At 38.4% G+C, this 144,179-nt stretch overlaps 1 protein-coding gene across 1 annotated transcript; it reads right to left on the bottom strand.

Moving 5' to 3' along the window:
- Nucleotides 1-61,442: 61,442 nt before the first annotated feature.
- CEP192 (centrosomal protein 192) lies at nucleotides 61,443-143,799 on the bottom strand. Its single transcript, XM_074146800.1, has 51 exons — nucleotides 143,647-143,799; nucleotides 141,695-141,745; nucleotides 140,476-140,622; nucleotides 138,479-138,690; nucleotides 137,323-137,421; nucleotides 136,163-136,303; nucleotides 135,710-135,867; nucleotides 134,611-134,761; nucleotides 127,675-127,908; nucleotides 126,735-126,857; nucleotides 125,008-125,162; nucleotides 123,413-123,459; nucleotides 121,783-121,915; nucleotides 120,517-120,671; nucleotides 117,937-118,077; nucleotides 117,339-117,678; nucleotides 116,872-117,012; nucleotides 114,373-114,437; nucleotides 114,100-114,291; nucleotides 112,983-113,106; nucleotides 110,877-111,007; nucleotides 108,988-110,026; nucleotides 108,751-108,877; nucleotides 107,153-107,324; nucleotides 102,177-103,077; nucleotides 100,280-100,428; nucleotides 98,180-98,410; nucleotides 96,627-96,752; nucleotides 95,295-95,438; nucleotides 95,034-95,097; nucleotides 94,254-94,393; nucleotides 94,035-94,127; nucleotides 92,786-92,901; nucleotides 90,482-90,658; nucleotides 87,957-88,047; nucleotides 87,007-87,183; nucleotides 86,251-86,511; nucleotides 85,921-86,039; nucleotides 83,783-83,892; nucleotides 83,160-83,289; nucleotides 81,238-81,410; nucleotides 80,761-80,884; nucleotides 77,499-77,604; nucleotides 75,885-76,089; nucleotides 75,151-75,230; nucleotides 74,178-74,273; nucleotides 72,544-72,663; nucleotides 68,575-68,696; nucleotides 67,541-67,664; nucleotides 67,016-67,074; nucleotides 61,443-61,936 (listed from the first exon to the last, which is right to left on the bottom strand). The coding sequence occupies exons 1-51, from the start codon at nucleotides 143,755-143,757 to the stop codon at nucleotides 61,783-61,785; spliced, it is 8,781 nt and encodes a 2,926-aa protein (XP_074002901.1). The 5' UTR covers nucleotides 143,758-143,799; the 3' UTR covers nucleotides 61,443-61,782.
- Nucleotides 143,800-144,179: the final 380 nt, after the last annotated feature.

Genomic DNA, 144,179 nt, shown 5'->3' with positions numbered 1-144,179 from the left:
ATTTAAGGTACCACCAACCTCTCCCCTTCATATATGGCTCCACATATGACTAAGAAGTTGCACTGGCACAATAGCAACAACAATTTCTCCTCTTGTAACTCTTCAGTGAAAACACAACTTTATTCATTTTTCTAACAATTTTTCATCTGAGGAACAAAAAGTAAGCAAATATTAAAAAAAAACCAAAATATTTTCCTGCTGTTTGCCAGATCTGTGGGACTACAAGCAACTACACAGCACCAGAAAATTTTCTGACTCAGCAAGTTACAGCTTCTCCCAAGTTTTCTCCTTGATCTTAGGCAAATTCCTACTACTCCTTATCAGATTAATAGACTCATTTCCATCCCCTGTTGGCTCGTTTTTCCTGATGATTAAGTTAATGGCGCAGGGAATTGTGTCCTTCCAGCCTCCCATCCTAGCTCTTTCCTGCTAGTGCACCATGGAGGGCACGGGTATACCCACCTGAATTCTGAAAAGATCCGACAATGATTTGTAGGAGTTGGAGACGGGAAACTGATTCCACTTACTCCCATGTGTTCCTGCATTAACAGTAACCACAGCCCAACCCTTAAATTTATGTCTGAAACCTGCAATGACTCCTCTCACAAAAGCTCTCTCCTAACATCTATCCTAGCAGCATCTGTAACACCCTCAGCTTCGTTGATATCACCGCTTCCAGACTCTTAGTATCTGGCTCATTCATGTGAACAGCAGCCAGAAGCCCTGAAGAGCACAGGACAAAAGATGAGTGCTGGTACCCTCAATTTACATTACATCTCACTCCAAATAACTCATTTATCAACAAGCTAAAAAGACCGAGAAAGCAGCGCGAAGAAAAATTTCAACAAAGTGTGGCTTCATTATTAAAATCTCTCTTTATTCAAGCTTTCTTGTTGGTTTCATTATACAGAGAGGCAGAGAGCTCTGCAAACAGATTTCCTTAGTTTCCATGTCTGATGCCAAATTTCCATCCTGCGGAACCAATTTTAAATAGAAAAAAGTGTCTCTTCCCGTTTTCTATTCCTCTGTGTCATTCTTACTAAGGATACAGAGTAAAAATTGAATGGAAATGAACAAGTGACAGTGGGGTTCAAATCCAAACAGTAACTTTTTTTTTAATTGCCAAAAAATACCCAGATCACTTTGATCCATAATTCTTCCTTTCTTGCAGCTTCAGAAAGTTTTTTAACTGCAGGCTGCCAACAATGACCTTGTTATAAACTGGAGTTCACAGTTATTTTTATGGAATTTTGTCTCAGTAACTTTTAGTTCAAGCAGTTCTCATGAAAATATTTCCAAACCACCAACTTGGCTAAATATTTCCAGTAAAGCAAAATAATCCCCAGTTCCTAAATACAACTCTACTTCTTTTTTTAACTCCACTTTATACTTCAGAAACTTAGTAGGGCTTTAAAAATGGGAGAAACGAGACAAAAAAAAAAAAAATCTGAGAACTTCAAGCAGCCTATAGTATCTCTGGGTTATAGCACACACAGAAATGGAAATGGAGATGAGATATGGGAAATAATCTCCCACATATACACAAGTATTAATAGCAATGGCAAATAAAACCGAAACACTGTAATTCAAAATAGCACAGTACTTACCTAGCAGAAAGCTCTCAAGTAGGTCCAGCCATTGTTAGCCCATGCTTACAGCCAGAGCCTCCACACTACCATAAAGGACCCCAGAAATGGGAAAGAAAGTCTGATGGGCTGAGTATTATCATTTTGTTTAGCTTTTTCAGAGAGGGAGTGCAAAGAAATCATTTATTATAACCCCTTTCGTATCTGTCAGATGTTGCATGTTTTACGTAACTATCACACGTTGGGCAAACTCTTCCTACCTACCCATATGTTAGGGAAAAGCTCAAACTGTGGAAGTAAATTCCATCTTCGAGAGGAACTGTGAGTTGCACCTATGGCTCCAAGATCTCCGCTCTCTTCTCTCATCACCAGGACTCAGACTTTCACATATCCCAGAACTCGCACATCTGCCTCCTTGGGAAGCAGAACTATCCGTCCTGTGCTTTACACACACCAGAAGAGCAGCTGCATTGGATCATTTCACACACCAGCACACAGCACAAACGCAGTACCACCAAAGCAAGCCCTCATCCACACACCCAAGATGGCTTTTTCAGAACGCAAGTGCCAGATGTGTTTGCACGACTGGCCAATGTATGACCATCACTAGTGACCAGGTCCATTACATGAAGCAGAATAATAGGACGCCCACATCCAGGACCCCACCACCAACTCAGGGGAAGTCAACTGGGGATTTGAGCTGCTCCCAGGGGCCAGCCCACACAGGACACATTGTTGTGCTTGTGACAACTCTTGCTCTTCCACCACAAGCAGATGAGGCCCCCACCTCTGACCTCGAATTCAAACCTCATTCATCGTATGTAAGAAACCAAAATACGCAAGTTCTGTAGGTAGCCCTGAAACTGGTATTTTCCAGCTTCTTAGTGCAGTACCTCGGGAAAATGGCAGCAGCTGCGACGAGTGGGAGCTGCCACCATAACACCACAGCAGAGGAATGACAGGAGCGTATGGAGAGCACGTAGAAAGCAGTGGAGAAACAGAAGAGGGCATACCACAAAGCACTAAAAAAGAAACTCTCCTAAACAACGGGGCTAAAAAAGAAATGGCAGTGAGGAAGCAGATACTGAGAAGAGTTCAAGAAGAGTCCAGGTTCAGAAAAATGGGAGAACCTGTTCCAGGCAAGTGAAAAGGACCTTCCTCCTTGGCTCACCATTAAGACAAATTGACTGAGGATTTCAGAAACAGATTTACAGAGCAAACTGGTGCTGCATTTCATTCACCAGAGCTTTCACCTGCAATGTATCCACACAATTTAAAAATGTTTTCAAATAAAATCATTTGCTAGTTAAATATGTCACATAAACATCATAAACTGTTACATTTCTTGGCAAATATGAGCAACAAGCAATCCTCACAACACAGCCCCACCATCAGACCTCACATTCTTCAGCAGACTCAACTGTGAGCTACCTTTTACTTTCAATATGATGAGTAAGGGCATCCTGGTAGAGCTTGTGTGGGACTTGCAAACTGCAGATGGACCAATTACTTTATCTACTAGGACTGTCAAGTCAACGTTTATTGATGACTTTATTTGGAAAGCTGCTTCACGAGCCTTTGCAGCCCCGTGAATTGCAGAACAGAAATTCTGTAAATCAAATATATACACACACTTTAAAACCAAGATACACTTGAACTAACAAGAACTCAGAGACTCTGTGATTACAGCAGCCACAGCAGGGTTTCTGAAAGGGAAGATCAAGAGTCACTGTTTTGAAAGGAAAAACTGAGTTGTCAAGTGCTGACAGGGAGGTTGGAACAGGATGTTTCAGTGCATCTGTAGAAAACAGTGCTAAGCCCATCCATGAAACAAGAACAGAAAAGGGATTTAAGGGATTAAAAGATACAGCACTTGTTGTTTCTTAATCTAGAAAATGAATCCTACAAGGAAATATGATGGAATAAGGGTAGGATGGACAGATGGACTAGAGTAGGCTTCACTAGAGACCTGTAAGATACAAGTAACTTGTCCTGATTTTACAGGTTCCAACCAAAGACTTATCAATGCTCTACTCGGGCACTGCAAAGAAAACGGAGAGCAAAACCTCATACTATCCTCCACTGGCCCACCTGAACATCGCTGCAGCACTACATCTGAAAGTGACAGGCTAAAGAAATCTGCAGTGAACAGAGCAGGGGAAGAAAAATGTATTCGTCAAGTAAAAGGGACTGTAACTGCCTGTTTCCATGAAGTCCTGCCTGTTATTTCTAATAAGGTACCAAAGAACTGGGTATTAATTTCTAGGAACCAAAGGAGTTAGATAAACTCAGAGGAAGAAAGATTTTTAAATTTTTTTTTGCAGTGCCAACTGATGCCATACCAGGTATGAAGCATGAGTTGTAGTAAAAAAAAAAAAAAAAAAAAGGAAATTTCTGTAGCAAATTGTTTCAAACAGCTGGAAAATGACTGCAGAAGTGCCGTTTGGTTCATAACCCCGAAAATCATGGCAATGAATAGTCAGTTCTGGACGGTCTCTTAAAGATATGGAAGTTTTGAGATTCCTTTGGCCCAGTGGTATACAAACAAGAATGCACACTGGTGGAAATGCTTAGATTGCAGAAAATACTCCTGCTTTGCAAATAGACCAATACACCAGACAGATTACATAAAATTCTCAACCTTCCTAAGTCTCTCAAATATAATGTTTATATTATGCTCAATTAGAATAGTGATAAAGCAACAAATAACTCTCCAATTGTTGTCTTATGATTGACACAGGCACAGAAAATAAAGATATCTACTCACCACTAACTTTCAAACAGCCAATTATTTCATTCTTGTTAAAGTAAGCATGAACAATGTAAATTAAGGTATCCTGAATCAGATGTATATTGAATCTTGTCTCAATCCAGTTTATGAACCTGTTCCCAATTTAGGTTTTAAGTTAGCCAATGATAACACAACCTGAACTTTTTTAAAAGTCCTACATGATTTCAGAAACAAATGCCTCAACCCCACAGACTGAGCACAGCCATAATGGAAATTGCATTCTCCTATGATTTAGGAAGTTTCTCTTGTAAGATTTCTCTCCCTAAGTGTGTAGGAATCTGTGCTTTGAACACCTTCTAAAAACAACTAACTTGAACTACAAGAAATCAGACCATCTCAAGAACTATGCAATGCACTCTGTGATAGAAATCCTGACTTCACATAGGTATTGTAGAGTTCTAACTAAATATTGCTAAATAAAAAGCCAAAATAAAGACATTAAAAAATCTCAACCAAGTATTTTTGAAGAAATTGTTGAAAATACATACATACTCGTCAAACTATCTGCAGTAACTCTAGATTTTTCCCATACGCGCCTGTTATGCAAATTTTTGGCACAACTGTATCTCAATACATCAAAAAATACTCCCATTACACTGTACTACACTTGATATACTGTATTAATTATTCATTTGATGCCCATACATTACATATATTCTGCATACTACATTACATATATTCTACACTTCCTGCTACTCTGCTCCCAAAGACCTTTCCCAATAAGGCAGGCACACCACCACCTATCTCATGACTTGTACATTTTATTAACCTGTAGCGAAATCGGCTGAATGCAAATGTAGTCAGTTTAACTGTCCACATTTCTACAATTCTGACAGTATGAATCCGAATTTGACTCTATGAATCCCTTTAAAACATTAAAAGTATTCATGCTTCCTTAAAACCTATGTGCCAAATGATAGTTTTGGTTATGCCAATCAATATACAGGTAAGGCCACACATTACAGTATCATAGAATCATATGGGGTTGGAAGGGACCTCTGGAGATCACATAGAACATAACATATGACTTAGTGGAGACTGCATGATGTGTCACACATTGTTACTTCCACCTTCCAAGAAAAAAAAAGAATATGTGTTTACAGTTGACTCCAGAGCTTGCCCCTTCTTTTTTGAGATAGAGAAGAAAAAATAGTCTACTAAAAAGGTAAAATAAATTTATCACCTATGTGCCTAATCTTCCCATTTGTAGCTGCATTAAGGCAGCTTCATGTGCACAAAGCACAGCATGATGTAACTTAGTCAACCATGTCACAAAATTTCACATTTGTAAATTCTGCTGCTTATGTAACCTCCCAGATCTGCTGCACAATACTTACTCATCCAGCTAGAGAAAACATAAATAATCTAAAGAACCAGTAATACACATGATTTACATAACACATCTTGCAAAGTAAGACTGTGGAAGCAGTCTAATGAATTAAATCAGCACTAAAACTGCAAGGGGTCCAAGTCCTCAGTCAGGTGACCAGGGCACTTTGCATCGTGTACACTCACAGACAGGACTGCTCCTCTGAGACAATGAGTGCTATCTGTTCAACTCATTAGGATTCAAAACTAGTTAATGTCACATGATTTACACTATTTTCAAGTATTCACCTACACTTCTGACTTGTCTGACGGCATTAAAAGACCTCTCAGGAGACCCTATTCACACAAAAATCCTACCACCTGTTGCCACTGATTGCCTGGAAAAAAGTAACTCCATTTGGCTGAGACAGTCAGTCAACCAGCACAGAGTCACCTGTGACAATGAGGGTGCGACACCAGGAGTACAGTGAAGCAAGTCATATGGGTGAAAAAAAGCCCCAAAAACGTAGTTTTATGTATGTGAAGTATCTTCTTCTAAGAGGCTTCATCTCAAACAGCGTCATCATAAAGTGCTTCATCTGTGAAACCACCCAGACATGGAAGGAAAGAGTGATTCACTGGTAACAGCGTCTGAATTTTTCAGCATGTTATAAAAATCGAAACCATCAACCTTAAAATGATATCGTCTTCTAGAAGATCACAGTTCCATCTGAATTGTTTTAACCTACTAGTGACACTTTAAAACTATTTTCTCTTGTTGCAGCATTTTCATGTTTGCCTTTTATGATGTTCATTTAACAACTTGCATTTTTTTGATGTTCATCGAACAAACGGGTCCAGACAGCTACTTCCTCTTTTCCTGTCACTACGCTTTTGCTAAGCAGCAAGGGTAAAATCATTACAATAAAATAGGGAAACGTTTTAAAACATAAATTACTAGACAGATTTCAGCAGCTTTAGTATATGGAACTACTTGCAATTTAGACAGCTCCATGTAGAAGTTAGGATTGATTGTGATACTCTAACTTTTCTGACGAAAACAATGGAGAGCCAAGTGAGGGAGAAGGGGCAAGAACAGAAGAAAATTGAAAATCCCAAGGAAAAGGAAACATAGCAGATTCAAGAAGCCTTGGAAACTGCAAAGGCAGACAGTGAACTGAAAATGTATTTTACAAAAAGATAATTTTTTTTCCCAAGACAGTTAAACATTTTTGTTAATGGATAACACTTCCTTAAATATTTAATTTCTATATGGAAACATTAAAAGAAGGAAATGGGGAAAAAACAGCAAGTGACATACACAAAAATTTCCCACTCCTTTCTGTCCATCTTTTTCTTCTCCAGTTTGTTTTGGAGCATTTACAGCATTAACACAGAGAGAAGGCTGTAACTAGAAGCTTAAATATGACAGAATGCAGACACTTGCCTTGCATGCACACTGTCACTGTGAATTAGGCGTGAGTTGACAAGCTAAAGACCTGGCTTGCGGTCTCATCATTCAATCATCCATCCAATCTCATCAATTGAGCAAGACAGTAACACATGTCCCCTCTGGCTTAAATGACAGCAAAACTGTGGGTTGTAATCACAGGTCATCTTCAAAGGACACTTATCATTAAGGATGGTTTTGTTCCAAGTCAATTGTTTACTGAGAATTACTCTAATATGAAACTTCTCTCTGCTCCTTTTAACTCTTGCACTTAACACCATTTAGAAGAATGTATCAAAATGAGAATTTTATAATTTCTTAGGAATAAACAAACAATAAATGACATTGGGTAGCATGCAAAATTAGCCATTTACAGTCCAAAAACTTTGACGAAAGTAAGGTCATCTAGATCAACTTCCACAACTGAACCTTTAGTTAGCGCTAATTCATGGTGCCTTATTCACTGTCTAAACTATTTTAACACTTTAAGAAGCTGTCTCAAATTACCGTGGACATAAAAACTTGGAAAATAAACGAGAATATAAGTACCCTTAGTAAACAGTGCCTCATTTACACATAGCATCTAATATTTTTGTAACATGTAAAATGCATCCTTTGTTCTAAATTTGCCAAATCGGGATTTTGTTCTTAATTGCCCTTCTCTAAAAAAAGATTGAGTAGTTGTCCTCTTTTTATGCAACTCGAGGTACAATCCTGGACTAAGTCATTCAAAGTGCAACCTCAAAGGCTGCCGATGGAGCCAACGGAAAAATAACAGGACAGAGCTACATTTCTGTAGAAAGGGTAAAAGTAAAGTGAGAATCACTACTTCAGAGAGAGGACAGGCTCATCTGGAGCTCATTCACCAGTTTTTAAACACCAAGAATTCCTAAATAAAAAAGGCTCAAATCCAACAGACACCACAGCAGCATCTCTGGGAAAAGACAGATAGAAGGTTAGAGAAACATAATCAAATCTCTATTAACGTAATTTGTTTTGTGATACTTTACATCAGCTGAGGATCTGCCTTGAGGATAACTGGAAATTTGTTTGTTCTCTCACATCGCTAGACATGACGCACACGCTTCACAATTCTACCAAGCTTAAACAAAATTCTAACCACCCAGCGCAGACATTTCACCACAAGTTTATTTTTCTTTATTGCACCCTCACCACCTTCCCAAGCATATCAATCTCAAACATTCGCTAACAGCTACAGAAAATACAGGAACAGAGTTCTGTGACAGCATATAAACACTACTAAAAACATATTTTATTATCAGAAAATGTATTTTAAAATTTGCACTTTGTGAACTGTTAAACATACCATTTTTCCATCACTCTGACAGGAATGTTTTTATCCAAGGCAAAAGTAAGAAATGGCTTTCAGATAAGGATATACACTGTTTTGCAAATAACTGCACTCTCAATAAGATTCCTAAGATATTTCAAGCAGACCGTTAACCAGATTGATGTTATAAATGATCACACATTGACCAGAAATTGGAGTACCTGGACTATGTATGCTTCCAACTGATCCTCCCCATGCAATCTGTCCCTTCTGCCAGCTCTCCCATCCACTCTGGATGCGTCCTTTGCAGCTGACCTTTTTGCCTCAATTTCAAGGAATTTTCAACAAAATATTTTTGTTGTTCCAGAAACTGAGTGATGGAAGATGTAACATACAGGTCATTATTTACATTCTCTAGGCCTATATCAGGTATAATTATTATCAGCTTGTGCAAAAAGATCACATAAGTGTGGCAAAAGTTTCAACAGCATTCAGTTCAGGGCAAATCCTTAAATCAAAAAACACATAAAAAGTTATTTTAAATAATTTACAAGACAAGGATCAGTTTAAAGCTCAACTTCATTTTTATTAAAAAGTTTAGGTTTTTTAAAGCCAAATAAGAAAACAAATATCAGTATTTTTTCTTTTATACAGTAATTGTGATTACTTTTAAGAAAAAAAAAATAAGTTCCTGAACTGCAAAATAGAAGTATTTCTATTTTCAAATGAAGTATTTAGCATCATCTTACTCTGGAAATATTTTGTAACCATGCAATTACAGACTCATGATCTCACTTTCACTAAATCATGTATTTTAACTTAGAAAACATACCAAACAGTTATATTAAGTCAAGAAATGTAAAGAGGAAGCCATGTGTATCAATATTGGAGACTGTATTTCATAATGAAAGTGCTGCTATTTTAAAGTGAGAACAGATGAATTTGAAAAACCATGGCATAATAAAGTAACCTGTGAATTTCAAGAGAAACTAACTTAAAAATTAAAACCACCAGATATTTAATAACTGGTTAATATCTTAAGGAGAAACATTAGTAAGGCTGCAACTTGATTACTGCAAAAATTAAGAACAAAAAAGAGGCTAAACGTGCATAGAACAAAGCAAGTACTTTGGGATACACACAACAGACTCAGTCAATCATATTTTTTTTTATTCAAGCTCTAACTCATACTATATCCTCATAGTTACCTTTTTATTTAATCTTTGGAAAAATACACTTTTTTCCCTCACAGATGACAAATTATTTTCATTACAGTTCTCAAGTAGGGGAGAAGGAGAACTAAAACTTACCTTGATAGAGTAAAAAAATAATTGGCTATCAAAAAAGAAGACTCCTAAACCAAGATTTAAATAACTTGTAAAAATAATTCAGATGTCCAAGAAGAAGAGGGAGCCTCCAAGAAAAATGAGCAATCAGAGAAATACTACCTTTGGCATACTCTTGATGACAACAAGCTCCACGCAAGCCCTGAGGAATGGTACATATTCTGCAATTTCTTTCCAGCCACTTCTTTATATTTAACTTCAAATGTGACTGACAAGCTTCTACTTTCAGAGCTGCACTGCTCCTGTAAAGGCTGCATACCCAACCAGGGCACCAAAAACGGTGGCTATTTCGCACAGTTAATATAACCACCACCTCACCACACTGGTACAGAAGTCCTCACACTGGTAGTTCCTGGGATGGGATTCTTTTCGTATGTAGCAAAATATCTGCTGAAAATCTGCTGAAAAAAAGGGTCTTACCCAGAACAGCTTCAGTCAAATGTGAAACGTGGTCTCCCCATATATTAAAGAAAATTCAAAAGTCAGAAAAGGCAGACATGGTATGTCAGTAGGCAGGGCTTTGGTATGACCTCCCAGCCAGTGAGGATCCCGCAGTGATTAACTGCAGGATATTAGCACAGCATGTCTTAAGAAGAAAAAAAAAGAAAAAAAGGAAAAAAGAATACCAAAACCTTGCAACTCAGTTTTTGGTATCCTCCTAAGATTATAACAGTTCTCATGCAACTAGCTAGAGAAAAAGTAAACTTGAACCTACACAGCACACCTAATAACTTATGACCTGACACAGTGCTTAATTAGGAGGATTTCATTTTCAAGGTAACAGACTGCCAGTAAAGAAATGTGAACTCTTCCATTTCTCTTCAAAATGATAAGCAACAACAGTGGGAGCTTCTCACATTGTCCAGTTCAATTTCCTTCTCACTTAATTATAGATCAGGAGTAATTCTACTACAATTAATTAAGTTACATCAGAGGCTGACAAGAGAAGCAGCAGTCTGTCTACAGTGTGACACAGGGGAAAGACGACTGTTCTCCCACCATGGCCATTCATTTTTAGCCTCAAAGAACATTAACCCAGTACATTTGCACTAATGACCAGAGCCATTCAATCAAAGGGCAATTAAAGTTCTGCAAAATTCAAGTCCTAAAGTCCAATCCTACTTTTTAGGAAAATACCTTAATGAACAATGTAAAGACAAGCCTCAGAGAAGGGCATTCCAGCCTTCCTCTTTAAATTGACACAAGAGCCACAAGCAGAGGAAAGGCGGGGCAGCCTGCGAGGACACACACCACTGTAGAAGACTCCCCCTCAGTGTGGTCCTTCTCAACAAGACTCCTGCTTTTGCCGTTTGGCAAACATCCAACGTTTGTTGGCCAAAATGAAGACACCACCCTTCAGGGTTGTGGGTTTTTTTATTTGCTGCTTCACAGCCATAGCAGTGACTGCTGTGAATCACATGTTCATGTTTAATTCTCCCTTTTCATTGCAGAGGGAACAAAATGCTCTGGCGAACAAAGCCGGGTGTATGATGTCCACCCCAGAACCAAGCAGTTGTAAGTTTGGAGCAGCAAACCTCAACACGTTTGGGAGTCTGCCCCAAAGCACACAGGATATGAAGGGAGCCTACAGGAGAGCCGGAGAGGGACTCTTTGTCAGGAAGTGTAGTGACAGGACAAGGGGTAATGGTTTTAAATTGGAAGAGGGGAGATTTAGATTGGATACCAGAAAGAAATTCTTTACTGTGAGGGTGGTGAAGCACTGGAACAGGTTGCCCAGGGAAGTTGTGGCTGCCCCATCCCTGGAAGTGTTCAAGGCCAGGCTGGATGGGGCTTTGAGCAACCTGCTCTAGTGGAGGTGTCCCTGCCCATGGCAGGGGGGTTGGAACTCGATGATCTTTAAGGTCCCTTCCAACTCTAACCATTCTATGGTTCTAGAATATGAAACATAACGTAAATTTGTAGGCCTGGTCTGGATGTGAAGGAGTAAACTACAGGTGAAATTCAGCTGTAACAACATTTCTTGACTTGGAAAATGAGAAGAATTAAAAACAACTCCAACACAAGCAAGGTGAGATAAGCAGGGAGGCAGACACACCCTATATTCTTTTGCGGCTCTCTCTGTACAGCACAGATGTCACCTTACCCAGCTCATCGTAGGAAGCAGCGTGCAAACAGGTGCTTCAGATGCTTCCAAAGAAAAGACTATTCTACTGCTGGAATGCAGTAGAATGAAAAATAGAAAGCACAGGATACTAAGTTTCTAATGGAAATACACATTAGGTATTAGAGGGCTAAGAAATTACCACAGGCTGCATTACAGAAGACAGTTTTAATACTTAAAAAAAATCAGTGAACTCTATTAACATTGGGAAAAATAAATTTGAAGTGACCAGCAATGACTGAGTGTGATTAAAGACAAAAAGTTGAGCTGCACAAATCTGAAAGTCACCTTTATACAGTGGTGGCTCCTACAAACATGAGCTGCAGGGTGAGGAGGCACTTTCCAATCCGAGTAAGGCAGTGCAACTCAGAGATGGTCAGCTCCTCCCTGGGTCGCATCTACACCAAAAAGCCATGACCTTAATATGAAACTGTACTTTAAGACAGTAACCAAAAGGCATTTTAGAACTCTGTGCTTCAGTATTCCCTTTCTCTCCATTACAGTTACAGAAGATGCAGACACGGCACTGGCTCTGATCCATCCAAAACCCCATGGGTCCTCTATGCTCCTAACATTTATTGACATTTTGATGGGGCCACCCTTACTGAACATGAGAACAAAGACAAGTTACTTATTAGTGTGTGTGACAGATGGACAGAAGTCTGCTTTAAGCAGCCAGTCCAGATCCATTTCCACTTTTGTATGACAGCATATGTTGTTTTTATTTACTGGGAGTGATCACACAGGTTACTGGCTAACTTCACAGCAACCTGTTTGTTTGGGTTTTTTTTCCTTCCTTGGCCTAACTCAGACAATGAGTATTTCTATATTTAGCCTGATGGCTTAAAGTGAAATAACCGTACTAGCCTAGCCATTTCCTCTGTTAAACAACAGAAATCCAGGGATTTCTGGATTCTGCAGGTCTTCAAGCCCCACTGGCAATCTACAGTCTCCCTGCAAGAACCTGCGGCATAACATTGACAAATTCAATAAGAGGAAGAGAGTTAGAAGCTATGTATCTTATCAGATGCAGCCTAAGTAACTACATGGAAGCCTGGTCACACTCAAGTCAATAACTAGCACCACAGAGATAACTCCAACCAAAGGGGATGGGTTTTCATCTGTTTTTAAGTCAGTTACCAAAAAAAAAAGCCGTCTATTGCTGTCACGCAATATGGTAGGGAAAGTCATTTTTCCATAGTTATTCTTCACATCACCCATTCACCCACGTCACCCTTCCCTTGACTAACTCCCCAATCCAGCTACTTCCAGTTGCTGACACTATTAAACAACCATTTTGATAATACTGGTCCCATACTGGGTCATTTACAGAGGCTCCTTGTTTCTAAATAGTTTTTTTCTTGTTATTTTTCTTATAAATTCCTCCTGCTACCTCCTGCAGATTTTTTACATGCAGACAGGACTTAGGACCCCTGGAGAGGCTTTTTCCCCAAACAAATGAGTGCTCTGTATTCACATACATCTGGGGCAGACTGAAATCACAGAACATGTAACATATGTGCTCCCAAAGTGCTGAGGGCAAGATTCAACCTACCAAGAAATCATCATTTAAGCACAGTCTATTCTTTTAAGCAAGATGCTTCTGAGTAGAACATAACACGGTACCTCTGCTAGATGGAAGACTGGCTTCAGCAACAGAGCTTGAGAGATTTCCACCCCACCTGGCCACCCCATTCACAGCCCTCCCTCTTCTTCCCCCTCTCCAGTTGTGCCTCCACAACGGCTTTCCAGGGCTGCAATCAAACTGGATGGCTGAAACTATCTGCATTAACAGAAACTCCCTTCCCATTCCCACTTGGAGGGTTAGTCTAAATCCAGGCCCTTTCAGCAACCTGCTTTAAAGCACAGCACCACAAACAGCTGTACCAGCACAGCTCCAGCAATGGGCAACCACCAAGTGCCAAGCCTGCCCGCTAAGATGGACTGTCACAAATGGGTGAGACCTTCCCACTCGGACAGCAGCGATTTTTCTTTCCTAAATTCATGTCCAGAAATACTTCGATTGATTTGTTGCACCTGAAATGCTTTCCAGCCCAAAATAATCAGTCCAAAGCAGATAATCAGTAGGGAAAATTTCCACTCCAACAGCTCCCATTTGAGAAAGTTACCAACAACTAAAGATAGTCTTACCTAACTGAAAGTAACAGGCAACCTCAGCTACAGATGCTGTCTATTATAGTTTGAGCACATTTTTATTAAATATAAATTAGTATAAAAGGAGAGTGTTTAATTTTTGCATTTTCTGCTCCTGAAGATCATTATAAAGTGTTTTATGCAGGTTATTTATTATAGTCACTTCTTATCTGAAAAGTATTCTCTCAAACTGATTGATACTAGTCATAAAGAAACTGAAGTATTGAGCATAACTTAAGTTCTTTGTCAATATAACCTAGTTATCTTTATTAAGACACTAAGGAGTAACGGCAGTCCAAAAAAATCACCTATAAAACTGAAAGAAGAAAAGTTTTATTCAAGACAGAGATGGTTCCTCTAATTTCTGTTGAATGCCTACTTTTACAGCTGTTCAAAGAAAAGGGAAAGCAAGCATACAACTCTTCTTTCCTGGTTAAACCCAAACTCAAGAGGATTCTCTCCCACAAGAATTTCTCAAGACCAATTCTAAGCACAGCAGTCAATGTTTGAAGAAGGCAGCTGAAGGACAGAACTACACCTCCATCTGAGAAATCACAAAAATACCAATACTTCAGTGAAAAACAGCAGCAACTGATACCTAATACCTTGAGGTGTAAAAAGAGATCGGGGAGAGGGGAAAGCACACAATATTAAAATTATCCTCCAGAAATAAAAGAATGGACACTCAAAACCTCCACCTCTTATCATCAGTTTAACAGTCTTGACTATCGGCTTTCTCTTCATATCATCATCAGACTCAAGATATACATTTCAAGAAAATATGAGGAAAATGTTATCTTTCTATCATGAATTTAAATGAGAGGCCATCACAGTTTGAGTAGTACATCCCCAAAGCACCTCCTGTCTCTCTGATTTTATGTAAAATAATCTGCAGTGACTATTCATATTGCTCCAGATCAGAAAATTGACAGCAATATAGTTTTGGGCTACTCTGGACAACGGCAATTTTACGTAAGAGTCTTCCCTTCCAGGTTCAGCAGAGCACACCACAAAGGAAGGGTTTAATCAGACTGCATCCAAGGCATAAATCAGTTATTCAAGACGTCTCCTGCAGAAGGCAGCAGAATGAAGAGGGATGGACAGCAAGGGGGAGCTTCTAATCTGTGGCAAACACAGGTACGGTGTCAGATCACACCCCAATCATCTCCAGGGTTATGTGGTAGATGAATGATGTATTTCTGAACAAAGGCATCCTGTAATAAAAGAGTGTCTCTCAGAGCTGATCTTCTACAGTTCCTGCAGAGTAGTAATGTTACCACCATAGGTGATTTTAAATACAATGTTCATTCTTTCACAAAAAGTTAAAAAAATAGATCCCACTGTTAAATATCTTTTAAAACCACAGATGGAACCACAACAAATGAGCCTGTCCAAACTCATTTACAGTAACTCCCACGCCAAAATGCAGTCCCATGTAGGTCCTCACTACAGAGGACGTCTTTACTGTTAACGGTTCTTCCCACCCCAGAAACGTTCTGGAGGTAACTCATAGACTCTTCCTGGTATTTTGTCCCGTAACCAAACATAACATTTACATGTGATTTCTGATAGAAATTCTTCATGCTACCTCCTCTAAAGCATCCTATACCCAGAGGAACAACTTAATGCTGAGCCAGAACTGCTGTTCCTCCTCAGAATGAGGATCAGAACTTAAGTAAGTTCCATGTTTTGAAGTCTATTCACAGCCTGGTCTGGGAAGAACTATTAGCACAGCAGAAATCCCACTGGAAATTCAGCTTTAAAATGGTTAAGATAGAAAGTGAGAAAAAGGAAGAAAAGAAACTGATGAAAAGAAAAGGAACTGAAGAATCTTCTACTGGAGGACAAAAATTATTATTTGGCTCTCCAAGTGAAAGTCAGGATTCTTCTGAAGCATACACAGGTACACTGGATTGACATGATGATTCGCAATCGAACTGCAACATACCTTTGAAATTTTAACTCACTGAAAGGTAGAGAAGAGCCACGACAGTGCAAACGAACAAAAAACTGGCACAGAAAACACATTTTATCACAGAAAAAACAGCATCTAAAATAGATACAGATGAACTCTACTGTAAAACTATTGTGTCCCAGTGAAGTCTGATTTCCTGCTGCTACAGATTTAAGACACAAACACATTTGTCTTGAGATCAGCTCTCAAAAACAAGAGTAAGTCTGAATTTTGTAAGAATACATTTGGACTTGTGGTTTCTTTAGTTATCTATTATTAGCTAGAGTTTAGTTGTCAAGACAACAGTTTTCACTTCTACAAAACACTTCAACTGTAAGCAAAATTTCACAGTCAGTATCAAAAGTTCACCAGATGATTGGTTTTGTCTATAGCCAGGAAATAAGAATATCTCCGTAGGACAGGGTCCAGCTGCCACCGGCACAATAGCAATCAAGCACAAGGAGACTAGATATTTGTAAAAGGTCACATCCACCCAGTAGAAACTGAAGGACTCAAGGAGCAGCCCGCCTTACACATGATCCGCTGCCCGACTTGGCTTCTTTGCAGTACATTACTACAATGGCCACTCCAAAGAAGAGTGTATGCATGATGTAAGCAACGAATGTATATGTTTCAATAGAGAAAAAACAAATTTTGCATATCAGAGGTATTTTAGGATATGGCAAAAACACCCCCAAAACATCACAGTGCAATGATTTCACATTACCAGAAAAATGGAAGTCAAAGGAACACAACATTTACGTACTGAACATATCCCATGCAGCAAGGCGCAAAAAAAAGGAACATGCAAGCCTTATATCATAAGGGAAAGTGAATGGATACCTAGACATTTTTTTTGCCTATTTGATGTATGCATGATAACAATAAACATAATGCAACATGAGTCACATCCAAAAATCTGTAACTCACAATGTTCCTATATGTCCATAAGTCACCATAGGGGAAGCCTGCCAGTATGCAGTTTAGTTTTTGTAAAACTAAATTTTGTGATTTTGTAGAATTGTATCTATTTTTCTTATACTCTATTTTTTCTCTCAAAATAAGTATTTTGTACTTAAAAAAAACACAGTAGACAAACATAATAAAATAATGTGGATATCCTCTTTACAGTCCCAGATTCAGACTCTTCACTGTGTAACTGTTCTCATGTAAACAGACAAAACAACACACAGGTCCTTGGAAGGTGGCAATGAAATCTGCTCCCTCTTTCCAATTATCTTCAGGTTTACATGAGCCATAGGTTGAAACAGCATAACAGCCTACCCAAAGCATTCTTCCCACTCCACCGATATTCATTCAACATAAGAGAACAGAAAAGGACAGAGAGAAGGATAGTCAGGGGTAACTGTGCACGGAATACTCTAAAGGACTGAGAGTCAGTTATCATTAGTCACTTCATTCTAAAGATCAACATGACTAATTTTTTCCTTTATATATAATGTATATATCCATGCATAAACAGCCCCCCCTACACAGTCATCTGCCTTTTATCTCTTTGCCTCTCTAAATACATGCTTACTTTAACTCAGACAAAGCAACTGTACCCTAAACCCCAACTCAGACGCATTCTTTTCCCTCTGATGGAATGCTTCATAAATACTTACAGTATTTAGTCAGAACATTTATTTTGTTGCAAGAACAGATGGGAATAAGCTACCTGAAAGCATCAGTATTAGCTCTTGTAACTCATTTTGCAGGAAACCAGAATAACTCTCCACAAAGACGTGGAGAACAAAAGGCAAGTAGAGAAGAGAAGAACAGAACATTGATGTACTAATAACCTCCTCGGTATGCCACACCGAGGGCTACATGGGGAAGATGTCCAGCAAATTGGGAGGAGTTGTCTTGAGCAACTGGCGTTTTTTTTTTCAAATTCGCATTTTCAGGGATCTGAGAGTATTGTTGCCTGCACCCCTATGCTGGAACAGCTCCTCAGCTCAGTCAAGCCATCAGGCACTCATTTGTCAGATCTAAATCTTCTGATTTACATCTTCTGGCCTCTCCTTTTTAAGTACTATGTTTTATTTTTATCGCACAGGTTATTTTCAACAGGTGATAAAGTAACCCCTGTAATGTCTAAACAAATCATTTCATTTGCATTAAACAGTGCCACTGATAATCTATTCAGATGTTTCTTTTACTTTAAGTGCCCATATTTACTTCCAACCACAGCTTGAACCTTACACATCATGAAGGAAGGTTACAGCTGCCTGGGTTGTTATTTTTAATTATCATTTCCTATTAAGACTTCAAGAATATCTTTTTTTATTATTACTATTATTTTAGTTAAAAGTCATTGCTTCTTTCAATATCTTTGATAATACTTCGTAGGCATCATATAAAAATTCAAAATTTCAGCATTTGACATTGCACAGTTTTTGATCCTTATCAATATAACAAAGTTCTTAGATGCTCAAACTATGCTGCTTCCTAAGCATGAGCAATAAGCAATGCTGTCACATTGTATTAATGTCCTTGCAGTCCTGGTTTTAGAAAAAACACACCTTTCCTACTGAAAGTCTGTAAGTTAACCATCTTTTTCTCTATCTGGCATAAAATACATGAAAATCGCTCCAGATCTGAGAACACTTTCTAAAATTACACTGCTAACATTTCTCTTTCAAGTAGCCACAATCAAAAGACTATCTATCCTTCTACACAGCCTAACCTTAAGTTAAAGCAGATTTTTTTTCCCTACGCGCACCCCAACACATAAAATACCAAGGTGAGCATTCCTGAAGTTTTACAGAGAGCAAATCTTGATGTGTTCAATAGCTCTCCTCACATCAAGGGGACCTACATTTGCACAGACACAATACGCAGTAACTTAAAATGTAAAGACATTTTTCCCCCTCACAGGCATGAACAGAAGTTTATACTTGAATGTATCCCACATTTTCAGTTATGAACACAGACCTAGGTATAAAAGCAGAATCTGTCTGGAGAGTAGTCAACACATTTTCCTGGTTATAATCTCGCTTGCGAACAGCACTCTTGCCAGTAAGCACAGTCAGAGATCAACATCAGCACAGGACTCCTGCAGAGTTGGGACCAGTAAAATTCTTTCCCAAAAATCATATATAGGAAATACTGGATGATTGAGCTTAAATTAAGTAAATTGAGCAGAACTGGGAAGGGAAGAAAATCGTGTTTCATAAAAAATTAAAATAAAAACCATAAAAAAGCACTGATCAGGGAAAACACACCACTGTGTATAGGTTTATAAACACATTTCCATCTCCTCTACTTCTCCCATTTTTATGACAACTGTTAACTTGGGAGTATGGGACAGGAAAAGGTGGTTGGGGAGTTATGGGTGTATTTTTTAATACATAAGTCAAACCACAGGACCAAACTGAAATAAGCAGTAGTATCCATTTACAGTTCTTGCCTGTCCCCCTTCGCAGCTTTTAATTAAAGTGAGAGCAAAGCTGGTGGCAAAGTTTGCTGCTTTTCTGCCACCTTGGCAAGGTTTCTTGCATTATGGGGATGACATAAGCTCTACATCCCATACAGAGTCCAAAAGTCACCTACTCAAGAAGGCTACTGGAATACTTACGAAGTCAAATTCAGACCTAGCACCCAGGAAACTCTTTCTAAGCCAAGATCCCCATAGTTCATGGAAATAGATGGAGAAATAGCCTGAAGAGCAGTGAGAGGAAAATTAAATTAACAGTGACAGGGTCTAGAAGTCATCTTGGTGGTTCTGGATGGCAGATGGTCCTCTACACCAGCCAGTTTAATTAAATAATGCATGGAACAAGAGTGTGTAAAGTAAGACAGGAAATGGGAGTCTTGTTCCTTCCTTAAACATTTGAGATAGCACGAATCTAACAGCTGCTCATGCAAAGAGAAGGAAAAAAAAAACCACCTTTTTTTTTTTTTTAAATTATTATAAGCCTCTGCAATATATACTTCATGTTGGGGGGAAGCTGTTTGTTTGTTTTGTGGGTTTTTTTTGGGGGGGGGAGGAAGGGGGAAGGGAGGGAGAGGAGGTGAGGCGGGGGTGTGTTAAGTCCTTGCTCTACTTCATACTGCATTTCAAACATTTATGAACTTTCATTTCAAGTTTTCTCTATGCTAACTTCATTTCAAAGGTTTTAAAGCTCATTTCAAATGTAAAGCTCATTAACATATTTATATGCATTATAAGCATGTTTGGATTTTGCATTATCCACATTACCCCATTTTATCAGTAACTTTCAATTAGATGTAATATTTAACCTTTTTACAGGCTAAGATGAAAAACATGAATAACATCTGCAACTTTTTTTTATTTAACATTAACAGATAAAACATTTTCAGACAAGTATTATCATGAATAATTGCTCAACAATTATTCTTAATTAAAAAAAATGCAAAAAAATATTTCATGGTCAGCTCTTTGCAGAACCATTTGACACTACAAAGGGAACAGCGTTCACAGCATAGTCACAAAAACAGTGCAGAGGAGATTGCACAATGATACTCATGCCACTTCAATCAAATTCTAATTAAACTGATTGTTTTATATTCTGACAGAGTTTTGCTGAAAACAGACATACCTAATTACAACATGACTTGTTTTCCAGTGATGTATGAGGTTTTGACTGCAAAAGTGACGCTCACAAAACAAATGCACCCTATAGTATGTAATTTACTTTGACATGAAAAAACTTGAACAAAAAAAAAAATTACGCTGTGTCAGCAATCAGACAGCTAAACAGAAATTTAAAAGGTAGCTAATTGCAAAAGTGGTTTAAAATAAAGTGAGTGTTTTCATATCATCCACCATTTCTGGTGGGTCAAACTTTGATGTGATAACTCACTGTAAGGTTGTTCCACTACTAAACTTAGACACTGTGTCCATCCTTAATTGTGTATTCAAGGTCTAGCCCAGGTTAAGGGCTAGAAATAAGCCTGTTGGCTTGTACAGCGTTGAAGCCTATCACACATTCAAGCTAACAGAAGAAACTTTCAAGGTAAAGTCAAAGACACTCTTTCACATTTTCTAAGCCTTTCTCTTTTAACTTAAGTAGCATAAAGATTATAACATAAAACAGTGCCAAACAGAAACCACTCAGCTTCAATCATATGGACTTTCCAAAGTCAAATGTTTCCCTCTCCCCCCCCTTCTGAATATCCGAACACAAACCCAAGGACATAAAACTCTGTCACTGTAAGACTCAAGGAACAGTATTGCAGAAATTACTCCAGAAGATGTACCACCATCCTGCATCCCCTTTATTCGGGTCAGTATGTGCCACAAAGTACCCATAAACTAAATTGGAGAAGACAGTCCAATTTTATGATAATTACTTCAGCAGAAGTCAGGCACATAATCTTCTTCTGTAACACGGTACTCCCATGGAAGTGGACAGGAACATTTAATGACAAGCAAATCATATACACATCAACACACATGAAGTGCTGAAAGAAGGAAAACACTTGGCTAATGGGAAGACACATTGATAGCCAGTATTACTCTCTTCAGAAGCAAAACCTCGTTTGGTTTATTATTAGCCTTAATTTGAACTGAACAGAAACACAGAGTGGGTTCAAAACCATTAGGTTTCTGTGTAGGTCTTCTTCCATTTGTAGGTACCATTAAACTACATAGGATTAGCAGCAGGTAAACAAAACTGGGAAATCAGCAGTAGGAGATACAAAAAATTACAAAAATAATGAGGATCTTGCATAGTATCTGTACATGTAAGAAATGAAGAAAAGATCAATATTGCTAGCAATCGAGTCAGACAAACCATACTCAATAGCTGAGACCAATCAGGAAGATACACCACCTTCCACACAGTAATATATATTCTTACGCGGTAAAACAAGAGGAATGAAGCACCAGAACAGAATAAAGAATCAGAACAACAGAGTTTTAGTAATCCCCCCAATCAAGTTACAAATTTGCAGTGGAAATGCAAATAAAGTAATGGAACTTAAAAAAAAAAAAACAAAAAAACCCAAAAAAACCCACAACAACCTCAAAACAAATGCTACTAAATAATACAAAGCAAGGCAAAACTCTCAAACAAGAAATTTCTAGTTCTTGTCAGAAATACTCCTGTGGATCTGTTTTCTATCAGAAAATCAAATGCACCAAAACAGAAATATTTCTTGTAATGGATCCTTTTGATGACAATAATCATGAAATAAAAACTGAAATAGGCATTTTATATGGTAGAAATTCTGTTATATTTCATAACATTATGACTTTTCATTCTAAATTATTTTTTCTTTTAATTTTCCATCGTATCATAACAAGACTACAAAAGAACCAATATAAATGTAACTTTTGTGGAAAAAATGCTTTTTCCATTCTGTTTTAAAACAACCAAGTTTTGATACAGTAAGCTTTCCAGCAAGCCAGAAGACCTCTTTCTCACCAAAAGCTTACTCGATGTTACTCTGACCCATCAGAGAGTTACCTCTGAGAGGACTCCTACATTTTTAGAAGATGAGGTCGAAAAGATTCTTTGATTGTGTTTTATTTCATAATGGATAGTAGCCCCGTGGCAAAAGGAATACAAACAGAAATACATACAATCCTATCAATGAAGAATTGTCAGCTGTTTCCCTTCTGAGAAAGTAAACTGCAAGATTCCTTACTAATTACGCAGACAACACTTAGAAGAGAACATCTCAAGGAAATAAAAGTGTTGATTACTTTAAACGCATGCAACAGCTTCCAGCTACTCATGAGATAGGAACTTCCTCCCACTTGCAACAGGAGTTTTTGTCTACTTTGCTCTTTTTTGTCACTTACTCAGAATCTTTAGAATTAAGGCTTTTTTCATACTTTATTTTCTTCCACTTCATCCCTACTACACTTCTACCCAAATACAAGCAATTCAAAACATATGAAAAAAAAAAAATCAAGTTTCGAAAAAACAAGATCTAAATAACAAATTTCTAGATTTCAAGAGTATTTCTTCAGAAAAGCCTTAGTCCTGTTACTGTAGGTTGGACTCCAGAAGGTCCCTTCTAACCTAAATTATTTTACAATTATCTTTGTATCAGTAGAAGGCAAAGCAAGAGCGAGTACAGTTCACCTCTTCAATCTCTGTTCTGCCTGGGCAACTCTACACTGCTCCATGGACTTGTCCTGATTTTAATTTCACCACCTTTTTCAGCTTAGAGCTGCTGCCACCTGTAAGAAGAGAGGCCTCTAGTGTACAGCCAAGAAACAAATTTTTTCTGTGCCCTATTTAGGATCTATTTCTCGGCCTTATTTAGGACCTGCATAGACTACTATTCTTTTTTCCTTGAAGTCCACTAAGCATTTTTATTCACGTCCACTAATTTTTAAACAATGACTGTCAGGTAGAATTTGCTAAACTCAGTAGGTAGCACCATGTTGGCTCCAATCATACAAACAGCTGTGTTCAGAAAAAGCCATGATGGTCTCTCAATTCCCACTGAAATCAATGTGATGCTGCATGTAAAATCCCTTGCAAGATATGCATGAAGATCTACTGTTGGACCTGATTGTATAGTGATTTGTCTGAATACACATACGCATTTTTTCCACATTAAATTCACCAGATTGCCTCAACACAGCTTAATATAATTGCCATTAATGTAAAACATTCTTTTCATCTAGATTTGCATTTCTCCTGTCGTTTTGCCCCCTTATCAACTCAACTCTGACTCACAGACAGATTAGAAATCAGATCAGCCTAGAATTTGCAACACTGACTTAGCCTCTTTGGACTAAAAATAAACAGGAGATAGAGCGGCTGGGAAAAAAAAAAAAAATATTGATGACAGTCAGTCCCAGTGTGCTCTATTTTACCACAGCAAGAACGAGCAATATCTGAAGTTTACAGGGCTTCTCTTCCCACAGTATATTTTCACCACAATTTCTGGGGCTCTGATTTTGCAGGGCCATCTGAGAACACCAATAGCTAGAATGCATAAGTTGAAGACTGTGAACCCCTTAATCTTGAATAAACATTTCAGTTAAAGCAACCAGGAGAAATAATCACCTGGTTTATTCCATGTAGCTGCATAAAATGTTTACTGTGACAATTCCAGCTCAGACTCCCGCAGGAGAAAATCCTCGCACAGCTCTGTATGCTAAAATAATACCCTAAAGTAGTAGCAGCATGATTGGATTTCTACATACATCTAAGGTCATCCAGGTCTTGTGTCTAGTCTGTTGATCCCTCTGCCACCCAGACACCTGGACTGCATGGGCTCCCCGCACAGGAAGGCTGGAGCGATCTCCTAACAATGTGCTCACTCAGAATTTGGGAGTGCAACATCCTGAAGCAGATAAATAGATCAAACCCATCAAGCCGCAAACTTCCTGACATTCTCCAGAATGGGCTGGGGTTTTTTTTCTCCACAGCACGGAGATTTTTGGTATTAATTTGAACAGGGAGGAAAGCTAGAGTCTGCTACGCAGAAACATCTAGTCAAATAAATACGTCATTAAGCTAACTAGCTACAGGATTGTCTAGCAGATGGATGACATCTTGGTTGCTAGTGGAACACTTTTCTATAGCCTTGTTTGAGGCAGACACATATGGCTCTCCCAAGCATTGATGCAAGCTCCCAGATGGACTAGATCATTGCTGACACCTTATTATAAACCCTAGAGATGAAAGAAGGGAGCACAATTTTTGAATCACAACATAGGAATCTGAAATATTCAGACTTCCTAAAAATCAAGTGTACAACAGAATATCTCAACTTCTTTCTGGTGAAAGAAGCTACTTCTAACCAGGAACAGAAAATAGGGGTAAATGTTATATTGAGGATGATTAGAAAAGCCTTGAGGAAACCTAAATACCAGATCCTTAACATAAATGTATATCACAACTACATATATGGAGTTATAACCATTAGAGCTCTGAGGATGCAAAAAAAATATCTGCTGTGCAGCTGTTACTGACACCAAAGAGTTTCCATCTGGAATGTCTTGATTGGGGTGGAAGGGAAAAAAGGAAAGAGGAGGAAGCCAATTAGACATTACAGATGCATGACATCTCTGAAATGTCTGTATCCTAAAGAAACTGAGGGGGAAAAAGCGAAAGAGAGAGAGAGAGAAGTATAGCTGCAGGACCAGCAGGAAAACTAGCAGAAATATGTGGGAGACAAAAGAACCAGTTGCATACAGCATTTGTCTTTTGGTAGGTGTCAAAGACACCTGAGAACATCTCAAGTACACAAGGGGACTGTGGCGTATTTTACACAGCAGGGTCAGAAACAGGGAAAAAAAATATTCTTTTGACGTTTTTAGACTGCGAAGAGACTATCCTTAGCATCCACTAAGAACTTTACTCTTCTTCACCCAAACATTAAAACTCCAAGATATCAGGAAGATGACATTACACATTTTCTCTTGCCTCTAGTATCTGCTCCACCATGTAAACCAAGAAAGTTAGATCTTTGAGACTATTATAACTCTGTGGCAAAACTTTTCAATTTCAAAAACAAATCAACTCACTGACCCTAGGAATATGTTTGGAATTTTGTACATTCATGAGTCAGGGAGATGCTTAAGCTGCTAAAATCTACCTGCCTCTATTGCAGTGGCCATAAACTTACAAGTATGCAAACATCTTGGAAGCGTCACTTAAACGTACAAGAGCTAATATATCACAACTCATCTGTCTTTTCATTTTCTAAAGGGACACTTGTGCTATCAGTATCTTCAACCATACAATCATTTCAATGTATTGAAATAAAAGTCGCTCCCAACTTTGCATTCACAGCTTTTAGTGTGGCATTTACCTTTTTGGCCAATTGAAAGTTCAACAAGGTTTTTCTTAGAAGGAGAACACAAAAATCCTTGAATCATCTTATAAAATAGAAAAGTTTATAAATAAAGAGATGAGGATATCCTTTTCTTCTTTAGAGAAATAATACAACCTCTGTCTCCATCACATCACAGACCTTACAGGCACGTCCAGGAAAAGCTTCAATTTTGTAAGCATCACTTAGAAGAGGGCACAGGTAGATCCAGCTACAGAGACTGCGTCTGCAATGACTGCAACCGGACAGTTCCTCTTCTCTGCAATACAACTGTCCCTCTGGGGAGACAAGTTCAGCTGGACAAAACCAGAAAAAAGATGACAACTATTTCCCTTCTTTTTCAGTACCCCGAAGATTATATGTTTCATCGTTCATTTTAACCTCTCAGAATATAAAAACTTTAGGACAGTCTTTCCTTTATGTAAGTCTTCCTATGCAAGACATAGGGAAGTGCAACTTGCAAACCTCTGTGGTCAGGGCTGACATGACAAAGGGTAAATTAAAGCCTTCAGGCAACGGAGGCTTTAGTTCTCCCAAAGTGCTCCTTCAGATGAACTCTGGATTGAAAAGAAAGAGAATGAGAGATAATCGGCATCCATGAAAGCATAATGAAACACAGCTCAGACTAAACTAGCCACTTTCTGGTCTGCAAGTTATTTTCCAATATTATTAATCTGTTTCAAAGCCCAAAAATCTCCTAATTTCCTAACAATTGAAGGCTTCAGTTCTGCAACTGTCAAATAGAAGGTTTTGTTGGGTTTTTTTCTTAGTCTTTAGACAACTGATGGCTCCAGGATGTAGATACAGAGGGTCACTGCAGGTCCCCAAATCTGAGGTGGGTCCATCGGGATTTCTTCAGTCCTCAACTTTGCAGCAGACTTTTCATGCAGGAAACCACATGTTCCTAGAAACACAGTGTCCAAGGTCACAAAGTAAAATACTTGGCAGTTTAGCTCCATGCTGATGACCCTGAAAACACCAGGCCTCTGGCCAAAACACAGTTCACCAGGAATCGAAGACAGGTTGTGTCTTATTTTGATTCTGACAGTGAAAGTATGTCAAATAGAAAATAATTGCAATGAAACGTATTAAGTTCAACAAACTCCCATTTTCTGACTAAATTCACTTGAAAGCTTGCAATTAGCTTCATCTAAGATGCCTCAATAGCAGCATCATGAAAACCGATCAAGAACAAGCAACACAAAGGTCAGTTGTGATAAATCAAGTACAGTATAACACGCTGAAGTTAAAGCATGGTAAACATCTATGTCAAGAGGCTCTCATTCATACACAGATGGTTTTAGATCACTGTAATTTAACTTATGTTCTGAATGATGTTCTCCTTCAGATGTAAAATGACCTTTGATTGATTCAAGCTAAATATATAAGGCTGTTCTATATTTGACACAGCATTCACACACAAGTGTAACATACTTTAATATATACATCTTGACTCGACACTTCAAGTGATTTGCTTTGCTGTCTCCATGTAGACATGATTAAAGGCTTTTATCTCCAACCTCTAACAATATCCAGGGGAGAACAGGGAATGGGAAAAGGCAGAGCCTGTTGCTGGTTGCATATTCAACCGAAGAAAGAACTTATAATTTCAAAAGACACTTTCAGAATATCTTACACATCTAACTCCCACTCTACAACCCACAGGGGCCCTCTTTTTTCTCCCTGCATTTCTTTTAATTCCTCTTGGTTTGCTATGTTCTTAGGCTATTTCAAACAAAATTAAAAAGAAACATGAACTAAATGCTTCTTAACTCATTACTGAGTTTGAATGCTCATTCCTGTGCATTATCAGCACAAACACACATCAGCATTGTGATTTTTCTTTCTTGAAATTTACCTACTTGCCCAGCCACCATCTATGAAAAAAAGGAGACCAACCTACATAGATTATTGGAGCTTTCGCTGTAGAAACTTTACATTATTCCAGTCATTTCCATCAAAAGATCATTAGCACAGAACAGTGATTTTCACCCACAGCCCTGAGTTAGAACCTTCATCTCCTTACCCACTGCAAGTGACTTCCTCTTGCAACTAAAGAGCCATTTATCACCCTAATCACTGGTACATTAATCCCAATGTTAACAAGTGATACCACCGTTGTTATCAATCTAATGAGGCACTGTAAGAATAAAGATATTTGTAAAAAGCTTTGATGAGAAAGCTTTGCCATAAGGTGCTAAGTAGAACAGGTCAGATAAAGCACACATTTGACAAACATTGGCAGTATTTCTGTTCATCAACAGATGGTAGCTTTTTTAATTTTTTTTATTATTATAAGCTATGTGAAAGTAGGCACCAACCTGTATTCAACATAATGCTTTAATTGGATAAATATATCACGTTAGGCTTCCCAATTAAATAAGGATAACTCATAATTTAAAACATTTACATGAAAATTGAGTACTTGCAAAAAGTTAATCTCAAATGTTTCGTTTCTAAAAACATACCAGGAAGGATATGAAAACAGTAAGAGGAATGTGAAAGGGTCAAACACAGAAAACATCTGTATTGGAAATACTCACAGAACCTCCTTCCTCTCTACTTCCACTACCCATACAAGTCTGGTGAGGAATCTGCAGTGGCCAACAGAGGCTATTAGTCAGCCCAAGTCTAGATTTTCATATGATCAGGTGCGATCTTTATTTAGGAGTATTATATCTTATCTGCACACATTTTTTTACAAACGTTCCGTTTCATTTTGCTTAAAACTAGTTAAGCGAAACCTACAAAACCAGTCATCCATTAAGGTAAAATTATAGGAGAAGAACACACACCAATTTGGTGTTTCACAGAAGGCGCCAGTTCAACAGCCATGGAGATTAAGTTGGGTTGTTTATAAGCGTTCCTCACATCTTCTCTCCCACACCTTCTGCCTATGCTCCTCAACTCTGACACCTAGGGCAGAAGCCAAGCAACTCACTTTTGTCTTAGGAAAATCCCAGGCAAACCATGGGAACCGTCCAGTTAAAATTCTGTATAATACCCTCTACAAATTAGCATCACTAGACTCAATAACTAATGGTTAAGCAAAAGCCGAAAATGAAGCAATACTTTTTACACCCAATAGTTTAAGAAACACTGCTACATTTAGGCAATTACATATCATACATCCCTACTAGATAGAGGATTAACAAATTCATATTCATTCTTGCTTCATGTGTCATTAACACCTAATGGAATGTTTAAAGGTGTTTACAAGTCCAAAGTAATAATGGATCACTCTTAATTAACACACAGTAAAAATTTCACAGAAGTCTCAGTGGAAGAAGGTGGTTGTTAAAGAGATTGCTTCATATCTCAGTCACAGACTGCCCCCTCCTTTCCCTCTATGAAATGGAGAACAAGTAAGTTACAGGTGTGAGAAACCAAAATAATAGGCTCAGCTACACAACATAAAAAGGTAATTAAAAAATAATCACACACTTTCTGTCTAATAATCTTTGAAACCAAGAGAAGTGGAAGTTGTGTTTAAAAATAGAGTACTGTTTCAAGACACTTGCAAGTACTGGATGCTGAAAATTAAAGAGAAAGCACAATATACAATGCACTCATACTGGCATATGCTAGATAATACTAGGCAGATGAGTCAACTCTTACTTTAAAATTCTGAGTAAATATCAGGGTTTATCCAGAAGAAAACACTGTTTTCCAGTCTTTTCTCAATGTGGGAGAGAGTCTAGATTTTGCTTTATTAAACATTAACATTCGTTCTAACAGAAACTGTAACAGAACGTTGCATTGCCCTCTAAGATCACGACTTAAATACATTCAGTGGTCAAAGATACAGTAGAATCATGCAAACTTCACGATATTTATCACACAAACATTCAAAAAAACCACATTCCCTAAAAGCCAGTACATCTTTTACAGACAATTTCTAAACATAGGAACAAGATGAAATACTGAATACAAAAAGAATAGACATCTCCAAACTCATCTTTTACAGGCAATAGCAAGTTCAATATCATGACTATGTTTTTTCGGAAGCAGATTTATTACCAGTTTTCAACAAAAAGAGTACCAGGTTGTTTAGCATGGAAGAAATCAAGAGGACTAGGAGATAGAAACACGATGAAATTCCTATAGACACTTCATCAACCCAGTCCATTCTCATGTGCAGCACTTAAGCAGTATATCTTTTCTAGGAGATATTGTTCTGCCTTTTAGAACTACTCCTAAACACATGGAAGTTTTAAAATGTAGGTACAATGTGCACCAGTCTCACTGCTTGTTTTCCCTGTCCTACAGACAGCTAGGAGTCAGTGTCAACACAGACAAAACTTTGCAAAGATCCTTATACAACTGTCAAAATACACGTCCTTTTTTCCACTGCAACCAGCACTGAAGTCCAATGACTTTATTATTTTCATTTATCATTTCATCTTAGTGAAACCAAACAGGAGCATCTGGATTACAATTTAGTCCCACCCAAAAGTACACATCAAGTAGGTGCCACTATTCTAAAGAGTAAAATTCCTCTTAAGACAAACAGTTCTCCAAATTTGTAAAATACACAACTGAAAGCTATACTCAAAAGCAAGTAACACACATTTCTGAATTCAGCCATGTGCAAAAAACTCCTATTAGAATTATGTTGGAAAAAAAAAAAAAAATTTCAGTCATGCCTGTCAGCCAAGAGTCTATTTATAAATTTGTCTATATAGGAGTAATGCTTTTTTAGCTGGGTGGGGGAGAGACTAAAGCCTGGGAAAAATGCTGAAAATGTTACTGCTTTAAGCATCTGAAATAATATTCAGTTTAGAATACAACTAGGCTTGCTTAATCAGTTTCAACCTTTAAGACTAAACATTTGATTCAACACAAAACACTATATTCTGTTTCTAATAGCACTCTAATGGAAAAATGCCTCAGCTTGGCGTGTATGACTAGTGGGGGTTTTTTTTAAACAGTTATCCAGCTATCAGAGAGTCTGTTACACCTGCATTTCTACTTAACGTGTAGCAAAACCTAAGCACAGTGGCATCAGACAGAGCCACACACCACAGGTTTACACTGACTGTAAGTGTTCTAGCAGCAGTAGCTTATTTATCCCTCCATGTAACTTTAACAGCCCTCCTGTGTGGATGCTGGCAATCACTGACTTCCATTGTCCCTTAAATTATCTAACAACATTTTCAAATGCTTTTCAGTTTTAGCAGATAATAAAAGATAAAATCACTATCATTTCCCATCCTCTTTTGGTGCTCTCCTCAAAAATTAACCCCCCTATCTCATAAATTACTTTGATAATAAAACTATATTCCTATGAGAACACAGCTACCTCAATTAGGAGCATCCAGACTCCTGCGCCCAACGAGTTTTCAAAATGCAGCGGTAAGGATTTCTGATTAGTTTCTCTACAAAAATGTAGACATTAAAAATAAATTATGGGTGTGGATGTGTCACCTTCCCGGCCCCTCTCCCCACCGCACGCACTTTCACCCCCAGCTTCTTTGCTGGTTTTCATGCAGATTTGTGCCAGACATTCGGCATCCTCATTAAGTGGTGTCTGGCAACCTGCCTAAGTTTTAGTGGGTTCTGGGAATGCCAATATATTAACCAGAGGACTTTCTGCATACCCTGGAGAGATTTTATTCTAAAAAAGTCAACCGTTTGGCACAAAGAAAACTTACTTCAAATCTAAGAAAGCTCTCCATCAGCAATAGAAGAGAAACTGCATTTAGATTGTTCTGAATTTCTGTCTCCTATCTGAAAGGAGTTTGATGTAGAGCAAGATTGTCCAAACACAGTTTGGAAAGTCAGAGTGCTGTATGTAGTAGGATTTTAGAGAAAAGAAAGGCAGATAGGAACAACACAGACACAGCACAACATCAAGACAATGATTCATTTTCATTCCCTTATCTCTTGTGACCAAAATAATCTTAATCAGGAAGATTAAATTTACCCATTATTATGCTGAGTGATAATGAATGGAGATATGGGTACTTGCAAATTTCCATTGCTTAACTAAACAATAACAAAAAGCGTTTAGTAAAATGCATCTACATTTATCATATTCCAAATACACTAAATCAAGGCATACGCTGCTGAAATGCACATATTAAATAAAAAGATGAATACAGACATGTTGCCCACAATGAAGTATAGAACACGCTACAATGTTGTGATCACTCTTATTCACCTGTAAGAACTCTTTCTACTGCAGTCCCCTTTACAGTTACTATTATTCAACTGACAAGTCTCAGAAGAAAGCAAATAAAACTCATCTCCAAAACAAAGAACTTAAATTTCTCTTTCAAATGCAAGGTTCAGAAGAACACAATGGAAAAAAAAGGTCAATAGCTTCCCTTCACTGGAATATTGTGCCTGTGCAGCCCATAGGAAAAGTTAAAGTACACTGGACAAATGTGTCATCATTTCATTCTGAGACCGTTTCTGCAGACTTACATAGCTAGTAAATCCCATTCATTTCAATAAGTTATTCGGGTATTCTCCTATCATTTAGATATCACTATCCATTATTATTAGGAATTGAAGTAAAAGTCAGTTTGAAGCAAACTCATCATCTTGGTTTGTCCGAAAAATTGCTGCCTTCCCAACAGCAGCTCCAAAACATCACAATCCCTTTATAATGACCAATCAGCACCAGAGATTTAACAAGAATGAATTAAAATCAAGTCAATTTAAATGTTTTAGTGTACATACTAAAGTCTGGCAAACATAATCATGTTTGGTGGGAAAGAAATTTTTAGCTACCTAGGCTGCCTTTGCTTAGGTATCAACCTTCTAGGCAAGACGGCTATTCTTAAAAATAGCTGTCAACTGAGAAAAGAAAATGTGTATGTATGAATCATTTCACTACAGGGTTGGATTCCCAGCAACTGATGCACCACTGTTCTGGCATCAGCGCCTTTAACGAGCAGCTGATACTAGCTTGGTGCCATTGAAGAATTCACGGTTACCACAGAACCAATCTGCAGAAAAAAATCATCTCTAAACTCCTAGAAGTATTTGTATTCCATAACTGGTGATTCACTTGCAAGGAGCTGTTTTAATCTATTAGAAATTCCAGACAGAAAAAAAAAAATAAATATAATTTCCAAGACCACTCACAAGTGCAACGCTCCCTGCCCATGCAAGAGTTGGTGGGCAGGCATGCACTTTTTAACATTTCATGCCTCTTACGGATTATATTGAGTTAAATTTCTTTTAAGATACCTTTATATTATTTCAGTAGTCATTTACTTCTTTCTGGCAACATCATATCCTGAAAGTATTCCAAATTATTTTAGACAGCATCACTCAAATACAACGAGTTCTTGGTGGATGGGCAGCAGCCACTAGACAGAGTACCGTAGGGCAGCTGTGGAAAAGAGAACTACATTTTGGCCAAGAAAATCGGAGAGAAAATTTCCCTCTTTCCCCCTTATCCCTCCCACAAAAAAAGACATGGTACTTTGAATGCACAGAAAACTAACAACTCATCTTTTTAAGTCTCATCTTCAATGTCCTATGCAGAGAAAGCAGCATTTTATCTATGTAAAAATAACAAAGGGACAGGTTAGTTCTAAATTCTTAGGTTAAGCTACCATTCAGTAGTTTTAATCTTAACAAACTTAACACAACTGTGCCTCAATCCTGAATCCCAATTTTGCTCTACTTCCCCAAGTTTTCTTGTAACATGTCTAAGATGCTGAAGACTGAATTCAAACTCCATCAGTCAAACGTTACCTAGTGCCTGCAATGCTTCAATTAACGTAAACCAATGGTCTGACATGTGCTGTCTCACATTGTTAACTCATTCTGCGTTATACATTTATCATCATTTAGGCCCACAGAGGCAATCTGAATTTACTGGAGAATACTGATATGCCTTATGTGTATGCAAAAATCACCTTCATATACCCAAGATCCAGAATTAAATATGCTACTATAAAGACAGAATATATAAAAACGATGCATTTTTCCTTCTATATGTAATTGCATATAGTTGACGCATTCCAGTTTAAGTTCTCCTCACGCTAGTTGCTTTATGTATCACAGTAACTTAATACCTGGTGCTAGAACACCAGTACAGATATAGATGTTCAGAGTACCATCACTATTTCAGCTAACACAGACAAGGGGATGTTGCTTAGACTGCTTCACACCAGTGCACTGGTTTTCCAGCAAAACTTCCCCTTTTATTTACAGCCACGAAGCCATAATATTTATATTCTCATTAGTGGAACTATACACGTGTGCACCACACACACAGTTATTCAATTCCTCTCAACAGTGCATCATACGTTACTTAAATATCTCTGGATCACTGCAAAAAGTAGGTTTCTTAAAACATTACCCTAGAAATGAAATTGGAAGGAAGAATACAAGTTTGGTGTAATCAACAATACTCGGGGGTTGAAGGATGAAAACCAAAAAACACTTTCCAGAAAGGTACATCGCTGTACTTAGGCAGCATCTATATTCTTACCTCACCTATGCCTACCAGTAATTGCCCCTCGGGCTTTCTTCCTGGCAAAAACTCTTGCCCTTTTTGGCTAGCCTCAGATGTACAACGCTGCAGACACTTCACTCGTCGTGTTACACGGTGCACCTTTCTGGTCCACAAACATTTTAATGCAGGAGTTTTTTGTTTGTAAGAAGAGACAAATCTCTTAAGAGTTTTCCTTCCTGGTAAGACGATGCTGGTGTCTTAGATCGATAAACTTCCATAACACCAAACATTATTTCTAGTGCCATATAATTATTCACCCGATTTCTGTTCTTTTACACAACCATCACTTGTTACTCAGGAAAGGTTCTGAACAATAAAGTCCCTCTAAAACCTTTATTGTTCTGGGTGTTCATTTAATATCTACTGAAAAAAAAAGTTAATTTTGCATTTTGCCTGCTTCCTATTTATTCTTTAGTCTATTTAAACCCGCACACAACGGTGTGTTTGTCTCTTCAGCAAGTATCAAATCATAACCTATGCATAACTACCTACCCACCCACAGGATGGAAAACCTGGCACACCATTCAGAAATTTGGGATGCACGTATTCAATACGAACGATGCAAGCAAGCATCAGATACAGATCGGCAAAGCTAGACTTCGGCTAATAAACTTTAAAAAAAAAAAAAAAGAAAAAAAAGGCACTTTATTAAATATAGGTCATTTCTGCGTGAGCCCGGCAGCCACACTGCTGCTTTTCCTTCCTGGAAAAGTTGCCTGCCTTGGACCCGCTGCTCTCCCAGCTCCGACATCCCCGCTGGGGTCTCTCCTCCGGCGGGGCCGGCGCTGCCCACCGAGCTGCCGTACACCGATCCTGAGGCGAGGTGAGCGCCGTCCAGACGGAGCTAGAAGTACTTGACTTGGGAGCAGCCGGAGAGGACGTGCCGCACGACCCTCCCTCTTCCCCAGCGCCCAGCCCGCCGCCTCCCCTGCCGAGCCCCGGCTCTCCCCGCCGGGCTGCCGCTCCGGCTTCTCCCCCGGCCAGGCGGGGCAGCGGGGAGGCGGTGGGGCGCCCAGGCCGCCCCCACCACCACCAACGCTAACGGCGTTACCTGTCACCGCCAACGGCCGCCCGGCGCCCCCTCAGCGCCTCACCTGAGGGGGAGGAAGGCGGGAGCGGAGGGACAGGGGCAGCCGGTGCCGCCGGAGACCCCGGCAGCCGCCGCCTCGTCCCCTCACAGACCTTCAAACTCGGGGCCTCCCCACACTTTCCCCCGCACTTTCAGCCGCGGCGATCCCCCCCCTCCCGCCTCACCCGTTCCCCGGCCGCACTCACTCACCTCCCCCCCCGGCCCCCCGCCGCTCTCCCTCGGCGGCCGGGCTGGCCTCCTCCTCCTCCTCCTCCTCCTCCGGAGCGGACGGGGCGCCTCGCCGCCTCCCCCTGCCTGTCTCCGGCAGCCTCTCTCCCTGCGCTGAGGCTCTGCCTGCCTCCAACTCATCCCCAGCCTCCCCCCCCACTCCCTCCCTCCTCTCCCTCCCTCTCTCCCTCCCTCCCCGCCCTGCCCGCTCCGCTGGCTGCCGCCTGTCTGCAGCGAGTCTGGCTCCGGCGGACGGGGGGGGGGGGAGAAGGGGGGCCGGGGGGGGAGGGAGCGGGGGGAGGGGCGTCGGCCCCTCCCCCCGTCCCCCTTCCCCCCCCCCCCCCTTCCCGCAGCCCACAGTGACACCTGCCGGGCGACAGGCATCCTTGCCACGTGCAGAGGGGACATCCCTAAAACTTCGTCAAGGATAATCACCTTTAAATCCAATGTACCCCTCGAGCGGGGGGGGTTAAAAAAAAAAAAAACAAAACAAAACAAAAAAAGCCACACAACAAACACACACCCAAAAAAATAAAATTTGAGGGTAAATTTTGGGGCATGTAGGAGGGAGGAGAGCAAAAAAAAAAAAAAAAAAAGCAGTGAAAAAAAGAAAAAAAAAAACAGTGAAAATGAATGCAGAGGCTCGTGCGCCTGCTCGGAAACGTATGGATCCACGCCTGGAAAGGGAAACGCAGGAAAAAAAGCCTTGTTCCTATCCAAGATATCCCCGGAGGAGACAATCTGCAACCTAACGTACTAGCACCTGCCAGAGGACAACAATCCCTCAGATAGATATATATAAAAAAAATAATAAAAAATATATATAAAAATATAAATATATATAAACATATATAAATATATATAAATTCCTTTACTTTTTGATCACCAAAACTACCATTACAAGTCCTCTGCGGTGTCTGTCTCCGCTGGAACACATCTGAAGAACATCAGTGTTTCCAAAGCTTACAGAGAAACAGTCTAAGAAGAGTGTTAACATTTATCCCCTGATAAAAGGTACAAATCCTCGACCTTGGGAGCTGGGTACAGGTTTCCCTCTAAAGAGAATCCCAGGCAGAGTTTGCTTATATGAAGAAACTCTGCTTAAAAACAAACAAACAAGCAAGCAAGCAAAAGACAACACCCGAAAGCAATACTCACACTATCACCATACTGGGTTTTAACATCCATGAGGTTGCACAGCAATCCCGACAGTTTGTTTCCTGGATAAGAAAAAGTTCTTATAATTGATTTAAGGTATAGGCAGATCTGTGTATGATTTTCTTTATCCTCCTCTCTAAACATAGTAATGATCATAGAATCATAGAATAGTTAAGTTGGAAGGGACCTTAAAGATCATCTAGTTCCAACCCCCCTGCCATGGGCAGGGACACCTCCACTAGAGCAGGTTGCTCAAAGCCCCATCCAGCCTGGCCTTGAACACTTCCAGGGATGGGGCATCCACAACTTCCCTGGGCAACCTGTTCCAGTGCCTCACCACCCTCACAGTAAAGAATTTCTTTCTGGTATCCAGTCTAAATCTCCCCTCTTCCAATTTAAAACCATTACCCGTTGTCCTGTCACTACACTTCCTGACAAAGAGTCCCTCTCCGGCTCTCCTGTAGGCTCCCTTCAGATATTGGAAGGCTGCTATGAGGTCTCCCTGGAGCCTTCTCTTCTCCAGGCTGAACAACCCCAGCTCTCTCAGACTGTCTTCATAGAGGAGGTGCTCCATCCCTCTGATCATCCTCATGGCCCTCCGCTGGACCTGTTCCAACAGGTCCATGTCCTTCCTATATAGTTAATGATATAGTTAATACTTGGGGAGGTGTGTTTGGGAGGGGTGTGTTATTTATTTTATTTTTTTTTAACTATTTTATCCTTCACCTGATAATGAGTGAGGTCAGTGTTACTGGTAGACAGCAGGGTGCCACGTTCCTAAGGATGTCACTTAACAACAAGAGCAGCCACTCACCCCACCATGTCCAGAACCCCAAAGCAAGAACCGAGGAAACCTGGGAGACAGACTGTTTGCTGGCTTGGTAATAAATACTTGGCCCAATCATGCTATTAGATATGAGCGGTGGAGAAAGCAAGTATTCCAACAATTAGACTGGTAAGAACAAAATTTGAATCCAGGAATATAGTGGCAGTTGGGTTTAGTTACTGGTGACTCATCTTGTTTCCTACCAGGAAGCCACGGATCAGTGGATTTCAAGTATTACTGATTCCTGCTTTCTGTTAACGCTGAGAGAACCAGGAGGGAGAAATTAAAAACATTCAAACCACAGTAAGAATATAGTCAAATAACACACGGGCACATGTAGTAAGCACTCTACAAACACCACCTAAAGCTATCAATGCTTATAAATACCTAAAGGGTGGGTGTCAAGAGGATGGGGCTGGTCCTTTTTCAGTGGTGCCCAGGGACAGGACAAGAGGAAATGGGCACAAACTTGAATATAAGAAATTCCACCTAAACATGAGGAGGAACTTCTTTGAGGGTGGCAGAGCACTGGAATAGGCTGCCCAGAGAGGTGGTGGAGTCTCCTTCTCTGGACACATTCCTACACAACCTGCTCTAGGTGCACCTGTTTTGGCAGGGGGTTGGACTAGATGATCTCCGGAGGCCCCTTCCAACCCCATATCATTCTCTGATTCCATGAACTAGTCAGATGATTTGGTAGGGTTCTTTACCCAACAGGTCATCCAGATTCAAGTCCCAGCTGTCCAGCACAAGCAGAGCAGCACTGCTCATTATCCTAACCTGCCACTGTTTCACAAAAAAAAGACCGCCCAGAAAAATGTTCAATATGCTAAATTCTGAAAGACAGTACTCAATCAAGCACCTGGGGTGTGGAGGGAGCTGGGTTTTGGTGGTTTGGTTTTTTATCATGGCAGAATCTACTGAGGGAAGATATTACAATAAGGAAAGAGGTGACAATTCTCTCTCACTAAAGCCAGGAAGTCATATTCTTTCTCTTGGATGATTCCCGAAAAGGTCATTCCTTGCAAGGGCTTCCACTCTCCTTCCTGATTAGACTAACAAGGGCACGTCAAGGAAGAAAATTTCTGTGTTAGGTGATTTATGGAACTAATGGCAAGCAATCAAATCTCCTCAGAATTTTAAAAATTAGTAACATACAAAAACGAGGGCAACGAGGATGATTCAAGGATTGGAGCATCTCCCTTATGAAGAAAGGCTGAGAGAGCTGGGACTCTTTAGCCTGGAGAAGAGAAGGCTGAGGGGAGACCTTATCAATGCTTATAAGTATCTAAAGGGTGGGTTGAAGGAGGAGGGAGCCAGACTCCTTTCAGTAGTTGCCAGTGAGAGGACGAGGGGCAACGGGCACAAGCTGGAACATAGGAGGTTCCACTCAAATATGACAAGAAACTTCTTCACAGTGAGGGTGACAGAGCCCTGGAAAAGGCTGCCCAGGGAGGTTGTGGAGTCCCCTTCTTTGGAGATTTTCAAGACCCGCCTGGATGCAGTCCTGAGTAACATGCTCTGACGTGCCCTAGGCAATCCTGCTTCGGCAGGGGAGTTGGACTAGATGATCTTTATGGTCCCTTCCAATTCTAAAAATTCAGTGAAATTCAGTGAAAAACATAGCACAAACTTGCCATAATGTTTTTGGCCATTTCAAAGGAAAAGCATCTGTCAAGTATTTTAATAAAAGGTTCTGAAATTTTCCAAAGGGGTTCAAGATCTTAATGCAAATTCTAATATTTCAGTCACAGAGGGATGGAGGCCTCAAGCCTGCACTGAGCTTCAAGAGTAGGCACAAGGGCTTGACATACACCTCAATGCCCAAGCAGATGTGTGTAGATGGACTTGTGGGGCCCCTTGATCACACACAGGGTTCCAGGACCCAGACTCTTTTTCCAAGAGGCTGTTCCAGTGGTGTGCAATTGTGTCACTCTACTGACTCGCAGAGAAGGACCACTTTGTATGCCTTGTTACGTAGGTGGTAGGTACTAAAGCAATGATGGGGGCTGGTGGGGGAAAGTATGTAAGGAAGGCAGAAGAAGAAAGATTACACATGAAATTTTGCTGTTGTACAAAATTCTCCGTTTGTTCTAGTCATTCACTTAAATTAGACTCCAGGTAGTTTGTTGTTCACAGGTGCACATACACACACACTTGCAATGTGCTGCTCATCTGCCAATTCCACCCCCACACCTACAGACCCTTCCACTAGATGTCAATCACAGTTTTAGGTAATCACACAAATCCCAAGAGATGTTTTGGTTTTCCTGTCATGATGGACATCACTGAAAAGGTTTTCATGCTAAATAAAATACAATGTCAGACTGGAAACTTAGTGAGCACTCCGCATCCGCAGGTTTTAACAATAAGGTAACAGTACAAAGCATACCTTTCTTTGTTCTTGACAAAAGGCTTGGAAAGGACATCGTTAGACAAGGTACTATAGAGACAGCAATCAGCTAAGCCCAGGCTGGAACCCTCCCAGCTGCCGTACTAGAACTTGGGAGAGGCATGGCAAAAAATCTCAGTTGGACCCACATTCTCTATCTCTCATTGAAATTTGAAAGACTGTCCCATTGGTCATGATGACATTTCTAGAAGATGACACCAACGCACTGGTGAATTTGGAGCTTATAAATAACAGTGGATAAAAAGCTCTGGCTTTTCTTACTATCTCAGAATTTATACAACTGACGTACACTTAAGAGAACTGGCACCTCCAAGACTCTCCAAACTATAATGGCAGTAACGTCCTCCTCTTTTTCCTAAAAGAAGCCTAATGCAAAAAAAACTCCACTGGGAATGAGTGTAGATCAGGTTGCCAGGTCTACCTTTAGCTTCCGATAAATCAGCCAAGAAAGCTATGATGTGGAAACCCTCTGCAAGGAACCAAGAGAAATGGACTGGAATCAGATTGTACCACATAAGCTACCAACTACCACATACGCTACCATAATAAAGCCAGAAACTACATTCCGTGTTAAGAGGGGCTGGATGACTGAACAGCAGTCAAATGGAGTTCTGTATCAACATTTATTATATAGAGTCAGTAACATATGAGGCAATTAGACAATATTTGATCATCAAATAAGAAATAAATTCTTGTCTTAACCTGGCTATTCTTTTATAAAAGAACCTCAAATAATTTTTTGTGGAGTTGGCACATCCATACGGATCTGCTAAGTGTCTTATGAGGCAGCATAGACTGAAAGAAGGGAATCCTAACCTGAAACAGAATTTTTCTTTTTGACAGCATTGCTTTAAAATAAAAATGCCAACAACAGTTCTGAATTGATTCCCTGACTTGTAAGTATTTGTAATACCAAACTGTCTAGTTTGCTGAAATTTTGATAGCACTACCACATTAAAATAGAGAGATATTTAGTAATTTCCATATGCTTCCACATCCATTTATCTGCTTTACAAATTAGTAAATTTTTCAGATCGAGGAAAAAAAAAAACGCCTCCCATATACAGATTAATAATGATAATAAAATGCTATTTCCAACCTGTCTCTTAGCACTAACACACTTTAGACACTGCTTCAGTAATTTAGGCTGAGTTAATACACAGGACATACTCTGTTATAAATTTACAAACAATTTACAAATACGTCTATTTTCTGCTTTGCAAAATAAAGTCTTTGCTATATGAAAGACACAAGATTCTTGTTTATAATAAAATTGCCTAAATATGTTTTCATTTTTATTCCCAAGTCTCAGATTGATTTGTGTTGGAGGACAAGTCTTAGATTCTGTCTGTATCACAGAAATACTAAGTCATAAAAGAAATATGATTTGCCTTAAAATGTACTATGAGAAAAGGCAGAATTGGGAACTGATCCAAATTCTGGTTTTTTTCTACACCATACTGTCTACTGAACCACAAAGCAGCTATTTTTGATTTTTGATTTTTAAAGTACTACCATACCCCCCTTTTTCTCCAAAAACATAGCCAGAATTACTTTCTTAGCTACCAGTCCTACTGTACTTCAACATATTCATCCTCACTCTTCAATACATTCATCAATTCATCACTCTTCAATATATTCATCAATCCATCAATGACCTGGATGAGGGGATGCAGTGTACCTTCAGCAAGTTTGGTGATGATACAAAACTGGGAGGGATCGTTGACACGTCAGAGGGCCAGGCTGGAGAGTCGGGCAGAGAGGAACCTGATGAACTTCAAAAAAGGCAAATGTAGGGTGCTGCACCTGGGGAGAAATAACCCATGCACCAGTACAGGTTGGGGGCTGACTTGCTGGAGAGCACCTCTGAGGAGAAAGTCCTGGTGGACAATAAGATGACCATGAGCCAACAATGTGCCCTTGCGGCCAAGAAGGCCAATGGCACCCTGGGGTGCATCAGGAAGAGTGTGACCGGCAGGTCGAGAGAGGTTATCCTCCCCCTCTGCTCTGCCCTGGTGAGGCCCCATCTGGAGTATTGTGTCCAGTTCTGGGCTCCCCAGTTCAAGAAGGACAGGCAACTGCTGGAGAGGGTACAGCAGAGGGCTACAAAGATAATTAGGGGCCTGGAGCATATCCCTTACGAGGAAAGGCTGAAGGACTTGGGTCTTTTTAGTCTAGAGAAGAGAAGGTTGAGGGGGGATCTGATCAATGCTTATAAATACTTAAAGGGTGGGTGTTAAGAGGATGGGGCCGGTCTTTTTTCAGCAGTGCCCAGTGACAAGACAAGAGAAAATGGGCACAAACTTGAATATAAGAAGTTCCACCTAAACATGAGGAGGAACTTCTTTACTTTGAGGGTGGTAGAGCACTGGAATAGGCTGCCTGGGGAGGTGGTGGAGTCTCCTTCTCTGGAGACATTCAAAACCCACCTGGACAAGTTCCTGTGCAACCTGCTCTAGGTGGACCTGCTTTGGCAGGGGGGTTGGACTAGATCTCCAGAGATCCCTTCCAACCCCATGTGATTCTGTGATACTGGTTTATGTTAGTTGCAAGGGAAGTAATCAGTTTGCAAAGCACTTTTAAATGAAAGAATTGCCAAATATCATCAGACAAGATCCTAACCCTTTTCAGGTCCGTATCAGAAATCCCACTGACTTGAGTAGGACCAGGATCAGACTCATTTTACACACACAGACACACACAAAACACCTACAGAAAAAGTACTCGATAAAGAATGCAGTGCCTATCTAGTACTGAAATGAAGCCATGACCCAAAACCTCCAAAACTTTGGATAGTCTTACACGAAAAGAGGGAAGTCATATGAGAAGGACGTGTAATAGAACTGATCATCAATAACAGCATCATCTTACGCTTACCCATAATGGGAGAATCAGTATTACAATTGATAAGCTTCTGTCTTTTCTATTCACTAATATAATCATTCCTATTCAGCTCTCCATACTCCTAGTTTTCAAATCCTTTCCAATAACTTGACACATCCACACATGTTTAAAAGCTACTCTAGTCTTCTTCTTTAGGACTTCACAGAATAATTGTATCTTTCCATTTGCACATCCCTAATTTTTGAAATAAGGACCATCTTTGGTGTGTCCCTGATACAGTACACAGCACTTGGTCAATGCTTAAACCTTAAAACATAATTGCCTTCATTTTAAGAACCGTACATTTGCAATAAATTTCTTTTAGTTCTGACCTTCAACTCTCCCCAAGGATAAAGCTTGAGAGCTCTGAGAAGTTCTCAGTGTCCCCTTACTACAACTACTTCTTTTCCCCTTCTCCCTGCTCCGCCTGCCCCCCCACCATTTTTGGACTCCTTTTTAATTAAATACTTCGCATCAATGCGGCACTGAAAAATCTGAAGGTTTTACTATGACAGAAGACAATTAAAATTAAGGCAGACAGGTTGGACAGATTACACTACTCAAATTGCATATATTGTCATATGAGTAGTAGCTGAGTATTCTTCATGCCTAAGAGGCAACTCTACATCACCTTCAGGCATCCCAGGCTAATGCTGCCCACTGAATCCGATACCTGTATTGTCCAGAATGCAGACAAGTAGAACCTGCTGCTGACCATGTGCCTGCTTTGCTGCTGTGACCAAAGGCATTTTTTCATGTCTGGAAAAATGTTTCTACAATTACTTACTGAAATACTGCAAATAAGAATATTATTCCTTTCCAGCTTGCTCCTCCCAAAGAGATCTTAGGAACTGTCTCTTTGCTCTTTCATGTTAAATGTATCCTAGTGACTTCTTTTTTTTATCCTCCCCACTACTTTTGCAGGTCATCTGTAATATATTTTTAATATTGAACATCTGCATAGCATGCAGCTGTTTAATGCTTTCCATTAAAGGCTCTCAAAGCATTTTGTTGTCACTAATCAGTTCAATCTCACCAACCCAGATGTACACAAGCATTATTCCTATTCTATAGACAGGAAAAAAAACTACAGAGAAGGCTGAGTGGCGAATTCATTCCTGCATTCAAACTCCAACCCCTAGATCACAAACAACTTGAAAAAAGACAAACCGTTCTCTAATGCTGAGATCTGCACGACTGCATTAACAGGATTTCCTCCAGTAACTTGCTGTCTCTTCTCTCAGATAAATCCTTAACTACTCATTTATTTATAAGCAGGCTACCTACAGATCTTAACATACCTTACAGACACCAAGAACAGAGGCCAATATAAAAAAAAGCTGTTAAAAAGGATTTTTCACAGTTACTTTAGCATCAGTATAACAAGTGGCAAGAACACAAAATACATAAAAATGATAGATTTTTACATCTTTCTCCTTTACCACACTGACTGTTCCTTTGACTGGCATCTTCAGTAGTCTTCACTGACAGCTGAAACACTTTAAGCAAGACACTACTAGAAAAATATATTACAAATTTGTGGAAAAGAAAAAATGTCTCTACATCTCAAAATTATAACTCCAGAGCAACGTATCATTACTATAGGTACGATCCTACCAGGTCATTCACACAGCTCTCCAGTTAGTGCTAACGTACCAAGATGCGCCCTGTCACATTGTGGAAATGACACCCTGATTCAGAAATTTAATGCAATGAGATGTAAGAAAAAACACTGTATTTCTCTCTCAAATCTAAGCAGTAAGGAAGTACTATGTTCAAAGATAGGTTTCTGCAACTGATTGGAAACACTATGCATTATACCCTGTGTAATACAGACTTTCACAAGTGAAAATGGAAATAGTTTTCCTAGGTTAGGAAACTTTTTACACAATAGGTGGTGATGCCATATACTAAAGTTCTGAGGTTTTTTTAAATCTTGAGTGAAAGGATGGATTGTAATCCTAACATTGAAACACTCCCGCTGCAGATTAAGCCAACTTCAGAAATTATTCTCATACACTATCATCATTTGCACTGTGGCATTAACCTCTATTTTTGTTCTTTTTATGCTATTACATGTTATTTCTACAGTAGTTTTCCCTTCATTGCATAGAACAGAAGCTGCGCAAAGGATGAATCAGAAATACATATGGAAAGAAGTTCCCCTTGGTAGAAGCTCTGCGTCACTTGTGCAGATTAACATCTTGCTCTTGATTGGTATCATGTTCACTACGCCACACTCTAACAGTAGGAATTCATGAACAATTCATCACACGTTAAGCAAGGATGTCAAATTTACTACAAATCAGTTAATCTGCAATTATTTTCTATAAAATGTATACTCTGTCCCAGCAAAGAATGCAAAAGAAGTCGGCCTTTAACCAAGAAAATAAATGGCTTTGAATTAGTTCATATTGATCTGACAATAACAATTTGCATGCAGGCAGTTAATGCGAAACAGCTGACTTGGAGTAATTTACTTGGAATAAGGAGTTAAGAGACCAAGCAGGTTATTCGCGTATGTGATTATTTCAGTCTGGCAACATTTTTATAAAATACAGCCACACCTATATCTTAGGCCAATCTAAATTACATTGTTTCCAGAAAATTTCACTTCTTCAAGCTATGTCTTTCTGGCAAGATGACAAATGTGTGAAATAATCTTTTTCTTCCTCAAACTTGAGATTTTTCACCAGTCCGCATACATGGGCAAATAAATACCTGCTTATGGTTTATTTATAGCTATGGCATTCGCAACTTTTTGGCACATAACTATCCCAAACTTTATTGCTTCAAAGCTCAGCAACTGTAAGGCAATAAAGCCTGTTCCTGCTCACAGGTATTAGAACTATCTTCTTAGTGTTTGTGTTTAATCTTTGTTTGTACAGTGCTATTTATTTATTTCTCTGCTGTACTCCTTTTGATATCCTGAAAGCATGAGTGATGAGCCACATCAGAACTTGGAACTCCACCACAGGCAGCGGGGCCACGCAGAGACCCCGGAGCCTCCCCAAGGAAACAAACACAATGTTATCTCTCCAAAGCCCTTTCTCCAAATATCTGCCCTTCTGCTGGGGGCAAGGCAGCAGAGCAAAGAAGATCGTGTTCTGTTCGACCCCATTCCTGGCACCGCAGCCCAACAGCAGCATGGAAATCTTGGCAGGGAGCACCAGGGCTTGGAAGGTTTGAACAGTTGCATGGGGCATTCAGCCAGAGGCTGCACAGCTGCTGCTGCTGGAAGAGGCTCCAAGCCACCCTCTCACCTACTGGGCCTCTCTGGTTTCACAGATCGCTCCTCAATACAGCAAAGGTTGTAGTAATATCAAGGAGACTTCTCCCCATCCACAAGTCCTCCTTATCAACTGGTAGAGACTCTCCTTGGTAGCTAACTGCAATGATCCAGGCACAGGCTAGATGCTGAGTACGTTTAAAGAAGCCTCCAAGAACGTCAGAATTGCATCTGCCACCAGAAATTAAACTAAAACTGCTTTGGAGTCAGTATAGCTGTGATTTGTCTGTTCTTAAAGAGAACTACACGAGCATAGGAATTTATTTGTCAGTGGGCAGTCTCAGCTTTGTACCAGACATATGATTTTATATGAAATCCAGATGTCATTTAGAACAGTGTCAAAAGTCAGACTAAAATTAGTATGCATCGAATGACTTTCTTAAAGAAGAAAATATGCTCTGCAGCTTAAAGAAAGAATTGTAAAAATATCTCAGACTCATGTATTTCTCTTAGCAACGTCATTGGGTTTTCTCTCATACAAACACATAAGCCTAAAGAATCAAGAGTGGAAATATTTTCCACGTTTCTGTTTGGATATGGCTCATAACTCAGGATCAGTTTATAAGTCTCAGTAGTCGCCCCAGAGTACAGAGCTGTCCACCGCTACAGTTTGATTTACATGCACAGTATCTACCTACGTGAAAAGTCTTGATAGACTGGAAAAGACCAAGATGGGGTTTCTGCATTCATTTAGCAAAGAAATAAAATTACTTTCAACAGTCTTAGGTTTTCTTAGGCAATATTAGAACTGCCTGCACACCACTCTACTACTCAGTGTAAGCAGGAAAAAAACCCCAACAAACGTTGCTTAATTTGTTCTGAGACAGCCACCCCAAAGCTCTACCTACCACCCTACAGAGTGAGCTCACCTTCGTGCCATGCTGTGCCTACCCAAATTGTAGCAGTCACCCACTTTCACTGAACAAAATGGTGCTTTATTTGCAAAGATTTAAAGAAAGCTTTCTTTCTTCATGAAAGATCTCTATTCTTTTCAGCAAAAGGCATGATCTCATCATTCTGATATAATTGTCCCATTAATTGTGTTGAAAGAAACTTTGCATTGCCACAGCTGAGACAGATCACTCTGGAAGGTGAATCTGGGAGTCTAGAGGGATGTTTACAATTTACCTCATCAACAGGAAGAAGAATGTGTGCCATTTAGCTATTTCCTAAGAATGAGAAAGAAAGCAAAATCAGTACGGGGCTAGCCTGACATCAAGACACCATTCAAAGAGCCCCAACAACGTCTCAGCCTCATAATAAGCCTTTTACGATCAGTTGGCCCCCAGGTGCCTTGCAAAATTCCACCTCAGAAAGGGATTAAGGATGTCTTTTAGCCAGGAACATTCAGTTGCACCTTCAGGAACAACTGTTTATTTTAATGCTTGGCGTTGATATTTTCTGCTGCACGGTCTTCTTTAAATTCTGCACAGACATACTACATGTAGCCTTTTGTTCAATTGTAGGTTTTTGATTAAAAGTTGTTTAGATTTGTAAGTCACAGCAAAGCAAATTTCAGAAAGAAAATGGTATTATTATAGTTGATTTTTTTTTTTTAGAAGAAAACATTGTGGTTATACAACAAACAAATGTCTTGATTGTAATAGATATTACCACTCTTAACACAGAGTAATACAGTTTTTGAGCTAGTGACTTTCCTCCTTCCGGAGTTCTAAACAAAGAAGTGAATGAGAGAGATGATCAGATGCAATACTGTATAAAAGAAAAATCCTTTCCTTCAGATGCATCCCAGTAAGTAGATTGTTTCAGCAACTTAACGCTTACTGCTCAACTGACATGAGTGCTTGAGTCATTTCTAAAACAAACATCACAAGAGTTAGCTACAACAGAAACGCATCGCACTTCAGTGCTTTGAGAGTTTCAATTTATCAAGACTGACAATCTACAGAAGCTTGATACTGAAGCAGCAGTACTGTTCTGCATGCAAGGATGCCGCATTAAACAGCCGGCGTGTTCTCTAAGTCCCACTAAGAAGCCTGAAGTCCTTGTGATTATACAATGTTCTTGGTGATTAAAGCCAGAGCTTCAGGAATGTGGAGTTACTCACTACAGAAGGCAAAACCAAATAAAAGACTTATCTTCACCACAGGTCCTCTACTTTTCTCAGTTGGATGTAGTGGTGCACATCAACACTTCCTATGCCAGAAGAGGGGAACACACTTTTCACATATCCTCCAGCTCATACTCTTGTGGGCCTAGGGTTGCAGTTCTACCCTTGTACTCCCACCACTTCCACTTGTATTTCATCTGAAAGACTGGGTTTGCCTTTTTTGTTTCAGAGTTTGTGTCTGACACACCTGACTATGGGCACAGCTGTTCATCTGCTTTTCCTGACATGACTTCTTGGATTTTGGGACTGAGTACAAATATTTCTTCATCTTCAATCAGGAAGATCAATCTGAGGGACCATATATTAGTCTGACCAGCTAGAATTTTTTTTTTTTTTTTTTTTGGTGGTTGGACTCGATCTCAAAGGTCCCTTCCAACCATGAAGATCCTGTGATCTTAGGTCTATCAAAACAGAAAACAGACCTCATCCTATCCCTGGATAATCAAGAAGGGCAAATTCATGGCAAGGGGAACCAAAATTTGCCTCTTTTAGATATCAATATTTATCATTCATATCCTGAGATACACACATTAACTGGGCTAAGCACCGTGGAGTTCTTCCACTGCAGAAAGGAAGTACTGCCTCCCATACTAATAAGTCCTCAACTCATGTATCTAGAAGAACAAAAGCTTTAGCACACCGACCTGCATTGGCTTTGTTATTTTAGGTGGGGCATGTGACTTACTGCTGCACTGCCTACAGATCTGTTGAAAACTGCTGCTCATAAAAAGCTAATCTCACCACAGGCTCCTTCCCTCCCTGTTTAAGAAGCAGGATACCAGCTTTTTCACAGACCTGGCCCAATCATAGCAGATTTTTGTTTTGACGTGTCAAACTGACAAAAAAAGTATTTTGTCCAGGTCAAGAGGGGACCAACCTCTGGCCAGCAAGTATGGGTGGTGCAGAGGTGCACCTCTTCAAGCCTGGACTCTCTACACAAGAGTCTTTCACACGACAAGAATCTGCCTAAGTAAGCAGTGTGGGCTTTACCCATCAAAAGTATGAAGTCCACAACATATGAAGTCCATTGTTCTCCAAGGCAATTGTCATGCAACTCCCACATTACCAAATTAAAAAAAAAAAAAAAAGGCATCTTAGGACAACCTTCATATTATCACTTCAGCATATATAAACTGGATTACTGAGGAAGTGAAGTGGGTTTTCAAGAACTGCAGTGCACTCCAAAGCATTAACAGACCACACAGTCCCTGCTGTCACTGCTGCAGCAGCTGTTCCACCTCTTTCATTGCAGTCAGGGCCATCTGAGCTTCAACTCAATCTCATGAAGTTCAGAAAAAACGGCACCTGTAGGTGGGCTGGTCTTGTCAAGCTGACAAAGGCATCCTCATACTTGGCATCACTGTTCCAAGCTGGCCTACTTTCTGCTCCAGCATGTCTTTCTGTCCTGAGCAGGCTCTAAATACTGACACCCTGCTCTAATTCAGATGCCTATAGAAGGGAGCAGATCAGCAGTATGGGGGGCTGCTGGCTGTGGAAATGCCAGAAGCAGGTTTCCAGGGTGAAGGGGGTCTTCCAAGCCCCCAACCCCTGCAGCAGATACATTTGCTTCCACCCAAGTTTTAGAATAACTGATGTGTCTTTAAAAAACTCCTCCAGCTCAGAAGAGGTTACAACCTCCAGCCGCCTGTCATCTCCCTTCTGCTAGAGATTATCTGCTGGAGGGGCTCTTATTACAAATGTTCCACGATCTGTTGCCTTCAAAGTGAACTAAGTTAACTTGAAAAAAAAAAAAAAGTGTCTTTCTAACCTAACTCATTTTGACAGACAAGTTAGAAAATGACAACACACACAACAAACAGATGTGAAACGATGATAATCGCCAGCTGAAAAGATGGTGACAAGCAGCTGAGTTCAGTTACTCCTTCTGCAAGGGTAGCAAGACCCAGACAGTAGCTTCTCCCCATGACTTCATTAAACTACAATTTTGTCTTCTAAAAGCCAGTTCATTTTCTCGACATTAATAGAATCAAGAAAAAATATGCTAGTATATTACTCATCTACGTTGCTAAAGCTAACATCTTAATCCACAAACACAGCCAAATATCAAAGTACCTAACATTTCTTACCAAAATCTTTGTTTAAAAGACCTCACAACTTTCTTACCTTCAATAAGTTCACATTTTTCACCTGTTTGTCTCATTCTCTACTACACCAAAATAAAAAACTGTTTTAAATTATTTTTAACACTCCAAATGCAAGCTTCATTTCAGCATATGAATTTCTATTTCATTCTACGCTCATAAGTAGTCCATCTTTCTACAAAAGACTGGATGAGAAACTCTGTGGCATAAAATAAGATCCATGATAACCTCCTTACTGAAGTGGTGCAGAAGTATCTTACCTAGATCCTTCCTAAGAGGGTAACTACTATACTGCAGCAGCATAGCTGGTTTCACTTCTGCTGATGCTAGAGATTATTCTTCTTTTGAGTAATTCTCTATCATTATTGCAGTTCTGGGAAATAGCCTCAGTTCTTCTGTGGGGGTTTTTTGTTTGTTTGTTTTGGAGTTTGGTGGGGTTTTTTGTTGAAACTCACAAACATCTTTTTTTGTTTACAGCAGTACTGAAAATCCTAACAGACCAGTTCCTACAGGCCACACAGTGATGCTTGGAGCTATGACAGTAGTATCTCTGAGGACTCCAGAGGTGGCCACAAGGGAGAGAGATACACAGAAACGATAGAGACTAAGCAAGAAATACACAGCGTATAGAAAAGGCTTTGAAATGACTTCCTAACATACACCAGCTGTCTAACACGTATTGTTTGAACCCAGGAAAAGCTATGCAGGTGTGAAGTGGCAGCCAAAGAGTTTTGGGGAAGTATATAATTTGCCTACACTAAATGGTTTATGCAACTAAATGGCAAGAGTAAGCACCAATTGTTGTTCTAGGTATGCAAATGCTTTGAAAATCCCATCCCATGATTTAAGTTACTTGATTTCTAAAAATACCAAACCTCTTAAATTACTATCCAACTACACAATAGATTGCTAGCTTGTAAGATAGCATTCTTTCCAGAGACAGCTTTTAAGCTCATGGTCGTGTTTTTACAATTAAAACCAGGTAAGAATCTTTATCTCATGATCTTGGGTTATGTTCACATACATCATTTTCTGTTTTGTCACAAGGACAACACAGTTTAGTTTGTACTACCACTTCTGTCTTTTCACTTAATTCCTCTAGTTCCTTAATTCTTGTAATATTTATTCCATTTTCAACTATTGTCAACAACTATGTACATCAAAATTTTCCTTTCTTCTTTTTGACTCTCTAGAGAGAAAGCTAAGGGGCTGGTAGGTGTATGAAGTTTAAAAATTTAAAACTAAAACCATTAAAAGTTAATGCTGTTAGTCCATTTCTACCATGGTTTTTCATATCAAATAAGCTACATTTAGAATAAAGACTTTTTTGAATTGCCAGTACAATCAACTATAAAAACAAAAATAGATTTTAAACTATATTGTAGAATTATACTCAGATAATGACAACATATATATTTATATAATCTACATCTGTAAAATTTCCACTTGCAATAACGTGAGATTGCACCATACTGTGGAAAGCACCCCTCTGATCCTAATGCACAATTCCTGTTTATTCCATAGAAGAAACCATAAAGTACGCAAGGTAAACCTTCAAAAGCCATCGTTTTATGAGAGATTCTTATAGGTACCATCTGTTTAAATAATTAGAACTAAAACTTCAACTTTTCACTAAAATTTGTTTTGTCAGGTTTGTTTTGTCTGGATTCCATTAAATGTATCTTTTGTCCCTAACGCTCAGCAAAACAATTTAGAAAGGAAAGGATGTTTGTTCAAGAGAGTCTTAGAACAGAACACAAGGTCCAAATATTCTTGAATTTTGGAAAGTCTACTCCACACTCTTGTCTTTATTTACACTGGAAGAGAGAGAGAAAACTGTGAGGAGGACATCTTAATACTTTGCCTTTACACCCAATGTTTCCCATAGAGAAAAATTAATCAAGGAACCACTCCGATACCGAACACTGCAATCAAACTTTAATAAAAAAACCCCACAACCCAATACTGAAAGCTCCTAAACCCTACAGGACATACTCTCAGAGAATCAACAGGTTCACACACCCTGATTTACCTGAAAGGAAGAAAATTTTTCCTCCTCTTTGGATCTTATGCATGCCAGTGGGTTAAATTACAAGTCTTCATTGCTTTGGCATTTCCTTCCCTCTCCATGGAGGCCCTGGTCTCCAAACGCTGATACCATTCACAGGAACAAACATTTCCAATTTTCACCCAATTGCTGAAAATCTGTAAGATAAAGGTGAGAACGTCTGAAGAGATTATTGAAAAAGAAAAAAAAAATATCTGCAATAGGAGGACACAAGATATTTCTTTCTGGATACAGAAACCCCACTTGCTTATCTATCATCCTTTACTATGAACAAACTTTCAAAGACTGTTTCTCTCTAGTACTCATGAGTCATTTTCTAACATCACGTCTTTGGCGGCTTGAAGCATTCTGAAAGTGGAAAGAAAACAAAATTGCTTTTAATGCTCTCATAAGAGGGTACTTCAGGTTTTTTTAAAAGCCGTTTTTTCCTCTATCTTTTAGCTGCTAGGAGGCTTTAAATGGGACCCCTGTAGGTTTTTGTCTGTAAACCATACGAGAGCATAAAAGCTTGGAAAACTTGCAGAGATTCTGAAGCAGGTTCACACAGCTTCATTGAAACTGTGTGTGGTTTTGAAGCTCACCAGGGCTCTACTCACCAGGAACCATTTAAAATTGCCAACTTAAAAAATAGATTTAAAACTCATAAAGGATTATGATGAAAACGTAAGACTTATTTTGTAGGCTTCCAGCTTGAAAGAAAAAATACTATTCTGTAAATAGGGAGGAACGGGTTTTCATTCTCTAAAGGTTTTTGGGTGTTGTTTCTTTGAAAACACATATAGGAACCTGAGAAAAGGATCAGAGTAACCTCTGTAAACACAGCCCGAATTAACCTGCATCAAAGTGATTTACCTGTATCAAAAGACTCATACTGAACAATCCATTATACCAACACATAGCGGCTCAACTACCCTAAAAGCACTTGCAGGAGCGGTACAATGGAAATGTGTCAAATCTTTCCCTGTCTTTGGAGGTGGCTCTTCTCAACCCATTTCAGTATCAATTAGAAGAGCCAGGAAGAAAAGGCAGATTGAAAAGCCACCACTGCCATCCATAAATACCATGAGAAATGTGAAACTGCTTTAATTTATATGAAGAATCAGTCAAATAAGATTTTCTAACACCGTTATCTCGCTATCACCAATTTCTCATTTTACATTGTAAGGCTTACTGGAACTTGATGATGCGAAAGAAAATGGGAAAGTATTGTTTTGAATGTTAAGGGAGACATGAAAAATTTATCATGATAGGGTCCAATATGGCATTTCTTGTATATACACAGTTGTCATTGAGGCCTGTGAGACTTCTGTGAGGAAAGATTGCCAGATTGGATTTTTACTTCAGTCAACATTGAAATTCTAGTAAGACACCAAGAAGTTAATGGAGAGAAGTAAACCAGCGTTTTTCATGTTTTCTGATGGCAAGCCATACAATGGATGGATGACGTTTGATATTATCTAAATTTGTTGTGGGACTGATTTTGCCACTAGTAGTTGCTTTTAGCTTTTATACTCATTTCTTATAAATTTCATACTCATTGATAGTGAAGAATACTCAGCAGTGCTGTTGATTTCAGATTAACCGTTCAACATGTCAGCAGCTGTGCAATGCCACAGAATCAATGTAACCTGTTCACTAGGATGACAAAAAACATGGTGTTGGTCACTGAAGATTATTTTTCCACAATCACAACCAGCCACGGAATTAATTCCTAACTCAGGAAGGTCTATGTAACCTCTCCTCTGTTAATAAATAATACTCCAAAAGCTGGTAATGTTTTTGCCTAGCATCCTATTTGGCTAGGAATCCATTAGCCCATATCAAATGACCAAAATCTACAATACGTGAGGATAAGAGCAGGAGAGTAGAGATCAACAGTTTCCTAAGTCCTTGCAAAAGCTGAGATTTTAAAGAGCTCCCAAAGGTACAAAGGAAAAGGTTTAAACCACGCAAAGGAAACCAAAACATTTTTCCCTGCCTATTTTGGAGGGGACAGAGGACTTGACCCCAAACCTAGTGACAGGAAGCAAGATTCACTGACCAGGTGCTTAAAAGACTTTATGGCCACAGAAAGCACCAGTATACTCTGCCAACCTTGTGTGTACACTTGTAGCAATCTTCAGTGCTTCAGAAGAAGGGAGGGAGGGAGGGAAATGAGGAGAAAACACAAGCACACAGACAAACAAAACAAAAACCCCACAAGCAAAAAAAAAAAAAAACCCACAACTATTTCAGAAGCCAGGGAAGGGAAGGGGAATTCCTTCCTGGATCTTACAGGTAAGTAGCAATTCTGAAGCACGACATTAATACAGCACAAGTGTGATGTAAACAGATACTCAAGTAGTCACACCGTTAAAAAGGAAAAAAAAAAAAAAAGAGAGAAAAAAAAAAAGAGGAGGGGGAGAGGTACTATTCAAAGTAGTACTCAAAGAGAGCAAAGTCTGGAAGAGCACAGCCCATGGCTGGCATCTCAGTATTTCTTTTCCATCGCTTAGACCAATTTGAAGAAAATCCCTGCAAAGAAGCTTTCATAAGATGGCATTTTTGTGATTCAGTATAGCACCAATATTCCTTTTGAGTTTTATAACTGTTCCTAGAACATTCTTGGCAATGAATTTAAAGTTTTTGAAAGAGGTTGCATTTCACTGTAAATGGTTATCTGGTATTCACAACACAAAATAAGCATTTGAATATTTATTGTGAGCACATTGCATTTTAGGGAGAACACACAAAGATTCTTACCACAATTATCTTGTTCCAGCTTTAATATATTAGCTGTCACCTCTTTAATGGATCTTGTGAGAAAGGAAAGTTTCTTTCTTTGACTCTCTTTTCCCCCTGAACGCAATTACCACCTCATTCAGAGCTCTTTGTGTCCACCTAATCTCTCTGATTATGTCTCTGACACCACCACAATACTACATGACTGACATACCTGACAGCTGTGACTGGTGACAGAATACTCACAATGAAAACCAGCTCTATGCAGGATGAGTATTACCTACCGCCAGCCTCATAGAACAGACATGGAAGGAAGGTAAAAAAAGGGGTGGGGGCATTTCACCACTAGCCTAACCCCTACCGATTTTTCCTCTTTTTAGAGCCAAACAGCATTGACAAGCAGAGCCTCTTTGTACATACCTACCTAATGAACCAATTGTTGGATGAATACAAAAGAACACCCATTAGTATTTTAATTTTGGATTTATAGAGTAGAAAATGCATGTTTGGAGACCTGACTTACAAGTAGGACTTGATGGATCATTTTGTCTCTCTCCAGCCCTTTTATGTTTCTCCGGGTCATAACTCCCAGCTGGTGCTCAACTGTCAGATTTAGGCAGGTGGCAAGAGATGAGAGCCTGTGAAGAAAGCTATACCTGAAAATGTCATTCCCAGACAGCAAGCTGCCACTGGAATCAAGCATAAACTATTTCAGAATTCTGCATTTTGAGCCATCAAGACATGAAATAGTACTAGAAATAATTGGCTAATACAATAGCAGTAACAAATACACTAATCAGGAAAAATATCAAGGTAGAGCGCTTTACGAAATGTCTTATACTTACAAAATTCCAGGTTTTTAAGTGGTACTTTTACATTAAAAGCTTCATCTTGTCAGGACTGACTTCTTTCCCCTCCCCATTAAAAAAAAAAAGACGGGAATTTTGGGAATAGGGATGAAGCAGATTGTTCTAAATATACTGAAAATTCAGAACAAACAATTTAGTTGCATCTTTCTGAGCTCTTGAACAGCTTCAGAAATTACACATTCCCGGAAACAGAGAGAAGGGGTAGAAATCAAACATTTTCAAACTGGAACATCTACAGCCAAAATGTGCCACTCAGGCATTGAGTTTTCAGAGATGATCAGATAATATTTACAGAAAATTAATCTGTGCTTTACAGCCATCTGATTTTACATCTAAAAACTGCTCATGTACAAGTTTCCTCAGACAATCATACAGCAAAAATAAAATATGCAGAGTTGAAGGATATGCTTAGGAAAGCTTTATGGTCAAACAATACGTTACTGAAAGCTAAATTGTTCATTTTTTATCTTAACTTTCTTATGCTCCAAGTAAGGTGTTCATGGTGTTACTTAGATTCAGCACAACATTACATTAATTTTGAAAAGGTCTAAGGAACACTTTAAGTAAATGAATAAAATGTTTAAAGAAAACCTTCTTTTTAATCCATCATGTTCCAGCTAATGGTATTTGTTCGTTCTGAACTTTAAGTTACCGCTACCTAGGAACCTGTAATGCAGATTCCACCTTACATGATTTATCAGTGAACTAATCAGTATTGTAAAGAAAAAAAAAAAAATCATGACTGTTAATAAGGACATTGAGAAAAATAGTTTCTACTATTAACACCAACTCAAATTTTCAAATGGGAAGCTAGAATCAATACACTACTTAACTGGTAAATTTGGTGAGAAAGCTGGTATGATGCAAACATTGCCACTTCAAAAGATTTTTAACAGTCATCTTTCTTACTGAATACGAGGCATCACTGAAGGCAGGTGGATTCTTCACACAAATATTTCATGTCTGTCTTGCCGATTATAAGACGTATATTCTTCACCTATGCTATACAATGAAAGTAGTAAGGCATGAACTTCTATTATCTAGTTTGGGGGGGAGGGGGGAAGTTAGAACAAGATAGCTGTGAATAAAAGTCAGGATATTCAATTACAATCCCAGGGACAACTGATCTTATGTCAAACACCTACTCTTTCATTAGCTTCCAAGGACTTTTGTTTCCATAATGCCTTTTTCATTTCCAAAGATGCTACAATATAGCAACTTAACTTACTTCACATGTGTAGGATACATTACCTACTAACCTCATAGTGAACTCTGATAGCCCTGCAGCCCCCCCAACTCCTCCACAAATCATAGGAGCAAGAATATACCAGCATTTAACCCAACAGGCATTCCTACCACAGAAGTGCCCCAAAGTCTTTAATACTCTACTTGAGAAAGCCACCACTGCCCTCAGAAACATAATTTATACACCAAAAAACCCTCACAAAATTCTCTTACCATTTTAACATTTTATATGACCAAAATAATTTTCTAGACAGCCAGGCCTTGATGTGCACCTTTACTAGGTTTTCTGAACACTAATTAGTTTCAGATGCCAGGGCAACAATCTCCAAAACACACTGAAGCACGTGTACGGAATGTATTATAACGCCATTTGTAGTCAACGATGTGAAAACTTTACAAAGCTGTTGAATAATTATGATTACTAATATCCCAATTAGGTTGGGCAGGTACAAAGACATCCTCAGTGCTAGACACTTAATGAATTTTTAAAAATAATTTATTTCTAAATCTTCTCTCTGGCTAGTCTTAAACAAGTAGGATTACTATAATTAAAAAGACATCATTTGGTGGGTTTTTTTGTTTTTTGTTTCTTTTTAAGTTTGCCTGCTTGGGATGTTTGAGCCAGTCTTCCCAGTCTGAGACAAAGGATTGCATCCAACAACAGCAAAAAATTGAAAAAAGTTTCAAAACTGACAATGACCAAAAAGAGAAGGATTATATCCAAAGCTAATTCTGATTCTTTTATCAAAAATATCATAGTTGAAACCCTTAATCCAATTTGCAGTCTTTAAAAATTAGACAGAACTGTTCTATTTTTTGTATCCCTAAAAGATGTAGAGACAGAGGTCAGGGCTTCTTCACAGTAAGCACAGGACACCTCAAAGCACTCTTGACTACAAAAGTTTACTACGTAGATAAGGCAAACATGGGGAAAGGAAACAGCCTCATTTTATGGACTAGGAATGGAAGCAGTTTGAATTGACTTCCTCAAGACTTCTGAAGTCCCACTGATGCACTCAATTTGTAAGTGAAAATACACTGGCTACACTCCAGCTATTACACCTTCACTACTGGATAAAAGCTTCACCCAGAACTGATGAATCAGCTGTCTACCAAAGACCCAGGCTTCCACTGAACTAATCCTTTCCTCTTGCTCACCTTTTCAGTCATCACAAAGAAATGAAAAAAAAATCTTAAAAACAGTCAGTCATGCACAACTCATTCTTCAGCAGATAGGTTAATTATACATCGTGCAGTACTAATAGAAACTTGTTAAACATTCATGAAACAGGAGCCTAAAAAGTAGAACAACTGAAATACTAGAAGATTAGCTATCCTTCTTACATCACCTGGAGTCATTTTGATTTGTCTTATCAAACAGCCAAAATAACTGCTGGGACAAGAATTCTAGGGACGCTCTCCAGTACAGTCTGGTTATGGAGTTACCAGCCTGTAGCTTCCTTTTCATGCTGCAAAGAAAATAATTGTTACTAGAAGTGAATCAAGCAAAATGGGCTGCAAATAGATGCCGAAATATTTAGCACCACCTGCAAACCAGGATTCCTTTGGATAATGAGGGCGAGTCATTTGCTCATACTCATTTCTTCAAAACGTTTCACTCATATATATATATATTTATACACACACAAGCACAGTTCAGCAGAGAGTATCCATGGCAGCACGCTCTGTGCCCTTTTCCTCCTTTACGCCCAATCCAAGTGGCAATATAGGAAAGAACGTATAACCATTTCCCATATTTCTCCAGAATTCAAGAAAAGCCCGTAACAGAAGTGTGAACAGAGTCCCAGACAGCCCTATCCTAGGAACAGCACGCAAAGACAATTCTGAATTTAAAGCAAATAAAGATCCAATTTTGGATAATTGTTATTGCAGTTCAAAGACTCTCTTTTACAAAGACCACTATTTATGAGGAAATTCTCTGTCACACTACTGACAGACGTTTCACCTCTTTAGGCACAGACAGAAACAAGGAATCTCTTTAAAGAGACTTGTCTTATTAATATAGAAGGAACAGAGGCCAGTCCAGCATCAAAGTCATGAAGGTTTAATTCTATAAAATTGAAATTTAGAAGTAAAATAATCTGGAATAAACCAATATCACAATCAATCTTTGACAAAAATTTTGGATGTGTTCTAAGAGTTATTTTATCCTTATGGAGATCACTGTTACAAAGAATCTTACCACAGGAGAGACCATCAGCTAATCTTGTGGAAACAACTGCTAAAAACGTTCCAATGGATATAGTAAAAGGTACAAAATCACATAGCTCTTATTAACAAATTGTGATCCTTCCTCCTCAGTGATCCAGTTTCCTTATTAACAGACAATCATCTAAAGACTATTTCTACTGTGAAACCAAGGTCCTTGAGAAAAAGGTAAAGGTTAATCAATCCCTCCAGAAATTGGCTGAGGAAAGAGCACCATCAAGTTGAGCATGTAAGACTGAACTTGCAGAGCTTACTAAAATGTCAGGTTTAAGTGGATGGTCAAGAAAGCTGTCAGACTAGTAAATAGTCTATAGTGAATGTGACTTCCACGAACAACAAATCACAAGCCTTCTCTTCAATAAATAAAGCTTTAGCTACACTAACATATAACACAAAACAACAGAAGAGAATCTGCAGAATGGTTGGAGCTAATGACCTGAAGTCCACACTACCTGCATCTCACTGGTATTATTCTAGACTAGCAAAAGACCAGGACTTTAGAACAGAGGGCAGCTGGAAGATACTCAACTAGGAAATGCAAAAGCTTTGAATATAGTAACATTGAGCTCTTTTTTTTTTTTCAGCTCTGGAAGAGACTTCTTATTGTGCTTCTAAAACTGAACCACATAGGCCTTTTGGACACTAAGGTCTTTCTCAAATGAAGCACTCAAGCCTGTTGAGGTAAGGCAGCAGACAGAAGACTCCCTCCTTCCCAATTCCATATTCAGGTGAAGTACACGGGCATCACAGCAACTAGGGAAACATGCGAGCAACATCTGGCAGAGAGAAGGCAGGAAGAACACGGTCACAGTATCTAGCAGACAGGAGCTAATGTGTTGATGAGAGAATAAGGACGTGGCAAGTCTTCTGATGTCTAGTTTAATTTCTTTTACTAAATTTTCCTCTTCCTGGTCTCCAGACTGCTGAGAAATGAGGTTTTATGAAGAAATAGCAGCTATTTTAACATAATACTGGTGGTGTGTATCAAAGGCAATGCACTGGGTACTTCAGGTTTTTCCTCCCAGATTTTTCAAATTTCAGTTGTTTGAAAATGCAGTTAAACAAACAATCTCATATTGAAAGGAATTTCACTCACACTTCTACCAACCTGAACAAAGGAATAATATACATATGCTATGACACAGCTATGCTGTCAAAAAGCTACATTTCTAGCTTAAGGCAACATTAAACACACAGCTCCATGCTACAGAAATAAAATAGCAGAGAGAACCAAAGGGTACAGAGGACATGGTAATAACAGGTAAGCTGACTGTGGAACTGTTGTTCATTGGATCCTACAATATAAGAATAGGAGAGCACTCAACAAGATTAGAATGAAGTCAGTTTAGCACACAAATAAGAACTTTTTTAGAAGAGCACATACTGAACTTTTAGAGCTTGCTGTCACATGAAGTTGTGGAAACAAGGTGTCAAAAGGGTTCAAAAAGGAAAACAGATAAATTCACAAACAGGTCCATAAATGGGAAAAAAAAAAAAAGATAGGTGGGAATCTACCTCCCATCTCTAATCCAATGACTGCAGATGCTGAGGAAATGCAAGTGAAGTGAACCAAAGGCAGCAGCAAGGCTTATGTCATCTCTCAAGGCAACATCTTTTCACCACTGTCAGAGGCAGAATACTGGGTTAGATGAATCATTCTGTAAGGCTGAAGGCAGTATTGCTCATGTTTAATCTATGCTGTTTTCACATTTTTAGAGTTTAAAACAACGCTTACGCCTGCCGCTGACCTGTGTAAAAAGTTAGGGACTGATTGTCAGATCAACAATCCGGTCCCGGCTTTACCAGATGGAGACAAGATACTAACAGGTCAGTTTCTGTACTGCGATCCCTCCCCCTGCTCCCCAAAGCCCCCCAGAAAACTAGCATTGCCTAAGAGCAGTCAGCTTGATCCCTTACCTACAGCAAGGAATCCTCTAACCAAAGAGAGAAATCATGTAGAATCAACTGTTAACACATAGACTTTATTTCTGTATTTACAATACTTAAAATATATCAGTATCTAGCTACTCCTAATAAATGCAAAAATAGAAAACCTCCCTTTTCAAAAAAGTGCAGAAGCGTAAATTAGAACATGATAACTTTAAAACATACAATGTTATTTCTCAGTGTTTTTACTAGGAAAACAGATTTGTAAAACAAGCACCATAATTTGTCTTACAGGAGACTCTCCATCAAAGCAGCATCACAGGGCAAAACAAGTAGGATGTTAGTACAATATGTAGTAGCAAATCTTTGAATATTTTAAATGGCAGAAACTGTTACAAATTATTACAAACAGCTATAAAACTGTTCTGACATTTTTTTTTTCAATAGCTGTACCACATAGCCGAATATTAACTGAGCCATATTTGGTCATCACAACAAAGACGTCTTCAAATGTTCCTTCTGTCTTTGGCTTGAACTGGACCGGCACATTGATGTAATGATGGGATCTGTAAAAAGGCAATTATGTGCATATTCATTGTTAATAAACAAGTGAATCCTACCAGATAGAGAAATTCTTGTCTAGTTTTGATTTTCACCAAAGCAGTATATTGAATGTGCACTGGATCATCAAGTTTATTTTTATAAATTTGATTATCTATTATTCTTTTGAGGGACTTTGTAAAGGTAATTCTTTCCTACTGATTATACGGAGTACTGTAATACTTCATTGCTGCTAGTTTACCTAGCTAAGTTTGGTCTGCCTCTTTGCACTGACAGTGCATAAACTATATTTACAGCAAAGTTACCACATTTCTTCCCTTCAGAAGTCACGTGACAGGTACACTAAAATTCCCAATTCTTTTGGAAATTCCACCAATCTGAAGCTAATAAAATAATTTCAATTACTTCTAATTGCCTCTATGTTAAGAAATATTTTGCTGAATCATTGCAAGTCGATATACCCCTCCTCAAACAGTTTTAAAGATTTTACAAAACACCTTTTTAGGTTATATAATTCCTCTTCTATTCAGATTGCATAAAAATGCACCAAATGTAATGGGTGGCTGTCTTAATTGCCAAAAGCCTAGAGCAAATGATATAAAAAATAAGCACTGTACAAGCAACAAGCTGGAAATGCTGAGTGGCAGCCTACTGGATTCCATGGCATCCAATGGAAACATCCATCACTAATAGACAGGTGACAGTAAAAGGCACATATTGGAATAAGGAAAAATTAAAAAAAAACCAAACAAAAACCAAACCAACCAAAAACCTGCATCACTTGATAAGACAAAGAAAGAAGAGACAGCTTTGTATTCTTTTATTGTAGCTTCAGTTTTCTCCCCTTAACAGTATTTAGTATTATCCAACGTCCTCTGGCATGTGCTTATTTTCCCCAACTTTTCCTTATTTTGTTCCCACCTTTCCACATTCCTTTCTTCTACACTAATCCAACCTCTCATAATCTGTCTGTTCTTTTACCCTTCTCCTACATTTAGAAATCATAATATTGGCCCTACATGTAAGCCTGATCCCAGCCTCATTCATTCAGTATTATCCTTAGTGCTAAAATAGTTACACCAGCAAATGGCTTTGGTTTTTGGGGGTTTTTTTAATTATTTTTTTTATTGTTCTTTAAACAGATCCTGGTCAATCAAGTAACTTAAGAATACGCACTTTCAGGATAAAGACTGGTATGCTACTGTATTTTTTAAATTGGGTTAATACAAAAACAAAGCACTAATTATGTAGTACAGAACTACAATCAACAATACAGCAAAGGAGTACAGCCAGATAAGGGTTTCATTTTTCACACTTGATTGCTAAGTGTTATATAACAAGCCTGGCACACTCTGTGTCTTTATCCATCTATAATATATAGGATGAAGATATTTACTCAGCTTCATTTTTAAAAATCCATTTTATAAATGGAGAACATCAGTATGACCATTTAATCTGTAACAGATACATTATATTAAAAAACACAAATTTTAATAAGAATAGCGTCTGAAGCTGCATACATCCAGGCCTCCTGATAATTTATGAAAATAAAAGTGAATTCAGCAGAAAGGTCAGAAGGGATGTAAAAGTGTACATGATCATCTCTAAAATAACATAGGTATGCTTCCTCACATATCCTAACACTTACTCAAAAAGAACAATATAACAAAACTCAATCTTACAGTATCAAAAACTTCGCAATAAGTTACGCAATGCTCTTTTAAAGAGATGGCCACATCTGGCTGTCAAATATTAATTGCCAGAATATGTACTATATGACCCCAGTGATACTGAGGCAGAGCACAGTTTCGCAGCATATGACAGCTATATTCAATTCCACATGACCTCTGAATTCATGTGTCCGTTTGGCTGGTGCTATACACATTACCATTCTTTTCTAAAAGCAGAATTAGACATTATTTAGAGTTTGTTTTGTAGCATTCAATCGATTTCTCACAATCAAGACAAGGCTTAACACACTGGAATTGTCATGCTTCCTAAGCCAAAGGGAAAGACGCTATTTTCAACTTCTTCAACTAACAAAGTTCAGACTCCAGCTACAACAGCTCTTTGGGTTATTACATAGCATAAATGTTATTGGAAATGAAGCACCCTGGAGGATTTTTCTCAAGTACAGTAGCCAGCAACTGGTCAAGATGACCACCAGTCAAGCAACCTGGTCTAGTGGAAAGCCTCCATGCCCATGGCATCGGGGCTGGAACTAGATGATTTTTAAGGTCCCTTCCAATCCAAACCATTCTATGAATAGTGTTGGGACAAGCAGAATTCCCCTACAATTAACTCTTAATAAAAAGTTTTACTTTTCTTCAAACTTTTTGCTATGCCTGCAATTCAATTAGTCTATGAATACTATATGGCCTTTACAAGTTGTTGCATCAGTTTTAAGTGGTATTTCTCAGAAGTCGGGTATGTCTGAAGCCTACTTCATAGACAAACTAATATTGCAGTGTTCTAAACACAACAGCAGCAATAGGTAAGTTTAAAAGGAACAATACGAGTAAGCTACATCTAAGCCATAGTAACCAGATCTATCATCAATCAATAGTGACTCCTGACACCCAGAATGGTGGCTACTGGAAACAAACATAATTAGTCAAGCAAAAATCAGTTTTACTTTTTAGTAATATCTGAAATATATACTACCCTGTAATCAACTTAGCTTCTGAAGGCAATACAATAGAAATGTCTCAGTTTCAAACTTTTCAGATAGACATAACCTGGTAGTCCTTCCAGAAACAGAACTTAGCCAAAGGTTTTTAAAAAGCCAAGTGTTTTTTAATGTTTCATCTGTATGTTTGTATCACTTGCTATCTTGTTAAAGGTTCTCTCTTTCTCTTCAGTAAAAAAAATAAAATAAAAATCTACTCTGTCAACAAATAGAACTCCTCTTTTGAATGCAAATTCCGGAGTTCTTTCCCCACCTATTCTTTGTAGGACTTATAATATTAACTAAATGACATCTCTGTGGTTAAATAAAAACCCAAAAATGTACACTTTAAGATATTTGGTGAAGATTATTAAAATTGCTTTTTTTTTTTTTGGTTGCAAAATACTGTATTTGGATAAAGCCCATTACTATTTTCAACTGAGCAAACTGTGGTAAAGGAACAAGCAGTGTCCAGTATTGGTTCTTGTGATCACATAACCAATTGAACAAGAACTTGCAAGCCACTATACCACCTTCTGAAGGTCAGACTCTTGATGCTAAATATGAACTTGCAATTCCATTATCCAGATTTAAAACTTGGTTACATAGGATTGCTTTCAAATTTGGCCCTCAAAATGAAGAGCATACAACAGACCACGTTTACCACATGACACTTTTTTGGTCCAAGAATATACATAGGTGGTACTTTCTATTTTTACACTTTTATTTACAGACTAATATTCCTGCAAACTGTTTTCTTATGCAATTAATTCTGAACATTACTTTGTAAGATGTCCAGTTAAGCTAGCTTAGATAGAAAACGTTAACACTGGCTTTCTTGAAACTCTCTTTGATGCTGTTCTAAAATAAATACCATTTAAAGAAGTTCTTTTAACGCTTTTTAAAAAGCATCTATCCAAGTCAAGTAATTTTTCTGTGCTTTATGCTCTTAAATAGGAGAGCTTCTTCAGAGCGTTATGTCAACTTCAGGTAAACAAAATTTTAAAAAGCTAGGAAAGGCCAATATTTACAACTGTGAAAAAAACCAGCCAAGTTACGAGAAAAAAAGGTTGTGAAATGTTATTAGAAAGTGCAGTATATTCAGTTGATAACCTTTAGAAACTGTAGACTGAATTTTAAACTTGTTAACTCTACTTTGGGTAAAAGCAAAAGGAGTTTATCATCTCTCGCAGAAAATATACCAAATAGCTTTTAAGCATTCTACAAGAATATTTCTGAAATATCCAAGTGTCTTCCAGTGAAGTTGCTAATTTTTTATTTTTTTTTCCAGGGACAATCAAGTCATCCTGTCCTTTGTCTGCAGCTGTACAGCCTCAGACAGATCTAGCTAGTCATCTTCATTTGGATAGATTTTATCTCGGTCCCTGCTTCCATAAAAAACCCTTCTGTGCCATCTGATATGATATATTTAATAAAAAGATCCCAGTTAAATAGAAATACTGGAACTCCAGTATTTCCTCCACTGGAAGTGGAGTTATAACCCTTTGCACTGAAAAGCAGCCTTAAGAATACCTTGAATACCTGCGGCTAACACCACCATAGCCCTGTCTTTAGAATAAACGCTAAGTATCATTGACAGACACAAAACTAGATTAGGAGCCAGAGTATCTAGTTCCGTTTATGGTTTTGCTCCTAATTTCTGTTCTGTATACACTTCGTTTCCCTGTCTTTAAAACAGGGACCTGTTCAAACACTGAGAATGTACGCTGTATGACTTAGGAAATAGTCGAATTTCTGTTTTCCTGACAATCCTGCTGTTACAGATGAGCACGTGACATGCTATGCTTCTTGAAGAGACGACTAATAGGACTGTCAAATACTTATCATAATGAACTCTAAAGATGACTGAGTTTATTTTGAAGGATTATCACCAACTTGAAGGTTCCTGTTATGCAGGTAATATGCTGAAATACTTGGTATGACCAGGCAATTCCACTGGCTGCTCAAACCTTGTATTTGCAGAGAATCTTTGATGCAGCTCTGCAGGTTTGTCAAATTAGAAGCACGATGAAGGCAATTTGCTTGGTCTGTTGTGCAGAAAGTATAAATGGAAGGAATGACCTGATTGTGTACAGCATGCCAAATGGTTAAATGAAACATTAGGCTTAGCATTAAAAGCAGCAGCACTGTTAGAAACAATTTGCAAGGAAGAAGTTGGCAGATGCAGAAATAACTGTGTGGGCTCGTTCTGCTTCTAACCAAGATTACAGAGTACAGCTTAGCAAGAAAAAAAAAAAAAAACACCCAAACCAAAAAACCCTTTAACTAGACAGCCAGAATGTTGGATATTTATATCTACATTTTAGCACTGTACAGACAGAGAAGATACTTATCTTACTGAATTACTTGTTTAATTTTTTTGTTAGGAGAGAATGTGAGCATATGAATTACTTACCTCAGAGAGTATTTCGAGTGCTTGATGTAGAAAGGCTCTCTGGGACTTAGAAATTTCAGCTGCAATTTAATACAAAATGCTTAAAAGCACACTGTATCTGAGCCTATCATATTCAATTTCTGACATGCTTTAGATAAATCAGGTCACTTACAAATACAGCTTTACACAGACCTAGGGTTTAAAAAATAAAGCATGCCCACATTTGTGCATACTAATAAAAATTCACATCTCAATATTTTAATGAAGTTAAAAATAAAATAAATAAATCAGGATAGTAACAAATCCATGCAAACTATAATCTATATTTTTTTCAGTGGCAAATATATTACAAATACACTTAGCGATTCAGTCACACAAAAGAAAAGAGAAAAATTACAGGAGAGCAAAATTCTTCAAATATTGACTTTTGAAACCAACAAACTAAGACTTCTGCTATTGCAATCTTCTGCCAAGAGTAAAAATAGAGCAGTTAACTGTTGGAAGGACTTATGAAAATGTATTTAAAATAAAGTCTGTCAAACTTACCAAGTGTGTTGTAAAGGAATTATTCCGCAAGTTGACCTTTAATGTGCATAATTCCCCAACTCTAGTTGGAGGAAAAGTGTACAGGTCTTCTGGTGCATATATGCCTCGAGTTATCTCATTTTTTCTGATTTGAAAAAGGAATTTTAAATATTAAGATTTCTTATTTGCATGGTCTGAATATATTGGTTGCATACTTCAAGATAACAGGCGTATTTTCTGAGACTTAATCAGAAAAAATTGAAAGATCCTGAAGGCATCAACTCTCTCACCTAAAACTGTATAGGCAATACATTTTAGCCAGAAAGAATAATAAAGGCATCACTGTGTCATAAATACACATACATTTACTTAAACACACTGTCACAATACTAATTTCCCCTCCCCATGTGCTTTACTTCTCAGAGACACCACTTTTAACCAGGACATTTTACTCCCCTGCCATATTCATATAATCCCCTAGTAAAAGAACTGGAAATCAACTTAAGACTGAAGAACAGCAAGATTAAGATATGTAGTACAGTGGTCTTCTCAGAAGTGACTTTACAGTTCTATGGAGTCTCCAAAAGGGGAGTATACAAAAAGTATGCACAAGATTTTGCTGCTGATACCAGTTCATTTACAGCAGCAAATCATGGTCAGGCAACTTAGAAACCCAAATGAAAAGAGAAACCATGAGAGACTGAACAATACAAAGCCATTAAGAGGTCTGATAGGTCTGGTTTTTGCAGCTATTTACTCCTTAACGTAGAATCATACAATAATTCGGGTCAGTAGGGGCTCAGGAGGTCTCTAATTCAACCTCTTGCTCCAGTCAGGGTCAGCTGTAAGGTCAGACAAGGCTGCTCAGGACTTTGTCCAGACAGATCCCGAAAACCTTCAAGGACAGAGACTGCACAGCTTCTCTGTGCAGGCTGTTCCACCACATAGCTGTCCTTACAGTAAAAAAGGTTTTGGTGGTGGGGTTGGGTTTGTTGGGTTTTCCCCCCTTTCACCCAGTTGCAGACTCTTTCGTTTCAAGTTTTGTCCATACATACCCTGCCTTAATTGTACGTGCTTCAGAGTAAACCTCCATTTCTGGTATAACTGGAAGCTCAGGTTTTTTAAGGGTACTTGCAGAAGCTTTCACAATTAAAGTTTCATCTTCTGTTGTAGTACCCTATTGGGAAAAATAAAGAAGCCTTTAAACTTTGCATTCAAAGGTATTTAAGTGATCAAATATGTAAGTCATTTCCCTTACCCAATCCAAGACTTTTTATTTAAAGTATAATTTTTCAGGAACAGTAGAGTCTGGATCATTGAGACAGAAGCAATGATTTAGGAGGAATACTTCAACAGGCTTCTGTGTCTCATGAATACTTTGTCACAAGTCAGTTCACAACAAACCAGCGGTGCAGGTGGAATTGTCGAGAAGGCTGCTAGCTACAAAGGTTTTACTGAAAGCCAAAATAAAAACCCATTCCTCTGCAGATATTCTGCCCATATGTCTCATGAACAGCAGTCAGCTAAACAACAGCTCAGAAAGAAGGCCTAAGTCATCATTATAGTTTGAATTCTCACAACAGCAAAAAAGCTTGTAATAATTTTGTATTATGAACAATACATCCTTCTCAAAAATCTCACCAGATCTCTCAAAGATCTTCCTCAAAGATCTCTCCAGAGAAATAGAGTCTGATAATGCATTATATGGTAATTTTTACATTCAGAAATTAAGCCAAAATATTTAGCATCATCAGGACCCCCATTCAGTGTACTCTAATACAAGGAGACCAGATCACCCTAAGGAAATACTTTGCCAAATAGCCACATTCAAATTCTCCATTGTTTAACAAATCTAGCCTTATACTGTTTGGAGCCCCCTGGGTTACAGCATCTTGAACAAAGTTAAAGAACCGAAAGAACCTCCTACACTTATGGTAGTACAACACTATCTCAATTTTTGAAACGGTGCTGATGTTTTAGACAAGCAGTTGATTCCCTTATGCAGAGAAGATTAAAAAAATAGATTCATCTTCAATAGAGCTGCTATGACAAACTTGTCTTTTAGACATTCATTTCTTCTATTGAAAGAGCTGCTAATCAGTCTGTCAGAAATAGCAGCAGCCAAAAAAACCCAACCTTAATTTTAAAGAATATTTTTCAGTTGCAAATAATCCATGAACCACAGTAGAATCCAATACAAAGACAAGAAAGGATTTGTACATGTTACTTGTTTCAAGAGTTTTTCATTTTCTGTGTAGTGAAAAATGATGGGTGTCATGCTTCGGTGTTACCATTCAAATTCTAGTTTACCAATAAGGCAAGTTTACTGCATGAGAGTAAGGCACATTATGGAAAACAATCAGAAGTTCCCCATGTTTTTATAAGGGCATCTTGAAGTACTGCATGCTTTACCGTAGCCTGCACTGACTTTTCCTGTTTTAAATGAAAGCAGTATGCTAACACTGTCCAAATGGTTATGATTGAATGCTGCAGATCCAAAGCAACCTCAGGAGCATAGAAATTTGTTTAGCTTTAAAGTTGGAATTATTCTCCTCAAAGAGTTCAAAAAGTTTTTTCCTCCTCTCACTTCTGGGATACCCAAAGAAGACAAAACTCTGTGCTGCTGATAATAAACAAACCAGGACTCTTAACACAAAACATGCTGCTAACTAAGTATTAAGAAATTCAGCTCAGTTCGCTACAAAATAATACACTAAAAAAATACATAGTTACACAGCGAAAGTACATAAAACAAATTAAAAAATGTATGCACTTAATGTTTGTAATATCTTCAAACAGCAGGGATTCTTTATGCAGTCCTCAACTTCCTACGTGCTAAAGGAGCAATCAGAACTTAGGTGCTGCCTCAGCCTCCTGGGACATTCTTGCTAGTTCCCCGTTTCACCCAGAATGAATCAATAATTAGACCAAATTTCCAGTCCAAGACTTTTGTGCACACTGATGATGCTCATTCTTAGCTCAATGATCTTAGAACAATACCTGATAGCAGCCTAGAAATGTTTCTCAGGAAAAGAAAAAACTGTGTTTGAACAGCTGGTAGTGAGAGGTTGGGGCTGCAAAGCACAGGTAGAATCCCTCCTTTCTTTGTCTCTGGGATCAGTTTTGGAGACGTGATGGTTTCCAGTGGCGGAGACTGCAAATGCATGCAGCGCGTAATCAAAGTCACAGTTAATTGGTTTTTCGGGAAACGACGAAAGTGGTAAGTGCCACTGATTTTCCTAACTTCACCTTGTTCTTTTAGTTCTTTCCTGAGCTCTTCCGAATTTTTCATTTCTTTTGAAGCAGTGCTATAAATAAATACCACTCAGTCACTCCAAATGACAGTCAGTCTTCCCACTTCATTCTATCAAAAGTCACATTAACCAGAGCCATAGCCCTCCGCCTCAGCAAACCCAGCAGGATTCTAGTCCTTTTCAAAGTTGTAGTAACACAGTCTAAACTCAATCTATTATGACCTAGGGATCAAAACTGATTTGTCTTCTCAACTAAAAACGAATCCGATTAAAAAGCTACAAAAATCTAAGTAAAGATTCTGTGTGGACCCCTCTTCCAAACAGATGCATGGTTCCTTACCTAGTTGATAAACAAAGTATTTCCATTTCAACCCTTTTTCAAAATGATCATGACATATTTCAAGTATTTCCTACAAATTTTTTTCCCATATGCACAAAGAGATGCTGGAAAGATCTAATTGTTAACAACTTTGAAAAGAATCAAGAGGAACAAATCTGACATGGTAGTTTAAAAACATTAATATCAAGTTGTGCAGCTCAAAGATTTACACAACTTTGACAACTAGTAACATTTTAAGAAAAGAATTCTTCAAAACTCCAGATTTCTGATAAACAATTTATCTTCTCTCAATTTCAATTAGCTTTAAACAGATAAATGACAGAATTTTTCCTCATTTTAAGAAAAATTATGTTCAAAGAATTAGATGAAAGGTGAATAAAAAACCCTCCCAAACCAAGCATTATACAGGTCTCATTCTTTCTCCCAAAATTAGAAGTCATTTAACATATAATTTTTTAACAATTCCCATTTTCAACACAATTAACTACTGGGAAGAACAAAGACCCTACAAAATAAAAGGTAAGGTACCCCAGCAAGAGTCATAAATAAGGTTCCTACTACTGGAACTATTTTGGTACTCTAATGGAATATCCCAAATCTTTACCTGGGCTTCTTAGAAAAATCAAGTCAAACTCTCTGGAGAGGAGACAGCCTATACAGCAATCACACAATGCTGAACATACAAAGCTCTTCACATTCAGCTCATTTAAGTAATCATTAGGATTAATTCTTTCTAAGAGTAATAGATTCTCTGTCCTACAGACTCCGCCTGTATGGATGGTGAGGTAGGGATTAAAAGCAAAGTAAGGAGAGAGAGCACAGAACAACAGTTCTAACTCCTAAGTTCTAACTCCCTTGCAAGCCTCATCATAAAGTTAGAGCTGAAGAACAACAGCAGAGCAAAGGAGAGCTCAAATCCAACTTTGCCCATGTACAAGTCTCAAAAATCACCCCCCGCCTGTGTTGTTACTCGGATAAAATACTCAGATTCCATCAGACACATGCATATCTCCAATATGATATTTGAAAAATCCAATATTGCATTGAGTTACATATTATAGCAAAGGTCAGTTACTTTGCTATTTATTTACAAAAATAAAACCAATCCACTTAGCGTCTGATACAAACAAATCTGCACCTACAGAAACAATTCCCACTGAAGGCAAGTTTGTCTCCTCTTTCTCTGAGCAAAATAAATTTTTATGTCTTAAATGGCAAAAGAGAATGCATTAACACATAAGCAACAGGAAAAAAGTATTTTTGTAAGATAGGAAAATCAGAATAGTTTAGTCCAACAAAAGTACCAGTAGGGTTGGTTTTTTTCTTTTCAGGAAACACCAGTGCATATGAGAAAGAATACTGTAGAATAAAATTATGATATTGTAAAAAAATTGTGCTCAGGAAAGCATTTATAGCATTTATATACTCACCGCTCCAGAAAGTTGAAATCTTATTTTGTGTTTCCAAGTAGGTTTTTCAACTGGGTGACACTCAAGGTCCCAGAACTGGGAGTAATCCCCTTTATCTCTGGGTAAAAAGATTACAGCAACCTACCAAAACAAGAGAAAAGTTTCGCAGAAGCTTCTTAGAATAATCTAGTCTTCACAATTTTACCTAGACAAAGTTACAGTTAAGCTGGCATGAAATTTACATACTACAGAACATACATTCCACACACAGGTGATCTTTCAGAAAACAATAGAGCTCAGAACTTTCTCTCTTGTGCGCAAAGGAGGCTGATGAAATAGGTTGTGCAAGCGATCTCAAACAAAATTTCAGTTCAGCTAATCTACTTTAAGCGAAGTCAGCAGGCGCTTGCACAATTATTTCTATTAGTAAAATGGAGGAAAACGGGACCAGTAGGGGAAATACACACAGCTGAAAGACAGAAATCCCTTCCTTCATTTGTCAGCTAAGCTGCGAACAACTGCACTCCTCCAGCTCCAAGTCTGTGAGCACACTGCTACAATTACTAGAAAACCTGAAATTTAAACCAACTTGCAGACTATGCATTTGATCATACTTAAAGGTCATCTATATAACAAAGGCTTGTCTCTGTATAGTGATGTACCACGTTAATTCAAGAGTAAACTTGCATTGTTTTCAGAGTTGAGATTGAGGGAAGAAAGAAAAGGGGAGCAGCAGATCAGAATAGATCACTATAACTACATCTAATTAGCCAAATATTATCATACCCACTGCAAAAAACAGCAAATCATGATAGCACTGTACCTTAGCAGCTCCAGCCAACAGCCTGACATGCCAATAACGTAAATGTTATTCAAATAGGCCTGAACTAGGATTGCTAAAGTAAAGACAACTGTTTAAATTCAAATAATGGTTTTAAATATTATGAAATAGGACAGTTTATGTCTTGTAAAAAGATTACAAATTGCATCATCATAGAAATAATGTAGTTCAGGAATGTCATTATATTTCATAATGATTAAAAGATACGTATTCACGAAGATGCACAGACAGAACTGAAGTAGCCCTGAGGGACAAAAGAAACCTGATCAGCACATCCTTGAATGTGCTTTATAATTGTGGTTATGAAACCCCCTACTGGCCAGGAGATAAAATTGTAAGTCAAATGAAATCAACTTTAGGAACAGACATCTTCTTGAATAAGTATGTCAAGACTGCTTCTGAGGAAGGGAAACCAGTTCTCACACAAGTTTCATAAAAACCTAGTATTATTTTTGATTTTCTTGTGGGTTTTTACATAATATTTTAAAGCAATTTTCTGTTCTAAAATAATTTATCTTTAAAAAAAAAATACAACCACAAAAAACAAAAACACCACCATGTCAAAGTCAAACTATAGATTGCGTGAATTCTCAGAATCAACTCAGCTAACATTATACCAGCTGCGGTAAGCAGATATTGACTACCTGATACACCCCAGAACCCAATTTTGGAAGGCCAACTTTTTATCATGATCAGATTAAGTATGACCAGCTTCAAAAATTCAGCTGTTATTTCAGAGAATTTCTCATGTAAGATCCTATTTTACAATTGAGATACACTAACATGCTTAAAACATTTATAAATGTCAGTTTACCTTCTCCTCTCCATGAGCCGCAAGAGTACCGGAAACATGGGAACATCTGAAAGCGGAGTAAGTAACTCTGAAAACACAGCCAGTTTCATCCACGTCCTGCAAATAAAGTTTTAAGTCATATTCAGAACGGAAAGTTAAAAAAACAACAACAAAACAACAAACCAAAAACAACCACCACACAACACACACCCCCACACACCTACTGAAGAAAATGCACCCAATCGAGATGCTTTCAAGTAAACAAATAATATTGTCTCCCTAAAAGACAACTAATAAAGACTAAAACTACTACAACATTTATGGAGTCACCATGACTACCGACTTCTAGTTTGGAGGCGGTGCACTGGATAGAACACTCAGCATACTCAGTCTTCTGGGCTACAGTTAAGAGTGCCACATATCCATTTTTCATCATTTCATGCCAGGCCATAACAATTCTAACATAAAATCAAAGTGACCATCACAGCATTTCAGACTATCAAAAAAACAGAGAAGCATTTACAAGTTTCAATGGAGCAGCTATAGTAATTGCACAGGCAACAGCAGTGTAATTCAAATATCCTTGACCTAACTTAAATTACCTAGAGACACCACGTACAGAAACCCAAGTCTCAAAACAAGGCAAATCTAGCATTCTGGAGCCAAAAGAGACACATCTTTTATGTATGCTTGACTACTTAACGCAATCTGGATGATGATACTAGACGAGCACAAGCAAACACTGTAAGCCAGTAAATGAACCAGAAATTGTCCCATAGAGCACTACGATTCAGTCAGGGAGCACACTAGAAGTGAAAAAAGGAGTAAAACACTTTGCTAATAAGGACAGAGGCAAAAAGAAACTTTGTAATTGAGTTCATGCTCAAACATATATTCTTTCTTGAGAGGATGGAAGGAGAAAGAGCAGCAGGAAAAGAGAAGGAAAAAAACCCAAGGGATCTGCATAAAGCTACCAACGCAAGCATTCGCTCACTTTAACATAGGGTGGTGCCAAAGATGACAAATTCCACTTCACATCTTCATCTCCTTTATTCTCCATTTCCAGGTAACTCTCTGAAAGAGAAGTATCAGACTAATACATTAAATGTATTTGTACAAGTATCTTGTGTGGAAAGACTTTAAACAGAAACTATGTTCCAAGACACACAGAAGTTTAATGGAACCAGTTCTCATGATGGCAGCTCCAAGGGCAGACTCAAACAAAGCACACTGTCAGCAGACTTTCCTATTATCTTAAGGAAAAATGTTTATTTCTCCGCTACATGCAGACAAATTTATCTCCCATCTTAGGGACGAATATACAGATGAGAAGAATCGGTCTACTACAGACGTGCATTGTCCCAAAAGAGCTTTAACAAAATACAGTAACCTCGTAGTGCCCTCTTTGCCCAGGCACAGTATGGTTGCATTCATCATTGTTGCTTAAAAAACTGGGAACTTACCTGTCTGTATGCAAACCTATTTGTGGGAAAAAGTGTGGCTATACTGCACTGGGGGGAGGGAGGAAAAATTCTGAAAAGAGTTCCATCATAAGGAGTAACATTTCAAACTAAAAACAGAAGAGAGGAACTGGTCAATCACGCTTATCAGACTAAAAGAATAAAAACGAAGTCAAGGCATTCCAGTTCCCAAGCATGCAATAAAATAAACAAAAACTCTGAACACAAGAAACTACAGATTTTGCATTTACAAAGTAAGCAATATTACCTGAGCTGTGGCCAGGTCTTGTTTTAGGAAAAACAATGGTTCTATTCTTTATTTCCATTTTTGTTGGAGGGAGCACTGAGAGAGGTTTGGCCACATGAACAGCCGGACTTTCAGAACGTGGAGTAAATATATTGCGTCTTCTGGACGGAAAGTCTACTGCAGACACACTTTGTGCGACTGCCTCTCGAATTTGCACTTTAATAAACTTTTGCACAATTTGGAGAAAAAGAAAATATTTAAATAGTGAACACTGATATATTAACAAGTCAAACTATTTAGCTTTATTTCTTTGAGCTGTAAGAGCTCGTGTTCAACTTCACATTCCAACAAAGTCTCATATATTCAATCACCAGGTCTTCTTTAACTTCAGTCCACAAAGTTTAAAGATTATAGGACAAGCTTAATCTAGGAGAACAGGAAAATTTCCTGAAAATTTGCCATCTAGATGCTTTAATTCAATAGGAATGATAATTTAAACTTGGTAAATGTAATTGACAACTCCTATAGTATTCTTTACTCGCAGAGAATAGGAACATTCTGCCTCACACAGAACAAGCTTTGAAGTTTTCAGAAGTGCTAATTATGTAGCAGAAGTGAACACAGTTAATGACAGTAAAATCTTAGCATACTTTTTGCTTATTGGATAGGTAGTAAAGAAATGGCAAAAGCATTATCAACTATTATCACTCTCACAATCTGATGGCTTTGGCTACATTTCTCTTCTTTTGTCCTAGTCGGTTTCTTCTTTTAAAGTTTTTTCCCGTATTATAGAACATAACATAGTTAAGTATGTGTACAGTCTCCATTTCCTTCTCAACTCGCTCTTTTCAACAGCTTCCCTTTAAAACCCCAACAGTTTGTTTGGGGTTTTAAAGCAATTTCCAATTTTGTATCATACCTCATCTTCCTCCATGAAGAAGGAAAGTGGACATGCTGTTTTATCTTTTCAGTGTCTTTTCTCACTCCACACATTGTTACAATTAACCCAAAATACATACTGGCTGTAAAAATAAAAAAACAGGTGTCTATTTCTTTGGGGGAGAATACCAAGGAGTCTTTCTGCTTTTACACTGATGAAAGAAAAAACTGCTGGCTTCATAAATTTTACTTTTATGACTTAGTTTAATCAGGGAAAAGTCTTGAATTAAAATGCATGAAGAGCAAGAACATATTCTTCATCACAGACTTGTCAGCCAGAAGGTTAAGTTTACCTTAAGGAAGCTCAAAATTAGCTATGGTGACTTGTCCAATAACCTCCTTTAACTGCTTTTAAAATATTTTATAGACTACTTTTATATATGCATGTGTACATATATATATTTAGCTTTTTAGAAAATGATGCATAAGGCAGTGGTGGGTGTACAGATGCCATTCGATCTAATTGTTCACACCATAGTACTTTTTCAGAGATGAATGAACTAGGAATCTCAGTTTGCAAAACAGCATCCTAACTTTTTTTTTTTTTTTCCAAAGAAAACTTTAAAAGTTAGAGAGAATACCAGAAGTTGACAGAACTGCTATCTCATGCCTAAAAGGTTTTAGCAACATTATTTTACTTTGCTGGATAAGGTCTAGAAAACAGTTGCAATCTCAACTCTCAAATAAGCCATGTACCTTTAGTCCATATTCACAAATGATAGAGATTAGGCCACTCCAAGGAATTAATGAAGGCTTTGTGGCAAGTGATGGATTAGGACTCACCAGAATTAGTGTACTGCTCCTAATAAAAGAAAGAAATATTAGCATGATACTCATATTAGAATGAGTATCTACAACAGCTCTCACCAGCCCCCCCCACTAAAGGATGCACTTTTAAGACAGCAGGTAAGTGAAGATGATCTAGAGATAATTAAATGTAAGGTATTCAGATATCCAATACATTATCAAGCTTTAGTAGTCAGAAATTTAACACTAACACACTTTATAAGCTTGTTGTTGGTTGTTGTATAAAGGGTCATAGGGAAAGAGTAAATCTTACCTCTTGTTAACATACACACCCAGTCAGGCCATGTAAAGCAGACATAACTACATCTTTCAGAAAAATAAGCTTCAATACTAGTCAACAAGGGAATTGGACTGTTCAAACAAATTGCATTTCAAGAATTTTTTTAAGTAACTCTAGTTTCAGAGAAGAAGCTTGCTTTCCTTCCTGCCATGCAGAACGGATCATGGAAAAAAGAAATGCCTTTCAATGTCATCAATGCTTTCTATAGTTACTTAGAATAGGGGACACTGAAGAGTCTAAACTCACTTGAAGCAGTCATGGCATCACACAGCAATTTCACCAGTGAGAACAAATTCCGATTTACAATGTTCCACATTCTATACTAGAGACATTTAAATAATGTAGGGAAGTAAGCACTGAAGTATTAAAAAAAGGAGTACAAAAACCACTGAAATAAAGGTCATCGGTTGTATGTTAGCAAAAGCACTCAAGCTAAACCAGAAACATTAGCTTAATATGTCATTAGCACAGCACTTTGCATTTGAAAAGTTTAGTGTAGGAACAAGATCAGTCACCATAGGAAATCAGTTCCATAATCATTGTCACAATATGACCATCTCTACAGATTTCAACAAACATATGTTAATGACCTTAAAATATTACACGGGGACACTGATTTTTTCCTTCAAGAATTGTGAGATTTTTTTTTTGTCTCAACAGTTCAATTTTCAGAATCTTTTCACTCTCTCTCTCACGTATAAGCTGCATATGTCAGAATATGATTTACTAAGTACACACACTATCTGTTATCACAAACCATTCCACTGTCTTTGCTCCCACCAGCTTGTCTTTGACATTTACTGCAAACTTCCCATGGAAATCTAACTTGCATGGGGTCATAAACCACACATCTCTCAGAAGAGTCACGTTCAACTCTAGATACTAACTCTAGAGTACTTCTCTTGCCATGGAAAGAAGCAGAGCCTAGGGAAAAAACACCTTCCAAAAGGCAGCTCTACCAGCTTTTGGAGATTCCAACAATCCCTGCTCCAAAAGTGCAATTCCTTTAACACTTATCAATACTCCCAACACTGAGGCACAGTAACATGCCAAAGGCTAGTTTCAGTTAGCCTCCACTAGAAAATCTCTTGGAATGCTACCAAGTTTAGTAGGGACTCTGGACTTTATTATTCCACATTCAGGCAGGTTAGAACTTAAGGAGTTTAGTCAAGGTGAAACAGGGGTTAGTCTGCTTGTTCTAGCATGGCAGAGTCAGTCCTTGACCTAGGACCTTCTCTCACTATCACTGGGAAATCAGACCTCTCCTGGCCTAAATCCGCTCAAGAATTCTGTCGGCTCCAGCGATCACAGTGCATAGTATAAAAGATTGTAACTGGCTCCTATCCTGACAGGATGACTGCTCTTGGCACCGCAGGGAGATGGTCACGAAAAGCAGAAAACCAGGCAAAGCACAGCTTGCTGTGCTACAGTCAGCTGTTCCCATGGGTCCATTTCCTACTTGCAGGCCTCTGTTCTTGGTCCAGACTTGGACCCAATATGCGAGGTTTCAGGTCATTCTTTTCCAGTGAAGGGAACACATTTTAAAATTATGCAGTGCAGGAAAATTGCTTGCAGAAGGCCTTCAATTCCCTCTTCTTAAAAAAAATCATTCCACAGACAGTCCCGAGTCGCAGATATGAGACACTCAGGATGTCCTTACTTTCACGGCTACTGGAAAGTTGCTCATTGTTATCTCTTTTTGAAACTGTTGTTCTCAGCACTGATTGAATCTGCAAGGAGTGGCTGATATCCTAGCCCTTTCAGAGAATGCTCTTTATTTTGTTCTCCCTAGTGAGGGAAGTTCCCCAGCCATACATCCAAGAATTTACATCTACGTGAATACAGAATTAAGTGTTTAACTGTATTGCATCTTGCATTGTGATGCAGGACTGAAAACAAAGTATCTGCTTTGGACAGACATCTACAAAGTTAAAGCAACTACTGAAATAAAACTCAGAAAGCAAAACCTACTTTTTGTGGAATATGAGACTTTGTTTTTTTTTCCCCAAGATGAGAATAGTTTAGTAACAGGGTCCTAAAAGCCTTTCTGAACTGATCTTAAAAAAACGAATTCAGAAGTGAGAAGCGGTCACATCTTTCAAGCATTTTCTTGTGAAAGACTTTGCTGTCTTTCTGTGAGACAGTCTCAGACACACATGCAGTGATGTGATGACTACTGCTCCAAAATACTGCTAGTTAGGACACAGGTGACCCGCCACTGGTTTGTCCCTTTTTTCATACCTACAGGTATTGGGAAGCCAAAGTTGAATGGCAACACACAGGTTTGTCAGAATACAAAAAAATCCCTCACAATCAAGTTCTGATTAATATCAGCACAATTGCAAAAGAAAACGTTAAGTCCCCAGAAGAGAAGCATTCTATAAAAACTGGTATTTTGAGGTTGGTTTGTTCATGGAGGGCTGGAAGAGTAAGTGCGTGTAAAAGTCCTTTTCTTTTTAAACATGGAGGTCATTTTTAAACAAAAAACGTTGTGAAAGGAGATTTTTAAAACTTTAGCTTTGTTGACCATCCAGCTCCTAGAAGATTATGCAATAATAGTACTTCCAGGCACAGAAAACTCCTAGCCTCCAAGTAGCTTTGTAGATGACAGAAGAACATTCCTTCTGTACAGAACTTAAAAAGCGTACGGTCCTAAAATATAAAAGCTAAATTTGCATGTTAGCTGACAAAATGATTATATCCTGGAACTAAAACAGTTCCAGGATATAGTCTCAACAAACTAAAATAAATTCATAAAAGCTAACTAAAACTAAAATTCCTAAATTAACTACATTCCTAACTAACTAAAAATAAATTCCTGCAAAACCTCACCACACTTTCACACATAAAGGAAACCTATGAAAAACTTACTCTGGTTCAATAACTCCATGTTGTGGGGTTATAGTAAGGCAGTGAGCTGGCCATGAAAGCTGAAATGTCAACATCCTATTAGAATTGTTGACAATTTGTACATGTCCGGTATCTGCTGTTCCACCTGTAATATAAAAAAAAGCTTTAAAAAGCTAACATGTACAAAAATTCACAGAAGTGCCCAAGACTCAGAGATGCACCAATTAAGATAAACCATTTTCTGCCCTATTTTTACCTTCACGATGCTTTAAAATATTTATGGCATGCAGTGCATATTATATGGATATACACACAAAGCACATTACCTTTCAGAATTTACCTGTGTTCAAACTAAGCTTATTGTTTCGACGTAATGCTACTGCAGCAAGATTATTGGCCAAGCCACATTTACAAACACAAAATAATTACAAACATAGTATGTAATACAGTTATTTTTAATACTAGAATGGTTATTTTATTCACTTCAAAAATACTTACTAATAGAAGGAGCTGCCAAAGTCAAGCATTCAGGTTTAACAGCCCAAGTCTGTTGAGCATCCGAATTATTCTGAACCAGATCATCAGTTTTTGCAGGTAATGGAGGACTCTGAGGTCCTTTAACAGGAAGAACATCCAAAGTTGCATTGATATGTCTGACAGAGTTCTCAAAACTGAAATAAGATTGCATTAAGCAAAATGAGTAATAAAAGTCACTTATAAGTAATTGTAATAGCCCACTCAGTATTTCTCAGCATTTAATACTGAAATACAGTGTTCTTTACATGCACCTTCAATTTAATTCAATTCTCTATTATTAACAAAAAATTAATTCAGTAGCTGTATCATGACACAGTTTTTTCATACAATGTTTAGAAGTGGAAGGTACCATTTAGAATGGAAGGCACTCAAGTAAACAGTTATCTTCAGGTGATAAAGTAAAATGCTTTCTCTATACATTATTAAATTCAGATTAAGAAGGTACGAAAGAAAAAATAAGGCTATGCAAACAGTGCATCACAGAATACTGGAGGTCAGAAGGGACCTCTGGAGATCACCTAGTCCAACACTCCATCTCAAAGCAGGGTCAGCTACAGTAGGTTGTTCAGGGCATCGTCCAGTCATGTTTTGAATTTCTCCACAGATGGAAACTTTACAACCTCCCTGGGCAACCTGTTCCAGTGTCTGACCACCCTCGCCAGAAAAAAAGTGGGGTTTTCCTCATATTTAAATTGAGTTTCTTGCATTTCAGTTTGTGTCCATTGCCTCTTCTCCTTGAACACTGGACACCACTGGGAAGACTCTGGCTCCCTCTTCTTTACTCCCCTTATCAGGTATTTATACACATTGATAAGATTCCCTCCCTGTTGCCACCTGCTAAGGCTTCTCTGCTCAAGACTAAACAAACCCAGCTCAGTCTCTCCTTGAAAGACAGATGCTATAAGCTCATATCTGAAAGCTAGGAAGCTGTTATTTTAGGATTCAGCATATTTTCTTAAGTTTAAAGTCAAACTTGATGCAAGTTAAGCTTTTAATACTAAAAAAAAAACAGAAATGAACAATTAAAGGAAAAATGTATAACTTTTGCTCCATGTAACACTGTGCAAACATACTGCTTTTCTCCCTATTATTTCTACTTCTACTTTTAATGCTTCTAAGAATCCTGACTCAGTTCAGGATAGCTGAACTAATACCTGTGAGAATTCACCCGTTAAGACAGCAATGGAACCAGGAAGACCACCGATCCACATAATTCCTTGACAGGGATTTTCCTAACAGTCACATTAGTAGTTAACACACTCAGATCTCTTCTAAGAATTACAGTCCACTCAGAAAAAGAAGATCCTCATTACGCTTAGCCAGAGAATAAATTCAAATCTAGAAGAACTGATAAGGCTGTTGAGTGGAGCTTTGGAGTCCTCAACACAGGAAGGACATGGACCTGTTGGAACGGGTCCAGCGGAGGGCCACAAGAACAATAAGAGGGATGGAGCACCTCCCCTATGAAGACAGGCTGAGAGAGTTGGGATTGTTCAGCCTGGAGAAGAGAAGGCTCCGGGAAGACCTTATAATGGCATTCCAGTACCTGAAGGGGGCCTACAGGAGAGATGGGGAGGGACTCTTGATCAGGCAGTGGAGTGACAGGACAAGGGGTAATGGTTTTCAACTGAAAGAGGGGAGATTTAGATCAGATACTAGAAAGAAATTCTTTACTGTAAGGGTGGTGAGACACTGGAACAGGTTGCCCAGAGAAGCTATGGATGCCCCATCCCTGGAATTATTCAAGGCCAGGCTGGATGGGGCTTTGAGCAACCTGCTCTAGTGGGAGGTGTCCTTGCCCATGGCAGCATGGCAGGGAGGTTGGAACCTGATGATCTTCAAGGTCCCTTCCAACTCTAACCATTCTATGAGTCTATGATTACCTGTCCAATTCCAGGAAATGCTGAAATTCATCCTCATCACAAGTGGAATATCCAAACACAGAAAGGATAATCTTTCGCATATTTGCATAGAAGAGACGGATACTACTTGTCCCCCGTGGGATATCACATACTAAAAATGAAAGTAACAGAGCAATTCTAATAAGAACAGATCTATAATTCTCAGAAATTACACAACAGAGATTTGAGATACAGGCCTAGTTAATGATCTGTTGGCTAAGATATCCTAGGTCATTCAAAAAATTGCTTACTACAAGTTCAGTTGTCAGGCACAAATCTGTACAAGAATCTTGTACATAAAAGTGTACAAGAAATTGAATCTGTCTCAGTTACTAATAATAAGGCAAATACTCTGCAAATAAACTGAGCATTTTTAATGCTATAATATTTATAGACTAGGGTTTCATTTTACTAGGAGAAAAGTACAGTAAGTTGTTAGACAGGCTTTGACTGAAAGAAATCAAGTTCCATCCAAACGGAAAGTTTTTCTTCTACATCTACCAAAAAAGAAACAGTGGAAAAATAACTACGATTCAAGCCTAAAAGCACATTTTTTCACCCGAAAACAAGTATTACATTTTTCTTTTAACAAGTCATAGGCTTACCTTCTGTCACAAGCTGCTCCCCTTGAAATTCTTCATCAAATACAATGTTTTTCAATAAGCTATCTTCTGGGATTATGTGTTTTTCTGCCTCAGGTTTATGCATCATAGCTCTGTTAAAGAGATAAAGAAACAAGAGTCATTAAATTACACAAAGTATCAGAAATAACAATTTGAAAAGATTGGTAAAATTGGTAATAATCCAGCACAATTTTAACACTATCATTTCTCAAATACACCAAGGTCAAATCTGCGAGCATTCGTTTAAAACTGAAATCTTTTCATAATCTTAAAATGGTTAAAGAAATACCTGCTCTATTGTTGCACAGTAAAAGGAACCACTGAAATAACTGCCATACACTTGTCTTTCCAAGGTACTTGTTCTCTGCTGTCAATCACACCTACCTAGATTTCTGATAAGTACATCAGGCATCTAAGTGATTTTTCAATAACCACAAGAAGCAGGAGAATGCTATTTTGATTGTGAGTGAAAACCTTTTGAGGGGAAAAACTGACTAGTCAATGGCAGAGTGGCAGCAGATGCCAGCCAACAGCAGGAACACGGAGCGTGATCACCAACAGGGCGGAAAAGACTGGAAGCCATAGGGATATAAATAGTCCTGAGAAAAATGGGAAGCTACAGGTCAGTAAGAGGAAACCTGGCACTCAGATAGGTCAGAGCTGTGGAGGCAGAAAGAATACCTCACCACTACTGACTCTCAGGTCTAAGCTACTTACCAGGCTGCTGACAAGGTCTATTTTTGGAGTAAAAAACTGGAGCCACAAATTTGGCAGACTAGGCAGATTACTCATTTCACATTCCTGCCCTGAGACCCAAATCACATTCTTGTTCTAGTAGACAATTTCAGAATGGGGTTTGACTGGCTTATAGTACTCAGTCATTTCAAGACAAAAGCATCTCTTTCAAATTATCAAGGGAGACTTCAGAGAAGCTCCCACCAAGAAACAACCAACTAGACCACCCTGTTCAGGAAAGAAATGCCATACATGCTGACTAATAAAATCAGCAGCAAATAATTTCACTCACATATCTATGTCCAGAACCTGAATAAAATAGTTTCCAACACTACCTATATAGGTATAACAAGCTTCTCAATGGGTTTTTTGTTGATCAGTAGATCAGAGCCTTTAAGTATTTTTGCCCTTTGAGAACTCAATGACAGTGAGCGTTGCCTCAGACCAAAAATCAGTAAGAAGCACCTTCTGAGATAAAGCCAATTTTCTATCAAGAAGGTCACAAGCACAGCTATTCCATTATCTTTTTTATTCAAAGTCATACAGTTACATTCAGCTACATTTAATACTTTATTTGGATAACAATAAATACAATGACTTTCATAAAGTTTCAGGCAATGGCATTTAAAAGCACCAGTGAAATAATGCCATTCTGAAATTTTGCACTGAATGATAATCCTCAGCACCATGGTGCTCTACCTATTCTTAACATTTTGCATTTTCACTATACACAGCACAAGTCAAAAGTGCCACTTATGTCATTAAAAGTAGAGTATGCCATTTTTGTGCATTTCAATTACCCAAATTGAAACGCAGAGTAACATAGCCTCTATTTAAGCTCAGTAAGATGCATCCTACAAATTCAACCAGTGTGTAATGAGCATGTGGATGTTATTTCCCTCACACATACTCAAACACTGTCTTTGTCAACAGAATTCAGCAAACCAAGATGCGAATCTTGTTCAAAACTACTGGTCATTTTCAGTACTACTCCTTTCATGAGCCTTTTCTTTAAGAATTAAAGATACATATATATAGGGAAGAGAGATACCAAGATAGAATACAACTCCTCTGATAAAAAAAAAAAGCAAAAATTTTCCCCAAGATCAAATATATCCAAATTCAAGAAAGAAAATTAAATCCTTAAGTAGCATTGTAGCTACAGTATGTAAACAAAACCACAAATAAACAAACCAAACTCCCACCAAACAACCTATGTAAGACTTACTAGATCTCTCCATATCACCAATGTCTTTTAGTTTGTTCTCAATATTTTTGGAAGACTGTTAAAAAAAAAAAAAAATCACACTCATGGTAGCATACATCTCTAGTTTTAACTTCTTATTAAACATCTGTCTCTCTTAGAATAGCAAACTACATCTTACCTACGATACTGCTGCCTAGAAATTTCATCTCCACAAAAAAAAAATACTGTTGATAGCAATGCGTTTGTTTTATTGAAGTTCATTTCCTTCTGTATTGGATTCCACGTTATAGTAACCACCTGATAAAATTAATAGACAATATACTAAGGAAAGATCTTATTGTTAACATTTGGAATATGTGTCAACAAATTACTGCAATACAAGTAAAACAAGATTTAACAAAAGTTAAGTGAGATTTTTAATAAAGAACTAGTCAGGCACATTCTCATTGATCACATTTATTTACATTTAAATTAATAAAACTTGCTCAGAAACAGGTATTATACTTACTTCATGTGTTCCTTCTCTTAGTACAAACTTCTCTGGGGATACCATCATTACCTGAGGATCCATAGCTGTTTTCATCTGGAGGTTTGCAAAGCACAGTGCTTTAACATAGGCAGCCCGAGAACCTGTATTTCTTATGTGGAAGGAAGCAGTCCTTAATCCTGAAGGCAATAATCCATCCAGTGTTACCATGTAAGTACCTGTCAGTTTTTCAACATTTTCTAAAGCTATGCTGCTTGTTCCTCCATATCCAGATAATGGTATCTGGGCGGGGAAAAAAGGAAAAAAAAATTAAAAAAAATCACCAAAACAAAAAAAAGTACCTCAAATAAAAGAAAGCTTCTTACTAAAACTTCTGTACAACTATGGTGAACTACATAAAGAGTTACACAAAGACAAGCAAAAATGCTTAAAACGAGAACTGAAAAGACTTTGCAGGAAATAAAAAAGCCTAAGTTTTACTGAAAATTAATTTAAGGCCTACCTATAAAACAAGACATGTTCAGATTTCTTGGTGGTTCTAGAGTTAAAATCTTGGGCTACTTTCAACACAGTACATAAAAAACTTTCCTCCACAAGGAGAAAAACTGCATGCAAAATTTAGTGCCTACACAATCTTTAACAAGTATACAGATATGCATGGTATGTTGACAAATTTCAGCTTTTCAACAGAAACACCTATTCAGTGTTAGATTTAAAATAATTATGAAAAAAAAAATCTATGTCTAAAATTATTAGAAGTTAGGTTGGGACTCTTACAGTAAACTTAATTCCTGGCCATGACTGAATCCCCAGCTGTTTGATTTCCAGCTTTGCAAAGCAGCAAGTTACTCGAGTAGGTGCAAACACCAAGTATATGTTAGTATCTTCTTTGGGACGGATTTTGAGCTCCCAATTACTAGTTAAGCGTTCTTCTGATCCAAATATACTTTGCAGCTATAAAAACAAAGACATCAGAAGTGAATGACTACAGTAGGAAAAACATATAGTAGTAAGACTTACCTCACTAGTAACCCAAAATTAACTTCAAGACCTGCATTAAATCCGTTGACAATGGCACATATATAATGTTGCAATGCTTAAAACGTAACAGAAAAAACCAAGTTCAAGATACTTTATATTCCTACGATGAGCATATTCGTGCCTCTCACTTTAGACCACAGAGTTTTTTTGCTTTCAGCCTTACTGTATTGTGAATTGAACTTCAACAGCACTACATTATTTCCTCTCAGTTGAAGATTTTAGATACCAGATCTGAACATCTGAGGAAAAAAGGGGACATAAATGTATGCGGACTATGCAAAATACCCCTCTAGTTATGGTAATTCCAAAAAGCTAATTTCAGTTTTCCTTTCCACCCGCCCTCCCTCATGTACACTGAGTCCCTTGGAGCGAACCCCTCCTGCAAGAAGGGCCAACAACTGTTTACTCCACCAGGTACTGACTCTGCTGTGCTATAGCAGCTTAAGGAGCTGTAAACTGAGTTCCAGTTTGCTGCAGCGTGGTTATGGTTTCAGCTTTTCCTAAGGTTGCCAGCATAGCTTAAGCTCTGCTACCATGTCCATCTTGACAGTCTCAGAGCAAGCTCACACAGCCTACTAGTCTCTGACATTTCTAAAGGAACAACAGTTCAAGGCAAAGACATTTTTATTACAAACATATCCTTAGAGTTGGCATAAACACTGAAAAGAAATTTTCATGACAGTTACCTGAAAGCATTCCTGATCCTGGCCTCTTATCAACAGTCTTAAATGCTGGGTCACAGATGGAGAGTCATTTCTTAGAGTTAACTTCTTCTGACTGAAAAATATGAAGTTAAGATACATTTTACAGCAAACAAATTAACTGCATATGGGTATTCATGGAAACACAGAAAATGGGATAGCCAATTTTAAAGTCATTTCATGAAAAAAAAAAAAATCACCTCTTGGTACAACAGAATACATTAGCTAAAAAGTTACTTCTGTATCCTCAAACTTACAGACCTTACAAGATTATACAGCATTACACATCAATCCTCGTACAGCAAAACAACCTCTCTCTCTATATATATATATATATATAAACAGAGCTTTTCTGAAGTTCAAGTACTGTACTTAACAGCTTGAACTTTTAAAGCAAGCAGCAGTTGCATCAATACAAAAATTCTTAAAAAAAAAAAAAAACAACCAAGAACACTTTAAGACAGTTACAACTAGATTATCCAGAGCCACTTATGCAGAAACAATCTTGTGAGTAGTCTGGCCCAGATTCATTGGAACAGTTGTAAAGAACTAAATTAAGGGTAACTTTTCCTTTTCATGTACATTTCAACATAATAGTACCACAGAAAGTTATGGCCACTTGGCAGCATCAGGTTGACCAAAAAGTATATTTTTTCCTCTCTGATATATCTTGGCATTGACCAGGCTTCTGGTACTCAGATCCTTCCTTGACAGCGGAAGGAAACCTCTCCAGCAAGAAGAGTGAGCGTCTTTATGATTTTAACAAGTCAAAAAACATCACAGAAGGACATGACAAGCCGTGAAACTGGTAAAAACATAAAGGAAGAGGAAGGATCATGCAGTTAGAATCAGAGGAGGATGGAGAGAGAGCAAAGCCTCTGCATAATTTTCAGTGGCAGACACTGTTCTGTACTCTGGTGAAAAAAAATAATTTCAGCTTCTGTCATGCTTTCAGCTAGGACGGAGTTGACTTTCTTGTTGGCAGCTGGTGTGGTGCTGTCTTTCGGATTTGGGATGGGAGTGGTGTTGATGGCACACTGATGTTTTTTGGGTTTTGCTAAGCAGTCAAGGCCTTTTCTGCTCCTCACACCACCCTGCACAAAAAGTTGGGAGGAGACACAGCCAGGACAGCTGAACCAGCTGACCCCAACCATATTCCATACCATATGATGTCATGCTCAGCATATCAACCTGAGGAAAGAATAAGGGAGGGGGGATGTTTGGAGTTGTGGTGCTTATCTTCCAAAGTAACCATTACACGTGATGAAGCCCTGCTTTCCTGAAGATGGCTGAACACCTGCCTGCCAATGGGAAGTGAAGTGAATCAATTCCTTATTGTGCTTTGCTTGCACGCATGGCTTTTGCTTTACTTATTAAACTGTCTTTATCTCAACCCACGAGTTTTCCTTATTTTTCCCGATTCTTACTTGCCATCCCACTGGGGCTGAGAGGGAAGAAGCGAGCAAGCAACTACATGGTCCTAGTTGCTGGCTGGGGTGAAACCACAACAGCTTCCCAAAATCAATGGCAAATCAAAAATATTTTTCAGGAGGAATAGAAAACTAAAACATAGCAGTATAGAGGGAAGAGAAAGTGATCCCTGAATATCAAATAGCCAAAACTACTACATTAGAAATACAGTATCTTAACAAAACAGAAAAGTAGGAATATAGCTATCGGAAACAAATCTTAGCTACAAGCATGGATTGCTTTTAAACAACCGGAAACTTTATTAGATTCCTCAAAAAGTTCCATATCAAAACTAAAGTGAATTAGTCCCTAAAGTAATACTTACTAAAAGTCCAGACATCTGCTAACTTGCAGCCTTTACATACAAAAACAGCAAAGTATATCTAGACAATTATGAACAGTTTCACTAAATCATGTAATGCTGAAGCTGCAAACTTGAAAATGAAAAAGCGCAGACAGGAACTAGTCTGAAGGATAAAGTAATCATAATTAGGGATGCAATGGATTCTCCATCACTAAAAGTTGGAACACGTTCAAATTCAAATAAATTAATTCAGGGAAGTTCAACAGCCTGTGCTATTCAGATGGTCAAATTACATTACCAGACTGGATTCTTCTAGTCTTAATGGATGAATTGAAGAAAAACAAGCATAGAGATTTATTTCTAGTGAGAGGTGTGTGTCAAAAGAACCAACACAATTTTTTCATCAACTTGCTTGGAAAATATTTTCCATTGTATTCCTACTTACATAACACAATAATCTTACAGAATCAGATATTATTCTAACAATATCTAAAAAGAGTCCTGAAGAATACAAAAAAGCTCAAACAAGATTACAGTTTGTTTCTGAAAAATTTCTTGTAAAAAAAAAATATTTGTAATATACTGCTTCTCTCACTTGAGTCACAAAACAGTTTACTTTATCATCTGTGGATTATTAATCTGAACAGGGACAGCAAGGAAATTTTAATTCAAATAAGCGCAATATAAAATACTTAACATGATATTCAATATGAACAGCTGCCCAGCTTATACTTACACTGATGATCCAAGCCTTACTCCTCCCCAGGCAAGGAACTGCTTGTTGGAGAGAATTGGTGGGATGTCTAAGCAGGCAGCAGCTGTAGACACAGGTCTGTTTCCTTCAGACTGCACCTCACCTTTTATCACCACTTCATACTGAGGCCCAGATGGCAGCACAAGGATTTTCAAAGTACTTTAAAAATAAATAAATAAATTTTGATCCCATCACAGAACAAGATTAGCTGATGAAAACAAAACATAACTGAAAAAAAAATTAGAAAGGCCTTTTTAAACTACCTTCTTAAGGGGAAAATACAAATACCTTTTTTTTTATTGTATGACAAAGGCCAGCTGTAGACATTGCAAAAGTGAAATCTTTTGGTTTGTAAATATGCATGCCATATGTACCTCAAGCAATCTTCTGAAGTATTTCATCTGGAAATGGTTCAGATAAGTATTTCAGAGACTACAGCTAGGCAAATTGGTTTTTGTCCATGATAACTTCTGATTATTTTGACATGCTAGTTTTGGAGAGAAACAAAGTCTGGGTGTCTCTATGTAGACTGAAGAGATGCCTTTTGAAATACCTGTGAAACTTTATTGAAGTTTTGCAAGCGTGAGATACCCAGGATTGTCAAAGTTAAACTCTGAGTCCTGTTAATAATGGTAGCCTTCTAAACCAAAAACCCTCCCTTTGTTTCCTGGGATCGCTGTGAGAAAGAACACTGAGCCCACAGACAGGGAGCCAGGCCACCTACAGCTGGCTTATCATGATATGGTCTCTACCCTATAGGACACAAGCACAGTGCAGATAACTACTGCCTTCTTCACACAGACCAGAGAAATAGATGTATGAGAGCATCAGGAGTAGACTCAAATAATGAAGTAGAAAGAAATGGGCTAATACTGAATAGGAAAGCTGGACCTACCTAGCAAAGAAAACAAAGAAGAAACTAGACACACACAAAAAAAAAAACAAACAGAAGAGGAATCAGGAAAAATAAAGTCCTGCCAAATTAAGGGGGACAGAAGCTAACAGAGAAATAAAAGAAAAGGCTAAACTGTATATGGAAGGTAGTGGAGATTGGAAGTATCTAACCAACGATACAGGGAATGAGAGAAAAAACAATTAGAAAAACAAAACAGGAAAAAAATATAGGAAAAAAAGCCATACGGCAGGAAGGAAATCAAGCTTTTAAAGAACAGGCTGAAGCATTTGGTATAGCACAGACCCACTTATAGCCAGGAATGAAACTCAAGCATCTCCACTCTAGCTGTCATTGAACTCCTATGATGCCTACTGACAGAGCCCAGCATTCCATAAACTTGTTACTGCTGTAGTTAGTTTATTAGTCTTTTGGCAGCATTTGCAAGTGGACTGCAAAGTTTCCAACCCTGCTGAGTACCTTGAGCCTGTAAAGCAAAGCAGTTATGCATAAAGCCACAGGAAAGCAAAAATTAATCACTCTGCATGCCTGTCCATTAGGATCATACTGTCATCAGTACAGAACTTCTCACTGTTTAATCTGGTGCCCTGGATAGGCCCAGTTAAGCTAGACAGTGAAGCTGAACACACTTTGGACAGATTCCTTTGTCCATTCTTGCTCGATTATAGCAAAAACTGGAAGACATGTAACAAAAGAGAAAAAACCGCTCTGGAGAAATGAGTCTGACCCCTGCCATTGCCAAAAAACTCTTACATGACACCAGAATGGTCACTTGAACCAATCAACTCTATTTTGCAGAAAGAAGTTCAACAGGTGCTAATATACAAAACATGAGTGCTTACATCTGCAAACAGAACACGTATATTAGTACATTAGTGTTGTACAGGATTTGCAGTCAAACTTTGATTATTGCAGCCAACATTAATGAATACTTTTGATCCTGATCTGTGCTTGAGTTTTTTCATATGTAAAATAGAAATAACGTTTCCCTAGTCTTAGCAGAGTGAAGAAGAGGGAAGCAACTCAAGGGGCTGCTGAAGATAAGTATTTTAAAGCTTTGCTGTACTTTAGAAACAAGTACCATATAAAGGACTTCAGAGATTCACTCCATTTATTTACATTAAAGAAGTCTCAGGACATCTGTTGATCTGTGATGGGAAATATCAGCTGCTCATTAAGGTATGTACAGCAAAAGAGGCAGGGAATCTATGGTACAGGCGAACCCCAGCAAAAATCTACTTTGTAATGAATATGGACTCTCACAAAAACTGAATTCAAAGTTTCCCTTGTGGGTAAAACTTTCAATTTGTCCATGAACTTAAGGTCAAAAGTAGCTCGGTTTAAAACAGGCAGCATAAAGTCAGTTATGTTACCTTTGTCTAGTCGTTATGTTTTTTGGAGAAAACAGGACAGTCACTTCTCTTTCTTCTCCAGGAAGAAGGAAAAGATCCTCAGGTTCAACAGCAAAGCAGCTGTCCTGATTTGATATCTGAAGGTGTGCATGGAGAAAAGGGAGGGTTGGTTACTTACTTTAAGGGAGTAAACATTTCTACAACAAATAACACAACTTGGTTGTGCATCTGTTGTACATACATTTCAGACAAATCAAATGCACCTGGCACCTTTACAACTTTCCCATAACCCTGCACGAGTTAAACTCTACTAAAAAGCTGGGCAATACAATATGAATACCTCTTAAGACAGGCATCTTAAGAAATCAACTGTGTATAGAACACTGACGGGGCCACATGGTCACTCCATTATAGAAGGCCACTAGGTTGCTCAAGCAGGACTTGATCTTGGTGAAGCCATGCTGGCTGTCTTGAATCACCTCCCTGTCCTACACATGCCTTAACATAGCTTCTAGGAGAATCTGTTCCATGACATTCCCAGGCACAGAGGTGAGGCTGACAGATCAGTAGTTCCCAGGGTCCAGCACAGTGGACTCCAGCTCCCCATTTGTTGCCCATGCTGCATGCACTGGTGTAGAGGCATTTCAGCTGGGATGTTGGCCACATCACTTTATTAGAGGAACACACCTTAATTCCTTTGAGGTATTTCAGGCATGTTTCCCTGTTGGCTCCTATTACCTCAGGAGGCCCTGGGTTATCCCATAAGACCTTAAGTGTGCTGCAGTGTAGCCAGCACGTCTCAGAGGAACAGACCAAGGGCCCCCACTGGCACCCCATCCCTCTAACCTTAGTGTGTCATCCCACAGCTCGTCACAGGCAAGCCTGATGCTATCCGCCTTCAACTCTGGGTTTATAGCTCTGTCAGCGAGCCCCACTAGCTTGTAAGCAGAGACTGTCTTCCCCCTTTGAGAAAGGTGAATCCCATCTGACATCAGCAGGCCTGGTGTTGTGTAGGCCACCCCATTATCAAAAATCCCAAAATTGTGGCGGTGACACCAGCCACAGAGCCACATATTGATAAACTGTGTCCATCTGTTTCTTCCAATGTCGCTGTGCACAACTGGAAGGAGAGAAGAAAAATAACCTGTGCCCCAGATTCCCTTATGTAGGCTTATAAACCTTCTGTCAAGTCACACAGTGAAGCTAGGATCCCAAGGCTCAGCTCTAGTTTCACTACATTAACAGCGCAAAACTCACAATTTCAACCTACCTTAACTTCCAAATACACACTGATGTTTCCAGCATTTTTCAACGGCAGCTGCTGTTTGGCTGTTGAACCCACAGTAGTAGACAGATATATTGTCTGGAAAACAAAGAAACACATATGCGTATATATATATACACACACATCTATAATAAAACCAAACAGAAGTAGTAATCTAGGAGAGGCAAACCATTATTAAAACACACTTTGTAAATACATGCAAACCTGTAAGTCCTTTGGAGCATGTACCCTTGCTGTTCCAGCTCTTGCTCGGAGAGGAATACTTTTAATTACACTGCTAGGTCCTGGACTATCCACTTCCACATCAACTCTTGCCAAGAATTCATCCGCTGGACCCAAGTAATCTAGGAACAATTCCATGAGTAACAAAAGCAAGCACCTATTCCTATGGATGTGTCTCACCTCAGCTACTGTCCAATCTTAACATACTAATGTTGTGGTGATATTAACGGAAATTCTCCCCATTGCCATGGCAACACTTCTTTTTTTCTTTTAAATAAAGTCTCACAGGATCTTATTTAAGATTTTTTAACTTTTTATCAAGTGTGGCTGAAATTGTCCCTAAAAAATATCTTAACGTACTAGCCAAACTAGTTGATATATGTACTACTTGCTATTTAGGAAGCCAGAAAAGCTCAAAGATTTCTTATCTATTTAGCAACCAGTACAGTGTTTACTTAAGTGATGATTTAATTCCCTCAGCAAAAGGAGTAAAGCAAATTCCCCACATCTTGCAGTAGATAACCACTTTGTACAGCTTGATACTAAAGTACAAACACTCATGTTAACATCTAAAAGATTAAGACATAGAAGTATTCCACCTCCTTCAGTTACTAAAACTGAATGCAATACTCAAAATATTAGGACACAAACCAAAGATGGAACATTTAACTTCAAATTTGCAGCCTGTTCCTGCAATTCTAACACATGCATACATAAACAGCCAAATTTGTTTTAGTTCAAATGAAAATCAAATTGCTATACCTGAACAAGAAATTTGTTTCTTAGGTGCATGGAACAGAACCCAAACTGTTAAAGCTTCAGGATCCTGAAAAAGAAATCGGTTGACTCATCTTATGGGAAGGGAGAGAATTACTGAAGAGGGAAAAAAAATAATAATACTAGCAATAAAAGTCTACTGCTCAAATAGAGTCCACAAAAATCATTACTGTCAACCCAGATATTCAGAACCGTCATTTCAGATAGCAAGTAACAGGAAGAATCAGTCAACTACAAACTACTCACCTGCCCATCATAGCTTGCGTGTATCACATGATTTACAACTGACGGAGCTGCTATCTGAGAAACTGCATTCATCTGAAGTGATAGTTCCTTAGAAGAATCAACTGGTTCCTTGGAAAACGTGAAGCAACGCCAAGCTACTGCATTCTGTCAAAGAAATAAAGTATTGAAAGTATTAAATTTCTTATTGTCACTAACAATAATGCTGGAAAAGCTGAGAAACACAACCCAGGATTAATTTCTCTTTCAGTAATTTTATTGTAAGTTCTCTTCTAATGCTTGGGAAAACTGCATTTTTAGAAGGCTCTGGTGTCTGAATTTGTGAAAATATTGACTTCACAACCAGCTACAGTCTGTGGGTTTCAAGGTCTCAGTGTTTTCGAGCCTTGCCAGGTACAGGGACAAGGAGGACTGAGACCTGGGCGCTTGACCCAAACTGGCCAACAGGATTATTTCATACCATGAACATCACATTCCATATAAACTAGAAAGTTTGCTGAGGAGTTTTTTTATCTTCTACGATGGCAGCAGTCCAGAGAACTCCTTGCCCCACCACCAGACCCCTGAGGCCTTCCCTTCCTCCTGAAGTCATGGAGCTCGCAGAGAGTCCAACATTTGCTGTCCACTGCTGGGAGTGCACAGCTTCCTGCTGACAGAACGGGCTGAGTATAATCCTTATATATTTTATATTGGTATCAGGATCAACATTGGTTCTATAGAAATATTAATGTTAATTTAGTATTATTCTATTAAATCTGTTCACATTTCAGCCCTCTGGTTTCGTTGTTTTTTCCCCCAATTCCCCTTGCCAGATGGGGAGGGGTCATCAGGTGATAGAATAATTGTCTAAACAACAATAAATTGTTGTGGGTTCTTCAAACTTTAACACAGAGGGGAAGAGACAATAAGTTAAATTTGCTATGAAGCAAGTAGAATATGTCTCTATCTTCTCAGAGGAAAGGATTAGGCAGCACAACCTTTTTGCTATCTGCTGCCTCGTGCTCTCAAATCGGGCAACGCAGAGGCAGCAGTCCACAGCTAAACTGTAAAAAAAGAAAAAGAGGAAAAAAAAACCTAAACAAACAAAAAACCAAAACACTAAATAAAATCTCACACCTATCCCAGAAGCATTTTAGTTGGTACCATTATAGCTGAATCAGATTACCACCCTGCAAAAATAAAAAAATTATTTCCCAACTAAACAAAAATTTCTTGGGAATCTTACATCTAATGTCCAGGGTATGGACACTAATGACATATAACAAAGTGTTTTGGTATTAAAATTCAGTATCACAAGAAGTTAATTGTCACATACAGGAAGCTTACTGTACTTACAGCATTAATAATAAGTCTAATTGGCACAAAAGCATGGGTTTTGTTGATAAGTTTTAGCGGAAGAGCCTTCCAACTGCCAGAAGTCAAGTCACCAAAATCCAGATAATCTCTTTTTCCTGTTTCCACCTGGTTTTAAGGCAAAGCAGAACTTGTAAGGAAGGAAAACCTCCAGAACATGCTACCATACTTTCCTGATGCTTTGTTAAGTGTGATGTTCACCTATGCCATCCTCTTAAAGTTATAACCGCATACAAAACACACCTCCTACCAGGGGTAGGAGGAGTCGAAGAAACATGTTTCCTTTAATAGCCAATTAAACGTAACTCCTTTTGGTATCTCCCACATATTTTACATCAATTAAGCCACTCTTACTGCAGTATTCATCTACCAAATTATTTTGGCTAATTTAAAATAAAAATAAATTTAAACTATGATTATTGCTAGCAAGTAAGAAGTGTCAGTTAAAACGTCACTTTAGCAGGTTAAAAGTTAAGAAAGTAACTAAGTAGTAGTTAATTTTTTGTTACCATGAAAACACTCAAGTGTCTTGATCTGCAGCAAAACACAGCTTTTATTTCCTACTTTTTCCAATCTCAGGAGTATAACAAGAAATGCTGAGATATTGCATAGGGTTTAATTTGAATATAAACATGAAACGTGTTTGAATGAACTATGCCATGAAGAACATTGAGAATGACAGATTTCGCCAAACTACATATACGAAAATGCATTAAAAATTAAATTAAAATTTATGGAAGAAGCATTAAGAAATTGTATCCATTCAACTAGAATATCATTACTTTAAAACATATACTTAGCCCAAAGCATTGTTAGCTGCGGTTAACAACAAACAAAATTTTACTTTTATCATTGATGTCACAGACTATCATATGATTTGTTCAGTTGTCCCCAAAAGTACCATCAAACCCATTTCTACCTGTCTATACTCTTAAATTTAGGGCTACATACAGCCAGATTTAATTCTTAGTGTCACATTGTCTGCCACTGCATTGTTCTTCATGAAAATACGCAAGGCAAAGCATTTTATCTACCCACTTACTTTTGATTTTTAATCAAAATAAGAAAATATTCTCTACAGCCATATATAAGCTGCAAGTAATAAGAAACCAAGACAAAACCTGCTTGATGTAAAAAATAAAGACTTCTTTAGAACTGGAAATAAATGCTTTTTGTTATACTTTAATGTCCAATAGTATCCAACATAGCAGATTAAAAAAAAGAGCATTAGATGTTTAAGATCTCATCCATTCTTTTAATAATGAAAAAGCAATACCTTTTAATTTATTCTTTTCAGACAGCTGCATAATTCTTCATTTCCAGCTAGATACTCTTCCCCAACTAAAACGCCCTAGACAGTTATATAAGCTCCTCATAAAGGTTCTCCTATATTCCCTCCCCACTCTAAATATACAAACAGAAATCCCAGGTTCCTTTGAGGAAAACCCTTGCATTCCTGTTCTTTTCTAGTGTCATTAAACTATTCCTAAATTTCTAACCAAAAAACCCCAAAACAACAATAAACAGGTACTTACTTCTAAATTAGGATTTTCAGCGACTGCTGTCAGAACCACCCTACTTGCCAAAGCTTCTGCCTGAACAATTGTCTCGGCATCTGCAGAAACTGGCCAAGATGAAACATTGAGAATAAACTGAAAGATCCCCGAATGACAGGGTAAGAAAAGTATTTTCAGATCATTGGTAGAGTAGGGTCCTACGATGGTTTTGTTCTTGAAAACCAGACACTGGTATTTAACAGGATCCATCTGAAAAACAAAATCTCTGTCATTTTCAACAGGTCTCTTGCTAGAGGACAGCTTCTTTCAAAACACCACATTACTGTAGCACCCCTGCTCAACACAAACATTCTGTATAAATTTTTGCTCAATATTAATTATAGCATCTTCATGTCCCACTTCCATCTCACTTAACTGTAGGCATTTTCTTTTAATTCAAACAGCTAGATAAGTCAGCCCGAAAGTTGCTGGGGTTTCTTTCCAGCATCTAGTGAAAGATTAACACTACAATTATAGTATTTATTGTATTTGAAAGTGAATTCATTAGTAATACCATGATTTTTGAGAAAGAACAGTAGGAAAATAAAGAAACAAAGCCAATTTACTTGGTGCTTTCTGCCACCAAAGATGGGAGGAAGACATATGGTGGAACAGTAATGGAAAGGTCAGCGGAAGGAGGTCACCAGTAAATCCTAGTGCAGATGCCTCAAAGTTTCTGTTGTGAATGCACTCATAGATAATCTTCAAGCAGGAGCGACAGACTGCAAGTCATACTTAGTGTATCTCAGAGTTAATTTGACCAAAAAAAATGTTTGTTTTTTTTATTTTTTTAATTACACTGTCCAGCTAACAAGTTAAATGGATATATTTATTCATGGAAACAACTGTAAATGGGACTGTCAATTGTAAAGTAATTTCATGAAAAAAAAATCACCTCCTGGTACAACAGTCTCAGGTTTGAAGAGTTGCTTAAGAGCCCCATTATACTGACCAACTAGAAAAAATATGTAAGAAATCTTAATTCATATACATATGTATATAGCTACACAAACACAGAATTGTGGTTTGGTGGTTTTTAAAGAGGAAATATTCAGAAAAAATGAGAGCAAAACCAGAGGTCATCCTCCTGGAAAGGCATGTGCTACATCTGCTTGAAAAATATACCGAAGGAAGGATACAATAAGGATTTATAAGACTTATAAACATCAATATATAAAATGAATTATTGTACATTATTTCTCAGTAATAAGGACCATCAAACAAAACCAGCAAGAACCAGATTTAAAAAAAGGAAAAAAGAAGCAGTGCATAGAATCCACAACTGAACTGAACTGTGGACAACACTACACAATTTCAGAAGATTAACTAGGCAAAGAGCAGTACATTAAAAACTAATAAGAACAGAAATATCATCTAGCTCAAAAGTTCCCAAGCATCAGACCGCCAGAAGCTCAGAGTATACTATGCTTGTTCAGTTGTTATGTTCTTCTGTATTAAGAGTATTCATCAGTAAAGCAAATTAAATTTAATGATAGACCTTTAATCTAACTCATTATCATGTTCTTGAGATCTTTTACCTCTGGAACTATCGTAACAGAAGTACATCGAATTTAATAAAATTAAAGTGCAAGATGCTCCATCTATGGCCAACAAGCTACATACACCCACAGAACAACCCATCTATCTTGAAGTCTGCTCCAAATATTTCTCATTCTCTGTCACGCAGTATCTCTTGATATCAAGAAAAATGGGTGCAAACCGCACAAAATGTGTTAGAAGTAACAGTCCTCAGCATGGAAGCTTTCTTTTCTAGGGCTGACTTTCCTTGCATACAAAGGGGAATGAATAAACAGTAAATTCAAACCTACCACACTTTACGCATGCAGAACAATTCTGCAAGTCAATCCCGTCATGCGGCATTTGCCTCTCTATGCCTACTTGTTGGAGTGGGTCAAATGGCCTGGCTGAAAGAGGGTAGCATTGCTTTTGTGCATGTTAACTATAAAATGGGAAAAAAACTACAAATGTTTACCGAGGGCTCTAATTTTACATATGACATCTGGTAAAATTACAGCATTATTCTTATAGCTTTATTAAAAAAAAAGAAAAGTCTCTTACCTTTTCCCCATTAACTGAAACACTGAGTATTCCAATGCTGACCTGCAACCACCGTTCAGTTGGATTAAAAATGCTAAGAACCGTCTGTGATGCAATTCCCACGCAACAGGCATTCGGGAACTTCAACTCTTCTGGTACCTTTACATGTCCTTTGAAAGAAAACGCGCTCCTGTTAGCTCCAAGTACCCAGATGCAAATCAGCACTCAGGCTGCCACCATGTCAAGTTTATAAACTTATTTGACAAATACTTTGTTATGGCAAAGAAATGTTTGACTCCTACTGTTTCCATAAGAATGTTTTCTGCAAGCCTGATACTCAGGATTTCAATCGTTTCTAATTTGCATCTTATTTGGAGTTCCACTGTCACGAACAAGAATAGTTATTGAAATAGAACATCCCACGCAGACACTAACCCACTAACCCACCCCCTATATAAAATACTCAGTGTTGACAATTTAATCAGTACTAGTCCAACTCAGAGAATGTGAATATCAGCATTACAACAACTTTTGAACATTCACACTGACCAAAAGGAAAAAATTTTTACCTGAGTGCAACTGTTACCTAAAAAAGTGTTCAGGCATTTTTTGCTACAGAAAATACTGAGTACTCCTAGAGTAGACTTTTGCTGTAGAAGTGCTGTCAAAACGTTATCACCAAATCAAAAAGAAATTTTACTTCTAAAATATTCAAAACCAACACTTTAAGAGGAATTACAACATTATAATGACAAATCAACTCAAATGGAGGTAAGAGTTCTCTGGCATACCAAGGATCAATCTTCATTACATCCAGAAACCCACTAATGGGTACTCTTGTCAAATTAAAAATTTGTCTTGTCAGAGACACACATACTCACCTGAAGCAGTTTTAGTTACTTGAGCAACAAGTTTTATTTTAAAGCCATACACTCTTACTCCCCTCCAAAAAAGAAAATTTAGCAGGAGTATGAAGGTGAAAATAAAAACTAAGACCAGCATCACTGGAAGTTAAGTTGAAAAACCCAAGTTTGCCAAAAATTAAGTTTAGGCTACATAGATATTCAGAGTTCAAAAACATGTAAAAAACCCTAGAAATTGTGTATAATAAGAACAGGAAGAGTAAGATTGTTCAAAGTTTACTATTTTAAAATGCACTAACAAGATAAATAATTTAGAATAATCAATAAATAGAAAATAACCTATAAACTGTCAAATTTAAACCTTCAACTCCACTAGCTTGTCATTTCGTCTGAAAGAAATAGCCAGAAAAACGTATAGCAAAAAAAAAACACAACTAAAGAGATCATAGGTTAAAAGAAGTCTTTAAAATGAAACACTAATTTGCATTGCTTCGGTTTAGAGCTAAATCAAGACACAGAGAAATAGCAGAAAGTACAGAAGCCACTTGGCAGCATGTCTTTCCCCTTCATAACCAGAAAACAGCCCAAGCCCTCCACTCTTCTCGGATTTCTTGGCTTAACTGACTGCTAATAGCAAGTCAGGCTGGAGACAGAAATACCATTTACTTTCCAGATAAAATACAACTGAATTTCCAAAGCATGACTTGGCTTGCCTGGCATTAACTGCAGCTAGGATTTCTCTTCCTCCTACGAAAGACAGTTCTAAATCCTTTAAACACACACAAAACCACTGAACGCTGAAATTTTTCTCGATTATGAAAAATTTCTTTTAAGACCATAAGGGAGACTATAAGAATAGACATTTAATTCAGAGAGTATCATTAAATAAGGAAAATTAGTAATACCTTTCTTCAAAATAACAAAGCTTGCATAAAGAATAATTGTGGTTACACTTAGTAGTCATCTTAATTTTATTTACTATAACATTAGCATCACTACTATCACCACTCTTGTCCACAAGTGTATTTTAAACACGCTCTAAAATACACACTTACCAATACCAGATGACTTTGTCAACTCCCACTCATTTCCAACAGCTCCAAGAGGTTGTACAGTACATGATTTTACATTTAAGATATTCTTGTTCCAGGATGTAGAGTGTGGATTACAAAGTGAAGCTGCACCCAAAGAGCCAGGACCAATATGTGGACCTAAAGGAATTCCTACCACAAGTGGATTCTCAACATGTCCTGCTGGGATACCAGCACAAGGAAGCCCTGCTGGAAGACCAAAACCTGCAGAGTTGCAACCATGAAACTGAGACAAAACTGTATTTCCAGTAGATGGTATATTTCCCAGATGCTGTTGTGCAAATGGAGTCGTTGCAAGAGAGCGTCCTGTAAGCAACGTGGGAACAGAAGAAGAAATCACTTGACTCTCAGAGGTAGTGACATGGGATTTAAAGCTTGAAATAGGAACATATTGTTCACCAGATGAGTTTTGATTAAATGGCATGTAAGTGCTTAATCCAGGATATGTGGGTAATACATTCAAGGATGGTAATCCTTGTCTCTCTGCTTTGCTTGTTTGATCAGGACACACTTCTTGTGCATCAACATTAACAGAAAGTGGCTGAAAGATGCAGGATTTACTTGGTAAAGCTGATTTAATATGGTCTAGCTCTTTATGGTTTGCTGCTACATTTGAAGGAATAAATGAAAGCTGCTTTTCATTCTTCAGAAAACCTTTTTCGGACAGTTCTTCACCCAATACACCATCAAGCCTTCTTTTAAGACCTGCAAGTTCATTTTCTTCAGATTTCTGGTCAATATCAAGCAGTGCTTCTTTTCTATTTCTTTGACATGAGTGGTCTTCCAGATTTTCATTTGTATGTTCCTGCGAAGGAGTTGGGCTCGCTCGAATTATTGTTGTGCTCAGTTCACTAGCATTTTCACTCTAGTAAACAAATATAATATGCAGTATTACAAATTTTAGAAAAGCAAATCGGGTACATAAAAGAAGACAGACCTTAATATCAGTATGGCCATCCAGTATAAATAATCAAGTTTGTCAAGTCTTGTCTGAAGTTTTGATTTTGTAATACCTGCGGCTCCCCACCCTGAAAAAGAAAACCTGCAACTTCAACCTGTTTGCTGTCTAAAGTCACACTCTAGCTAGGTGTACTGGGTCTGGCTGGGATGGAGTTCATTTTCTTCATAGTAGCTCCTGTAGTGCTGTTTATTTAGATCTGTGACCAAAACAATGTTGAAAACACAACGGTTTTTTAGCTATCGCTGAGCAATGCTTGCACTGTGTCAAGGCCTTCTCCATTTCTCACTCTGCCACTCCGGAGAGTAGGCTAGGGGTGGACAAGCGGTAGGGAGGGGACACAGTCAGGACAGCTGACCGCAACTGACCAGAGAGAGAATCCATACCATAGAATACCATGCTCAGCAATAAAATTGGGGGGGGAATTTTCCCAAAGTAGCTGTTGTTTGGAGACTAGCTGGGCATTAGTCTGCTGGTAGCGAGTGACTGTTTTTGCATCACTTTCCCTGCCTCTCCTCCCTCTTCACTGTCTTTATCTGAACCCAACTATAAACCTAGCACTGCCAAGTCCACCACTAAGCACCACATCCACATGTCTTTTAGATACCTCCAGGGATGGCGATGCCACGACTTTGCTGGGCAGCCTGCTCCAATGCTTGACAACTCTTTCAGTGAAGACATTTTTCCTAATATCCAATTAGGAAACCTCCCCTGGCACAACTTGAGGCCATTTCCTCTCATGCTATTGCTTGTTACTTGGGAGAAGATACCAACCCCCACCTCGCTACAACCTCCTTTCATGTAGTTGTAGGCTGCGATAAGGTCTTCCCTCAGTCACCTTTTCTCCAGGCTAAACAACCCCAGCTCCTTCAGCTGCTCCTTATAAGACTTGTGCTCTAGACCCTTCACCAGCTTTGTTACCCTTCTTTGAATGCGTTCCAGCACCTCAATGTCTTTCTTGCAGTGAAGGGCCCAAAACTGAACATAGTATTTGAGGTGCGGCCTCACCAGTGACGAGTACAAAAGGACAATCACTTCCCCAGTCCTGCTGGCCACACTATTTCTGAAACAGTCAATCCTAATTAGCAGCATCCAAGTGTGGTATAGATTATTTATCTCCATATTCTTTATGACTTTCTTGAATGCAAAGGTGCTTACTAAAGTCTAAGTTTCTTCTAACAAGAAATGAGAAACCCCAAGTATTGACCACAACAAAAAGCTTATGTGGTTAGGTATTAAATCTGTACTTGGGGTTCAGCAGTAAGTTACAGTAACATCTTAAGATAGATTTTTTTGAGAAAAAAAAAAAAGAACCAAACCACACCACTAAACACACACTTGCCAGGTTTTTAAGAAAAAAATTAAAAAGCTGAGTGACCCTAAATCAAATCATTAATCAAAAACAATTAGTTTAAGATTCTTGAAAAAGCACTGATACAAACACTTTCTTTGTGCACTCAAATAAAGAAATCATTCAAGCCCAAAGACCTTCCATTTTAGCAGGTATGCAGGGTGTAGGTGGAATGAATGTACTTTCTCCTCAGAGTCCTGGGATTTTTGTACTTAGAAATCAAACCAAGAGAAAAAGAAGAACGAACCATAAATCAGCATACACACAAATGCGTTTCAAGGAATCTCCTATTGGGTTAACTGTAAACAGCAGAAGTGATTACACTCACTCATGCACTGTTCATAACTACTAACAATAGCATTGGAACTATTCAGTGATGGAGGATTGACCATGAAAGACCCATCCTCTCATAATTGGCATCACACTTGGCAGTCTTCACAATACAGTGGATGGAATTCCAGGTATTTCCCCCTACCAATCTGAAAAAGATTAAACTGTTCTTCAGATGTTCTACAAATGTTAATTTTTTTCTTGTGAAGTATATCCTGATCACAGATTCTGTTCTCAAAAGCAGAGTTTCAAAATAATTTTTTAAAGTTTCAAAACCCAAACTAGACAGTGTGGTATGAAAGCAATCAGACATCAGGACAGGTCTACCTAGAGAGCTCTAACACAGGAGCAAGAGAGCTACACAAAAGGATGAAGAGTATCTATGGTATAAAGCAGTTGTTCAGCTTAAGTAAATAGGACTTGGGAGGCACGGAAAGGCATGTGAAAGAAGGGGAAAGAACAATAAAGTAGCTGTTCAGATTGTTGCAGAAAAGTAAGCTGCAAGTTACAATCCTTTAAAAAGCGCATTGAGGGCAGCTGCCTAAGGCGAGATGGTTCACCAGACCAAATCAACCAAAAACAAGAAATGTAAAAAATAAAAATTAAAAAAAAAAAATCACACACCTTTGACAATCTGACCCTAACATTAAAGGGAGAGGGCACCACTGATTAAACAGACTGTGCTATAGGAAGTATTCAGATCTGAAGATAACATCAATACAAACATTCTTATTGTTTGTAAAAAGTTTCAGGCAAGGGACATTAAAGTGGCTCTTAACAAGTGCAAATGAGATGAAGATCTCAGTCTCTCTCAGCATAAAAGATTACTAACCCAAAGGAATAAATTAACACTGCAGCCTTATAAATGGGACTTATAAGCATACTTATAATACAAATGTAAAACTTTGGCCAAGTTCTTGAGGATCTCCTTGCTAAACTATCCTGAGGAACAAAGACTACTCAAATAGTAACATCTCTTCAAGACAGGGGGGCAAACTAGTATGCAGCCAGTTACATCAAAACATCAAGGGCCGCCAGTTTGCATGAGATGACAGGAATCTAGAACCATATGCATTTCAAGCGTGAAATAGACCCAAGAACTGATGCTACGACAGCACTGACTCAAAGCAAATACCCATTTAAATTTGCCCTTAGGTTCCTTCCTACAGGACTGTGATCCCCACTGGAAACATCAAGATGGAAAAGAACAGATATTCCCTGTATAACTTGAGCAATTAGACCTAGAACAAAATGAGGTATAGGCCAGAACACATGCTTCCCTCTTCCTGATGCTTTCAGCAGAAAGCAACATGGCTGATGGTGTTCCTATGGGAGGAAGAGAAGGCTTCACTAAGCTTTCACGAGCCACCAGTCCTGAAAAGCCTCACCCACTGCAAACGAAAAAAAAAAAAAAAATGCACAACAGATAGCATTTCTATTTCCTGTGTTAGAGGAATCCACAACTGAACGACATTACAAATTAAATGTAACCCCTCAGATTTGTTCAGATATGGATGCAGCCTGAGACGATGTTCAGCTTTTGTTTGTTTGATTTCTAAAGTTTCATCCATGTTTCCACACTTTAGAAGGGGGAAGGCATAACAGAAAGATTCCAGATTCCAAGGGACTTGTGGATTTAGATTAAAGAGTGTCAATTATCTTAATCAGCATAAGATTGCAAGTCTGAACAGAAGTTTCACTCTCAGAGGGCACTCTTTGCTAAATCGGTAAGAACAGTCAGGATGACTGTCAGAGGTAGAATATGACAGCTTCAGTCCTGAAAGAAGGAGTTAAGGCTAAAATACATATTTATAAACACTTCTCCAGAAAAAAAAAAATAAATTTCTTAACAGCTGAAGCTGAGCAGAAAGGGAGCCTCAGGGGTGATGAAAACAGATATAGATCCTACAAACTACTACTGGACTACTACACTGCATTCCAAGAACAGAACAACTCGCCAAGAAATTGAAGAAAAAAAATGAAAGGGGAAAATACACCCTCGAACTTTTTTTGAAAGTTAGCAGTTCTGAGTGTTTTACTTTTATATTCATTAGAGCTCATGCATTTAACACAATCTATTTCAGATTTTTCTGAAACTCAGGAGCAGGGGAGAAGCAGAATACGTTTTCCCTATGCACAGCATATCCTAAACTGTTCCGAAACGCTTAGCGCTTTTTTTCTAATTGAGAATTATTTTGAGCATTTAAGGGTTTGGTTTGGGGGTGAAAGGGAGGTGTTGTTTTGTTTGTTTGTTTTAAAGAGAGGGAATGAACACATATTTACAGTTCAACATTTTCTTACCCAGTATGCTTCTGGATTATGTATTACAGCTGTGTTCTTAAGGGTACTATCAGATGCAGAGACATAGGTTAATCTGCTCATGCTGGGACTTGAGTAAACTGACTGAGGCAGTACACTTTCTTTGCAAGAAGATTCTTGATTATGTGGTGTGCGAGTAAAGTCAGTTTCAGACCTGAAAAACAGATTCAAAGTACATCAGTATTAGAACATATTTCTAATGCTGCTGCCAAGAAAATTAATGCTACATATTAGCTATACTACTCTAAGTCAACTTCCATAGCCGTTCTGTTTAGGACAGTCAGTAGAAATGAAAAATCACCTCTCAATTAACCTTTACAAGTTCTGCCTTCGATGTGCATAAAACTCACGTTCATTGGATATATATCCATAAGGCAAAGCATCAGAGTTCTACAAACGAACTGAGATGCTAAGGTCACAGAAACAACACAACTTACTAAAAGAAAAAAGATGAATCAATATATTTGTATCTAACTAGATGGAAGAATGTCAAATGAAATCATTCAACACCCCAGGCAACACACATCAGTATTTCCTATTAATTGCTGAGATTCTCTTCATTTCACACACCTGAAAACACAGGATCTCTCACCACTTTGTGAAACATGAAGAGATAACATGAAAACAATTAAATCACTGACAATTTTAACTGGAAATCCTAATCTATATAACACACTTGCAAAAATACACATACTTCTGCACATTTTAGCTTCTGAGAAATGCCAGACAGCCTGTAATTCTAATATCACATACAACACACTAACTGTAGTTAAGTTTCAAACAGTGACCTTAAAAGTTAAGGCAAAGAAATCAGTTGCCTCTTTTTATGAGCATGTGCATAGCGCTGGCTACTGGCCATGTTTATATGTTTAGGACTACACAATCAACTTAGTTGTAATCTTATAGTTTATATCACACTTAGTGTTATGGGAGCTCATTTTAAAAACATTGCCCTTTCAGTTGCTAAGAAAGCCTTAAATCTTAGGCACAACACGCAGTTTCAAAATGTGAAGTAGTTAAAAGCAGTGCAAATATTTCTACTCATCCTCTCTCACAACAAGCAGTGGTATGAATCAGAGAACCAGACTGAGTTGAAATACTTCTAAGTTTAAGAAAAACATGTCTTCTTCAGTCTACACAATGTGAAGCTTTGTTATCATGTAATTAACATCATAGCCCCCAACCAAATAGCTTTATTTGTAATACAGGAATTACACTAGAAAAACAATTAACAAATATGGGATTTTTAGCTCCAACAAAAAGTTTTAGGCATCTGAGGTATATGACTAGTTAACAGGCTGAACATTTCATATTCTTGCATTACTGGATAATCCTGAGCAGAAACAGCAACATTCTTATCCAGCATTTCTGTTTCATCAGAGCAGTGAAAAAAAAAAAAAGGTTAACAATTACCTAAGATTTGTTCCCTATACACATAATAAACGCAAACAGAAAGCAGTATTAGCCTAATAAAGATCTTCTATAAGCTGAGATCAAGGACAACATTAAAGTAAAACTTGATCCCTCAAAAATCCTCATGAAGCATTAATTATTCTTATAACCTGCACCAAGAAATTTACCCTGAAAATGCTGTCCCAGATGTGTCACTAGGAGAAGAGTGGATTAGTGGTGAAGTTGAAGGTCTGAAGCTACAGTGCTCATCCTCCAAAGGCTGCAGCTCGCATTCAGGTTGAATCGGTTTATGCTCTGGCAAATAAACAGAATTTAATAACAGTATTTATTTAAGCACAGGAAACAAGTCTGCTGTCAAGAAAAGCCGTTTCAACAACTGGTTACGTTTATATAGGTTTACTTACCAGTACCATTCTGGGAAGTTGGGGAGAGAGTCTCAAAAGTCACATGTTTCACATTCCCACTGCAAGCAGTACTGGCATCTTTGTTCCTTGTCTCTTTTTTTGCACTTTGCTTCTTTTCACTGTCATTCAATTTCTGCGTAGACTTTGCTTTTGTAGGACTTACTGAGACATATTTACTAGATTGCTTGGCAGGTTTTAAGTTGCCGAGTGACAAAGTATTTCCTGTATTTCTTTCCACCAAATCATTACATGGTTCAGGAACAGTGTTTGTTCCTTGATCTACTGTTTCTGTATCTTCCCTGATACATCTACCAGTGAGATCATTGTTCTGGTAAGCAAGCGAACTTCTCTGTGCCACTTCCATTTTTGCTGCTGCAGGAATTCCACACATCTGTGCTTCATTCCCAGTAGGTGAGGTCTTGGTATCAAGCACGTCTGATCTAAGATCAGCATTCACTGACTGTAAATGTTTACTATTTACCAAATTTGACAACTTTTCTGAATATTCAACACTATTTGCAGTTACATCTTTGTGGTTGGGAATACCAGAGAGAGTAGAAAAATTCTGAGTATCGTTTTCTTCATTAAAATAATTCAGAAATCGCTTCTCTATTTCTTGCAGCTTGCTATGATTATTTATCAAGTCTTCTGCAAGAATATCCTTATTTTTATCTTTACCCAGTAAAAAGGTATCAAGCACAAGGTTCTGGACAGATGCTTCATGTTTCACAATACTCTCATATTCACTTTCATGTCCATTCTCATCTGTTTTTTTGAGGTATTTTTCCATATCAAATGCATTATTTTCCACATTGCTGGATAATACCTGGTTAGCGCAGAGTTCCGTCTCTTTGACAATTCCAGGAAAAAAAGGTGTGCTTTTACTTTTCTTAGAGAGTGCCATCATCATAGCAGCCAGCTGGGAAGGGTCAGCACTGGAGGACGCATTAGCAATAGCAGTGGCAATTGTGCTAATACTCAGGACAGAGTCAGAATTATTAGATAAGCCGTCTTCAAACTTGTCTTTATGAATTCCACCCTACAACAAACCAAAATGAGTTAAGCACCAAATTAAGAAATTTTTATTTAGTGTTTTGGTGCTTGTTGGGTTGTTTTGGGTTTTTTTAATTATTTTGCATTTCAGTATATGGTAATATATTAATATTTCTAGTTGTCACATTTTTAATCACCTGTCAAGAAGGAATACTGCAATAGGCATAATTCTCATTGTACTGATTTTTAAGTCTACTCCACAAAGCTTTTTTCAAAAGATTAAATAAAGATTGCTTGCTAGGAAGCCTTGGTTTTTGTAAAACTTTTAAAATCCTAAAATGTTTTAATTCAGTTGGGAGGACTGGGAGTAAAATCCCATCAGGAAGAAACAGTAGAGAAGTTACCACGACCAAATACACAGTATTTTCCCAATTAACTTTAAATCTATCTGCCTCTCAACAAGGGAAAAACAAAGCTAATTCTACAATTTTCTCTATCACTCAAGTCTGATTTCTTCTTTAGTTTTCACACTGACTATTCTTAGCAAAGGACACAGAATAAGCAGTCAGTCATGTCCAGACCACAATCTCTACCCACCTCTCAGCCTAGGAATCTCTGAAAAACTATGGGCTGACAGACCAAGCAACTCCAAAAGTGAAGAAGGGAGAAAAAACAAAAGATAGTAACACCCAACTCACTAAAGGGTCATGGCATTCTAATGAAACTACCCTAACAAACCATGTCACCTGCTATGATTCAAATGATCAACACAAAAACCGGTGAGCTGATATGAAAGGCATAATTTAGTCATATTCAAAGAAACAATAATAATTGGAATTATTTGAATTTTGTTCAAGTTCATAGTTGCACTTAATAGAAAAATACAAGAGAAATACCTTTGCTTTACTTGTGGTAGCAGCTTCTGTATTAATGCTTTTATGTATTCCAGCTGCAGTATCCATCCTATGCCAGGCACCTTCACATCTGGTAGAATTCGCATGTTCTTTTTTTTGTGTTTCTAAGTCATCTAAGAACAAAAAAGAAAAAAAATACAGGGACTTAATTTACAGTAAGTGAGTTGTCAAAACACCTGCATTCTTGCAATACACATGCTCCCTTAATGCTCTTTCCTATACAGAAAGAGCTGTTATAATGGCACAAATGCAAATACTGCAAGCATCAACTGTTTCCTGTACAGTACTCAAAGTTTACATTCAAGTCACAAAATTATTTGGCATCATGAATACCATGCTCACTCTTCAAATTTTATTTTCAGGCAGCTTATCATACTAGCATAAGCTAAATAAACCCTTTCATACAATGTATGAACATAGGCCAAACTCCAATAGAAAACTAGAAGAGCTAAATCTGAGTAAAGCCAGTTTTCTTATGCTGGAGACGGGGTTGGACTGAACTACACAGCAGTAAACTGGTAATTTTGAAGGACTATGTTTAGGACGGAAAGATATGTTTCTGAAACCATCAAAACCACAACTAATCTTGTTGATTAGGAGATCAAATCCAAACAAGAAGGTATTGTTCATATGAGACCTAGAGGCTACCGTTTCAACAAATGAGTTCCTGCTGGAAGGAAAACATCTGGACTCCCTAGAATACTAAAACCGTCTATTAAAGATGCTTTGATAGTGAGGAAAAAAAGCATGAAACAATTAACATTTTTGGTTATTTTCTGGGGGAGAGAGGGTGTTGAGGTTTTTTTGTGGGGGTTTTTTTTGGTGGGGGTTTTTTGTTTGTTTGTTTCCCTTTGTGTCTGTTCTTACAGTAGATATTTGGAGTTTGGATATACCTCGTATTTCAAGTAACACCCTCCTCAGGTTGCTGATCTCTCAGCTTCCTTTCCACCTGCTGCTCCTTAAGCAGGAATTGCATAGTGGTATTCATGATAAAGATTATTATTATTTGTCAGTACTACTGAAAATCAGATGTCAGTAACTATTAATACCTTGGCCACGAAGTGACCAAATACCAACTTTCTCTAGCATTTATAGCAAACTTTGTATCAAAAGAACTGCAGAGCACATGTAAATTATTTTTCTGCTATTCACAGTAACAATTATAACTACAATTTTATTGAACAGACATCATCAACTCAATGAACTCCTGGTATTTTTTGACAAAAATCTGGACTACTGTATAGTGAATTTAAGCACATTAACACTAGACTTAAAAAAATCATAATCATTAGAGACCCTTTAAAAATATTTGCAAAGTCCCAGCACGAAGAAAACTACAAGTGTAAAGCTGTTTCAGGGAAGTGGGCTCCACGCTGTACAAGCAAGTTCACAGACTGATGTTGGCACAGTTCCATCAAGAGCAGTAGAGATGCTTTAAAATGCACTCATCCTCTCCTAAACATACCTATTCAAGTTGATAGGCATAAGTATGCACTAAAATACGTGCTATGATCTTCACATAAAAAATTTTGGAAGAACCTCCTGAATTATTATTTTAAGTAAAGCAGATATCATGGGGGTGTAATTTATTTTTTTTAAAACATGGCAGGAAAAAAGTAGAATGTGTTTTATGTGCACACTGTCAGCTCAGCTATAACCTGAATTGTTTTCCTTCTTTCCCTATATCCTCTATACCTATATGAGCGAACAGACCAATTTTATGGGGGTTTTGTTTGTTTGGTAACACAATCATACAGCTTTTTCAACAGGAAAACTCTGAACAGACTTTAATTATTATAAGACATCCTGGTAGTTATCCAGTATCTGAAAATGCTGAAATATCTAAGACAATTCAGGGCAGTACTTAGTATTAGAATGTTCTCTCTTGTAATTGTTTAGGTTCTGTGGTTTTCTGGGGGAAGGAGGGGTGGAAGAGGTGCTCACAGCAAAAAAGATATTTGGTGAATGAAAACTATAGAGTCTTTCTATCATGGATTACTCTTAATAGTCTTCAATAGTTACATACAAGTAATTCTTAACTATTGTTATAACTACTGTCTAGGGCTGACCCTTCTGTTTTATAATTACCTGAAAACACTTCAGACAACTGCGAAATCTCTTGGGTGACGTGACTTCCTGATGAATCAGATTGTCTTAGCAAAGCAACAGGTTGTCTTTTCTTCGGAGATGTAATATAGTAACCAAAAGATGGCTATAAAAAAAAAATATACCCCGGAATACAGCATCAGTAAATATAATAATGATTAAATTCATTATTTTATTTTTTTTTATTTTTTAATTAAATTTATTATTAATGAATAAATAGGTTCAGTGGCCTTGCAAAGAACTTTCAGCCACAGCAGCTCCCTAGTTGATGTTTGGCTCTCATGGCACTGAGAAATAACATATGCCTCCTGGCATTGCAAATGCCTAATCTAAATACATACACTTCCAATATAAACATAAAATAAACTAACAACTTGTTTATACCAGTTATACAAAAGAAAGTACATACGGTCTCATCACCTCTGCCTGGAGGCATGCTCTGTCGCTCAGCCAGGACAGAACGTGCTAACTCTACCAATTCATCATGACACAACAGAATTACACAAGGATATCTGACTTCTTCCATTGCACACACTACCCTGCCTTTTTTTTTTTGTCTGCAACACACATGAGGTACTGTCTACCAACAGCAGATAAGAGAAGAGACAGGTATCAGATAGATGCAAGAAGCATAAAGTATGTTGGTAAGTTAGGGTCTAGATGACTACATTTTTACTGAAGTTGGGCATTTGCCTAGATAACACATCAACTATCAACAGCCATTCAAAGACCCTCACTGTTCAAATACCGCTGTCTGAGCAGCATTTCATTCAATTACTATGTGGATTGATTGCATGGACCTCCAACGTGCACCCTGTATATGGTGCACTTTTCTTTCTCTAATCATACACATAATGAATCTTGATTTTCACCTTTTGGTCAAGAACTAATTAATAACACCACCCAGCCTTTCACATCAGAAATTCCAAGTGGGAAATAAAATCCAGACCTGTCACACATAGAGAACTTCCTTCACAGGTGAACTTAGAAAAGTAGTTCTCAGAAAGAATTAGTTACAATATAAAAAAAAACCCAAAGTTGTGCTAGCTGTTGTTCTTGTCCTTTCCTTGTGTTTTAGTATTAACATCAAGGTACATACCCGTTTCACATCACTGCCTCCACCAAGACAACCAAGAGCTTCGGATCTCTGACCAAAGAACTCCCCTAAAGACAGACGTAGGTAACTGGCATCTTTATCCAGATCAGATGTTCTCGGCAGAATGCAGCTATTGGCAGATTTCCATGAAGTATCTGCTAATTCAGATGCACTTAGAATGTCTACTTTTTCCACCTGCAGACAAAGATATTTAGAAGTTGTAACTTGTAAATAAAGTTAGAGAACTATTCTGTTTACATTCAGATAATTAGTTACCTGCACAAGTTTGCGTGCTTTCTCAAATTCTTCCTGGTCTTGTGCAATCATAGCTGCTGCTTCAGCTTAAAACCAAAGAGAACATTTATTAAAATCAGGCACAAGTTATTAAGTGCTGTCATTACTATTTTGCATCTTTAAACTAAGTTTTGAGGGACAGATACTGCAATATTTAATTCTACATCTGAGACAGTTTGGGACACACTAGGAGTTATTCCATCCTGTTACGGTGAGAAAAGTTCATATGAAATTCGTTTCACAAGAGTACTCCCTGGATCTTTAGGAGCCAGTAAAAGAAGCATTTAGCTAATTAACTTAGTGGTTAATAAAGTCTCTTACAGACTTAACCCCAAAGCAAACTTTTCATAGGTTATGCTAACCACACTAGCTAGAATTGATCATCATATGGCTACTTCCAAACAAACTTTTACTACACTTAGTTTTGAAGATTTCATCAACATGGTACCTGTGAATTGGAGCAAAAGGAACAGACTGGTTTGTACCAGTTCACTAAATACCTGTGCAAATTAACAGGCCAAGTAAATCAATCCTTCTTTTAAATTCAAATGCCTGTATTATTTTCACAATTACCATTTACAGAACAATGAACATTTCAAGTCTCTTCACCAAAATGTTGTGAAAAACCACTGATCAAGAGAAATTGCTCTACTACCTTATTTCAATGTTAATGTATCATTAAGCCCATCAAACCTTAAAGAATACGTGGCCTTGTACACACAGCATCCCTAGTCCTAGAAGACATGGGGTAAATGTAGAAATAAGTCAAGAATCACCACAAATTGTAAAGTGAATACAGGTTTTGTCGATAAGGAAGCCACAATGCGTACTCTGAGGACAGAAACAAAGTTGGAACCCATCTTTATTGAGCAATCCAACCGCGTTTCCTAAAGGTAACCTAGCACTATCAAAGACACGTTGTTATAGCCAGTTGAACTCTAGCATCAGTTCCTCCTTAATCCTTTGTATAAGCCATACAGCTCTCCGAAGACATCCTGAAGCACCAAACTCTGTCAAGTGAGCAATTCTGCACTACTCTATACAAGAATACATCATGTGCACAGTTTGCTGACAGACATGTCATAAACGAGACTCTGAAGCATCAGATGTAACATTTCCTTTCTGTCCCTACCAATCAAGCATCACACTTGAGCATTGCAGACAGACGGGCAAACTTAGCATCCGGAAGAATGCTAACCACATTGAATCTCTACATAAGCGCATGTCTTCTATCGTGCAAACAGGTCGAAACACCATCAGGTGGGAAAAAGCTAAACAGACTTGGAAAAATTTACAACACTTAAATATTCTAATCATTTTACAACCCAAGTCTGAGATGCAGGAAGGTGTTTGAAATATCCTAGCATTTGACAAATAATAGAGGAGCTTTTGCTCCTATGCTTTACTGACATAGTAGATAAGGAAATTCCTACCAAATATTCATATTTGCTTGTTCCAGCAGAAAACCACTACAATATTAAAAAAAAAAATATTATTTCAAACAATCAGTCCTGTTTGATAACTCATTCAAAATAAACAATTCTAGACAGCAACATATACAGCATTCTCTTTGAAAGAAGAACCTTGAGCAGACCATGTACATCTTTAGAATACATTAGCCCATCCACATGTCAACTTTAGAGACTAGAAGAGACTGGGAGAAATACTGTGGCACACATTGCTTGAATCTGTCCAGTAAAACAGATGACCAGGTGACATTTTGGTACTAAGGAACTGATTTGTCTACAGTAATACATGCATATTATCCAAGCTTGTATGACAAACAGACTCTGATGTAGATCAGTCTGAGATAGCTTAAGGAAAATAAACAACTTTAAACAGAGGTTCATAAAGCCTGGAATTTGTTAGGTGAGAGTCCAATAAAGCCCCTGAACAAGCACCAACATTTTTCAATACCAGTACCATTTGCCAGCATCAAGACATTCCCCAAGGGATTCACAAAAAAAAAAAAAAAATATATAAATATCACCAGCTAGTGAATCCAGCAGCTCTTTTCACATTCTTGTTGATTTTGTAGTAATTTCTTGTTTACAATTATTTCCTGTCTTATAACCATCATGCAGTACAGAATGAATACTGTTCCCTCTTCTTGAAAGAAAGGATAACAAGAATTGAAGTCCAAAGGAGTAAGTGTGGAAATGACAACTACAGGAGTTACTTTTGTTCATACAATAGGTATCAGCGACACATTAGAATGCTTTTTGAAACAAAACAAAAGACACTTCATGGGAAGAGTAGGAAACATGGAAAGATGTTATCAACTATAACTAAGGATAACATCATTGTAGGCTACTAGCAACATCATCTTCCAAATTATTTGTAGTATCTAAAGCCCGGAGGCTTTGCAACACCAAATACTAATTTGTTGGAGTGAGGAGAAAAAAAAAAAATAAGGAAGAAAGTTTACTTAACGCTATTACAGATAACAACAGCTAACTAAGAAGGGAAAAGGTTACATACATCCAGTAATGAACTCCTCATTTATTTTATCCTCTTCAGACAGATTTAAATCTTGTTCTTCATCAAACGAAGTATAATACGCAAGATCGGTCACCCATTTGCCCTCTTCATTTTGGTAGACAATGCTGTGTGGTAAATCACCTGAAAGATATATCAAATGCTACACTGTTGATTAAAATAAAAAGGAATATGGCAAAGTCTCTTAAGATTAAGGAGTTTGAAAACAACATAGCTCAAGCTGCTGCAACTGCAAGCTTAAACTAGTTCCATCACCAAACAAACAACAGTTGAATGCAATATACAACACTTTTTTAAAACAAAAATAAGTCAAAATGTATTCATGTTATATTGGTTTTTATTACCAACTTGCACAACTAAAGAAAAATGCATAGCTTACTATTTTATTTCGTTTTCCATATAGAGTCTGGTCAGAATTGAACAGATGGGCTTTATCTAAAGCAACCTACCTTTGTCTGTTGTAGCTAAACTTATGTTCTCACAGCTGTCTGCAGTTGGAGACAGGTAAGTATCAGTAAGACCAACTTCACATTCACATGCATCTGTCTGAGGTGCATTTGCACTAAGAACAACTTTAGGAGTGGTGCAGTGCCCCAACAATCCTCTTGCTGTGTGTAGCACTTCTACATCAGGAGCAGCAGCCTGACACTCGGAGGTCTGCATTTCTTGCTGTGGAGGGACATCCGACACATCTGCTTTATGGCTGTCCGTACACTGAAGATACATTGAATCTAATCGCAAATCAGCAGTGGTGCAGGAACCTAACACATCTCCAGTAGTCATGGAATTCTTAGAGAACAATAATAATTTGATAAATGTCAGAAGTGCAGTTGTTAACTGTTTGTGCTAACAGTTCTAGGTACAAAACAGTCCAAGTTAAATATGTTTGAAAAAATTTATCTAAAATACAAAGTGGTGTTATTCATTCTTTTGTAAACAAAGTTTGGGTTGTTAGTTCAACCTCTAACAAGTTTTCAAACACACTGCCATCTTCTACTACAGTATTACTCTACACCATTAACAGAAATTTAAACAACAATTTCATACCAGTTGTCGTACTGCTCTGGGCAGCATTTCATTTTGCACGGAACATCCAGGTATCCCTTGATTTTGTGAATCTTCATCACTAGCATTTCCAGAGTCTACTCCTGCAACAGCCTGGTAAGTGTCAAGAACCTGAAAGTTCTCCTTTAAAAAAAAAAAAAAGAAGTTACACTTAAAAAAAAAAAAATCAACATTACAGTTGTTTTTACAATGTTAAGCAATACTCTAGTAAAGAGATTATCATACTTTGTTTGCTCATGTGCCACTGCCAAAGGCATCGCTAGCTGCTAGCACCATCACTAAGGACAATATTTCCTGGCTATGACAATCCATGCAGCTGCCTCCAAGGGCACACACAGCAAGATGGAGGATATCTTATTCCTACTATATGCTTTCATTCCTATGTAGCACCATGCTACTGCTTTTCCCCTTCCGGTTGACCTACTGCTGGATGAGGCCTCCAAATACAACTCAGAACCTATTGTATCTACCCCACTCCTTATCTACAACGGCAGTGAAGCAGTAATGTCTTACACAAGTAGCAAAGACCTGAAGTCAGAGAGCAGAACTGTGTTATTCTCACTCTTCAAGTAACCACCTATCCCCTTCCTCACGTACAGCCATAGATCAGCAACTGGCAGTCTATGCAGACTGCCTCTACACGGTTAACAACACTTTGCACAGCTTGGAATCTCTGATGTCAGTTGGGAAATTCCTGAAATTTCAGAAGCTACAGTTCATTTAACTGTTTAAATCAATCACACTTTCCCATTCTGATCAAGCATGCAACTGCCAGGATCACATCCATCATTGCAAAGGCAAGAAAATGCAAAGGCACTTAATCCCTGGCACTCTGTTTGTAACTGTTACTAGAACTAACTGCTGCTCAAAGATAAACCACAAGCCAGCCAGTTGCTGCTCTACGCTTACCTTTCACACTCCAACCACTTATTTAAGAGACTCATTTACTCTTCTGGAAAAACGAGTCTCTGTGTTACCATAGACTTAATAAAACTTCGGAAATTGCTATCCAAGCTAATAAAGCAGTGATTGCAAAGATTTTATAAACTAGTTGCATGATGGAAAATAAGTGCCAGCACATTACCTTAATAGTTACAGAAACAAAAAGTAAAACAGAATATTTTGTCAGTAGTTGATTAAACTCATTGAAAAGAAATTTAATTCATGTCTTAAAAGAAAATTCCATTCTGTTCTTTGAATTTTGTTGCAGTTAAAACTGTAACTCTAAGAATAGCAACAAGTTAAACTAGTGAAAGTAGTTTTGTCACAGAACCATCACATTAAAATTAAGCAATTCCTATACAGACAATAGGCCCATCTCCTGGATATTACAAGCAAGTTACAAGTGAGATCAAAAGATGGCCTTAGTTTCAGTTCAGCTGACCGGCTTGTGGAGGCTGGAGGGAATAGGGTAAAGCAAGCATTTCATGGGTATTAGCTTGCTTATGGAGATTTGTCTCTCATCAGAAATTCTTTGCATTCAGAGGCTAGTAATCAAAATTAAAATCATGCTACCACAAGACAATGGTATCAGTAGAGGCTTCAGCTTAGTTACCTAGAATATAGTTTCCCTTAGTGGACTTGAGAACATCCCAACTGCTTATCTACAAACATTTTACAATCTCTGACACTAAAAGCGACCACTAGGAAGCTGAGAGGGGAAGCAAGGTGTATAAGAAACATTCATACCTTAAAGCATTCAAGGTAACGCCTCAGAGGTACAGTAACTTATGACCACCATAAACAATCCAAAACTCTAAAAGCAATTTTTACTTTTCTAGTAAGGATTAAGAAATGTAGTCCAGCAGAAAAACTCAGAAAACAGCTGTTCAGGAAATACTACTGATGCTGTATTAGTTATTACAGGATTTCTTTGAGGACAAGTCTCCATCATCCCAAAGGACGGACAGAAATCCAGTCTTAGAGTTTGGGGGTTGCTTTGTTTTTACAAAGATAGAGTAACAGAATTGACTGTACAAGGTTCTCTACCAGAGCTGCTTATCAGAAGGAAGGAGAAGACTATGCACAGGACAAAGAGGAGTATGAGGAGCAAGGTTAGAGACAGGTACAAAGCCTGAATGGAGACTTGAATAAAGGAGACACCATAATAGGAAACCCTTCAGCTTTGCAGCAAGCGCTCCTGACTAACGCCTCTTGGGACAGCCAGCCTAATTCCACCTTATCTCATTAACAACAAGACTTTCTGTAACAAGCAGATGAATCAGCTGCTAGCTCTGCACTACAAGGAAGAGGAAAATAAATACAAAAATAGCTACCTAGCTCCTTTCGCTTTCTTCCCTCGCTCCCCACGTCCGTCCCCCCCCACCCAGGTAAAACCTTGCAGAGTGAACAGAAGTCAGAAGCTCACTCAAATGGCTTTGTTTCTAGTTTAGAGCTGCATTTGCTACCCTTAAATTTAAAAAGAATTCTTTGCTGTACAGGCTATCTGTTGGACAGTATTTGGGTTTGTCAGGAAAGAAGTAAAACCTAGTTCACCCTGGCAGACAACCCTACCATGTTTAAGGGCCACTGGGCATGCTGAGCTTTGAACTTTAAACCTACTTGAAATAAGCCATTTTCAGAAAGCTTCGGTGCCGTACAGCATTCTGAGAGTTTCTGTATGTCGATGTCTCCTCTTGTCATTTCTGGTTTTATCATCTGCTCAAAATAGGCTTCTAGTTGGTTATCAAAGAATTCTTCATCATCAATATCATCATCTATTGAAACAGAAGAAAATATCCTATTCACCTTCTGTGGACATTTTATATCATCTGACATACTATCAAAGCAACTCCATAATTTTTAATACATTGAGTCTCACAATACACTCACACAGTCAGAAGGGAATTATCTTGTTTTTCCCTTAAAATAATTGGGTCACAGAAACATGTAATTGTCTTATTCTGTGACTAGCAATATACAGCAACACAAGATGACTGTAAGTTAGCATGTCAGCTCCCAGGCTATCAAGTTACTCATCTTCCTTCACATGATCTGTACATAGCCACATTCCAACTAGCAAATGATATATATACACATAAATTAAAAGTAAAATATATGTAATATTCTTATATGCTTAACGCACAAGTGAAGCTATGCAATAAAAAAAGACTTCAAAAGACAGCCATGACATCTGTAGATATAACAGGGAGAAATCCAGTAACCCTACATGAATGCAGGGCTGCTTGATCTTAAGACAGCAGTAAAACTATTTATCACTCTGCCTTCCTCATTCTTGGTGCATCTGAGGACATACCCTGTCATCCTTCATGTTATGTGCAAAGTCAACTGCATTAATAAAGAAGAGCATGTTTGTCCTTCAGCAGCAGCCACTGGAAGGGCACAGAAATTTCAAAACTCTTGTTGACTTATACAGAACTCAAGCTCTCACTTTTATCCCTGTGTGTAAATTAGACTTCTGACTCGGGTGTCACTGTGCATGTGTGGCATCTAAAGAGAACTGAAGCTCAAGTAACAGTTAATTCTAACCGCATGTACATGTTCATCATAAGAGTTTATCTCTATCGATCTAAACTGAAAATGTAGCTGGGGTAACCACTTTCTTAAACAAATGCCCACATTTCTACCTGTATTTTTGATTAACAGTGACTGAGAACTGTTTTAGATTAAACTTCCAATTGTGATTTTCTCTGACACATTCCATAACCAATTTCAAAATAGCCGATTTAATATCCCTAATACTGTTTTTTTAATCAAGCATAATCCTATGTTAAATATTTCAGTAAAACAATATCATTCTTCTCAAGTATGCAATAACATTGTGTCAAAAATCTAAACTCTGCTACCCAGAGTTATAAATACACTTACCAGTGGAATCTTCTTCTGAGCTTGTAAGAGTTGAGAGTTTCTCATTTTCCAAAAAACTTGAAAGGCTATTGCTAAGATGATCACTTGAGATTTCACCTTCTATCAGCTTTTCAGTAGGTTCAGGTGGACCAATCTGTGAAAAGCATCCATACAGTAATGTTTCGAGTTACTAGCTATTGTATAAATTCAGTTAATAATAAACAAATAATGAGAATAATAATATTCCAGAACTCTCCCCCTCCTTTTTGTTTTTTTCCTACTTATCCCAGCAAATGTACTCATTCCAATGGACTTTGCCTGCTAGCTTCCAGAATGGATACATGCAAGAAATAGAGAGATCATAAAGGGGAAAGAGGGAAAAGCATCTGAATGACACCAAACTTAAAAAGCTCAAAAATAAAATACTGAACCATTGCATTGAAGAGTTTACACTTGAAAAAAATTGGCCCCTCCCATTCATTAAGCTGCAATCCCAACTTAAAAGTACAAAGACAACTATCAAGTTTCCTATGCTGCTAAAACAGTGCTTCTTCAGAAGTCATACACGTAGATCAACCCTTTGTTGATAATTTCTTCAAATGAGCATACTCAATTACTCATAAAGCAGTATTTCAGCTGAGTCTAGCTAACTGTAAATATTGTATCTTTTATATACCTGAATGATTTTTTTAAAAACAGTATGATGTAATGTCTGCTTCGGATTTAGTCTCACATTCTTTGTGACAAACAGATCACCTTTGACAGACAGCAAAAAAGTCGAAGTTCAGAAAGTAAAAAATTTGAAAGAGACTTAATTATGGTTTTCAGGTGACAGCCTGTCAGCATTCGACTGCAACTCACTGACCACTGTGGCCCTTAGAAAATATGCCTCAGGCTGTATGTGCTCCTTAACGTGTCAGCTGGTATTTACTAAGTTGATTTAGTTTTCTTTCGTTTGATTTTTCTATGAGGGCCACAAGATCTCCCTTTCCTGTCTGCCTTGTATCTCTCTGCCTGTAATTGTCAGCTTCTCTAATACAGTAGATAAAAGCAGCTGAAGCATAGCCCTACCTGTCAATACCAGCAGCTATTTGCTAGTTCTGGGATAGAGACACACACAAAAAAACCCCACCATCCAGAGGCAGCAAGATGATTGTGTTCTTACAAAAGGTGCAGTTTTTAATCTTGAGGACACTGAAGAAGTCATCTGAACTAACATTCCTCAAAGTAATTAACAAGTAAGGGGCAACTCAAATCAGGTTGATATTGTCTACTCCAAAAGCATTCCAAAAATTTCCTCAGGCATCTTTTCACTAAGCTAAACTACAATTGGGATAAAATGTAAGGTCCTTACATGGATAAAGAACTACAAAAAAGCAGAGGCTAGGAGTGAACAACAATTTTGACATTTGGGAAAGATTAAGCTGAGTCATGCTCCCATGGTACTAATTACGTTAAGTGAGCTGCAAAAAGGAAGCAAAGTAAGACAACACATTCAGCCTGCTAGCACCATTAGAAACTTAAGGGATACACAACATAAAAGACAATAAACACAGTTCAATCCCCTCCCTCCTTCTCTCACACAATTAAGTCTAGTACAAGATTAATATTAAATTCTTTTTAATTTCACTGTATTTAGAAAAGGTTTCACCTTGTTATTCTTACTGTCCGGAAGAACACATATTCCAGTGGACAAATCTGGAACAAAAGAATGTAGTGTAATCAGTATTTTATTATGTTCTTATGTTATGTTACTAAGTGCTAACTATCCTATAAGACAGCAGACCAAGCCTCTTGAAGGTCTTGGCACACACCATAAAAATATGAAGCAAACACGTTATCACAATACCAAACTTTACATGTTCTTATAACAATGACCAAAGTATCTGGGAGTAATTAAAAAGGCAGGACTTCATCAGGGCTAAAACTGTAAAAATTGTGAAAGACAATTACTGCCTTAAGGATTTCTATAACACAGTGCAAAAAAAGGACTCCCGGGTTGCACTAGCAGAAGTGGGAGCAAGTGTTCTGATCCACTGTCGCATTTCACCTATTGGGCCAATTCTTTTCTTTGGCTCACTTGTAAGCAGCTTCCTCTTGTCTTTGTCTTATACCCAATTGCAAGTCACACAAGACAGAACATTTTAGACACGCAGATACAGATTTTAGCAAGAAAGTTTCCTAATTCTTAAATAATAGATGGGAATAAAAGGCAGTTTCCAGACTAGAATCCTAAACCTCAAATAAACAGCAAGTTAAAACTAATTAATTAAATGCAGTCAGGCACTATCAAGTCCAAACACAGGGCAGTCCCAGTTTTCCAAAGCATCATGGTTTTTGTTGCCATAGTTACTGCCGCTTTAAGACTACACTAATAAGTAACTGAAGTCAACACTTGACTGTTAGAAGTGTGTTTTATAAGGGCCCATTTAGATTACAAACCACAGTACTTTCTAATTGAATATGTACTCTATTATGAAGTATTAATACTTACTTCATGAAAACCTATGCAAATATTCAGATAAAGCTCAGAAAAGGGTAACTACTAGAAGTATATATTTACTAAGTACATTTACTGAATTTTAAGCCACAAGCAAAATTTAATGACAGGATTGGCATTAGCAAAAAAAAAAAACAAACAAGTTTAATATCAATAGCCACACTTTTAAAATAAGTTACAGAATATTACTTTGCTTCCACTACTCTATCCATACTTCAAAAAAGCATAGTTTTCACAGCAAGTATTCCAAACTACTTTTTCATGTATCATCTCACTAGATAAGTAGGTTTCCAGCTTCTATAACTGCACTTGAAGATCACCTATTACAGGCTGGAACAGGGCAAGAAAAGAGATGTTAGTTAAAATATAAGCTCATAGACATACACCTATTGAAGGAGAAGGGGTAGAAAACAACTTATATACACCTTTTCCACAAGTAAAGTTCCTGAAATTAATTCAGATTCCTACTAGCATTCTAATTATGGTATTTTTATAGCAAACATTACTTCCATCAGTTTCCTGTCCAGCTTTGTACTTTGGGGACAAATCTAAGAACACAGTGTCCACCACAATCTTGTTCTCTTTTCAGCTTGTTCAAACCAAGGAGATTCTTTTTCAAAACCCATTTACACTATGCCATAAAACAGTGGGAGGGTCAAGAGAAGTCATCCATAGCATAAAAAGCTAATTACACTGAAGCTAATTACACTGAGAATAAATGTACAATTTTTCTCAAATTTTAATACCTTCCAATCGCTCAAGTGGCAATACCTCAAGTAAGGTATCTTGACTGCATTTTGAACGCTCAGTGACATTCTGATCTTGCTCTCCGTATATTGAGTGGGATTCTTTCAAACTAACACAAGTTGGCTGAGGTTCTTTAACTTGTGTAGCAGCTTCCCTAGAAAGAGAATTATTTCAATGAAAAATCACTCAGTGAGATATACAGATCAACATTACTATACAACATCTCTCTATATAAAGACCTAATAAATTCTCCAATTTTAATCCCTTTGTCTCTAGGAATTCAGCTGCTCCCACTAACATAGTTTCTACAGACCTATTACCTGTAAAGGAATAAATAGCAAGATTACAAGGGCTTCAGTTTAACAATCTAATGTACGAAACAAATAGTGAAATTTAACGGAACATATGCCTCTACTTTTTTCTGTGTGTTCCTTTATTTTTCATTTCTGCAAAAAGAGGAAAAAGTATAAGAGGAAAAGGGTGTATTCTGGGCAAGTCCCATGATCCATTTGAGAGCAAGTGAAATCCTAGACAAGATTCTCCTAAGTCCACAGTATCAGCATGCATTTTCTAACATTAAATTAGGGACTAAATCATCAAGAACATGACTTACTGAAATTGCATATAGTTCTGTTAAATAACAGCTTTTATAATTCTGTGGGAAAGTTATTTTTAACTTCTGGTTTCATAGGACATCCACACAGGCAGATAAGCTAATCATGCAAGATGTTAAAATTTCCACATTGAGTGAACTGAACCATACTTTCGCTTTAGTATTTCAAACGTCAGCTTTATTTATATTTCTAAAAGTCTGAAACACAATTATTCCATGTTTTGTATTTTTTTTTACCTGAATACAATCAAGAAGCAGATTCCCTGTCTTAAATCTTACATTCTTTTTATAGGGACATACAGCCTATAGAACAATTTTATCAGTGAGAAAGATGCACATTGCAGTTTCTATTGCAACAGTAAGAACAAATTTGATCTCGGTTAGAATAACCTTTGCAACAGCTTCCACCACTTAGTTACACTCTCTAAATTATTTCACTAACACTAGTTATCTCCTAAGAAATAGCAATCACTGAGGCTACAAAGAAGCCAAATCTAATGGAAATTGATGTTGCTTTCTGTATGCAAACAGCATTATACTTACTTGGAACAGATTTCAATCAGTGCAAACTATTATTCACACACATGACATGAACCAGAAACATCAGCTTAATTCTAGATTATACTAGGTAAATACATGCCAGATACAAATAAGTCAATCAATTAATCACGCTTAGGAAATTCTTAATTAGTGTGACAACAAAACAAAGCGTCATAGTTTAAAAGAAAAAAAAAAAAATCACTTCTAAAGATTCATTCCCGTCATGTACATGAAGTCAAATTATTAAATTAAACAGCAGGACGCTGTTCATGTAGGGCTGTACAGTCTAAGTGGTAGCACTGCACAGGATGCTTCCGCATATCCTGCCACTATCCCTCTTCAGAAAACATGGAGCTGTTCTAGTAGGAAAAGCTGCCCAGACTGCCAAACACTAAGCTATCAGGCTAGTGCACAGCTGAGATCTCCAGTTACTGCCATCAAAAGGCCAGTAGTAGAAGCTGCTGCTGAGCAATTCAATTCTGAAGTATTCCATTATTAGCTTATAGTACATTTAAGTCTACATACTGGTATGTGCATTTTAGGACGGAATTAGATTTTAAATCTCTCACTTACATGTCGTCACAAAAGCTGAGGGCAAATCTCCCGATTGGCTCAGGAACTGACTGACTACTGTGAGAAGATCCTGACGGAGGTGAGTATTTCCCTTCTAAGTAGGATGCACAGATATCAGAATGCCTGTAAAGGTGAGGAGGAAAAACACACAACAGAATCATTCTAATATGCATTTCTCCCATTTTCCAAAAAAAATGGAAAAAATAATCATATTGATGGCCACTTATTTTCTACAAGTTCAATTATTTGAATATTTTAGCATTTTCTAGTCAATCTGTATCTACAGCTACACATATGTACCCAGAATGATCCTCTCCAGTCTTCTGTAGTTCTTTAGGGAAATACCACATTATCATGTTTAGTGACTAGTGCTGTGGAACACACACTTCTGGAAAGACAGGGCATAAAAGTTCGATCTTCTTAAGTCACAGAACATCAGGTAAGTGAGCAAAGGCTTCCCATTGTTACTCTTTGCTCTACCCCTTGCTGAACCAATCATTATAAATTGTGTTAAAATTTAATTCATATCCATAACACTAGTTTTTACACTACCCTTTCTAAAATGAGCCAGATCCAGGGAAGTTAAATGAACAGTTAAAAGAATTAAGAGAACACACATGGAAGAAATAAATTATTCTCTATGTGACTTAAAACTTGTTTATACTAAGCTGAAGAGTTAATATAACAATCAAGATTCTTTTAACTTATCAGTCTAAAAACTAAACTATTTTTAAAGGGTAATTTTAATAAAAGTTAATTATTTTAGGAGTAATTAATTTAATGCAGATTTTTTCACTACTAATACAATCAATCCTATATTTGCTGATTAGTTTTACCATCTACCAAATAATCTTCCAAAAGAACTTTTCCTTTCCAAAGTTAAATGTTTCAAATCAGTCAACTGTTTTTTATATTAAGTGATATTAACTGATAGTCTCACCTGTTGGCACAGCCCGTTTTATTCCTGGCAACAGTTGAAGCTGCAACAGGTAAGCCAGGGTTTGAGGAAATAGTAACATTTTCAAAAACGACACTTGCACTGCTGCTCAATGAATGGCCCAAGAAGCTTGGAAATGTCTCATCGGCAATATTTCTGAAGTCTTCCATCATCCTGCACAAGTTGCTTAAAATAGCACTCTGCTTGGCAACATGATCAGTCCTGGTCCAGCAGCATCTGAAAGCAGGAACAAAACAACTATACAGTTACACAAGCCACAGTGATGCTGTCAAAAACACGTTACTTATACATCACAGTCAACATTTTTTGGCATTCACCCTGCTTTATCCACAAACACGCTTAAAAATTATTTCCAGTCCTCTTCCCCCCAAGCTTTTGGGGGGCCACAGAGCTTCATAGCAGCCTTGGACTTTCTAAAAAGAGCAGCACTCCTGCAAGTTAAAAAGCACCTGCGCTGCAAGGCGTGCCAACCTATATTTAGCCTCTAAAGCTGCTTGGACCCAGGCGGCCCTTCCTCCATTTCCACAGCAGCGAGCACCTGGGCAGTTACAAACTCCGTGACGCGATCCTCCCATGCCGCCCCTCGCCAGGCGACAGCCTAACACTACCCACCTCAGCAGGGAAACGCCCGGACCCTACTCCCCCTCAGTACTCCGTCCAGGTGGCACCACCCCCCCTCCTCACACACACCCGTCGCGGCCCGGGGGAGGCCGGGACGGGAAGCGGCTCGAAGCCAACAACCCCTTCTCACCAAACGGGAGGAGATCGGCCCAGCTCTACCCTTCCCACTGCGGCCAACACCGAGGGGCCCGGTCGTCGTCCGTGTCCCCCCCGCTCCCCGCCGCTGCTCGCCTGAGAGTAGACTGAGGCCCAACCGCCAAAACTTCAAACCGCCGCTCCCACCGCGCCCGCCGTCCCGCGCGCCCGCCGCCCTGCCCGGCCTCGCCCCGCCCACACCGCCCCGCTGCGCAGCGCCCCCTGGAGGGCGGGCGAGGCTGCGCGTGCGCAAGTTCGCCCCCTCTTACCCCCCCTCAAACGCTCACACAGCCGGCGCCCCTCCCCGCCCCGCCCTCAGCCAATGGGCGAGCACCAGCCAGAGCCGGCGATTGGCCGGTGGGGCAGAGTTTGGGGAGGGGGCACGGGAGAGGGGCGCTGATTGGGCGAGGGGCGCACGGCCCCTCCCCACGCCGCCGTCCGTTAAGCTGTGAGGCAGCGGGGGAGACTCCCCGCCGGCTGGGAAGTTTTCTAAAGGCGAACGGTGAAATGGGTTATTTCAGGTATTTGGTTACGGACCGACGAGGTGCGAATCCCTGCGGGGTCTTTCAGGGGCTCGGCGGCGGCCTCCGAGACACCGCGTCGCCGCTGAGGTGGGCCGCCAGTGAGGTATGATCAGCCGGTCCGGCCCTACTGGCCCGGGCCTTGCATAGCCCTCTAAAAATACATGCATACGGAGTATCGCATGGCTTTACAAAAGTTAACTTTTTGGTAAAAAGGTCTAAGTACCTGCTTTTACTAAATCTGAGTTTAGTAAACACACACACACACGGTTCTGTTCCTGCTAGCTGAAAAATAGCAGCCGCTTCCCTTCATGCACCATCAGCAAGCACTCGTAACACCATCGTTGCCTCTCATGGTGTTTTAATAAATGAAAACTAGATTCCTCAGAGAAAAAATCAAGAAACAAATGTGTTTCTGAGCAAATCAAGTTTTCAGAATATAAGTAAAACTCACAGGACCTTGCAATCGTTCTGGAAGAATGCAGGTTGCCTTCTCCATTACCTTATACTAATGGTCTGGTCCAGGAAGTAGCATAAGCCCATAAGAAGCGCACTGAAATACAGTATTACGCTCAGGGTTTCTGCTGCACAGAGCCCACCTTTATCCTTCCTCCCCCTAAGATCTGCAGAACAAGTTCAGCAACTGCATCTTGTACAGTAACGCTGCTCCCTACCAATGCCATGGAGTCATTGTCCAGTTTTATCCTCCCGTCTGTCTCACACCAGCCGAAGCTTGACTCGATGCCAGCGTGCTGATCCGCAGCAATGAAGTTCCTGCACTGACCCATCAACAAAGGGGGCCTTTAACTCGGTACTATTTCTTCAAAACGTCCTAAATGAATTATTCAATCACTGGGAAAGAATTATGAGATACTTTGAAGCCCAACAAGTCTAGTAGTCTCTGCAGACCTTCAACACACCCATGAGAAAAGTCAGAGCACAGTGTGTGGCACAAAAATGTAATACGCAACTGCACACCCAGAGTGGCACGACTTCACAAAAGCAAAGCTATGAGAATGGACACCTGAATCAAAAACGCTCCTTGATCAGGAGCCTGTTTAAAAAAAAAGACTATTACAAGAAAAGGCATACTAACACAGACATTTTACAGTAAGTTTATTAGTCAACCACACTTATAAAATTTAAATATTTATACAGCAAGATGGAAAACTCTTAAGTAACCGCTCAAAACTATTTTGCTGCAGTATACACAGGAATGGTTTTGTTTCTTTTACGAATTGATCCAGTATCACCCTTTAGTTACTCTACAACTTCTTGAGGTCATGTCTAATTTTGAGAATATATTTCGTATTTGTCAGTGCAATATACAAAAAAGAAAAAAATTCAAGACCATTAAACCAATTTAAAAAAAATGGAAAAAAGAAAAAAAGGACAGGCATATTGAAGTCAGCTACTCCGTAAATAGCTCATGGTTGATACTGTTTCTATGTGTTGCCATAGTTCAAAGGGTACAAATTAAAATGTTCCTTTGAAACACAAACATAAAAAACATGTTCCAAATGGTATAGTTTCTTCTGTAAAACATGCATGAAGTTCCCAAATTTTTTAAAATCTTCCATATGAGAGAAGAAATACAAAGGCAGCCAGAAATGGAAGCATTCACAAACACCAGAATAAGGCCCTTCAGAGTTTATTTAAAGTAACATGTTAAACCCCTTCATTCTCAGGTAATAGATTAAGAGGCCGAGATACACATCGTCTGCGAGGGTGAGGATACTGGAGGTTGGCAGTGTCAGCATCGCAAGAGTGCTCTATCAGAGGAGGAGGAGGAAGGAGCTGGGCATGGCTGGACCATCTCGATCCAGCCCGTGGGGAATCCAGAGGGGGAAAGAAATACCTGAAACAATTAAGAAAGGAACAAAACACCAAAAAAAAAAAAAAACCAAACCAAATCAAAACAACAACCAAAAAAAAAACAAACAAACAAACAAAAAAAAGAAAAAAGAAAAAGAGAAAGGTAGTAAATACAAGGAGAACCAAAGGGGAGAAAAGACATGCTGGAAAAAATAAAAAGGCTTTAGTATATCCATGCCAAAACCAATAGAACATAATAGCAGAAACCAGGGCTTGTAATTCAAAATAAGACAAATCCGGAAACCATTCTTTAAAAGAAAATAATACAGTCTTTTCCACTGAGGTTCATAGAAAAGAATACCATAATAATAATCCTAGAATACATTTTTACAAAAGAACAGATTGCTTTGGAAATCAAAAGGATGTTGTAGCACAGTTATTAACAGGCTTTCATTCTCCCAGAATTCCTGCCATTTGTTAACAGAGCTTTTAGTAACGCTTCGTGACATAAAATATACATTAAATATTATCCAAGTACATTTTCTGCATATGCATCTAATTCAGATTAACTTCACAGCACCTCTAGAATAATGTAAAAACATCATTGTTTTTACAATACTTTAAATTTAATAATACACATTTACAGAGATTAACTACTTTCAATGAAATACAGTCTTTGCATGTATTTACATCTTATCCTCAGAGTAAATTTAAGATTCCTGGTGAATGCAAGACTCAGAATTATGCCATTTCATGTCATCTTAGTGATATTTTTATTAGAACTTACCCGTAATACTTGTGCATTTTAGTGTAACTGTATCAGACACCTACAGATGTTTTCTGTCTTGTTTACAGTTCTGTGGACTTACATAAAGGAACAGCTATACAACTAAGGAAATTATAGGGCAATTCACAAGTTGCATTTTGGTTTCAGTCTTTCTATGGCTCAATGTTTGCATTTTTGAGGATACTATGCTTAGAGAATTTTAGTTACTCCATGGAATTATTACCATAGGGATGTACAAATCAGAAAAAGTACTTCTCTTAGCATGAAGAAAGTATGACAGTACTTACAAAACATTTATTTGAAGTCATACCATGGTATAAATGAAGCAATACCAAACTATTAAAAGCTGTCATCTATACAATTGTCAAAACAGTTTTCTTATTCCTTTAAACCTAACAGTTTCATATATTACAAAGCAGTTACGAACTTGTGATGGTTAGGAATCTTGATCAAATACTGAACACTATGAAATGCAAAACAAATTAGTTACCAAAACAGTTTCGATGAAAATTATTTTAATGGTCATTTCCCTCCTCCCCTCCCAATCAAGGACAAAAATTCTCATTGTTAGTCATGAACTAGTCTTTTAATTTGACAAACTTTAAAAAAAATCTTTTCATGGGAAGTTTTGGGGTTTGGGTTGTTTGTTTGTGGGGTGTTTTTTTTCCAAACAAGAAGCCTCTCCAAGTATTTTTCTATCAGGAGTTCCAACAGTATCAAACTGTGCAGGCTAGTACCAAAAATGTACACAACGTGTTTTAAAAAGGCTTTCTGAATAGCATTTAGTAGTTAGCAGGCTGCTGGTGTCTCGGGAGAGGTCAAACGGCGTTGGGGAGGGGAAAAAGGAGTTCGTTTTCCATTCCTGTGTGCATGCAACAAGCAGCAAAACACCAAAGTTACTCCAGTTAGCTTGGTATCAGCTCTGCTTTCTGTTAAAAAGGACATAATACAAATGGAGAATGGAAATTGTATCATAAATTGAGACACACAATTACATCAACATAACAATAAAGCCCTACTGACTTACTCTCCAACAATGTACATCATCTGTTCTGAAACTATTTTGAGTACAAATCTAGTTTGGTGATCATGCTTTAACAAACTTTCCAGATCTGCCTATACTTTAGCTCTTTTAAGTGTTTAAACGTATAAACAATGAAACATAACATCTACAGTCACAGACAAAATAAATTCTGTGTAGCGTACCAATTTAGTCTAATGTCAGTACAGAAATCTTTATTCTAAAGTGTTAATACACTAAAACAAAAGTTAGCAAACTGTGCTAATGCAATGTCATTACAAAAGAAAACACGTAGTTAAGTGCATCTGTTTTTATAGTAAGTCTCAATCCTAGGACAAGACACCATGTATTTTGCAATTCCACAGCCACGGACTTAATTCTGTAACAAAACATCAATTCCATATTGGAGCTGAGAATAACTTATTAAAAACAAAGTAACAAAAAAGAACCCATTTTCAAAATACAGAGCAATGGAGGGAGTCTAAAATAATACTAGAAGTTTCAGTTTCACAGGGGCTTACTACAAACTTCAGGGAGAAGAGAACAACCAGCAGGGTAGGGTAGTCTTGCTGGCAGCAGCCAGTCTTAGATAAGAAGATTGTGAAACCACACCCTATGCTACAGCAGTATAAAATAGCCTGTATCTCCCTATACGAGCCCAAGCCAATGCAGTTATATCCTGGCTGCCCAGAGAGGTGGTGGAGTCTCCGTCTCTGGAGACGTTCAAAACCCGCCTGGACAAGTTCCTGTTGAGCCTGCTCTAGGAGGACCTGCTTTAGCAGGGGGATTGGACTAGATGATCTCCAGATGTCCCTTACAACCCCATATCATTCTGTGATTCTGTGATCACATTTCCAAGACAGAACTGTATTTCAGCATTTTTTTGCTATACTCTAAGTAGCACCTGGAACCGGATGATCAGTATCATTTTGGCCTCCTTTCTTGCTGGAGACTTGGCCCATTACCACCTCTCCCATTTATGTTGTGAGGAAGATGTGGAAGCCCTTCTCTGTTCAACATAGCTAGGGATCGGAAAGCCAGAACTGCCATTCAGGACTGACTGCTGAAGGGGGGCCGGGGGGGGGCAAAGGCTGCTCTCCAAAACCAAACTGTCATAGTACTTTAGAGATGAGCATTTTAAACTGAAAAAAAAAAAAAACATATTAGCAGCTGCATGTGGATGGAAATACAGGCTATTTTGAAAAAAGTAAAGGTGGTCACAAAACTTGGAAGCTGCTGCTATGGAATTTGGCCACATCTAGTCCTTACATAGGACACATCCTGTTGAGCTGATTGTACACTCCACGGTACAAATGCAGGACTCAATGTATTTCTAGATTTCGGTGCGCGCAAATTAAAATGGTTTCCAGAAGAGGCAGTTAAATTTACCTACTAAACAGCAATTACTACCGAATAAAAACTTAACAGAGAAAGCAAATTAATCTGCTACAAGAATGCCATATGAGGAAGATTAAAAACCCAACTTTTATTCAATTGATGTTACACCTGCAAAAATGCGAGTAAACTAACACTACTGTATGATTGTTGAAACCACGCATTATGAAGTATCTTTTCCTCCTTCCTTTCTGCTACATTATCCCAGTGAAAAATAGAATTTGTTGCTGGCTTTGTTTGCAGAATTTGTTTGCTTCACTTTTAAGCATGAATCTAAAACAAAAGGTCTATTACACGATAGTATGATGAAGTTTCTCCTTCTCTGGAACTACTTCAGAAAAAATGTTTTTGATAATGTGAAAGGGCTAAAAGTGAAAATAGTTGTTTACAGTGCTTGTTTATACAGAATGATTCAGTATGGCTTATGGTTTTCTTCACTTGCCTCTAAACACTGGCTTCAACAGACACGATCACAGAGCAAAACTAGAAGAGCCTGTAGAAGCATTCATGCAATAAACTACATTGCACTTTAAGAAAAGTTATAAAACAAACATGAAAGCTGAGTGACATTAAGAAGATGCAGAGAAGAGACTGAAATTCAGTCTTTCCACTAGTTAACCTACCTGCTGGCAGATGATCCATTTAGTGAATTCTGTAAACTTGTATTGGCTGAACCTAGAGAGGCATTAAACATTCCCTGCTGAGAACTACCATTCACGGGACTCCCGTTACCTTTCAGTATACCAGTACACTTCCAGTTGTCCATGTAATTAGCTGCAAATATAGATATATAAAACCTGTTAGTTTCTCTTCTGAAGCTCAGCATTTGATATAACTATGATGTTTCAACTGCTGTGCACCTGCTGAGAATTAAAATTGAACTTCAATACCAATATATAAATTCCAAACAGCTGAGGACCTGGCCCTTCAGCTGTCTGACATTCTCTGCCTATGCACGATTTAACACTCAGTTTTGTTCAGTAGCAAAGATGAGCTTCTTTTATTAAAATACTCAGGAACAAATAAGAACAGATGAGGAAACTGTCACTGTTTTTTTTTGTTGTTGCTTTTAGAAATTTAAACCGAGAAAAAGCCGGTTTGCCTGAACGTAGATTTTCTGGTTTTGGCAGCAGGCAAAGATAGTAATGCAGTATGTACGTTAATTTTAAAAATTACAACTTTACATAACTCTAGTCTGGTGAAACAATTTGAGGGTACAGTAATAACTGTTCACAGCAGCCTAAACCATGCAAGTGTTCTAGCACAGGAAGTTATTTCTTTTGGTGCGGCACAAAATTAGTTTCTCTTCTAATGCTTGGGAAAATTGCACTTTTAGAAGACTCTAGTGGCTGAACTGATGAAAATATTTACTTTATAGCCAGATAGGTTATGTGCGATTCAAGGTCTCAGTATTTTTGAGCCTTGCCAGGTGCAGCGATGAGGAGGAGCAAGACCTGGTCACTTGACCCAGGCCTGGTCAAAAGGATTATTTCATACCACTGACATCACATTCAATATAAACTAGAAAAGTTTGCTGCATAGCTCTCTCTCCCTTGATGGTGGTGGTCCAGAGACCTTCTTGCTCTGGTGCTGGACCCCTGAGGCCTTCCCTTCCTCCGAAACCTAAGATGAACTTTTACTCCAAAATTATTTTTTGAGTAAAATTTCTCAAGTATATTCAGCATACTAAAAAGCTAATGTATTTCAGGTGGGTGACCTTACCTTTCCAGAGCCTAACGCAGCCATCATCACCGGAGGAAGCTAGCACTGTGCCTGTGATATTCCAGCTCACTCGCCACACTTGGGAGTTGTGATTATCAAACTGGGCCACGATATGAATTTCAAATTTTGTTAATCCTCCTGATGAAGTCAATTCTTTCCTGTTTAAGAGAACAGTGACAATTCTGCACACAACTGTTCAAAGGTCCGGGCTTGAACATGATGATGAAGAGAGAGGACTACATTTTTCAAGGAGTTTATGTAACAATTGTTAGCAGATTAGAGTATTAGGAGGTATTCAGACAAAGGTATAGACTTGCTCACAATCTTGTCATAAGGCTGCTAAAAAGCAATCCTGCACACATCAAGTTACTACTATTGCTTTGCAGATACTATTAAACTAAGACTTCATAGTATGCACCACATCATACCAAACTATAGTCCTTTTAAGCTCACCTTAGAGGTTTTAGTGTGAAAATTCGTACATCTTTGGTTGCTACAGCTAAGATGTGGAAGGATCTTCCCAGATTTGGAGCAAATGCAATATCATGTACAGGATCTGTGACTGTCATCAGAGCTTCTGCTTTTGCATATTTCCTGTACAGCATAAGAAATTAACCTTTAGTGCCATCAAAATTGCTAGTGATGCAAACTATATAAGCCAGTATACATGATGAAACTTGCAAAAATAAAAATATTTTCATAACATAAAGTAATAATTACAAGCTGATTTCTTCAGAAATTGAATACACCACATACAGTAACTACTAACAACAGCATACTAAAATCACACAACAAAGCAAGGATTGCAGTACAAAGAACATTTTTGTCTACAATTGGAAGAGGGAAATAAAAACAATCTTCCACTCACAAATCTAAAGTGAATTTATATTTCAGTAACTTACTAAATTTTCTGTGCCACTATAGACCACTATCTGCCACCTCCTCTGTATGATAAACACGTATTCCATTTTCTATATACCACCAGGTAAGTTACAGCAGCTTTTCGTTATTGTTAATGCACAGAGAACATTGTCTGAAGCCTGACATAAATCCACAAAACACCTCAGCTCCTTTCCCACAGCAATTACCCTGAATGAAATGCAAGGTCACTGTCATCATTTAATTGGAAGTGGCTGTGCACGCACTTCCTGACCTTTTCTGGTTCTGAATTCTTAACTGTACAAACTCAGCTTCTACAGAATGCCAGTAATTCACAGGACCTTCTGTCATTATAAACAGGCTTTCAAAAGCATTTCAAGGTTGCCTTGAACCAAACAGTGCCTAGCGCAACACAATGCAAAATTCAACTTTGCCCTACTGATTCCTTGTGCAAAATTAAGCATACCAATTAGTAGAAGCAGAAACAACAACTCTCCCTTTAAAAGGCTGATAAGAACACTGGCATTTCTGCACTGAGATAGAACAATATTATCGATATCATGTCTGTTAACATCAGTCACCATTCTGGTCTCCCTCTCCTTTCCCATCGAATGGCTCAGAGACAGAATTAAGGTATTATTATTTACCACTCCACATCTAATAACAGGAATAAAAGACATGTATTACAAACTACTTTAAGATCCACAAATGTTATATATTGTCATTTAGCATACCTGGTATTTTCGTTATATTCATAAATTTGAACCTTAGCCAATATATTTGGACTGTTGTCATCACTTCCTACAGCTATCATTGGAGAATGTGCTCGAGAGCTAAAAGGTGAAAATAAATATTGTTGTATTTACAAACGATTCCACAGAAAGTACACCAAGCCATTTTTTAAATTTCAGACACATTATCTATATAGAAAACAAAACATTAACAAAAAATATCACAAGGGAAAAAAACAAACAATCACAAGGAAACACAAGTAAGGTCATTCACAGTTACCGGTACAATCTCCATTCTATTGTTTGGAAAGTCCACTTTATGCAGCCAATAAGGTGAAATCACCAGGGAACATTATTTGGCAACTCAAGATGATGCTTCCAGAGAGTAAGATTGATTTTATGCATGCATCACTACTCAAGTATTTGCCACAAGTTTCATGGCAGAGTCTGCATTCTTTGCAGAACATTTAATGATTTAGTGGGATTTCGTTCAGGTTTTGGAAGACAGGTTACAAAAGCTAAATATAGACGAGTTCTAGTATTTAAATCAACTTTTAACCCCACCCCACGCATTAAAGTGAAAGCCTGTATTTTGAGCCTCCAGCACAGACTACTGCTAATTAATAGAAGAATAACTGGATCAGCAGGACACACAGACCAGTATATCTATAGGGAAAGCCATTAAGTGCTCCTGGACAAACAGAATTCAAAACAATTCAGCCCTGAATGCTTTTTGCCTTCCCATTATTGCTGGAAGGATGTGAGATGGGAAGTGTAGGAGAACCTCTGCTTGTATGTATTCTTCTGGGTGGGGACTATCCAACCAAACTCCTCTCTGATTCCTTCCTGTAGGTTAAGTGCATCACCGGGCCCCTGAGGGTATAGCTAAAAGAACAACTCTTAGGCTTTGTATTTGTGCTAGGGAGACTCTGGTGGTTCCTAGTACTCTGTTGCACTGGCAAGGGTGCATGTCCTTGTTACAGCAGTCAAAATTATCACCTATTGCAACAACTTACTTAAGGAAAGAAGAGACAAGGAATTGTCCCTTTATAAGCACTTTCTCTTACACAGGTTTTAGGATATATTGTACAGAATTTCAGAACTAATTTCAGAACTCTTTGGATCTTCTGCTTTAACAGTCATAGTTTTAATAACATACCTTGAGGGATTCCAAGAAATACAACTGCAGCTTAGCTTACATGAGATTTCATGCTGCAGTGACCACTGACTGAGATTCATCACATCTGGAGCTTCATAAATCCTTACAACTCCATCTGCTGAACAGGTTGCTAACATAAGACCCATATGCTTGGGAGCAAACTTCACATCTGTAACAGATGTCCTACTGTCTACCAGAGTGGTCCTTTTTACCTGCAAAGAAAGGCAGAAATCCTTTAAGGAAATGCTAGAAATTTTCATCAAAAATGTATTCCCTAAGGAAGGCTAATGAAAGTCTGACAACACTGTTTCATAGGATTACTTACCTCCTCCATCAAAAACCTAAAAAAAGTCTCTTTACACACCAATGAATTGGAGAAATTGCGCTTTCAAACATCAAGAGAGATACTCACAGTGGTATCAAAGCTTTGATACCAAGAAGAGTTGTTTAGGTTATGCTCTTCAGAAAAAAAAACCCAACATGTAACATAAGCATAAAATACAAGAGTACTGGCCACAGGCAGTTTGAAACCATCCTCTTCATTCATACAGGTGACTATTAGCTGCAATGCCTACCAACTCCGCTTTCTAATTTCAGTGCTGCTGAAGTTCATCACGAAGCATTTTCCAACAAAAGCATCAAAACAAGTATTTCTGACAAAGGAATGAGTGAATATAGCAGCCATTTGATAAGAAGATTCACCAAGATGAAAGAGGAAAAAATTGTTAACGTTTGCTTTTCAGGTTGCCTCCTCTCCTACCAAGAAAGTATGAGTTTGAGCTGAAAAACTATGCATCACAACTGCCTCCTGCACACGGAAGTCAGCTTTCGTACGCCACTGGGTGCCTGACAACCCAACTCTTCGCAATTATGTACTTTAATGTTAGAAAACTTTAGGCAAAAGTAGAAAACTGCAGATATTTTAGCAACCAAAACAAAAATAAAACTTTAGAGGCAGGTATACTGAGTTATGTAAGATTACACATAAAGAATAGCTGCAAAATAATGTTTAGATCTAAAATTCCCTTGATGAAAGGCTACCCAGAAAATCTACTTCTGACCAAATTATTTTCCCCCCAAACCTGATCTATTGTTTGAAAAAAAAGAACAGCATGAGACAGTGCAAATGAGCTCTTGTCACAAAGAGAAGAGAAGGCTCCGGGGAGACCTCATAGCAGCCTTCCAGTACCTAAAAGGGGCCTACAGGAGAGCTGGAGAGGGACTCTTTGTCAGGAGATGTAGTGACAGGACAAGGGGTAACAATTTTAAATTGGAAGAAGGGAGATTTAGATTGGATACCAGAAAGAAATTCTTTACTGTGAGGGTGGTGAAGCATTGGAACAGGTTGTGGATGCCCCATCCCTGGAAGTGTTTAAGGCCAGGCTGGATGGGGCTTTGAGCAACCTGCTCTAGTGGGAGGTGTCCCCGCCCATGGCAGGGGGGTTGGAACTTGATGATCTTTAAGGTCCCTTCTAACTCTAACCATGCTATGATTCTATGAAAAGAAAAACTCCACAACTTTAATTCTCCTGTAGATGGGAATTCATGTCTGCGAGTTGTTGGCCAGGGAATATCTTATTAGGAAACACCAAAAGGAGTGGCCTGAGTTAACTGTAATTGATTAATTGCAATTGAATTAATAGTAGTGGCCTGAATGTTGCTATTTAGCTGTTTTCCTCAAATGCTTTAAAAATACTTACTCAGCATTGGAATATTGCCACAAATTAACAAAACATAGGCAAAATCAGGAACACTTTATCTTAACAGAAGAAAACAGGGTGCTTTTTCTGTTTCAGGAACAGAAAATACATTGCAAAACCAGAAGTGTCCAGTAACTTGGTATTTAGAACAATATTCATGTTCAGTCTTCTGTTTAATTCCGAAATTTAAACAGTTTAAAGCTTTGGTCTGTTACGATAAGCAAACACACCAATGAGGCACAGTGAATCTGTTTATATGAGAACATAGAGAAACTATAATTAATGTTAAAGTCTCACCCAGTGACTCTGGCCTCGGAGTTTATCATTTGACTCTCCGACTATTTCTTCCCATACAGCTGCTGTTCTATCAAAAGAGCAGGAAGCCAGGACCTGCCCAAATTCAGGATGGGCCCATGTCACACGCCACACAGATCCACTATGTGTCTGCAAGATAACACCAAAACGTCATACAAAAATACACTTACTGTATCAGTCCAAGCAATCATACATGTTCATGACTTTCTGCAGAAGATCTAGTACGTTCTAGGAAGCGGTAAGACTATTCCTTTGAAACCCATGTTGTTTTCTAAAGCTCAAAGTAACACACCAGCTGTTGCATTTGTTTATTCCTACAAGCACTGCAAAGTTTTGTTGCTACTAGTTAATGGCTAAAAAGTACTTATTACAAGTGTATTTTAACGCATTATTTATTATTCTTTAAACCATAAGTTCCAATCTAAGATTCTGCCTTGAGAGAAAAAGTACAGTTGTGTTTTCAACTTTCAGCCATTACCTTGTTCACTCCTAGCTTGCCTGTACTTGTCCAAAGCATATGCAGAGCATAACTTACCTTCTTTTTTTTACATTAAACTCCTCTTTCATACCTATTCAACCTAATGCTTCTTTTCTTAGAGAAGGGGAATCAAAAGCTTCACTTGCGTTTCCATTTACAGGGATTATTGTATTGTGGTCCTATTAAATACAAGTTTAAGGACAATTCAGCAGCTGAATGCACTAATTATTCAGATGAAGCAGAGTCTCTATATAACACGGTTCTCAGACAGCTTTTGAGGAAAAAAACAAAAACCACCAAACAGAGGTCAGATGTTGGAACATTTAATATCCAGACCTCTTCCTTTTTCTTTTTGTTCTCCTTTCTCCCCCCTCCTCCCCCAAGTCTTACAATAGGCAAAAAAAGAAATATTTAATTAAAAATGAAGGTACTGTTTTCCAACTCCCTAAACACCGGTTACTGCTATGTTTACTGATAACAAAGTCTGCCAACATAACCAAGTACTAATAATATAAGACTGCATGCAAGCCTCTGCTTTAAGTGAGGGGCATTAGATGTTTTATAAAAGCAGAGAAAAGGTGTTTTACCATAACAAGTATGAGATCTACAACAAACCAAAAGTATTTCTACTCTACAAGTCAGCAAAAACTAAGTATGTTTCTTATTATTATGGTTCTTAATTTCTGCAGAAATTATAACTGTGTAATTGTTATAAACACAAACCTTCCAGCTGGCAGTGCAATGCCAATCCCCATTTTCACTTTTGTCCCAGACCTATTAAAAAATGAAAATACAATCATACACTTTGTATATAAAGTTTACAAAGTAGTACTACAAAGCAGACATTAAAAAATATGTAATATATACACCACTAAACATTTTCATCTGGAAATCTCTACCTGGCTCAGTACACAACTGCACTCAACCTTGAAAATATCCCTACTACAGATAGGAAGCACAGGCATAAACCTGCAAAATCCACTATGGTATGAAGTCTATCTTTTTTAAACAATAAGTTATTCACAGGAGATAAACTATTACAATTCTCAACACTTTGGTCACTCAGTTCCATGTGTACACTACTCGGTTTCACCCCAGAGCCCCCATGGTCCCTACCATGGCATGTGCTCAGATCTAGTCACAACACCCTGATGCAGCTGTTAGCAACCATACCAAACACAGAGCAGGGAAGCAAAAAGAAAACAAAGGTAGTGGGGAAACAGATCTTGTTTCTGTTTCTAATATTCCTGTCTTGACTTATAACCACGCGCAAGTCATTTAACCTTCCTTTCTCTTGATTTCCCACACATCTCAATCATTTTTATCACTTTTTTTTGCTGAAAAATTGTGGAGGAATTCACAAACGCAACCAGATGAAAGACACCTCTAGAGGCCTGGCAGCCGCTCCTCTTTGTCACTCATTCACTATATAACTTTACTGAAAGTTACCTGACTTTTGCCATTCTGAATCTCTAATACAGCCTTGGTTGTTACCATCACAAACCAACTCTGTAACCTCCCTGACTGCTGCTGTGCAGGGCCTAACTAGTGAGAATGGGCCAGATATACCACTGCTGTTGTGAAATTCTGGTTAGAGTAAGACACAGAGTCCCATAACAGACACTTTTATGATTGGAAAGCAACATTACCTTGTTAAAGAACAACATTTTTGAGTTCTACCTACCTCTTGGCATCTTTCTTAAGAACATTCTTTTTAGGCTGCGAGTTTTATGTAGTCGATCCAGATCAAAGACTGACATGGTTTTGGCTTACCTTCTGGGGGATGGTGACGATGTTCTTGTTTTGTTTGCTTTTTAACACCTGGTCAGGGAGAAGGGGCTGCTCACATATTTTTAAGCCTGACCTATGTTTTGATACAGCTTTCTGCGAAAAAGCAATTTTCTCAACCTTTTACCTGGTCTAACAAAAGATACAACTGTTCTCTGCAAATTAAAATCATAGAATGGTTTCGGTTGGAGAGGACCTTAAAGATCATTGAGTTCCAACCCCCCTGCCATGGGCAGGGACACCTCCACTAGAGCAGGTTGCTCAAAGCCCCATCCAGCCTGGCCTTGAACACTTCCAGGGATGGGGCATCCACAACGTCCCTGGGCAACCTGCTCCAGTGCCTCACCACCCTCAGAGTGAAAAACTTCTTCCTAGTATCTAATCAAGATCTACCCTCTTCCAGTTTGAAGCCATTACACCTCGTCCTATTGCTACACGCCCTTCTAACATTACATTTCTTAAATTTAACCGCACAACTCCTGAATTTTTGTCTATCATCTTCTCACTACGTGCAAAAAAAAAAAATTAATGGAAAAAGCAATTAACTTTCCGTTTACTGTTGTTTCCTCTAAAGGCATGTAAAATCAAGGCTCCTGATATTTTACGGTTTCCCGAACCTGCCAGAGCACAAGCAGAACGTTTCAGCCTCTTCTGCTTATTGGCAATTCGTTGTGAAACAGTGGCTTCTTTCCTCAGCGTCAGACACGGCGGGATGCGGCCATTCGCTCCCCGGGGTGGAGGAGTCGGGCCGGGGTTCAGCCTTCCCCCTCCCGGCCCGGCCCCACCGCTTCGGGGAGCCCAGAGCGCTGCTCCGCCCGCCCGGACGGCCCTGTAGGCCGCACTACCGCCCCCCCCAACCCACAAGGCCGCGTCAGCTGCCCGCTCACTTTAACGCTCTGGTCGCTGGAGCAGGTCGCCATGCGCCGGCCGTGGAAGTCGAAAGAAACATCGTGGATGAGGTCGCGGTGATCCGCCGCGATGCTGCGCGCCACGAACATCGCCCCCGCGGCGGCGCGGTCGCCACGGTCGCCACGACTCGCTCACTCGCTGCCCGGCCCAGGCGCGCGCCCTCCTCACGCGGCGGGGCGGGGCAACGGCCGCCGGAGCCCGCCGCGCGCGCTCCCCGCTTTGCGCATGCGCGCCGCCTCGCGCTGAGGAGAGCGGAGAGTCCGCTGAGGCGGCGGGGTCTGAGTTGCGCGGTCGCGTAAGAGATTTAAGGTAATATTGCTCTGCGGGGGGAGCTGCCGTGAGGGGCGCACAGGCCCTGGCAGCTTCCGGAGCCGTGGCCGTGCTGCTCCCCTGGACATACGGCCTTCCCCCGGGCTGTGTCACTTCTAAGGCCTTTTCTGCCCCGAGGTGGGCTGTGGAGAATTTCTTGCTCCGCGGCCTGGTGAAGGTGTATGTGATGTGGCCAGTTGCC

This window comes from Numenius arquata, chromosome 4 (genome assembly GCF_964106895.1).
Source record: "Numenius arquata chromosome 4, bNumArq3.hap1.1, whole genome shotgun sequence".
Classification (NCBI taxonomy): Eukaryota; Metazoa; Chordata; class Aves; order Charadriiformes; family Scolopacidae; genus Numenius; species Numenius arquata.
The sequence above is the reverse complement of the archived record's forward strand: the minus strand, read 5'-3'. Positions and strand labels throughout refer to the sequence as shown.

Coding starts and splice junctions, on each gene's coding strand:
- CEP192 (XM_074146800.1), bottom strand. CDS start 143,757: ATGTTCGTGGCGCGCAGCATCGCGGCGGATCACCGCGACCTCATCCAC. Junction 136,304..137,322: donor GAATATAACGAAAATACCAG/GTATGCTAAATG, acceptor TATGCTGTACAG/GAAATATGCAAAAGCAGAAG. Junction 123,460..125,007: donor GCCACTTGAGCGATTGGAAG/GTATTAAAATTT, acceptor CTTTTGTTCCAG/ATTTGTCCACTGGAATATGT.